We start from the raw sequence: 143703 nt of genomic DNA on the forward strand, positions 1-143703 counted from the left end.
AAAATGGCGTCGCAAACACTGATAAGTATGGTGGCCCAGCATTATCAGTTGATTTTTTTTTTGCAGCGAAAGCTGAACACCTATGTTGAATTTGATTATCATAATCGATTTCATTTCAAATTTAATTTAAAATGTATACTGAATCTTTATTTCACTTTTAATTTCACTTCTGTTTTCAGAGTGAAATTGATTGTCAAACCAAAAATCAATCAAAAAGTGCAAAGCTTTTTAAAAGTCAATTTAGAATGCTAATATATTCGAGAAAAGAAAAAATATTCCTAACAACTACTGAAGTAACGAAACAGAAAAAAAAAATTGATTGGGCCGAACGGACCAGCGTTATCATCTCACGCGGAAACGACTGGGACCTAGCCTCGTTTCCCAAGATGGCGGCAATGCATAAATGTTGAACTCTGTGGATTGCGATACTTCAATATGGCCTCAAAGAGTGAATGGAAAGAGGATAATCAGATAGAAAATGACTTAAAGACGTACGTTAGCTAAAATCTAAAGAGATCAGAAGTTCTCGATTTTGTGCAGCGAGATTTTTTCCAATATAAGTGGAGTCTTGCAACGCTCGACCGACGTCTTCGTCACTTTGGTATTCATTACATAGATTACGACACTCCACTTACAGTAATGGCGGATACGGTGCAAAAAGAATTGGAGGAACCGGGAGACTACTAGGGTACAGAGCAATGAATCAAAAGCTTAGAACAGAGCACAATGTTCAGGTGCCACGTCATCTTGTTTACAACATGATTGCAGAATTAGACCCGGAAGGACTCGAGGCAAGAAGCCTTCAAAGAAAGAAGAAAAAGCCCAAGGGTCAGTTTACATCCGAAGGGCCTTTATGGGTAGCTTCCTTAGATGGGCATGATAAACTATGTGGTTATCGCAGTCCTTCACCTGTTAATTATATAATAACCAGTGCATTGACATAGAGGATATTACATGACCGCGCGGAGATACGAAATTTCTCTTCGAGTGTTGAAAAATATATCACGAGTAAGCGCAGCTCTCTCGTGAAATATTTTTCATCACGAGAAGAGAAATTTCATACCTCCAAGCGGCCATGTAATGTTCTGTTTATCATATAAACACCAATGAAATATCAAATCGATTGCAAATGGCGCGATTTATCATGTAACCATATCAGCGGTGATCTTTTCACGTGTGAAGATAACATGTTATTTTCATGTGTGAAGATATCATGCTTTCGCGCGAAAGCTCACCTGGTATTTCATTGGTGTTTATATAATAAATTCAAATATTAAACACCATTTCCATCAAAAATTTCCAGAGACATCAAATCACAATTCTTATTACAGGTCTGCTTTGTTTTATACTCGTCAATTCCAATACAGGAAAGGTTGCTGGCATAAAAGTTGAGCTCCTTTAAACCTAATGATGCATCATTACCAAAAAGATCTGTTGTTGCAATTTTAGGATCATATAATTATAACTTATAAGAGGAACCCTGGATATCAAGCAGCATAAGCTTCCTTTCAGATATCTGATAGCTGTAATGTACAAGGCATTGTGCCTTAGCATAAATTTCATTAAATTCCTCTTGTGGGGAGGGGATGCACAAACCATTATTGTTTACATATTTATGAAATTCACCTTGTACAAATTAAACTCTTCAACGGTAACTGGTAGCTTGTTAAACACAGAATAAAACACTTTAACATACTCAAACGTACCACCAAATTCAGGTGGTACATTTTTTGCAAATCGTTTGGTTAAGTGCCTAGCTACCGCATTCATTTGTACTTGCTTGTGATCTTCTAATGACATACCCAGATCATCATTAATGGCCTTTGCTGCTTTCTCCTGGTACTGTTTTACCACCCATGCGGTTTGTGAAACATCTTTGCCGATGGTAGTAGCACGAAATGCATCTCTAAATGCTCCATGTGCAGATCTTGTCTCTTCAATTTCGAGTGTAAGTGAGCCACATTTAATCCATTTCATTTCTGCGACATCAAAACTCTCCAGATTTAACGCCGTGACATTTGTTGCTGGTGGCTTGACGAGTTTTCCAGCTTTCAGAAGGTCAATCACTGACACTGACTTGGGAAAAACCACCGAATGCAAGGCAGGCAGATTTCCAGACGTTTTCACTGGACTTGGTACGGACCTAGTCACCTTAGCTGGTTCAAAACAGTCCTCAAACGATGGCTGTCCCAATTTTGGGGCGACGTCAGTGGACTTTGGTAGAAGAAAACGAATAAAATAGACTTTTTTACCTTTGATCTGCTCGAGCTTGGTGCAGGAAGTTCCCCTGTCAGATGCCAGAATATCGCAAGATCCCTCCGGGGCCTGATAATACTTCTCGCAAGCTTCTTTAATATTTTAAATTGATAGCTCATCATAGTCACCAAAGGGAACGAAATCCCAGTATCCAAGGGTTCAAACTTTTTAAGTCTGCCTGAAGCGGTGCCGGACATACGCTGCACTAAAATGTCGTTCGGTACTGTCTTAGCATTCGCTCCCTTCTTCCGCTCACCTCCACCCGATCGCTTCATGCCTACTCGTGCCTCGAAATCTTCCCACTTTTCGTTTTCGTCGTTTCTCCGTTTCATTTCCAGTTGAAATCAAATTACACAAGGTTATCATTGTCACGAAGAGCCGATACCAATATGCAAACAGAGGAAACGAACGCCGGATCCCTACTGACCGTAAAGACTGTAAAGTCTCGTGAGAAAATCTAGCATTGACGCCAACTTGGAAAACGATAATCAAATTCAACATAGGTGTTCAGCTTTCGCTGCAAACAAATCAACTGATAATGCTGGGCCACCATAGATAAGGCCTATTAAACCGACTGCAAGCACTTTCGTTGTCCTTTTCTGTAGAAAATCCTCTTCTTTAAAGAATATCAATGCGTTATGAGTAGTACGAGGAGTAAAAGCCAATTGAGCATTCTTGGTTTAGTTTTCAAGGTTGTAGATATGTCTACCGCGGTTTCTTCTTTACAGAAGCAAATGTGCTGGGCCTCTGAGAAGACTTCGAGAAAAATTCAAGCAGCCATTTATTTCCTTTGAAACGTGTATTTATTGATAGCTATCAAGTTGTATTGTAAGCAAAACAGGACAATAATTGTTGCGCAAAGGTAAATCCATGGAATTATATAGGTTTTGAAACGTTTCAGCTGATGCTGTTAAATTGTTTAAGAAGATTAACAGCCTTTTTACAAAGTGGGGTCATTTACTGCATCGAACGGAAGTTTTCCTCCCGTGGACATATTTTTCGGCAAACGATTCTATTCTAAATTTATAAGTATTTTGAACTCACCAAAAAGATTAGATGAGATATATCTTTAAACATTATTTTAAAAAGACTTCCCGATGTACATTCAAAAGCATTATTAAAACTGAAAACTGAAAACACCCTCTCCATCTCCCAGAAATACAGTTACGAAAGGTCAGAAACACATTGGATTAACTCAACCCTTTAGAAAAGTGTAAAAATTAAAACAGTGATATGACATTATCTCGACACACAATTGCTAATTTTATTTCATCGCTCACCCATAAATCAAATGAATATAATCATCAGTTTGGACAAGCAGGGTGTAATGTTTTATTGTTGTTGCCGGACAAGGCAAGTTATTCATTTCTGAAAAGGAGTATTTTAATCGATGGTCGGTAGAGAAAAATTCTTTAATTTTCTGTCGGGTAAATGTCTTCTACTATATTCAATTTCCCGTAAACCACTTTGGGAGAAGCTTGAAATTCTAGTTGAAGTCAAGCACTTTGAATTCTTGTCAAGCCCTTTACCGGTTATGCAAATTTTCCGCTCGGTTTCAATTTCTTAAGACTTAATGAGTTCCCTTCGGAGTTTTCTAGCGTTCAATAACACCAAAACACTTTATTTTGCTAATCTAATTTGATAAAACACAGGCATTAAACAAATTCGAGGCTAAAGAAGACTAAGACGTCTTTTTTAACTATGATCTTTGAAATCGTCGCTGTAATTATCATTGTAAAAACATGTCATTTTGAGGGATTACTTATCGGACACAAAACCCATAATTAACATTTTTAACAGGAACTACCCCCAAAATAGCAACCTCGTTGATGCTTTATTGCGTGAACATTGATTTTAAGTAAAAACGTTCTTGATACTGAGAGGAACAGGCATTCAGCAAGTTTGGTTTATGACTCAGTTGTGCTGGGTGGTTTCCAACATTTGGTCTTCTTCGAGACAGAGTGAGTTTAATCGCCGTCGGTGATGCATGCGTATCATCAGACTCAATCTTATCTTTCTCACTTTATCTTTAAGTTCCCGTAAAGCCGTAAGGATGGACGGGTTTAACTTGATTGAAAGACATTTTGACAACCTCGTTATCAATTTTTGAAATCCAGTTCAAATTATCACTTGTGAACAAATTTTATAGTTTGTTTTCATAAAATTATACCATTTATGACGAATACCTTGAAGAGATACGACGGACAAGAAGGTAAGTTAATATGAAAAAAATATTCTCTAACAATTGAGCAGTTGTGCAATTTACTTTCTCTAATCAGGAAAGAAAACGGATTTCAGAAAGAAGTCTTTTTCACCTGAGTTTACTTTTGAGTACCAGTTAGGTAAGCACTTCGACGTATTTTAACTTAATTGAAACACGGGTTTTGAGAGTCGCGGTGTATTTGAATCTCCTTGCTAGCATGCATTCTAAGTCGTTCGTTGGACATTACTAACTGTTGAAAAGTTTGAACAAGGGCTGAAATAAAAGCACGTTAAGTTATAATCCATCTTGCAACCTACTTTGCAACCGAGTGCTTCCTTTACTCAGCCAAAGACGTTCCGGCTTAAGAACCATCGCTATCTGTGAGAGTCTCACACATTTTGTGACCTAAATGTTGTTTTAACACGACAAAATATGACTTATAAATTATGAAACCTCCAAGACAACATTAAACTAAAGAAGTCAGAACGTTTAGCAAGCATTCTTGCGATATTGCGTGCATTTGATGAAAAAAAAGAGAATTGCGCGGGCAATTTCCATTCGTCTTATCAAGTATCAAAAGATCTTATACGTGTACAAAGGAAGAAGGCTTAACTCAACCCTTTAGAAAAGTGTAGAAATTAAAACAGTGATTGGACATTATCTCGGCACACAAATGCTAATTTTATTCCATCGCTCACCAGTAAATCGAATGCATATAATCATCAGTTTCGACAAGCAGGCGGGTGTAATGTTTTAGTGTTGTTGACAAGGCAAGTTATTCATTTCTGAAAAGGAGTATTTTAATTAATCGATAGACGGTAAAGAAAATTCTTTAATTTTCTGTCGGGTAAATGTCTTCGACTAGACTCAATTTCCCGTGGATCACTTTGGGAGAAGCTTGAAATCCTAGTTAAGGTCAATAAATTTGAATTCGTGTCAAGCCCTTTTCAGATTATGCAAATTTTCCACGTAGTTTCAATTTCTTAAAATTTGCTGACTTCCCTTCAGCGTTTTGTAGCGTTCAATAATACCAAAACACTTTATTTTGCTAACTTGATTTGATGAATCACAAGCATTAAACAAATTCGAGGCTAAAGAAGACTAAGACGCCTTTTTTTAACTACGCTGGGAGAAAAATGATCTTTGAAGTCGTCGCTGTAATTATCATTGTAAAAACCTGTCATTTTGAGTGATTACCTATCGGACACAAAACCTATATTAACAACGGGAACTTCCTCAAAATAGCCGCCTCGTTGATGCGTTATTGCTTGAAGATTAACCTATTAATGGCTTTTCTTGATACTGAGCGGACTAGGCATTCAGCAAGTTTGCCGGGTTTATGGCTCAGTCCCGTAAAGCCGTGAGGACGGACGGGTTTAACTTGATTGAAAGACATTTTGACAACCTCGTTATCAGTTTTTGAAATCCAGTTCAAATTATCACATGTGAAAGATTTTATAGTTTGTTTTCATAAAATTATAACATTTATGACGAATACCTTGAAGAGATACGACGGACAATAAGGTAAGTTACCATGAAAAATATTCTCTAACAATCGAGCAGTTGTGCAATTTATTTTCTCTTAACGGGAAGGAGAACGGATTTAAGAAAGTAGTCTTTTTCATGTAAGTTTACTTTTAATGCCAGTTAGGTAAGCACTTCGACGTATTTTAACTTAATTAAAACATGGGTTTCGAGAGTTTTGAATCTCGTTGCTTGCGTGCATTCTGTGTCGTTCTCTGGACATTACTGTCTGTGGGAAAGTTCGAACAAGGGCTGAAATAAAAACTCGTTAAATTATCATCCATCTTGCAACCTTTTTTGCAACCGAGAGCTTCCTTTACTCAGCCAAAGGTGCTCCGGCTTAAGAACCATCGCTAACTGTGAAAGTCTATCACATTTGTGTGACTTAAATGCTGTTTTACCGCGACCAGATATGACTAATAAATGATGAAACCTCCAAGACAACACTAAACTAGAGAAGTCAGAACCCTTAGCAAAGCATTCTTGCGATCTTGCGTGCATTTGATGAAAAAAAGAGAATTGCGTGATCATGAGCAATTTCCACTCGTCTTATCAAGTATCAGGAGATCTTATATCTGTACAAAGGACGCACCTCAAGTGATAAAACAAGTTTTGCTTCCATGAAACTCACCTTAGTGGTAGCATCAAAAAGCTTTGGTTGGTAACCAGAGACAAACCCGTGTGGCGTTTGGAAATTTGATGGTACAGCTAGACACTAAACTGATGGACGCGATTAGCCATAATTAAACCGACTGCAAGCACTTTCGTTGTCCTTTGCTGCAGAAAATCCTCTTCATGCTTTAAAGAATATCAGTGCGTCATGACTGGTACGAGGAGGAAAACCAATTGAGCATTCTAGGTTTAGTTTTGAAGGTTGTAGATATATCTACCGCGGATTCTTCTTTAAATAAGCAAATATGCTGCACCTTTGAGTAGACTTCGAAAAAAATCTTAGCAACCATTTATATTTTTGGAAACGTGTATTCATTAATAGCTATCAAGTTGTATTGTGAGGAAAACAGGACATTAATTGTCGGCACAGTTAAATCCATGGAATTATAGTTTTTGCAACGTTTTTAACTGATGCTGTTAACTTGTTTAAGAGGATTTAACAGCCTTTTCACAAAGCGGGGTCATTTGGTTCATTTATTTCACACTATTTACATAAAATTAACATAGAAAGAAAAGTATAGTTGCAACAGATGATTACAAGATAAAACAATTGCAGTAAAGATTATAAAATGTGTGTGGTGGTCAAAGTAGCAAAGGGTTCATCGAAGGGAAGTTTTCCTCTGGTGCACATATTTTTTGGCAAACGATTCTATTTTAAATTTATTCATATTTTGAACTCACCAAAAATAACTTGATTGAAAGACATTTTGACAACCTCGTTATCAGTTTTTGAAATCCAGTTCAAATTATCATTTGTTAACAAATTTAATAGTTTGTTTTCATGAAATTATACCATTGATGACGAACACCTTGAAGAGAAACAACGGGCAACAAGGTAAGTTACTATGAAAAAATGTTCTCTAACAATCGAGCAGTTGTGGAATTTATTTTGTCTAATCCGGAAAGAGAACGGATTTAAGAAGGTAGTCTTTTTCTCGTAAGCCGTTTACTTTTGATACCAGTAAGGTAAGCACTTCAACGTATTTTAACTTATTTAGTGAAACATGGGTTTCGAGAGTGGCGTTTTATTTAAGGCTTCTTGCTAGCGTGCGTTCTCAGTCGTTCCTTGGATATTACTATGTGTAAAAAAAGTTTGAACAAGGGCTGAAATAAAAACTCGTTGAATTATCATCCATGCATCTTGCAACCTCCTTTGTAACCGAGTGCTTACTTTACTCAGAAAAAGACGTTCCGGCTTAAGAACCATCGCTATCTGTGAGAGTCTCACACATTTTGTTACCTACATGCCGTTTTACTGCGACAAAATATGACTAATAAATTATGAAACCTCCAAGACAACACTAAACTAGAGAATTCAGAATGCTTAGCAAAGCATTCTTACGATCCTGCGTTTATTCGAAAAAAATAAAGAGAATTGCGCGAGCAGTTTCCATTTGTCTGATCAAGTATCAGGAGATCTGATACCTGTTCGAAGGACGTAGCTCAAGTGATAAAACAAGTTTCGCTTCAACGAAACTCACCTCAGTGGTAGCATCAAAAAGCTTCGGCTGGTAACAAGAGACAAAAAGTGTGGCGTTTAAAAAATTGGTACAGCTAGACACTAAGGGAAGCGTTTTGTCACCCTGAATGAAACCGACTGCAAGGATTTCGTTGTCCTTTGCTGCAGAAAATCCTCTTCGTTATAGAATATCAATGCGTCATGAGTTGTACGAGGAGAAAAAGCCAATTGAGCATTCTCGGTTTAGTTTTTAAGGTTGTAGATATATCTACCGCGGTTTCTTCTTTACATAAGCAAATATGTTGCGCTTTTGAGAAGACTTTGAGAAAAATCTAAGCAGCCATTTATTTCCTTTGAAACGTATATTTATTGATAGCTATTGAATTGTATTGTAAGCAAAACAGGACAAAAATTGCTGCGCACAGTTAAATCCAGGGAATTACATAGTTTTTGCGACTATTTTCAGTAAAGCCTTTAACTTGTTTAAAAGGACTTAACAGCCTTTTCACAAAGCGAGGTCATTTGCTGCATCGAAGGGAGGTTATCCTCTAGTGGACATATTTTTCGGCAAAAGATTCCATTTAAATGTATTCCTTTTTTGAACTCACCAAAAAGATTAGATGAGATATATTCTTAAACATTATTTTAAAAAGACTTTCCGATATATATTCAAAAACCTGATTATTAAAACTGAAAACTGAAAAGACCCTCTCGGTCTCCCAGAAATACAGTCACGAAACGTCAAATACACATTGGCTTAACTCAACCCTTAGGAAAAGTGTAGAAATTAAAACAGTGATATGACATTATCTCGACACACAAATGCTAATTTTATTCCAGGCGCTCACCAATAAATCGAATGAATATAATCATCGATTTTGACAAGCAAGATCTAATGTTTTAGTGTTGTCGATAAGGCAAGTTATTCATTTCTGAAAAGGTGTATTTTAATCGATGGTCGGTAGAAAAAATTTCTTTAATTTTCTGTCGGGTAAATGACTTCGACTAAACGCAATTTTCCGTAGATCACTTTGGGAGAAGCTTGAAATCCTAGTTGAAGTCAAGCAATTTGAATTCGTGTTAGGCCCGTTACAGATTGTGCGAATTTTCCACGTGGTTTGAATTTCGTAAAACTTACTTAGTTCCTTTCGGCGTTCTGTGGCTTTGAATAGCCTCAAAACCCTTCACTCTAACCTTATATGATCAATCACAAGCATTAAATAAATTCGAAGTTAAAGAAGATTGAGACGACTTTATAACTATTTTCAACCGAAATTACCCAGAAATGGCCCACGCTTTAATACTTGATTGCGCGACCATATAATTTATATGTAAAATTTCCACAGCTACTCAGCAGACCAGGCATTCAGCAAGTTTGATTTTTAACTTCGTTGTGCTGTGTGGTTTCCAACATTTCCTCTTCTTCGAGACAGAGCGAGTTTACTCGCCGTCCGTGATCCATGCAAATCATCAGACTCAGTCTTCGATCTTTCTTACTTTATTTTTAAGTTCCCAGAAAGCCGTGAGGAGGGGTTCAACTTGATTGAAAGACATTTTAATTTTGACAACCTTGTTATCAGTTTTTGTAATCCAGTTCTTAAACTCATTAATAATTCATCAAGAGAAAACAAAGAAAATCATTACCGTGACCGTGGTTTGGATATGTGATCCTAATTACCATAAAATTTTGCCAACTTTAGCCTTAAATTTTCCAAGAATTATTGATCATTTGAGAAGCCATATTAAACACTCGAAAGTGTGTCTCATCAGACATCCAAACACCTCGAAGTCGTTACAAAAAAACTCGCCTGCGCCTCGTTTTTTCAACCTACTTCTCAGTGTTAGGATATCTGATGGGACACGCTTTCTCGTGTTTGATACATTACTTCTCAAACTCATCAATTATCTAAAAGCCAAAGACAAAGGAAATCATGCGCCGTGAGGTGTTTGGATATCTAATGAAAAACTCTTCGTTTTTGCATCCTTACTTTCTCCTCCAAAATCAGTTTGTTTAAGAAGTTATATCAAACACTCGCACTCACAGTGTTTCATCATCACAATATCCAAAAGCTCGAAGTTCGTCAAAAATACTCCGCTACGCGTCGTATTTTTAACTCTCTTCCCGGTGTTTGATATGTGATGAAACACTGCGCTCATCATTTTCAAATTCTAAAAAGTCAGATTGTTTCAAGTTTTTTATATATAAGAATGCATGTGAAGTCTCGTTGCACGTGACGTTTCGATGACTCGCTCATCATTTTTAAATTCTAAAAAGTCAGATTGTTAAAAGTTTTTTAAATATAAGAATGCGTGTGAAGTGTCGTTGTACGTGACGTTTCGATGGCTTGTACATCATTTTCAAATTCTAAAAAGTCAAATTGTTAAAAGTTCTTTATATATAAGAATGCGTGTGAAGTCTCGGTGCACGTGACATTCTTATATATAAAGAACTTTTAACAATCTGACTTTTTAGAATTTGAAAATGATGAGCGAGTCATCGAAACGTCACGTGCAACGAGACTTAACAATCTTACTAACTATCTTTAAGGTATCAGCCACCCTTCAGGACCGTCCGCGCGCGGATCGCTGTAGCGTTAGTTGTTTTTATAAAAACCCCTATAAACCATATATTTTTTAAAAGCTTAATAATTCCAGATTATGGATTTGAACTGACAAAAACTATTTACATAAAGGTGTTTCGAAATTGGAACACTTTGTGCAAAAATACACGTTTCTATAAATCATGTTCCACTCCCGCCGGAAATAAACGGAAGAAAACAATTAACACCGCATTCGCTTCTCAACACGTTCCACTAAAAAACCGTGTCTCAGATTTTTGACAAGTGCGTTTGTTTCTCTTTTATTAGCAAATGAAGTTGGGGAAGGCAATAAGTCAACACTCCCTGTGGAAAAAAAGTTCTAGCTTTAAAATCAAAAGGAGTATTAAAATTCGCAGACACGGTTTCAGTAGAAGAGATATATGGCATCACTCTGGCCAAATTTTAGCGAAATTGATTGAAAGGCTGCCGACTTGGAGTTCAAAATATACGAGCCGAACGGCAAAATTTGCGTTCGGAGATAAAATGGAAAATACATTTTTCGCGGCATCCTACCTGGAATGAGATTGTAACACCTCTGATTGATATCAGAGAGGGATCAATTTTCTCTAACTATAGGACTTTGACAGGTAACATGTAACAAGAACAAACTTTCGCGGAAGGCAGCGGGAAATATAAATTATTTTGCTTCCAGTCAGTTCAATTACACCGCGTGTGGACAAAAGCCAAAATTTGCAACAATACGGTTTTCATGTAGCAATAAAAATGTATTGTGTTTATTTCTTGAAACGTTGGCTAGGTTGGTAAAGATGCCGAAAACCAGTGCGAAATCAACACGAACGAAAGCGAAGCCGCCGATTGCTCGAAGGCCAAGAACTGAGGCCCGGTCTATTTCAAACGCTCTACTCTTCTCGGAAGAATTAAAAACAGAATTTGTCTTGTGCGACGGACAGCTTTTATTCTCGCACTGGATTCTCTAGGTAGAACCAAGTCCATGCTTAGTCGCTGCATCTTCCATGACTTGGACTCTTCCCTGGCAAAATCAACAAGATACAGACTCGTCCAGTTTCTCAAGCAGCTTTTCGCTTGATATCGATGCGATAGCTCGACCGCTTATTGTTTTCCACGTTCCATCAGCAGATGGGGTCGTTGGGCTCAATTGGCTTTCTTCTTCTGGCTCTTCTAGCTGGATTTTGGAGTGGCTTGCACTCGCAGCAACTGTAGCATTTTCGCTTTTCTGAATATCCAACTCCTCGAGCCCCTTCTCTTGCCAATAAACTGAGCCTTTGTCGCTCTCTGCCAATTTTGCGGCCCATTGTTTGTCAAACTCGCTCTTCCATTTCTTTTTCGCTCTCGGTTTCGATGACGAAAACGGACACGACCTTTTTTTTTTTTTTTTTGGCAGCATTTTCACCGAAGCAAACGCTAAATATCCACGGAGAATACTAAAGGCTATAAACAACATGAAGACAATTCGCACGTGTTGTGTCGAAGCACGCACTCGGTATCACGTTACTAGTTCACAGACAAGTTAATTGACATGTGACACGGGTATGACAAATTTTTTCAACGATCAATTAATATAATTGACGAGAAAAAATCTTTTACCCTCGATATCTTTCAAAAGAAACAATATTTTCTCCTGATTTTTTTTTTTAAAGAAAGCTCTCAAGCATATCTATTTGAAAACGTTGAAACCTCAAATATGGCAGCGATCCGCGCATGGACTGTCCTGAAGGGTGGCTGATACCTTAAGTTCCCAGAAAGCCATGAAGAGGGGTTTAATTGAAAGACATTTGACAGCCTCGTTATCAGTTCAAAATCCAGTCCAAATATTCAAAATAATACTAATTAAATAGCTCATTTTTGTAAATTTTAAAGGTATTCTCTGTTCACAACTGATCAATAGATTATTTACAGGATCCCTTTGTTATTTCTTTTAGGACTGATGGAATCCAAACTGAAGATGATGATCTTAATTCTGGTGATTTTTGTGGTATTCAACAGTTGCTGGGCATTGAACAAGGAAAAAGGTAAGCAAAGAAACGTTTATGGAAAGGAAGACAGTACATATCAAAGAAATTTAAAACATAGTTTTCAATTTCAGACCTGCTTCTGTAAATGTGGTGGGCTGATGAGCGGTTTTATGGTGTCCCTTTCTAGTTTACGAGATTACAAAATAAGGTGAAAGAAAAGTGTGATTCTGCGGAAACAAATCTTATAAAGCTTTAACCACAGGGCACCCACACAAACTATGTGACCGTTTGTATTTTGAATTTATAGAGGCAATGTATGGGAATATCGAAAATCCTCGTATTATCGTACTAGATTGCGATAGATATTCTCATTTAACATCAAAATAAACGTAGTTTTACCTTAAATGTTGTGTGTTGTCGTCCCTGAGGTTGAAGACGGCGATTTTAACCATTTGAAGGGTTCGGCGTTGAACGTTCACTCGAGCGTCATAGAAGAGTGAGAAGGGAGGAAAACCGGTCAGTATAAAATGCAGACTGCAGACTGCAGATTGCAGACTGCAGACTGGGTATAAAATGCAGACTAGGTATAAAATGCAGACTGCAGACTGCAGACTGGGTATAAAATGCAGACTGAGACCAAAACTGCCTCTTCGTCAAAATAATATAGGATGCATTTTGAATTTTTCAACTTAACTTACACTAGTGTCATACAATCGCCTTTTGAGATCATTTCCCATGAAATTGACGTTGTTATATTCTTTTCGAAAAGCGTCAACCTTGAATTGAAATGAACAACCCAACGCATAATGTAAGCAAATTATAACGCGGACACATGACCTTTACTTCGCACGTGGTCGACCTCTTCGCCGCTTTGCGTCAACATGGTATCGGTGACATTGGTAAGTGGCAGTAAAATAATGTTTTTTGAATAAAATAAGTGTTCATGTATTGCTAGAATACTGAGGGTATACAATGTCTTTGACAGTATTTATTCAACGAAACTAGTTAAAATCTGTCGATTTTAAATTGCTTGCCCCCTCGGAAATCAAGTCTGTTTACCTCATAACATGAAAACCGTCATGGGCGTAATTGTTTACGAACTAATGCAAAGCGATTAAGCTCGAGTCTTCTTTGTGAAGAAAGGGCCTCAGGAAATAAAAAGCTACCAAATCGAGATAAAGAAAACAAACTATTGAGAAATGGGTCAAAAATAAGGTTAATTTCGTGCGAGATGATCTCGGAAATGTGATTGCGTGACACTAGGGTTAGTTGAAAATTGAAAATGTATCCTGTATTTGACGAAAAGACGGTTTTGGTCTCAGTCTGCATTTTATACCCAGTCTGCAGTCTGCAGTCTGCATTTTATACCTAGTCTGCATTTTATACCCAGTCTGCAGTCTGCAATCTGCAGTCTGCAGTCTGCATTTTATACTGACCGGGAGGAAAACTTGTTTTGAAAGGGTTCCAGCGCCGGAGCGATTTTTCCCCCAAAAAACGCATCGCTCCGATTTCAAACTTCACAGCATAAAGGTCAAAAGATTTTCGATTCTTCTCGTACCTTCCAATCGAAAATCCATCCAAACGGCTCGGAGCTAGTTCTCGAAGAAAATCAAAATCCCACGGTATTCGAGCGACTGGAATGCGTAGCAAAATTCATACGTGCCATTGTCTACCGTCGTCTAATCAGAAAGGGGCGATCAGCGGGACGCTTGTGGCTGGCACGTATAAATTTTGCTACGCATTCCAGTCGCTCGAATACTGTGGGATTTTGATTTTCTTCGAGGCCGTTTGGATGGATTTTCGATTGGAAGGTACGAGAAGAATCGAAAATCTTTTGACCTTTATGCTGTGAAGTTTGAAATCGGAGCGATGCGTTTTTGGGGGGAAAAATCGCTCCGGCGCTGGAACCCTTTCAAAACAAGTTTTCCTCCCTTCTCACTCTTCTATTACGCTCGAGTGAACGTTCAACGCCGAACCCTTCAAATGGCTAAAATCGCCGTCTTCAACCTCAGGAACGACAACACACAACATTTAAGGTAAAACTACGTTTATTTTGATGTTAAATGAGAATATCTATCGCAATCTAATACGGTAATACGAGGATTTTCGATATTCCCATACATTGCCTCTATAAATTCAAAATACAAACGGTCACATAGTTTGTGTGGGCGCCCTGTGCTTTAACTTTGCTGAAATTAAGCCTGATCAAGTGGGATATGTCTACATTTGAGGAACCATGGTGCGGTTACTATTTACATGAATACGTACATTTCGCTCCAAAACCAAATGGTTGTGGGGAATATTTTCGGCGAGAAAATGAGTAATATGAGCTTTCTGCCTAGAAAAGAAAAGAAAAGAAAAGCACGGAGAAAAGCTTTCTGTTAAGTTCATTAATTAACATGCATGTCTAAACAGGCGCGGAGGACCACCTTTTGGACAACAAGCATGCCAACGGCTTCCTGGTCAACAAAAGGCAATATACTGCTTTTTGCAGGTATATTTTTCAGCATCCTAGTCCTCATGACACCAATGAGGAATGCTGTAATGAAGGATGCGATGCTGAAGAAATTGGTGAAAACACGGGTACTGGTGGTGAAATTGTACGTATCAACATACATATCTGTAGCCTTGGACATTACATTGTACCTTAGCCAATCTATTGACAATCAGTGAAAGCCTATAGGCGAATCTTTCTTTAAAAATTTGCCTCATTAACATATGCTTACATTATCTGATGACGCTAATAAAATAAAAACTCTGAATATTGGAAGAGCATAACAGTTTCAGTTTTCTCTCAAAATTTGAGCCCAATACATCGAATGGTTTCGGAGAAATTCTCTTCTACAAACTCGACATTTTACAGAGAATGTATGGCTCATTAACTTTTTTGCCACCCAGCAATTTTGCAGTTTTTGATGGCTGATATTTCCTTATATTTTATTTGCAATGAGCTCAAAATCAAACAAATTGCTTAACTTAATCGGCTCTTTTAACTTTTGCATTTATTTCATATATAAGGCCACGGCTTCTATGAGTTAAGCTGTATGCTAAAGAGGAAAAATGCAAAACAATGACGTCAGCAAGGATTCGCCAATACAAACTAGGATAGAAAGTCAAATGCTGGTTAGATTTTTTTGAGTATTCACCATGCCTTATTGTGCCTTTCAATGACAAACGGGCTGGGAACTTCATCCTTAAGTAACGAATTGCGTGTTTTAATGCCGTCAATCAATCGACTGATCACAAAAATACACAAATCGACAAGCTAGATCGAAATCCCCCAATCACAGCACACGAACTTACATGATTTATTGGATTTAGTCTTTTTCTACATTATAATTAATAACTTATCAATAATTAGTTTTCATTGACAGTGAAGTTCTGCCTGTAACCAGACAATTAACGAGATCTACTAGGTCATCGAGCAGCAATACTATTACTTATATTCCTAAGCGAAGTAGAACTGTTACTAATCAACGATTATTTTTGATACGCGCGTGCCGCACATGGAATGTTCTGCCTGCTGAGCTTCACACAAGCGACATTCTCTAGCCTGATTTAAAAGTTTACTACTTCACTAGTACAATAAGGCTCTGAACCTGTACGACGTTGACGACATCAGAACCTGATTGGGCCAGACATGTCTTACGAAGAACGTCTGAAGTTCCTTTAATGGCCAACACTTGAACAAAGCCAAAAAGAAGATTATTTACGTCGCTTATCGAATGTTATAAGACAATAAACAGACTTAATGGACTAGATCCCTCAGCATTTTTTACGTTTGCACATGATTATCGACCCTTAAGAGCAAATCACCGTTTTAAACTTAAGTTTGCATCGACAACTTTGAATAGCTTTAAGCATTCCTTTTTTCATACGCATAATCGATAAGTGGAATAATCTGCCAAAGGAAATTGCTGAGGCGGAAGATTTGACAATCTTTAAGAACAGACCGAGATGTCATCTTGCAAATTTTTCTAGTGAACACTAAGTTCTTCTATTGTGTGATGTGCTATATATTTTATGTTAAGTAATTTAAAACGGTGTAAATAATTAATGTTTTAATTTATTTTCTTATCAGGAGATAAACTAGAAAGGGAAAAACTCATTTATCTCCTTTTCACTTGGATTTGTGAATAAACGGCTATTATTATTATCTGACCTGGAGAAAAATCTGTCCCAGGTTAAACAAAGCGAGGACTCTGCTGTGCCCGCCGACGTGCTTATTATTGAAAGGCGCAGTAATACCTGACTAATCTGCACCAAGGTTCAGTTCTAAAAGTGTCACTTTCAATAATCGACAATTTTTAAACACGCTGACTCTTTTTTTTTAACGCCAAGCCAAAAATATGACAGGCAACTCGATCGCTACAGATCCTCCCAGGTTCTTGTATATAGGTTGCCATGTCAGGTTGATCTCCCTCAATTTTGGACCTTGGCTATCGCTAGGCCAATACTCACTTAAAAGGTAGAGTTAAACCTTTTTTATCTTTATACAAAAGCCTAACCCTTTTCCCAGCACATATACCACACTTGCAGCGGGCCCTTTGTGCCTCAAATGCACTGCATTATCAGTTCTTGGCATAGAAACGCCTGAAAAAAAAAAAAGATTTTCCAATGTTTGGAACAATTTCGAGAGGTTCAATACCTAATTTCTAAAGATAATTTAAGCTGGCAAACAGCTTATCTCTAAAGTGAAAGATTTCTATCCCTTAATTTAGTGTTGTTGAAATTGTTCGCCATTAGGCAGGTTTGCACGGTCATGTCCGACCAGAGAGATAGAATTACAATAAAATGTAACAACGATCTATTTGGTCCAAGGGTCGACTGCTGGTTGGGTGAAAAAGTTGAATCGGAAGGTTAAATGTATAATCAACTGCCTCTGTTGAAACTGATTTGGCATTTCTAATAGTTTGAGAGCTAATCATTTTTAAAACGTTACCAAACACCTATCCCTTATTTGGAAGCAAACTTGTGAATTTCCAAAAAAAAAAAAGGGAGAGACACACACACACAGTTCCAAATTAATTACTAACCTCCAGTAAGCAAAGGGGTTAAACGGGATATGTTACGTTGATTCCAATTTGCAGTCTGCTTAGCTGATGGTATTTTCCGCCCGAAAAGTTTAAGTTTTGGTTGCAGATCTGCCATGAGGGGTAATGAGCAGCCTGAGCCTTTCCCCCAGCCCCACGCGGTTGCCCAACATTTTGTTACCTACGCAAGATACCATTTTACGAAACGACCGATTGGTTCCAAATCTTAGCTACTACTCCTAAAATCAGCCTCCTAAGGGCTATCTCACCCCTGCATGAATTATTTGCATATGGTATCGACCTTGACCTGATGTTAAATTTAATGATACCATCTGTTTACCTGTGGATTTTGGAGCAGACTTTTAAATGTAATCTGGTCAAACAAAAAGAAGCAGTGTTTCATAGAAAGACAAGACCTTTTCCTTTAACACGGCGAGATTTCATTACTAAAGACTGCTAGAAAAGGAGGAAGAGAAGGCGGGGGGGGGGGGGGGGGGAGAGGAGTGGGTATCCTTTTCAACCTAAGGTATCGTCTCAAGACGAAACCTGTAATTTGTGTGAGCTCACTTAATTCATCAGGTATCAATTCTAATTATTCCAGGCTAAAGAGAGAGTAGTGCAGTTCATGCGTGAATGTTGCTGATTCTGGAATCAGGTTAGTTCGTTAGTTCGTAATGATCGTAGGTCCAGTTACTTTTCCAGTCGCGGTTTAATTATAACATGTCTAATTATTAACAGGCTAACTGCAATTTGACGAACTTTCGTGTAGAGTTTTTATGAGAGTCTCGAAAATTGATATCCTCTCCATCATCGAAACGAAATTTATGTTTCGTGGTCCAAAGCTGTTCTAATGCTGTAATAAGTGAAGTAAATCAAGTTAGCAATTACAGTCAATCTACGCCACCGCGTGATCGTTTTGAACATCGCCAGCGAGATTTCAGAGTTCCTGTAGAAATTTGTCTAGTTTATTGATGGTATAAAGTTATAAAATTTTCTTTTGATTGCAGTATTAAGTATTTCAAAAATGACTATTGTTTCCGAGTAGTTAGATTTTCTTTTCTTTCTTTTTTTTTTCTTTTCTTTTTTTCCTTCTTTCTTTCTTTCTTTCTTTCTTTCTTTCTTTCTTTCTTTCTTTCTTTCTTTCTTTCTTTCTTTCTTTCTTTCTTTCTTTCTTTCTTTCTTTCTTTCTTTCTTTCTTTCTTTCTTTCTTTCTTTCTTTCTTTCTTTTCTTTCTTTCTTTCTTTTCTTTCTTTCTTTTTTTTTTTCTTTCTGTCTCTCTTTTCTTGTTTTCTTTCTTTCTTTCCTTCTCTTTTTCATTTGTTGTTGTTGTTGCACTTAACGCGTCTTTTTCGGAAAAATTTCCGGAGAAATGTTCCAATTCCATTCTAATGACGGACATTACAAAGAGAAATTCGAATGTTCATTTCAGTCGCGGAAATACTGGTCACGTGTGAAGTAGATTGACTGCAATCGCAATATATCACTAAATATCTTACGGCTCATATCAAAAAATCTATTCGATTTTGAAATGCTTCTAAGTCCAGCTTAAGAAGATTTTGAACAAAACACTCTATGAACAGCAATCCAGGCACAACGTCATTGTAAAATATCTTATGAATGGATAAAATAAGGTGTATAAATTGGAAAAAAATATTACAATGCTTTAGTTGTTTTCCGAGAAGCTTCCATGTAAAGGGAAAAAGAAAGGGATACCCTTGCATAAAAGCGACTGTTGATAGCTAGATCAGAGGCAAGAATGAACGGTTAAAAAAGTTTAAGCCAGACACGAACCTTAAAACCTTAACTTTTCTAAACTGAAGCGACATACGAATGAAAGATGACAAATCTCGTTTCTAATCTCGTCATCATATGACAACGTTTCCTCTTAAATCGACGCGCGGTAAGCTACTTCCAGCAATTAGCAGCTCCAATAGATCCCATAGATATTCCACTGGTTTGATCATTTAAGTAATCTCTGAGAGTCCACATAAAATGGCTTGCCGAAATAGATGCTGACGGCATTTATGTATTTAGTTAATTTTTATTTCAGGAAATCCTCGCAAAAGAAGAGAAAACAACGATTTTCATTTCTGACAGCAACAGCACGTTTAAAATAAAGAAGCAGAGATTAATGTAATGCATAAGCCATAGACGAACCTTAAAATCAAAACCTTTCTAAACTGAAGCGACACACAAATAAAAAAGGTAGAATCTCGTTTCCAATCTCGCCATCAAATGAATTTTTTTCGCCTTAAATCGACGCTCGGTATAGATCCCATAATTCTGCGCGTTCAGAGGTAGAAGTTCAGTGGTTTGATGATCTAAGTAATCTCGGTGAGTCCAGATAAAATGCTTTGCATAAATAAATGCTAACGGCATTTATTTTTTATTTGTTTGTCTTTTTTTTGTTGTTGTTTGTTTTTTTAGGAAATCCTCGCAAAAGAAGAGAAAACCACGATTCTCATTTGTGACGGATACAACACGTTTAAAATAATCAAGAAAAGATAAATGTAATGCATAACTGGAGTAATGACAAATGCTAATAAATGAAATGTGCTGATAAAAAATAAAGAGCATTATAAACAAACACGTATTCAGTGTGAATGAAAATCGTACTTACTTTGTGAAAGTTTAATAATGAAACTAAATTCTCATACAAAGAATATTCTCCAAAAAACATGTAAACATTCTAAAAAAATTGAAACAAATATTAAATGCGGCTAAAAACTAGCTTAATTAAATTACCTACTAAAATTGATACTAAGAATCGTGAAGTAAAATTTACAAATGGCCCAAAGCTAACCTAACGAGTTACACCTAGTTTAAATGACACAAATGATCTAAAAGATAAGATTTAAAACTGCTCAATGAAGATGAACAAGTTTCTAAAAACCAAATAGAAAAAAAGCCATCGGACAGAGTCACAGAAGCAGAAAAAGGACAAACGGGGGGAGGGGGGGAGGGAGAGGGTAGCACAGAGGGAAGGTAGCGCAGATTATGTTGGCCCAAAAGTTGCCTTTTCGTAATTCATTTAATTTGCATAAGGAGCCACGAATTTTAGTAAAATTCTTCTCTCTGCACCTTCTGCCATTCTTAATTCGAAGGAAGATTTCTCACATGTTGTTTTGCCCACTAAGAGACCCCCTTGAAACTGAGAGAGAAAGCATTTAGAGCCCAAAAGAGAAGGGCTTTTAAAGTAACTGGGCAAGTGTAATTCAGATGCAAGATTCGAAGCATATCTATTTTGGGAGTAATTAGGGTTGTGAGGAACTTAGGAAGACTGCCACTTAACATTAACACTCGTTTTGAACACAAAAGTGAAGAAAAAATTGAGGAACGTAACCCAACAAAAAATAAAAAAAAAGAAAGAGAAGAAATAGCAACGCTGTAGAATAAACTGTTAACAGTCCCCTATTTACTCGTGGGATATACAGAATCGTTTATTTCGATCGAACTGCAGCCATCTTGGCGATATAATTACCCCGAGGAGGACCCCCTTAGCAGTCTTGGCGCTCTCTCCAGATTTCTTTCTCTATTACAAATCAAGAGGGCGATAATTCGGCTGTCGACATTCCCCTCAAGCAGCCTGTTCCGCCTCCTCCTTCCAGCACCAAAAGGTGAATGCGAAAAAGGTCCCTGACATGATAGAGTTAAAAAGCCAAAGATTTTGTTATGAGCGAAACAAAATGCCTTTCCAAAATGAAAATTCTTCTAACATATGTTCCGAATATAGCAGTACCGACATTTGAAGCTTCACATAATTCAGAAAACTCAGCTAGAACACCGTCGATGAAACGCATCATCTTGGTCTAGACAGAAGAAATGTCTTCGACTAGACTCAATAGGGACCTTTAGCACCGACGCCGAGAACGTGGACGAGGTCTTGTTTAACCGAGAGGGTCCTGGAACGAGACGGTCGTTCACGGCGGGAAACATAAACATTTAGCAGACCGCGCCGGCTACGGCTACGAGGACGAGTCTCTTCCAGTTGAAGTCGACAGAGAAAATGTCCTTTAAGGAATTTCGCGAGCTGCTCATACTTCTCTACGCCGACAACCTTGTTTCAGATGAAGAATTTTTATTGCTTTACAGTACTTTCAGTTCAAAAAATCCAGACTTCCCTCATGGAAACTACGAACGATTCGATCTGGATTCTATGAACTCCGCCGAATGCAAAGCAGAGTTTCGTGTCGAGAAGCAAGACCTCCCTCGCCTTGTTGCAGCACTCCAACTACCACCGGTGTTTAAATACGAGCAGAGGAGTATTTGCGATGACATAGAAGGCTTATGTATGCTTCTCAAAGGAGTTACCTATCCATGCCGACTCAGTGATATGATTCCGCGATTTGGCCGACCAGTTTCTGTCATACGTTTGATCACAAATGATGTCATGGACTATATCTTTGACGTTCACGGCCACCTTCTAACTCACTGGAATCAAGATCTCCCGAATCCTGGGGCTTTACAAAGTTATGCAGATGCCATATCAGGAAAAGGCGCCCCCCTCGACAATTGTTTTGGTTTCGTCGATGGGACAGTGCGACCCATCAGTTCAAGACCTGGTGAACATCAGAGAAGTGTTTATAATGGACATAAAAGGGTCCATGCCCTGAAATTCCAATCCCTGTCCCTACCAAATGGACTCATCGGAAACTTATATGGACAGGTTGGTGAGTTTTTAATTTGATTTTCTTTTTAATAGTAATAAAAATGAACTTCATTAAACAAAAATCGATAACAAGATGTTCTAAATTACTATACAAGTTATACAAACTTCCCAAACAATTTCTATTCTCACCTCCTTTTTTTTCTTCGTTTTAGAGGGGCGTAAACACGACGCTGGGATGTTGGCAGATTCTGGACTATTGCGTGACCTTCAACAGTATGCCTTTTCTCCAGCAGGTCAACCCATGTGCATATATGGAGATTTGCCGTACCCTCTCCGTGTGCATCTTCAAACCCCGTTTCGTCAAGTCCCACTTGCACCCATGATGCAGGATTACAACGAAGCCATGAGCGCGTTAAGAATTTCAGTGGAATGGCTTTTCGGTGATGTCATTAATTCTTTCAAATTTCTTGACTTTTAAAAGAATTTGAAGATCGGCCTAAGCAGTGTCGGCAAAATGTATGCTGTGTGCGCACTACTTCGTAATGCCATAACATGTTTTTATGGTAATAACACCAGCGATTACTTTGGTATTGAGCCCCCCACTCTGGAGCAATACTTTCAATAAAGTAAAATAGCTGAATTTATTTTGATGACACAGCTTTATTTTTCTGGACAAACAATAAAATTGATGTAATGGGGCATAAAATGTAGAATTTAGTGAAGAGGACATAACACATTGCAGGAACAAATGAAAAATCCCATAGCCTACCCTCTTCTACAAAGACTGGTCCTTTAACCCTTATTAGCCTATGCTTTTTTTATACTGAGGGTGGGCAGGAAGTACCCCACCCCCTCTAAAAACAAAACAAAAAAATCTTGGGAGAAGGGAAGGGACATTCAGGGGCAGATCATGATCCCCAGGGGGGAATGAATTGGGTGGCTAACCCCCCCCCCCCCCCCCCCTTTTTGATTAACCAGAAAAATGAAAATTAACACATTAAAATAGAAAATAAGGCCAATGACACTGAGTAAGGAGTAAAAATTGTTGATATTTTAAGCTAAAATAACAAAGCTAACATATTTGCTAACATCCAACATGCTCCCCTTAAAAAACTTGGAGCTAAAATAAAAATAATAATAAACAATATATTTGTAAACAGACACCCCCTTTGAAAATACTGAATCTTTCCTGGCATGATCCTCAAAACTTGTTAAATTTTTGAGGGAAAGGCAGATAAAACACAAATATAGATTTTGGTCAAACCTATAGGAAAAATTGGGTTGCCATAAAAATCACATGTTACACTTACAATTGTAACAAGATATGAATATTAAATTTAACTTATCTTTCAGTTCTTAACTCGGCACCCCTATGGGTGAAAGGGTTCACTTAAGTTTTCTTAAGCTTCAACTATATATTTTTGATCAATGTTAATTTTAAAAATCGAACAGTAAATAAAATGCTAACCACAACATGGTCCCAAAGGGCTAAAGTGTGCAAATGTTTTTCTAAACAGCTTTTTCACCTTCCTCTTATGAAGACTTGGGCAAGACTCTTTCCAGTAAACCCATGAGTATCTGGCTCTGCTGTTGTTGCTGCTGCAAAAAAAGCATTTGGAAGTTTTGCATCTGCTATTCCTGTCTCTGCTGCTGTTCAGTCATGACCTTTAACCAGCCTGGTATTGTTGCTGGCTGTGTCTCTGCTGATCCATCAGCATCTGTTGCTCGACAGCTTTATTTTCTTGCTCTTTCTTCTTCATTTCCATTTCTTCCTTCCTGATCTCCTTTTCCTGCTCAATTTTTTCTTTCAAAATTTTACACAGCTTCAGTGGTGCTTTTTCTGCTTTTTGGTGGAGTAACTTGATCAGGGCCTGCATCAGCATTCCTCTTTTTGCTTTGCCCCAGGCGCTCCATGGCCTTCAGTCTACTCTCTTCTGCTGAAGCTTTCTCACTTTCATTCTTCTTGGTAAGAGTATTTGAATTTTCTTTCCTTTCCATATCAGCCCCTTGCTCTTTTTCGATGATCTCAGACAATGCCTTCTCTAATTCAGTTTCATCCTCACATTCAATCCCAGAACCTTGCTCCTCCTTTCTCATCTTTTCTTTGTTTTTGCTGACCAAAAGAGTGAGTCTGTCCCTGACAGGGCGCTTGCTGACTTTAAATTTGGGATAGCTTGTGCCATTTAAATCTAGTCCTACTTCACCCCAGACATTTCCTCTTTCTTTGCTTTGCTTAGGAAACTTCCATGGCTCCAAGACAAGGACTTCTCTGCAAAGCATAAGATCGTGCTCTTCTGACCATTTCATGGCATAATTTCTGAAAATAAATACAAATTTTCATTAAGTAACGAATCATTTTTACAATCAGTGTTCATATGATTTAAGCTCTATTGCAAGTGTTTAATCTTAAGGCCTGAAGTATATAAACTAAGTTTTCAGCGCTGTAATTCATAAATAAAGTTTTGTTAATTTTTTTCCTCCGGCTAAAATCAAAACAGGGTAAAACTTGTAACACGTTTTGGCAATCTTTGAATATAAAAATTGCCCTCTACGACAATTTAGGGGCTTTTTTCAGTATCAATAACAACTTAGTGAGCCATTAAACGATTCAGAATGACCTTAAGTCGATCCGTAACCGCAAATTTAAACGGGCAAATTGAAATTTTCAAAGGCATAATGAAATGTAGTTGAAAGCATGCGACGTATATGTCAAAAAACACCTATAAGGTTTATCTACGAACCCTGTACTCTTAGTATCATCATCCGCCATCACAGCTGTGAAGCTCAAAGCTCTTCCTGCAGGTGAAAAGAAAGTAAGAAATCAAGATTTTTTCTTCACGGTCCGATCAAATAACTCACGGTATCTATCTTGTCCACTAACCGACACTTTAGATTGAAAAAGTCCCCAAAATAAGTCAGCAAAAGTTAGTAAAAATATAAAACATACCTTAGTTCAACTCTGTACGCCAAATGGCGGCAAACGGCGTCCTGAACGAGGTGTGGACGACGAGTTCTGCACGATTGAGCATGCGTAGTAGCATCAAAGTTCATTTTCTCAACTTCCGGTCGGTGACGTTCGTGTCCTCGTTGTCGGTGCTAAAGGTCCGTAATATTCTGTACACTTCGTCGGGTGGAGGATCATATCCGAGATCACGTCAAGCATAATTGAATTCGTGTCAGGCCCTTTGCAGATGATGCAAATTTTCCACGTGGATTCAATTTCTTAAAACTTACAGTTGTCTTCGGCGTTCTGTAGCACTGAATAGCGCAAAGACCCTTCTCATTTTAGCTCTTCCCTGGCAATGAACACGATGAGAATTCGAACCATCCACCATCCACGGAAACACATGGCCCAGCGCTTGGTGAATTCTTCGATAATCTTTTCACCGACGGATTCCTTGGCGATTGCCCGGACTGAGCTGCCTGCTTTACTTCTTGCAAAGTTTTACATGATGTTAAAATGCGCCTAGCACATTTCGAACACGATCTACTGGACAGGCTTGAATCGCCTTGCACAAAAATACCGTACTCCGAGAGCAGATTTGACAGCTGAACGTCCTTGCATTCTTGCCTTTGGGTTAATTACGGAAAAAAATGGAATTGAACTCGAATTTTGCAGAAAAGGCTTTTTGCAAAATCTACATAAAAATGGAAATGTTTTTGGTCCGTAAACTTTGGTAGGAGTTCGCGAAGCCATGGAAGAAACAGTCGTAACTCCTCATTTGTACTGCAATGCAGACGCGTCGCGCCAGAAAGATGACAAGTTTCGCGCGATAATAGATCGTGTTTTTTGATTGGTTCTTTTGGCATCACCGCAATTAGTTTTATTGGTGGGCGAAAGTGGGCGGAACAGCAAGAACAATGGACTGCGGACAGGCGCTTTATTTTTCTCTTCCCCTCGTCTCGCGCTTCGCGCTCGTGTCGCGCTCCGCGCGAAATATCGCGTTCGCTCCGCTTGGCTCATAAAGAGCCTGTCATGCAGGCTAATGACTCAGTAATTGAACTGTGTGGTTTCCAACATTTTCTCATCTTCGAGACAGGGCGAGTACAATCGCCGTCCGTAAAGCATGCATATCATCAGACTCAGTCTTCAATCTTTCTTGTTTAATCTTTAAGTTCCCAGAAAGCCGTGAGGAGGGGTTTAACTTGATTGAAAGACATTTTGACTCTATCAGTTTTTTAAATCCAGTTCAAGTTATCACACGTGAACAAATTTAATAGTTTGTTTATGAAATTATACCATTATTTCTTCCAGCTTTAAGCTGGAAACACCACATTTCTTTTGTCTGTTCTCGCATATCTCGAAACACTGAAATAATATCGAAATTAAGGTATTACCTCTCAATTAAACAACTAAGACAAATATACTATAATCTAATCTACCCATATATTTCTTATGGCATATTAGCTTGGGGAAGTGTATACAAAACACATATAAGAAAGATTCAAGTGAAACAAAATCATATTGTAAGATTAATATTTTTTGCCAAATCATTTGGCAGCGAAACAGAGAAAGCCAAACCTTTGCTAAATCTACTAGGCCTTCTGACAGTTAATAATATTTATCGCCTACAAGTGTTGAAATTCTTGCATTCATGGCATAAAGGCCTCCTGCCTGAAGTGTTCGACAACATGTTTCAATATGCTAGTAATATACATGGCTACAACACAAGATATGCAGCTAAGCATAATCTTTATAAGCCGAACGTAAGAACTAATGTAGGTAAACAATTAATCTCCTTCATGGCAACCGATATTTGGAAAGACCTTCCAACTCCTTTAAAAAAACACATACAAAGTGTGTCTGCTTTTCCGAAACAAATTATACATTATTTACTGTCAGAACAACAAATGAACTAATTTTCTTTTATGCTGACCTCGTAACATACGTTAACTTTTTTTACAATTAATAAGTTCTTCCTTCCTTTTGCTTTTTCATTTTTTTTTTCTTTTTCTTTCTTTTCTTTTCTTTTCTTTCTTTTTTGCCTGCTATCTAGAACCTAAATTAGCCAGGGGAGCTAACAAGACAACCTAATGGTTTATTTAGCTTCCTTGCTTTACACATTAATTTAACTAATAATTAATTTAATTTATATAACACCACTAAAAGATTGTAATAAGCAACATGTAAATAGAAAAAAGCACAAATAAACATAATCATTATCATTACTAATACCTTGAAGAGATACGACAGACAAGAAGGTAAGTTACTATGAAAAACTATTCTCTGACAATCGAGCAGTTGTGCAATTTATTTTCTCTAATCAGGAAAGAGAACGGGTTTAAGAAAGTAGTCTTTTTCACTTGAGTTTACTTTTGAGTACCACTTGGGTAAGCACTTCAACGTATTTTAACTTAATTGAAACATGGGTTTCGAGAGTCACGATTTACTTGAATCTCCTTGCTAGCGGCATTCTAAGTCGTTCCCTGGATATTACTATCTGTGGAAAAGCTTGAGCAAGGGCAGAAATAAAAGCTCGTTAAATTATCATCCTTCTTGCAATCTACTTTGCAACCGAGTGCTTCCTTGACGTTCCGGCTTAAGAACCATTGCTATCTGTGGGAGTCTCACACATTTTGTGACCTAAATGCTGTTTAACTGCGATTGTTGCGCAAAGTTAAATCCATGGAATTATATAGGTTTTGCAACGTTTTAGCTGATGCTGTTAAATTGTTTAAGAAGATTAACAGCCTTTTTACAATGCGGGGTCATTTACTGCATCGAACGGAAGTTTTCCTCCCGTGGACATATTTTTTCGGCAAACGATTCTATTTTAAATTTTAATACATGTATTTTGAACTCACCAAAAAGATTAGATGAGATATATCTTTAAACTTTATTTTAAAAAGACTTCCCGATATACATTCAAAAGCATTATTAAAACTGAAAACTGAAAAGACCCTCTCCATCTCTCAGAAATACAGTCACGAAAGGTCAAATACACATTGGATTAACTCAACCCTTTAGAAAAGTGTAGAAATTAAAACAGTGATATGACATTATCTCGATAGACAATTGCTAATTTTATTCCATCGCTCACCAATAAATCGAATGAATATAATCATCAGTTTAGACAAGCAGGGTGTAATGTTTTAGTGTTGTTGCCGGACAAGGCAAGTTATTCATTTCTGAAAAGGAGTATTTTAATCGATGGTCGGTGGAGAAAAATTCTTTAATTTTCTGTCGGGTAAATGTCTTCTACTATATTCAATGTTCCGTAAACCACTTTGGGAGAAGCTTGAAATCCTAGTTGAAGTCAAGCACTTTGAATTCTTGTCAAGCCCTTTACCGATTGTGTAAATTTCCCCCCCGGTTTCAATTTCTTAAGACTTACTGAGTTCCCTTCGGAGTTTTCTAGCGTTCAATAGTACCAAAACACTTCATTTTGCTAACCTAATTTGACAAATCACGGGCATTAAACAAATTCGAGGCTAAAGAAGACTAAGACGTCTTTTTAACTAAACTGAGAGGAAAATGATCTTTGAAGTCGTCGCTGTAATTATCATTGTAAAAACCTGTCATTTTGGGGGATTACTTATCGGACACAAAACCTATATTAACAACGGGAACTACCCCAAAATAGCCGCCTCGTTGATGCTTTATTGCGTCAACATTGGTTTTAAGTAAAAGCTTTCTTAATACTGAGCGGAACAGGCATTCAGCAAGTTTGGTTTATGACTCAGTTGTCATAACCAGAAATCCCTGACAGCAAGCAGTTTGTATCGCAGGCGCGGATTTAAAATGGCGGCCAGATCAAATAAAAGAGTAAGCGGGGCATTCTGCAAGGCTTTAAGAGATGTGAGTGCTGCTGAATTCTTAAAGAATCGACCAGCAACAACGAAAGGTCCTTTTTATGAAGTAGAGAGGGTACTGAGCGCAGAATAAAAGGAAATTTGAATAAATTTGTGATAAAGCCGTTATCGGCTTGTTGATACACGGAACCTTTCTGTTTCTTCCCGCTTTTTTTCGAAATTCGGCCAGTTCTTATGTTCAACGGCATCACTATTTTAACAGAGAATACAACTGACCAAGAAAACAAGAAAAATCAAAATGGCTGCCAAAGTTGAACAAAAACAAACCGGTTTTCGGAGCATTTTTGCCTCACTACTGAATGGCTCCAACCTGCCGTATGTCTCATTCACAAAAATCCTGCTTTTCGGTTAAAAAAGGCACTGCCTTAGAGGAGGTTTTCGGTGGAGTATCATCAGACTCAATCTTATCTTTCTCACTTTATCTTTAAGTTCCCGTAAAGCCGTAAGAATGACGGGTTTAACTTGATTGAAAGACATTTTGACAACCTCGTTATCAGTTTTTGAAATCCGGTTCAAATTATCACATGTAAACAAATTTAATAGCTTGTTTTCATGAAACTATACCTTTTATGACGAATACCTTGAAGAAATACGACGGACAACAAGGTAAGTTACTATAAAAAATATTCTCTAACAATCGAGCAGTTGTGAAATTTATTTTCCCTAATCGGGAAAGAGAAGGGATTTAAGAAAGTAGTCTTTTTCACGTGAGTTTACTTTTGAGTACCAGCTAGGTAAGCACTTCAACGTATTTTAACTTAATTGAAAAACGGGTTTTGAGAGTCGCGGTGTATTTGAATCTCTTTGCTAGCGTGCATTCTAAGTCGTTTGCAGGACATTACTATCTGTGGAAAAGTTTGAACAAGGGCTGAAATAAAAGCTCGTTAAGTTATCATCCATCTTGCAATCTACTTTGCAAGCGAGTGCTTCCTTTACTCAGCCAAAGACGCTCTGGCTTAAGAACCATCGCTATCAGTGAGAGTCACACATTTTGTGTCTTAAATGTTTTTTTTAACATGACAAAATATGACTTGTAAATTATGAAACCTCCAAGACAACACAATAAACTAGAGAGGCCAGAAAGCTTAGCAAGCATTCTTGCGATATTGCGTGCATTTGATGAAAAAAAAAAAAAATAAAATAAAAGAGAGAGAGACTTGCGCGAGCAATTTCCATTCGTCTTATCAAGTATCAAGAGATCTTATACGTGTACAATGGACGTGGGTCAAGTGATTGAATAAGTTCCGTCTCCCACAAAGTCATCTCAGTGGTAGCATCAAAAAGCTTTGGTTGGTAACAAGAGACAAGAGTGTGGCGTGTGCAATATTGGTACAGCCAGACACTAAACTGAGGGAAGCGATTTGTCACAATTAAACCGACTGCAAGCACTTTCGTTGTTTTGGGCTGAAGAATATCCTATTCTTTAAAGAATATCAATGCGCCATGAGTGGTATGAGGGGAAAAAGCCAATTGAGCGTTCTCGTTTAGTTTTCAAGGTGGTAGAGATATCCACCGCGGTTTCTTCTTTACAGAACAAACATGCCGCACCTCTGAGAAGACTTCCGCAGCCATTTATTTCCTTTGAAACGTTTATTCATTGATAGCTATCAAGTTTTATTGTAAGCAAAACAGGACAATAATTGTTGCGCACAGGTAAATCCATGGAATTATAAAGTTTTTCCAACGTTTTAAACTGACGGTGTTAAATTGTTTAAGGGGATTTGACAGCCTTGTAACAAAGCGGAATCATTCACTGCATCCAAGGGAGGTTTTCCCTACGTGGACATATTTTTCGGCAAACGGTTCTATTTTAAATTGGCTGTTTTGAACTCACCAAAAGATTAGATGAGATATATCTTTGAACATTATTTAAAAAAGACTTTCAGATGTATATTCAAAAGCATTATTAAAACTGAAAACTGAAAAGACACTTTCGGTCACTCAGAAATACAGTCATGAAAGGTCAGATACGCATTGGCTTAACTCAACTCTTTAGAAAAGTGTACGAATTAAAACAGTGATATGACATTATCGCGACACACAAATCCTCATTTTATTCCAGGCACTTACCAATAAATTGAATGAATATAATCATCAGTTTCGACAAGCAGGCTGTAAATTTTTAGTGTTGTTGACAAGGCAAGTTATTCATTTCTGAAAAGGAGTATTTTAATCGATAGACGGTAGAGAAAATTCCTTAATTTTCTGTCGGGTAAATGTCTTCGACTAGACTCAGTTCTCGTAGATGACTTTGGGAGAAGCTTGAAATCCTAGTTGAGATCAAGCAATTTGAATTCGTGTCAAGCCCTTTTCATACTATGCAAATTTTCCACGTGGTTTCAATTTCTTAAAACTTGCTGAGTTCCCTCGGCGTTTTGTAGCGTTCAATCACACCAAAACACTTTATTTTGCTAACTTGATTTGATGAATCACAAGCATTCAACAAATTCGAGGCTAAAGAAGACTAAAACGTGTTTTTTAACAACACCGGGAGGAAAATGATCTTTGAAGCCTTTGATCTTTGCAATGATCTTTGTAATTATTATTTTAAAAACCCGTCATTTTGGGGATTACTTATCGGACACAAAACTTATATTAACAACGGGAACTACCCCAAAATAGCCGCCTCGTTGATGCTTTATTGCGTGAACATTGATTTTAAGCATAACCTTTCTTAAAAGTGAGTGGAACAGGCATTCAGCAAGTTTGTTTTATGACTCAGTTGTGCTGGGTGGTTTCCAACTTTTTTCTCTTCTTTGAGACAGAGCGAGTTCAATCGCCGTCCGTGATGCATGCATATCATCGGCCTCAGTCTTATCTTTCTCACTTTATCTTTAAGTTCCCAGAAAGCCTTGAGGCGGGGTTTAACTCGATTGAAAGACGTTTTGACAACCTCGTTATCAGTTTTTGAAATCCAGTTCAAATTATCACATGTAAACAAAATTTATAGTTTGTTTTCATGAATTTATACCATTTATGACGAATATCTTGAAGAGATACGACGGACAAGAAGGTAAGTTAACTATGAAAAAATAGTCTAACAATTGAGCAGTTGTGCAATTTATTTTCTCTAATCAGGAAAGAGAACGGATTTAAGAAAGTAGTCTTTATCACGTCAGTTTGCCTTTGAGTACCAGTTAGGTAAGCACTTCAACGTATATTAACTTAATTGAAACTTGGATTTCGAGAGTCACGGTTTATTTGAATCTCCTTGCTAGCGTCCATTCTTAGTCGTTCGCTGGACATTAGTAAATGTGGAAAACTTTCAAGTGAACAAGGGTTGAAATAAAAGCTCGTAAAGTTATCATCCATCTTGCAACTTACTTTGCAACCGAGTGCTTCCTTTACTCAGCCAAGGACGTTCCGGCTGAAGAGCCATCGCTATCTGTGACAGTCTCAAACATTTTGTGAATTTAAAGTTGTTTTAACATGACAAAATATAACTTATAAATTATGAAACCTGCAAGACAACATAATAAACTGGAGAAGTTAGAACGCTTGGCAAGCATTCTTTCGATATTGCGTGTATTTGATGAAAAAAAAAAAAAAGAGAGAGAATTGCGCGAGCAATTTCCATTCGTCTTATCAAGTATCAAGAGATGTTATACGTGTACAAAGGACGGAGCGCAAAGGATTGAATAAGTTTCGCTTCCCTTAAAGTCACCTCAGTGGTAGCATCAAAAAGCTTTAGTTGGTAAAAAGAGACAAAAGTGTGGCGTTTGCAAGACACTAACTGAGGGAAGCGGTTTGTCACAATTCTGACCGACTGCAAGCATTTCGTTGTCCTTTGCTGCAGAAAATCCTCTTCTTTTAAAAATATTAATGCGTCATGGGTGATATGAGATCTATTGTGATCTGTTCTAGCGCATTTTGGAAACAAAAATGCGAGAACTTGAAAAAACATTAGCCTAATATTTTTCAAGTTTCAATCCAAACCAGCCTACTCTGTCTCTGCCAGAGGCACTTATTGACAGTTTTATTGCACTGGGGTGATAATTTTTAACAAACTTGACAATTATTTCGTTGTTTCTGCTGACAGTCAAACATTTTTGGGTTTTGAAATGACAGCAAATTTTCGTGATACTTCCCCTTTTAGTTCCCAGCTTGGCTAAGTATTTTCTATCGCAAATATCGTTTCTTTATTTGTGCACATCTAGTCTTAGTTCTTTGTCATGTATTTCCTTTTCTCTTGTTTTACATGCTACAGTATTGTAAGTTACTTTATTTTAATTCTGTAAGGTTGAACTGCTGTTATTTGTTATGCGTCAAAACCACTGCTCTCCTCGAATAGCTGTAGCTAACTGCGAGCAGTGCTTATCTTCCCTTTGTCTATGTTTAAATCTTTTAATAAACTTAAACTTGAACTTGGGGCGTGAAAGCCATGAGGAGGGGTTTAACTTGATTGAAAGACATTTTGACAGCCTCGTTATCAGTTTTTGAAATCCAGTTCTCAAACTCATTAATTATCTGAAAGTCAAAGACAAAGGAAATCATGCACCGTGACGTGTTTGGATATCTGATGAAAAACTCTTCGTTTTTGCATCCTTAATTTCTCCTTCAAAATCAGTTTGTTTGAGAAGTTATATCAAACACTCACCACAGTGTCTCATCACAATATCAAAAACCTCCAAGTTCGTCAAAAATACTCCGCTACGCGTCGTATTTTTAACTCTCTTCTCGGTGTTTGAAATGTGATGAAACATTGCTTCTCGTGTTTGATTTAAGCAATAGAGGACTTTTTCCGTGTTTACATAGCCTCATCTAAACACGAGGAGGGTTGGGAGAATTCGAGACAGTTATGCAAACCCGAGACGCAGTCGAGGGTTTGTATAACTTTCGAGAATTCTCCCAACTCCCCGAGTGTTTAGATGAGGCTATGTAAACACGGGAAAAAAGTCCTCTATTGCTTTTATAAAATATTTCTAAAAAAATAACTCGACAAATGAAGGGAAATTTTGTTCATTTATTTCTTGATTGAAATAGATGTTCTCTGTACACGCTCTGGACAATCATTTTTTTACTAGCCAATGAAAACGCGCACCTGACAACACAGGAACCAATCAAAATTTGCGTTATAAAAGTCAAAATCAAGTTGAAATTTGTGGCAAGCGTCAGCGAGCCCCGTGTGGATGACAGCGATCAGTTCAGCTTTGAATTCTCGTAAATCTTGCAGAAAAATACCGAACATTCGGTGAAAACTAGAAGAAATGTTCAAAATATACGATTCTGTAAGGAAAGAACTTCAAGATAAAGAGTTTATTTACGCTGACAATGAATGTCACTGTCCATGGTCGCTCTTGAAAGTTACGGGAACTTGCCCGATGTGGCAGCCTGAGATGGCCGAGAATTCGAGTTGTGCTCATCGTGCCTTGTGAAGTTTTGCTGTTTAGGAATCATTGCACAAGCAGCGGATCCAGACTGTGAAGTTGTTGCTGGTAATAGTAATCGTAACAGTAGATTATTACGCTGAGAAAGTCTCAGAGAAAATACATTTTATACAAATTTGACAGCCAAAACACGGCAACCGGCCGTACAAAGTTAGTTTTGTGTTCGTTTTCGTGTACATTTCTTGAATAAAGAATGTCTTTTAGGGAATTTTATTGTTGAACTCAGATGCAAAAATTACCTTGAAAAATGTTTACTGCGTATTTGTTGCATATTTTGTCGTCTTCACTTGAGCTCCCTCGCCGAGGTCGTCTAGCGAGGCAGGCAAAGCGCTGTGGTTCTTCTTTCTTTTGCTTTTTTTCCCTCGGGTTCAGGGCAAACCCCGATCCAAATTTTGGGAAAATTTTTCACCATTTCCTAAAGAGTTGTACTTGAAATTACTTTGCGAGTCTTGCGAAAGCTTTGAAATGTTTTCAAATTGTGCCGGGAGACACAGAAAGCGTGACGTCACAACTGTGTTTACATACTCTCATCTAAACACACCTATCGACCAATAAGAGCGCGCGTACTATCTCAAATATTTTATAAATATTACTTCAAATTATCACGTGAACAAATTAAATGGTTTGTTTACATGAAATTATACCATTCATGACGAGTGCCTTGAAGAGATACAACGGAAAAGAAAGTAAGTTACTATGAAGAAAATATTCCCTAACAATGGAGCAATTTCCTTGAAATACTTTTCGGCAAACGATTCTATTTAGAATATTTCCATTTTCAACTCGTCAAAAAGAACTTGATTGAAAGGTATTTTGACAACCTTGTAATCAGTTTTTGAAATCAAGTTTAAATTAACATTTTTTTAACAAATTTAATAGTTTGTTTTCATGAAATTATACCATTCATGACAAATGCTTTGAAGAGATACGACGGAAAAGAAGGTAAGTTACTATGAAAGAAATATTCCCTATCAATGAAGCAGTTGAGCAAAGTTTTTTACTCTAATCGGGAAAGAGAACGGATTTCAGAAAGAAGTCTTTTTCACGTGAGTTTACTTTTGATACCACTTAGGTAAGCACTTCGACGTATTTTAACTTATTTATTGAAACACGGGTTTTGAGGGTCGCGGTGTATTTGAATCTCCTTGCTAGCGTGCATTCTAAGTCGTTCTTTGGACATTACTAACAGTGGAAAAGTTTGAACAAGGGCTGAAATAAAAGCACGTTAAGTTATAATCCATCTTGCAACCTACTTTGCAACCGAGTGCTTCCTTTACTCAGCCAAAGACGTTCCGGCTTTAAAGAACCATCGCTATCTGTGAGAGTCTCACACATTTTGTGACCTAAATGTTGTTTTAACACGACAAAAAAAGACTTATAAAATGTGAAACCTCCAAGACAACATTAAACTAGAGATGTCAGAACGTTTAGCAAGCATTCTTGCGATATTGTGTGCATTTGATGAAAAAAGGAGAATTGCGCTAGCAATTTCCATTCGTCTTATCAAGTATCAAAAGATTTTATACGTGAACAAAGGAAGAAGGTTTAACTCAACCCTTTAGAAACGTGTAGAAATTAAAACAGAGATTGGACATTATATCGACACACAAATGCTAATTTTATTCCAGGCGCTCACCAATAAATCGAATGAATATAATCATCAGTTTCGACAAGCAGGCGGGTATAATGTTTTAGTGTTGTTGACAAGGCAAGTTATTCATTTCTGAAAAGGAGTATTTCAATTAATCGATAGACGGTAGAGAAAATTCTTTAATTTTCTGTAGGGCAAATGTCTTCGACTAGACTCAATTTCCCGTAGATCACTTTGGGAGAAGCTTGAAATCCTAGTGAAGGTCAATCAATTTGAATTCGTGTCAAGCCTTTTTCAGATTATGCAATTTCTTAAAACTTGCTGAGTTCCCTTCGGCGTTTTGTAGCGTTCAATCACACCAAAACACTTTATTTTGCTAACTTGATTTGATGAATCACAAGCATTAAACAAATTCGAGGCTAAAGAAGACTGAGGCGTCTTTTTTTAACTACACTAGGAGGAAAATGATCTTTGAAGTCGTCACTGTAATTATCACTGTAAAAACCTGTCATTTTGGGGGATTACTTATCGGACACAAAACCTATATTAACAACGGGAACTACCCCAAAATAGCCGCTTCGTTGATGCTTTATTGCTTGAGCATTAATTTATTAATGACTTTTCTTGATACTGAGCGGACCAGGCATTCAGCAAGATTGGTTTATGGCTCAGTTGTGCCGGGTGGTTTCCAACCTTTTTCTCTTCTTCGAGACGGAGCGAGTTCAATCGCCTTCCGTGATGCATGCAAATTAATCATCGGCCTCAGTCTTATCTTTCTAACTTTATCTTTAAGTTCCCAGAAAGCCTTGAGGCGGGGTTTAACTTAATTGAAAGACGTTTTGACAACCTCGTTATCAGTTTTAGAAATCCAGTTCAAATTATCACATGTAAACAAAATTTATAGTTTGTTTTCATGAAATTATACCATTTATGACGAATACCTTGAAGAGATACGACGGACAAGAAGGTAAGTCACTATGAAAAAATATTCTCTAACAATCGAGCAGTTGTGCAATTTATTTTCTCTAATCGGGAAAGAGATCGGATTTAAGAAAGTAGTCTTTTTCACGTGAGTTTACTTTTGATACCATTTAGGTAAGCACTTCGACGTATTTTAACTTAATTGAAACATCGGTTTTGAGGGTCGCGGTGTATTTGAATCTCCTTGCTAGCGTGCATTCTAAGTCGTTCGCTGGACATCACTAACAGTGGAAAAGTTTGAAAAAGGGCCGAAATAAAAACTCGTTAAGTTATGATCCATCTTACAACCTACTTTGCAAACGAGTGCTTCCTTTACTTAGCCAAAGACGTTCCGGCTTAAGAACCATCGCTATCTGTGAGAGTCTCACACATTTTGGGACCTAAATGCTGTTTTAACGCGACAAAATATGACTTATAAATTATGAAACCTCCAAAACAACATTAAACTAGAGAAGCCAGAACGCGTAGCAAGCATTTGTGCAATATTGCGTGCATTTGATGAAAAAAAAAAGAAAGAAAGAAAGAGAGAGAGAGAGAGAGAGAGAGAGAGAGAGAGAGAGAGAGAGAGAGAGAGAGAGAGAGAGAGAGAGAGAGAGAGAGAGAGAGAGAGAAAGAGAGAGAGAGAGAGAGAGAGAGAGAGAGAGAGACAGAGAGACAGAGAGAGAGAGAGAGAGAGAGAGAGAGAGAGAGAGAGAGAGAGAGAGAGAGAGAGAGAGACAGAGAGAGAGAGAGAGAGAGAGACAGAGAGAGAGAGACAGAGAGAGACAGAGAGAGAGAGAGAGAGAGAGAGAGAGAGAGAGAGAGAGAGAGAGAGAGAGAGAGAGAGAGAGAGAGAGAGAGAGAGAGAATTGCGCGAGCAATTTCCATTCGTCTTTAATCAAGTATCAAGAGATTTTATACGTGTACAAAGGACGTAGGTCAAGTGATTGAAAAAGTTTCCCTTCTCATTAAGTAAGGTTCCTCAGTGGTAGCATCAAAAAGCTTTAGTCGGTAAAAAGAGACAAAAGTGTGGCGTTTGCAAGACACTAAACTGAGGGAAGCAATTTGTCACAACTAAACCGACTGCAAGCGCTTTCGTTGTCTTGGGCTGAAGAATATCCTCTGCTTTAAAGAATATCAATGCGCCATGAGTGGTATGACCGGAAAAGGCCAATTGAGCGTTCTCGTTTAGTTTTCAAGGTTGTAGAGATATCTACCGCGGTTTCTTCTTTGCACCTCTGAGAAGGCCATTTATTTCCTTTGAAACATGTATTAATTGATAGCTATCAAGTTTTATTAAAAGCAAAACAGGACAATAAATATTGCGCACAGGTAAATCCATGGAATTATATAGTTTTTGTGTCGCTTTAAACTGATGGTGTGAAATTGTTAAAGGGAATTTAACAGCCTATTCACAAAGCAGAAACATTTTCTGCATCGAAGGGAAGTTTTCCTCTCCTGGACATATTTTTCGGCAAACGATTCTATTTTAAATTTATTGCTGTTTTGAACTTACCGAAAAGATTAGATGAGATATATTTTTAAAAGTTTTTTTAAAAAGACTTTCTGATATATATTCAAAAGCATTATTACAGATGGAAACTGAAAAGACCCTCTCGTTCTCTTAGAAATACAGTCACAAAACGTCTTATAAACATTGGCTTAACTCAACCCTTTAGAAAAGTGTAGAAATTAAAACAGTGATATGACATTATCTCGACACACAAATGCTAATTTCATTCCAGGCGCTAAGCAATAAATCGAATGAATCGATAATCATCAGTTTCGACAAGCAGGATGAAAGGTTTTAGTGTTGTCGATAAGGCAAGTTATATAATTATTCATTTCTGAATAGGTGTATTTTAGTCGGTGGTCGGTAAAGATATTTCTTTTATTTTCTCTCGGGCCATTTGTTTCCCATCGCCTGACCGGCCCCCCTTTTTTCCGAAAACTAAAAAAAATCCTGATTCACAAGTCAAAGAAGCAAATACTTTAATTTCCAAGCACGCGATCTTGTTTTATGTCGTTTTTCTTAATTAACATCGATACTGCGAATAACGAACGAAAAAAAAACGTTTTCGAGTTGACTTTGAAACCAGGCTTTCTTACTTAGCAGCTCGGCCTTCTCTGGAACCCAGACCCCTTTAAGCGTTCATTTTTTTTTTTCCTGACCAACCGACACACCATTACAAGAGACGGGGCGATGGGAAACGAAACATTTTATTAGAATGGCCTCTGATAAATGACTTCGACTAAACTCAATTTCCCGTAAACCACTTTGGGAGAAGCTTGAAATCCTAGTTGAAGTCATGCAATTTGAATTCGTGCCAGGCCCTTTACAGATTATGCAAATCTTCCACTTGGTTTCAATTTCTTAAAATTTACTGAGTTCCCTTCGGCCTAAAAAAAAAATTGTAGTGTTGAATAACCTCAATCCTGCATAAATTAAGCTCGCTCAAGGTAACAAAAACAAGGGGTGTTTCCGAGCAGAACCTTAATGAATGAAAATGTAATCTCAAGGAGGATGTAAGAAGACCATACTAGACTCAGGGGTGCCTGCTTTTGACTATATTTGCAGTTGTAAGTTAAGGCTCTATATTAAAACAATGGACTCTTTTGCGTGATTTTAATTCCAAGGGCTCCTTTTTGTCTTTATACCACAGAGTAAACTTGAGGACTATCAAGATGAAGATCGTCGCAGTCTTTGCTGCCATCCTTTGTGCCAACTTGTATTTCTGCCCAGGAATACATGGATACGCAGTACGTTGCTTATTTATTCCCCTAGATTACCGGCAGTAATTTTCTCAGTACTGAAGGCAAGAAAGGAATGGTAATTTTAAGTTACTCTACCGATTCTTTTGCCAAGGGCTTTATAAAATGATTTTAAAACCCCACAGCTTACGACACAATGCTTTTGAGAAACCAACAAAGTGGAGTAGAATTTTTATTTCATCGTCATGAATTTTTTTCGGTCGCAAAACCTTGCAGGCAAGCTTGAGGTAATTTCTCAAAATTTATGGCGCATCAGTGTTAATTGACAGATATGTGTCATGAACAATTGAGCCATATGACGAATTTATGTTCATCATTCGTCTAATAAATAAAACAGAGAAGTTAATTAATTCTATTTCCACACCAAAACGACACGCAGCTAACATTCCACGATTTCAGCTCAGACTCTCAATGATATGTTGGGAACACAGATATGCTCCAATTAACTTATAAATTAATTAATTGGCTTTGTTTTGTTTTTATTTTCTATAGGATGATCCATGCCAGCCTTCTGCTCACATTGAGTGTTCCGGAGTGGGAACTAAGATTTATCCGGGCAACACGGGTAACTTTCTTTCTTAACCATTTTCTTTGGACGCTGACTAATGTTTAGAAATTATCCTTTTTAGGATTAAATAGCATGCATGGCTAGAAAGCACTGAAATAAATTGTTCGTTAGGCTTCATGCTTTTAATTTGTTTCTAGTAATCAAGGACTTCTCTGCTAGTGGCCAAAATAGCCATCTTGAAGGTGGAATGACCTACCAAGACGGAAAACTGACTGTGCCAACCTCTGGACGGTACTACATTTATGCCAACCTCAATTACGGCAACAATGGAAGACTCTTCATTCAAGTGGGCAACAAAGTGCTTTCGATGATAGCGCCTGCACATGACACTCCATCCGGAGGATCTGGAGGTGGTACCAATTCAGCAAGTGGGGTGTTCAAACTAAACGCTGGTGACTCCATCTTCTTGCGGACGTACAGCACCTCCCAACTTTACATGGGGTCAGGCGGCAACGATAATTTTCACAGTTACTTTGGAGCATATATGATTTGATCATTAACTGTTGTATTACGACAAATAAACGTCGTTGTTACAACAGCGGGCATAAACTGATAAATTAAGGGGCCGTCGACCTAGGTTTGACTTAAATAATTGTGGTTACCGCAGTTTTCTGGGAGGCATTTGTCTTGCAAAACTCGTCTCAGAATACTTGTTAAGTGTATGGCTGTAATACTCACTTTAAAATGGAAATAAAGAACAATGGTGGCATTACTGGGGCTAGATATTTGTGGAATAATAATTAATGATTATCTGAAAGCATTGAAGTGCAAGTGGGTAAGTCATAAGTTAAGCACACATATCGCCAAAAATAAGGGGCCAGGTAGTATTTATCGCCTCGATGAGATCGGAAGATTCTAGCATGAAAGCAGCTTAAAATGTTTGATGTCCCTCAAGCAGCTGTAATATTTCACTCCATCCCTCAAATAGACACTGTACTTGCTTGTGCCCCCCCCCCCCCCCCCCCAACCTGACTCCAAAAACAGTAATCGTATTCGGCTCTTTTGCTGTATCCAAGTTCTTAAAGTTCACCAGTGGAATGTGTCATAAATGTGTGAAAGGAAATTAAAACACAAGTTTAACAAACACTAAAAATTCACGAGTAAATCGTTACCGCAAAGACTGCACAATTTGTATACCTCATTGGGCATGTATAATATGTCTGGTAAGTCCCCAATGGAACCCTGCTTTCCATGCTCAAAGAAACATTAAATCGTTCGCAGGGCAATTAGCAGCTATAGATGCCTACCGGTACTGCTGGATGCACAAAGCGGTCATTCACAAATTAGTATGCTTTTCCCAACTGGCCTCCTTGCTTCTTAGATGCTATTGTTTTCCAGCATTCATTAATTTCCTTCTAATTTCGTTCTTGGCACTGCTCAATACTGTGTTTTTGATTTTCCCATTTACTAAAAGAGAAGTGTTTACTGCTAAAATCTGTCATCTGTCAGGTTATTACTTCACCACCATGTTTTTAAACGTATGTTTACTATCACGACTATTGTTATTATTATTATTATTATTATTATTTTTTTTTTGGTGTTTCTAGTAATATGTCAAAAACGAGGGCGAGTGCTTTATCACGGGTTCCAAATACTGAGAAACAGATGAAAGCACGAGGCCGCAGGCCGAGTGCTTTCATCTGTTTCGAGGTATTTGGAACCCGTGATAAAGCACGAAGCCCGAGTTTTTGACATGTCTTCTCAAATGAAACAATAAGAAATTAATCTCATTAAAATGCAAATGTTTGATCTCAGATGAAAAACATGTTTCATCTGAGATGAAAACCTGGTGGTGTTTCATCTGGTGTTTCATTGGGGTATCAAGATTCATCCACCTGACCGAAATGGAGGTCATTTATTGGCTTTTGACTGCATGAATTATTAATGAGTTTGAGAAGCTGTAATCATTGTATTGTAGAAGATTATGTAATTTTGTACGGTTTGTAGATTTGTTAACTAAAGTTTATTAAAAAAAAAAGCGGTCATTCACTGTGTAAAAAGGAATGAAGATAGGCCTGCGCGACTCCCACTCGCGTGTTTTTAGCCATGTTCAGTTATAGTTTTGCTCTAACGAGTATGTCTTTTACGGAACGCCCTCTCTTGTATGATATTAGTGGCGGTTGTTGCTCTATTAAATGCCATTTGCTCATAAGGATTTCCTTTAAGTTTGGCACTGATGGATGATATTGTGTTACAAACGGCAAGATTCTTTTAATTTTTTTATTCTTTTGTTGGAGGGCTTGTGATCTGTCTTGAAAATTTACCTGTGCGAGGTTTTTTTGATAAACGCTTTAGAGTAACCTCTCTCTGCAAGGTGCGTTTTGAAGGTTTTAATTTTCTCTTCAAATAATGTTTTAGAAGAGTTTGTCCTCAGAAGTCGTAAAGCCTCTCCTTTCCCAAATCCCCTTTTGACACCGGTTGGGTGACAGGACGAGAAATGTGTATATTGAAATGTCTCAGTCGGCTTGAAGTGGGTTCGCACTTCAAGTACAGATTTTGTTTCGAATCTTACGTCTTTGTAGATGATGGTGTCCAAGAAAGTTATTTCAGTATCTGAAACTTCAGCCGTGAATTTGATTGTAGGGTGGTGTTTGTTTGCTTGTTCAATGAATTGTGTAATTTCTAATCGAAACATCGAGGTACTTGGAATTGATAAATTTTCTCGATTCTGGCATTGATCTTCAACAGGCAAATCGAACTTTATTTCGATCGGCACTTTCTTCCTCTGATATCTCGAGTTATGTATGAACTACATCGACTTATTGCTGGCCAACAAAGTACGCCCTTTCATTTTTTTTGATGGATTTTCGTTAGACGCAAAAAGAGAAGTAGAATCCACAAATTACGAAAAAGGCCAAACTACAAGGCCGATTTTCACAGTCAAAACGGCGGGGCCCGCCTGGGCCCGCCGAACTTTTCTTAAAGTTCAACTGTCGAACTAAAGTTCTGTGCGAAAATAATCCACGATACTGACCCCTGTTTGTCAAAAACCGGACAAACGATTGTCCATGTCAAAAGCGTGTACTTGACAACCATTTTCAATACAGCAAAAAGTGCTTACCTGAACTTAAAACCCGAACAATCACTGACCCATATATTAAACTTGAAAGCTCCCCGAAAATATTCCTTTACTTCTTTGCGTCAACGCAGAAATTGATCGAAGACGATTAGCCCTTCTTCACATGCCGAGACAAAAGCGTCCGCCATTGCTTCTGCCGAGGCGACATTACGCTTGGTCGAATAATATCACGTGAACCGTGTCCAACACCGCTTGATCTCAAAGATTGCCAAATTAGGCCTACTCTGGGAACCAACGTCGACGTAACTTTGGGTAGGGTGACTTATGGTGATTTAAGGAGAATGTAGGAAAACACGCTGTAAAATTGAAGCGATTTTAAGTCAGTTAAGGAAAGTTTGGGCGACTTAGGGCGATTATAAGCCACTTAATTAAGGAGATTTCATACAAGTTGCAGTGAGTAAGCTAGGCTGTTTTCCATGTGTAGTTGAGCCTGTTAACTTACCTCAGTGGGCATCTACAATATATCTCCTAAGTCCCACATGGAACCCTAAACCTGGAAGGCAAGCAGGACGTTCTCGCCTGTGAATGATCTTTTGTAATCCACCTACGGGGGAACCAGACCTTAATAGGCTAACTCAGGCTTCATCAACACAAGGGTTTTAAGGCCTTATATATGGACACCGAAATTCAAGGTATTCAATATCTGGTAAATAGATAATAAACAAGTAGCTAATTATCAAGACGATATAATTAAACAAGTAGTTACTCATCAACACCATACAAATCTACAAAACTTTCATAAAATGAATGAGTGTCACTTAATCAACATAAGCTGAATAGGGACAATGGGCAAAGCAGAATCAGACACTATTATATCGTTAAATTCGGTAGAGGCCATTCGAAAATTGTTCTTACGAAAGGACGAGAGTGATGTTTGTGGGGAGACGTCGTTCCTTTTCTCCGCTCAAAGGGAATCGGAGACGTTGGTGCTCCTTCCATTACAAAGAAGGAGTTAAAGTTAATGTGACATCAGCACCCAAAGACAAGACCTGCGCAATAATAAGCTAAAAATACAACACTAAAATATCAGACTTGCACTTATCAAACTATGTTATACATTACAATAGAAAGTTCTAGTCCAGAACACTTGTTCGAGAATGAGTAGGACAAGTAACGCTAAATTATAATCCAGTCTAGATCTCCTTTCCTTCTATGTTGCTGTCAGACGTCCAGTCCAGTCCAGTCCAGTCCAGTCCAGTCCAAATCAGTATTTTAGCGTGTGACGTTGCCAGCTATGCCTGACTCGTGCAACTCAGTCTGAGAGCAGTTGCATTTCCTTTAAGTCAGATCCCAGAAGCCTTAAAGGGACTATGTCAGCTGGGGCACATGCGCAGTACAGTCCGGTCGAGACTAATTTGTATACAACTCGTCGTGGGATTTTTGCTTTTCCGCCATTACAAAACCTTTCAAAAATATCGCAACAAACAGCTTCTGTAATTACTAGAGAACGTTTGTACAGAAAAAAATTCAGCTAACTTTCTGAAGATGAATGCGATTCAATCAGATGAATACAGCTTTCCGAACTCTCCGACGGTATTCTTGGTCTTCACGTGACGTCACCAAATTCTAGAATTTAAAACCGGGAGGCCTACAAAATTTTTACCGCAATTCAAGGAAAGATTACCTAAAAATATGTCTTTTCACAATTTCTAAGCTCGATGTCGTACTTCCTTTTGAAAATAGAACAGTTTGACTCTCCGAGTTTTCATCGTGCGTGACATCAAGAGGACGGCCGTGACAGAGCTGTTCCGTATCTTAAAAATGCCTCTTCGAGTGATTTTCAGCATTCTAAACAATTTAAGTTTGAGGAGAAATATTCATCTTAACATTCGAAAATTCACAAGGGCAAACAAACCTCTTTTCTGGCAAAAGTGAACTCTGGATGTTTTTTCCTATTTCCGGCCGCCATGTTTGTGCCCCTAAGAGGGACACCAACATGGCGTCTCCATACTAAGCCCTATAAATTTGTGCGAAACATTTTGTCAAAAAACTCGAGTACGGAATAGCGCACAGACCTGACACTTGGACAGGTTTCTTATTTACGTATCATCTATAACATGTCAATGTCTTGACTTTATTCATGGAATGGTTTCAATTTTTTTTTCACGCACACGACAGTGGCGTGACAGTGAAAACCGGCAATTTGAAAACTTGGGTCAACGATTTCAAAGTGCTTTTCACCAACGCGCGCATGCACCTGGCGTGACATAGTCCCTTTAACCTTTACTTCTCATGCTTGGACCATCCGCCAGCCAAGAAGGACGCGGGGCACTGCGCACGAGATAGAACTGACTATTCTTGCTCGTCTGTAGCCTGTCCCTTGACACCCACCTCGAGCCCAGTCTCCTCAAAAGGTCCTTTGCCAGCGGCCATTGTCTCTTGAGTTGGAAGAGCCTCTTCCTTGGAAATTTCAGTCTCGACTTTCATGCTCTCACTTTTTGTCTGAGTTTCCCCCTGAGAGACCTCTCCTTGAAGAACCTCCTTGTCCTCCATAATTTGCTTTGTCTTATCTATGTTCACTGCTTGAGGTTCGCTTTGTATTCCTGTCTCCTGTCGTGCTTTCCCTTCCTCGTTCCCAGTCTCCTCAAAAGGCCCTTTACCCGCGGCCATGGTCTCCTGGGTGGGCAGAGCATCTTCTTTGGTAGATTTATTCCCAACTTCAGAGCTGTCAGCTTCAACACCGCGAAGTTCTGTTCTGTTTTCTACGTCAGCCGTACCGATGATTGTGTCACCGCCAGGCGTTTCTTGGGCAGGAAATCCAGCTTTCTTGGTGGATGTACTGGCCTCCTGAATGGGCTGTCTGGTCTCCTTGACGGGTGGTACCGCTTCTTGGATGGCTGACCCTGTGTCCTTGGTTGGTAATAGAACTTCCTGAGTGGGTTGCCCATCATAGTGGATGGCAACTCTATCCCCCTGGGTGGTTGACCCCGCCTCTGGAATGGACGTTCTACTCTCTTTAGCTTGCTTGCTGGGTTTACCCTCCTCTTGAATGGATTCTCTGGCCTCCTTAGTGGGAGACCTTGACTGCATGCTGGGTTTGTCAACCTCTTGAATCGGTTCGGTGGTCTCCTTAGTAGGCGAACCCGCCTCCTTGGTGGGTTTGGCGGCCTCCTGGATGGCGACTCTGGCTTCCTTAGTCCGCGCGTCTGCTTGCTTAGTGGGTTTACCAACTTCTTGGACTGATTTTCTGATGTCCTCTATGGGTGTCTCTACCTCACTGTTGGGTTTGCCAACCTCCTGAATGGATTCGCTGGCTTCCTTAGTCAGTGCTTCCATCTCGTTGCTGGGTTTGCCAACTTCAAGCACAGGTTCTCTGGCCTCTTTTATGGGTGATTCCGTCTCACTACTGGGTTTGCCGAGTTCTTGAATGGGTTCACTGCCTTCCCTGGTTGGAAATCCCGCCTCCTGAGCAGGTGAATCCCCCTCCTTCTCGTGTTCGCCAGACTCTTGCATGGGTTCTCTGGCGTCCTTCTCCGCCTCTTGGGTGGGCGATCTGCTCACTGTGAACGGTACATGTTCTGGTGATGGTGACTTTGGATCATGGACAGGGTTCTTCCAAGAACCTGCAGGCGGTTTACCCAAACGTAGAGGGGATGTCACATCAGGTGGATGAACTGTATATTAATAAAATAAAAATTTACTTTAAAAACAAAGGAGAGTGTCTCGACGGGGTTCATCAACCATCCATTGACATTTGAGCTTTCTTCTAACCCCAATTAATTGCACGTTTTGATACAACTCAGTGAAAGTTATTTTTACTTTTTTCATCAGTTAACTGTACGTTACGACACATCTCAGTGTCGGTTACTCCAATTTCCATACCTCTTACAAGGATTTACTGTTAAAACAGTTACAAAATAGGGAACATTTGAGCAGACAAGGGTTACAGTCATCTGACATTGCTACATTCGATTGACTCATTTCTTGGGCGGCTTATAATATAATTTATTTACCTTTGGTTAGTGTCTGCAACACAAGGTGCTGGTGGAGCGGCGAAGAGGATGTTACATGGCGGCGCTAAGATATGAATTTTATTTTCGAGTGGTAAAAACAATATTTTGCGCGTGTGTGTAAAATATTGTTTTTAACACGAGAAAATAAAATTCATATCTTCAAGCCACCGTGTAATTTTATATTTATTATATAGACAAATCTATCGCTCGCCCAGTTTTCACCGACTGTTTGCATAAACAACCTTGAAAAAGTGGGGAAATAATGTAATCAATAACTTCACTAGTGAGGATATGGAAAACACGCCACTCGGGTCTCGGATGTAGTTTCGTATGAATTTTACAAGTGGTGTATTTTCTAGTAAAACACTCGTGTGTATATAATAAAAATAAATATTTCAGATGGAACATAACATGACTAGAAGTCCCAACTGGTAGAAGGCAGACCTGCTGGCTATTTAGAAGCGAAGCTGAAGAGTTGAATATGGGGCTACCGAGAAACAACTCTACCCAGCACCCAGAGTGGGACTTGAACCCGCCACCTCCAGATGTCACATCCGGTGCCTTAGCCGCTCGGCCACGCTGCCTCTGCTTATTAAATAAAGGGCTTATATTTGGAATTTTCTGGAATGTCACAGCAACCAACCTGGATTTGTGTTAACAGTGTTCACTGAATTGTCTCCTCCTATGTTAACATTAGCTTGTTTGGCGTGAATAATAGTTACATTTTCTAGGAGAGAAAAGCAAACAGTTAGCAAACATCTTCGTACAATACAAATGTTTGTATGACGACCACTCTGTCTTAAAGGGCCCAAGTCAGCCACATCTTTGTTTTTTTGTTTATATGCAAGAGTTTGGCTATTATCTTTCACTGGGAGCATGTCGAAATGAACGAAATCACTGTGAAACTACTTAAGATAATCAAACATACTTCCAGGAACACAACTTACAGTTCAGCAATAAGATTTCGCTTCACCATGCAATATCAATAATTTCGATGGCACCGAAAATGGCGGAAATGACTAGGGTCCTTTAAGAGCAACCCTGGTTTTATTCAAGAGCAATCTACCGACATTTCAGTCCCATAAATCACCTTAAGTATGACCATTCAAAGAGAAAAGCTATAAGCATTACTTTTCTGCTATGCTGCATGTTTATTATGCTGTACAACGTAATTCTGACTTTGAAGTCTCTGGATGAAATGCTAACGAAAGACCATTCAAATGAAAGCTACTGAGCAGTACTTTTCAATGGTGCTGTTTATTATGCTATACAAGGTGATTTCAAATTTTGAGTCTGTGGATGAAATCCTAAAGTGTGACCATTCAAATGAAAGCTACTGAGCAGTACTTTCCTGTGAAACTGTTTTTTATGCTGTACAATGCAGTCGTATCTTTTCTGCCTGTGGAACGGAAAGGAAGATCACTCGAAAGAAAGTTATTGTGCGTTAATTTCCTTTTATGCTTTATATGTCACTATCCAATAGAGTGCGAATGGAATAATCGTTTTATCATCAAAACCAATCAAGAACGCTTGCTACGCAAGCTATATGCTCGCATGCTGACTGCACTTACGTGGAGATTCCGCTTCTCTTGTGGGAGAATTCCCGTCCCATTGCGGTTTCTAGTGCGATACAAAGGGGACAAAGCACTTAAAAAGTATACTCCTGATGGATAAGGGGTTAGGTTCTAAAGAAACTGTGGTGATGCGTCGTTGGGTGAGTTGAGACGAATGTTCCGTTTTATCAACAGAGTTGAGAAGATAATTCGGCCACCTTAAAGAGATTCTAGTGCTGACGTTTTGAGTGTTTCCCCTTCGTCACTTTCAAGCGTTAGCCCTCCCTCCTTCGCCCTGACAAGGGCACTTATGTCCAGAAATAAACCTAGCCCTGAATTTGGGTACTTCATATAAAACAGACCTTTTTGTCGTTTTCATATGACTCCATGTTTGACAGAGTTATTTGTGTTTTTAAGTAAGAATTAAGGTTAAAAAACACCTTGTGATGTCTATCATACAGTTCATGAATCTCATTAGCATACATTTCTGGACATATTACGAGGGGTTAACGCTCGAAGCGTCAGAATTCAGATCTCTTCATCGTCGCCAAATTACCTTACGCACTTTGTTAATAAAACCAAACATTCGTATATTCCTGAGTTTGGCAATTTTTCAGTCTATAGTCGGATCCTGAAGCCCCGTCTACACGACCAATTTTTATGTGGCAATTTTTATTTGCCCGTGTAGATGATGAGAAATGACCAATTTTTATGTGACAACTACATTTGCTGAAAAGCTGGCGTGTTAGTTTTTATGTGGCAAATAAAAATTGCCACATAAAAAAAATTGTCCGTGTAGACGAGATGTGACAATTTTTTCAACGTCATCTGTAGAACCCAGTCCCTACAGTCCCTAACATTTGCGCATCCATGGTCATCTCCGCTCTGCGAAATTATTACTGACGCGAATTAACAACAAATATTTGTCGAGCCATTTACACGGGCAAATAAAAATTGCCACATACAGTTGCCACATAAAAATTGCTCGTGTAGACGGGGCTTAAGTGTGACGATTAAAATAAGTATTAGACGGTATTTTTTTCGGGTTGCTGTAAGTTGATTATACTTCACCAGGTGGTTCTAGCTTTTGTCAGACTGTCTTACCAATCAACCCAAAGCTTTGAGCAGTGCGTTTCTCGTTTGAAATCCTACCGCGTGAGCACTTTAATGAAACTAGGTAGCTTTTGCCTCTGTTTTTTTTTTCCTTGTTTTCCCTCTCAGTATTTTGGAGAATAAGTTTGTATTTTGGTAAGGCATGCGGCACGGCTTTAAATAGCGACATTAAGCAGGCTGATCACGTGAAAACGGGCCTGATATAAGCATAAGGATTACACTTCCGCTCAGGGCTATGTTCGCATGTTTTACTAATTGTTTTGCCTATGCTTATGTTGCTAGCTAACACCAGGCATAAGATGTTTGGAGCTACTTACTGAATCCTCACTAGAGCGAAAAGGAAATCTTGAACCAAGACATCTTGAACCAAGACATATCTTCTTTCGCATGAAATCACTGACAACCTGCAAAACAGTTATTTTTGCTTATTCTGATTAAGATTACTCACAGTCAATATTTTTCTATAAAGACGCTGGTCGACCGCGTAAGGCGGTAGTTAATAATCAGTGAGCAGCAAGTGCAGGATAAACATGGTCACACGGTTATTTCTCTTGTTTGCCATTAGCGTGACTCTAAATCTCTCTTATAGTGCGACACAATCACCTGTAAAAATGCTTTCAAGGTTTACACTTTGACTGTCAAATGTGCGCACAGGCAGCCTACCTTCCAGCCTTTTTTCGAGGCTCCTGCCAAGTGCGTATGATTGCCAAATAAATACAGACCACAGCGTGCCCGAGATATTGCCACGCACAAACGGTTCATTGAGGACAAGTAGCCAATCTTTCCGTGAGTCAATTGGTTGCTTCGGACCAGAGAAATGAGGATTATATCATTTTCTTGCCCCTGCAAAATTAAAGGGAAAAACGTTACGTTTAGGGGTGGACAATAACAATTACACCTGACCAGGCAGCCGAGGGTATGCCAAATAAAATATTGCCTTCTCTTTAATGAAAGTGGGTAGGAGTTCAAAAGGAAAGGAAAGAAAGAAAGAAAGGGGAAAACAGAAAAGAAAAGAAAGAGACAAAAGAGGAGAAATGGAAGAAAAGAAATATCGACATATTGATGCATCAGTCATATCCAGCAATGGCCATCACCTTCCTCCTCCGGGCATTAGTGGATGGGGGGAAGAGGGGGGGGGGGATCTCACAATATCTGTCTCGGGGATAAGGCATTAGTCTATCCTGGGCATTTAACGGCTCCGCTATTTTCAACTCACAGCAATGTTCCTTTGTTTTAATCATGAGGACAAAAATGAGATCAGTACATGTACAGAACGAACGGTCACTGGAACAATAGTGAGAAACAAGAGTTGGTTTGGCCTAAATTTGCTTGAATGAAGGTAGAACATGAAATGAAGAAATGAACTTATTTTTAACTGTCGCGGCCGTGGAGCTATTTTTTTTTTTTTTTTTTTTTCAGAAAATCCTAATTCTCGGGGGTAAGCCCAGGAGGGGTGGGGGGATAGACATTGCCGGAAATACATCATGCATAAGAGCCGGTTACAAGTGCCTCTTGAGTTAATTTTCGCCGTGACTGCAATGGATCAGAAACGTTTTAAAGATATGAAACGGTTCATATAACATCACCATTCACCTACCTGAAAACTGTCAATTGTTGTAACAGTAATTTCTTCCAGGGCAGCAACCTTGGTTTCACGAAAATGGAACTTTATTTCGTCAACCTGCAGAGTTGACGTGCAGAGATTACTATGCCTATGAATTGTACGTGTGTCACGGGTAAAAATATAGCGGTTATCCTGGGATCAAGTTAAGGCTTGGATGGACCGACCCAGTAAGGCAGAAAAAATATTCTAGTCTTATGTAAGACAAGACAATAGCATACGCTTAGCCAGACTGCCAGCAGTCTCTTTGTAGATGGTCGAGCGGGCAAGGGAACGAACCGAATTGGAGCGAATGAGCTGAGGGGAAGCTGGGGAGATGCTCCTCTCAAGCCGTTCCCCCATTTCGGTTTTTTTGTTCATTTCAGCGTGGTCGAGCTAACGTCGATTTATTAAAAATTAACGTAACGCACGGTCACAAGTCTATTGACGTAAGAAAAACTCAACGTTTGCCTAATCATTGAAACGGCGAGGTGAACCCGGCAGGAAGAGTACAGCAACCATCAAAGACAGGGTAGCTAAACAACATATACACCGAACAAGAACTGACGTATGAGCTCACGCGACATTAGCACGTGACTGAGTACCAGTCTCCTTTCGTGACCGTACAACCCACAGTACAGTAAAAACCCGCGTGTAAGAACCTACATTTTTTAAGCCTGGCTAAATAGGTTCTTGTATTTTGGGGTAGCTATTGGCAATTTAGGGTAAGTAGGTTCTTAATCAGGTTCTTAATTTCTATGAAGGAGATATGGTTGTTGATTACCAGAAAAATAAATAAACTTGGGTTTGGCCCTTAAATATACAGTATGTATTCACAACTGTACTCGTATAAACCCGTTTTTGTTATAGAAATCAATACTTTTATTTGACATTACGGTTTGGTATTTTCTTGCGATATAATTTTGCAATCTCAAAGTCACCTCCTTGGTTAAAATGTGTATCATAATTTAACTGTAACCCCCATATATAAGAACCTGCTTGATCTTGCTTGGCTAAACAGGTTCTTATTTTTTTTTGGGTATTAAAATGCCAATTTCTGCCAGCAGGTTCTTTAACCACTAGGTTCTTACACGCGGGTTTTTGCTGTACTTTATCTATAAACTGTAAAATAATGTATCTTCTCTATCCAGGAGGAGACTGCTAGCAGTGTAACACTTACTTGTCCACGGTAAGAGCACAAAACTGTAATCTTTGAGGGAGGGACTCCACCGTCCTGACAGAAGGTCTTTGCAACCTCAGTAATCTCTCTGGCCTCGCGAAAATTTCGCTTACTGGGTGAGGCTTTCGATTCACTTTCCCATTGGGTGTGTGTCCAAAAATACATGCTGCTTGTGACACAAGATGGTGGTTCATTGCCTCTGACGAGCTGTCAGATAAAGCAATGCACAAATGTTAAGGGGTGAAGAACATGAAGGGAGCCAATCCTGAAGTAGTTGCTGGGGAATCCTATCTTCTCATGCCCTACCTTGCAGTTTTTTATGCCACTAGATTGGTCTGAAATGCTACTGTATAAACTAGCATAAAGTAGTCTAAAGTCTTTGGCGACTTTAGGCGACATAAGGTCCCAGTGTGGGCCTGAATGAAATCCAATTGAGCAGTACTTTCATATGCCGTGGTTTAACAAGCTGTACTAGTTCCAAATGGTAAAGTCTGTGGATGGATGAAATCCTAGCGTGTAAAATTACAATGAAAGTCTTTGGGCAACACTTTGTTGCGATAATGCTTTTAAAGTGCACCTAACCCCAATTTTTTTTCCTTACATGACGTCACAAACTGCTTTGCATGCATTTTTACAAAGACTTAATACAACACAAATCAGTTTGTGACTTCAAGTAAGGGATAGACCCATGCCCCTCACTAGCTTGGTGATGGGACAGATGATGGCTAGATTTCGTAACTTTTGCAGCCTTTAAAATGTCAAGATTTGGTTGAAACAAGGCGCCAAATAGCGCAATATGTTTCGAACAGGTGCAAAGATTTATTTAAGAGAAAAAAGATTGAGGTGAGGTGCACTTTAACAATCAACATGCAAGACAGTTCAATTTTTTTCCTTTTTTTTTTTTTTGAGTCTGTGCCGGACGAAGTTCTGGCTACATGTAAGTCCATTCAAATGCAAACTGAACTACTTACAGTCTTTCCTTTCAGGATGATCACTACGTATTGTGTTATATACCTTTTGTGTCCAAATGACAGTCATTGTGCTGCACTTTCCTGTGGTGCTGTTTGTTGTGCTGTACAGGGTGATCCTAAACTTTGAGTTCGAGGATGAAACCCTAAAGTTGGACCATTCAAATGAAAGCTACTGAGCAGTACTTTCCTCTGGTGCTGTTCATTATGCTGTACAGGGTGGTTCTAAATTTTGAGTCTGTGGATGAAATCCTAAAGTGCAACCATTTAATTGAAAGGCGTCACAACGTTGTCGCTTTCAGTACGTCGAAAAATGAAAATAAGATCACTCTGAGTAAACTCCAAGCAGCTACCTTTTCATTAGTTTTAAGCTCTTTGTAAATCTTCAGTTCGCGGAGCAGGTCAACAAACTCATCCCTCATTCGGCACTGATACTCAAGTTGCTTAAAAGGCAGATTACAATTCACAAGTCGTTCGAACATGGAGAGATCCAGATGGTGATGTTTTTTGAGTCTGTGAAAGTGCACCACGGGTTTCAATTGCATATGATCCCCTATCATGATGAGATGCTGAACAGAGGGAGGAATAACGGCAACAAGCTGCCCCTCAAGAATTTCTGCGGCTTCCTCCACAATCATGACCGAAGGTTTGATATCAGCTACAAAGAAATGAAGCGTTGTAAGGACTACTTTGGAAAGATTTCAAGCTTACATTTCGATTGCTAGCTCCTTGTTAGAGCTAACAGATCAGGAATTCTGGGTTGCCGGTGTGGGTCTTATAACGGATGGTGGGAATGCGTTTCTTATACAAAAATCTTTAACAAAAACAAAAGACCCTTATTACGACATTTACGTTAAAAAAAAGACATCACAAATCATATTTTTCATCGATAAGATGTTTACACAAAACGTTTACCCAAAACTTAATTTCACATTATATCTAACTTACAACCTACTAGCTATAATACAAAAAAGCTTGAATTAAAATAAATAGAGTAAATAAACAATATAAACGGCCTCATACTCCACACATATTTAATATGATTTAATGATTTGCCACAATTTTCAAAGCGGTAATGAAAGAGCTTGGATAAGAATTCATCTAAATTTTGTTTCTTCAGCACGTTTCTACAACTGATGAATAAGTATTTCTTTTGTAATAGAATCAATAAAGGGCCAAAGTGATGGTGGGGCGATGCTATTGGTGGAGACATGGTAACACGAAAAACAAGAATAAATAAAAGATTCCCGGGGGACTAAGAGCGTGACCTTGAGTTTACACATTTCCAGGATTTTCCAGCACCTCCTACTATTTTCAAGGACTTTCCAGTCCTGGAAAATGCCAGGCTAAAATTCAAGTACTTTTCACGATTTCCAGGACCTGTACGAACCCTGTTTAGAGTATCTACAATGCAATTGAGAGGCACTCTATCCGTTAGACTAGAGACACTCATATAGGTACAAAGGTAACCATACACAATTTCAGAGGAGAAGGCCAAACCAAACCTAATAACCCAAGACCCTACTCCTTAGGGAGGTTCATACCTTTACGTATCATCATAGCTTACATTAGGGACTCTCCCCTCCCCTTCCACTCCCCGGGCCGCACGGTCACATGGTAACAGGGGGCTATCAAACCCTGGTAAGCCCCCTTACTGAAAAATGTTCCGAAATTTAGGTAACTGTAATTAATTAATTAAAAGATTACACATACAGAACAAGAGCAAAATGTGAAATATCTAGACCCAATACCTCACCTAACAAGTTTGCCCTGATTGTGGCCCCGGTCACTGTCATGCCGATCACATGACAATTCTTCATCACTTCAATATCGTGTTGATTCGTCAACTCCTTCAACTGATGATGCAGCTGTTGATAACGATAAAAATAGTAATATCAGTTCCATCTGCAATATTGCATGGCCATTTTACAGAGCATTATTAACACCTGGCAAAAAACTTCGGCCATTTAGGTGAAGTTCATAATCTCCAGAAGGGTGGCAAGGACTAATATGGATTTCAACGGGTTTAAAGTTTGGTCCAATTATAAAAGAACATATCAAATTTAGAGCAAGTTGACGTTTCAACGTTCCTCGTAACATCCTCATCACGACTGATTGATTGCCGGATTGATTGATTGATTGATTGATTGATTGATTGATTGATTGGCTGATTCACTGACTGACTGACTGACTGACCGATTAATTGAATGATTGATTGATGGATTGATTGATTGATCGATCGATCGATCGAACGATCCGATTGATTGATTGATTGATTGATTCATTCATTCAGTCGGTCGGAAGTCAGTCAGTCAGCCAGTCAGTCAGTCAATAAATCAACATTCATTTTTCTTCTAAAAAATTCCCAGTCAAAGTGTCGTCACAAATTTTTCTCCCTCTGCAAACAAAAAAAAAAATGAAGGGATAGAGAAACTGCGTAACAAGCGTTCTTGAATTGACGTCATAGCCCTACTATCCCCAGTCTCCTGTCTTGCGCGGTATTGTACCACACCGGAAGGGAAATTTCACGTTTTTATACATCTGAAACCAGAGAAAGGAAAATTGATAGGGAAAAAATTTTTTATCGATTTTCATACGAAAATAACATGAAGATTTTATAAAAGCAAATAAAAAAAGCTATAAGGAATAAGTTTGATGCCTTTTTAAATTATTTACAAACATTGACTCATACATTTTCTATTATAGCGCTTACTGAAACTTGGCTAAACGATAATGACAGCAATATTTTGATCCCCGGGTACAATTTGACTAAGTTTAATAGGCAAAATAAAGTTGGGGGAGGGATTTGTATTTTCTCAAGAAATGATTTAAATATTAAAGTAAGAAATGACTTAACTATTGAAAACAGCGCCAGTAACATTGAGTCTCTCTTTATTGAAATTGTAAATGAGAAATCTAAAAACATAATTTGTTGGCGTCATATATAGGCCTCCTGATAACATATTTAATGATTTTGAAAGTGACCTCAAAATCGTATTGCCAAGATTGGATAAACGAAATAAGCCATGCTACATCATGGGTGATTTCAATATTGATCTTCTAAAATATGATCAATGTAATTTCTCAAATTTATTTTTTAATCAATTTTCATCATCTGGTTATATACCACTAATTACAAGACCAACACGGATAACTAAATCTACTGCAACACTAATAGATAACATTTTCACTAACAATTTAAGTCACACTGAACACCAAAGTGGTATCATGGTTAATGATACATCTGATCATCTACCTATTTTCACCATTACAGAGCATGAGATGCACATTAATACTGTGAGCTCTGAATCAGTTAGTTATGTAACTAGAATAATAGATAAGAAATCTCTAGATTCGTTCTTTAGTAGTCTTAAAACCTGTGATTGGCTAACCACGTTATCTAAGAATGACCCGGCAGAGTCTTTTAAAGCATTTCTCGCTGAATTCTCTGACCATTATAATAAACATTTTCCAGTTAAAATGACTAAACGTATAGGTACACGAAGGTATAACAATTTATGGATAACGAAAGGTTTAAGAAAATCTTCAAAAACCAAGGAATTACTCTATAATAAATTTTTAAAGAGTCCGACATTAAAAAATGAACATGATTATAAATTATATCGAAATAAATTGAGTCATCTAATCAGAATTGCTAAAAAGAATTATTATTGTAAAAAATTCAGTCAAGGACAAAATAATATAAAATCGACGTGGAATACTATTAATGAATTACTTGGTAATAGAAAATCATATAACTCTCTTCCCAGTTCTTTTCTGAACAATGAAAATGATGAAATCAGTGATCCTAATTTGATTGCAAATAAATTTAATATATTCTTTGTAAATGTTGGGCCTAATCTAGCTATGAAATTTAATGACGGGTCGGATGAATTTTACAAATTTCTAAAGGGAAATTGTTGTGACTCCATGTTTTTACATGACACTACATGTGCTGAAGTAGACAAAGAAATTGATAAAATGGCAAACAAATCAAGTTGTGGTATTGATGACATAAACAGCAAAGTAGTTAAACATGTCGCCCCTTACATATCTCTACCACTGTCTCACATTTTTAATCTTACTTTTTCAACTGGTAAAGTCCCAGATGAATTGAAAGTAGCTTTGGCAACACCGGTGTATAAATCATCTGATAAAAATGTATTTTCAAATTACAGACCAATCTCTGTTCTGCCCTGTTTTTCGAAAAATAATTAATACTAGAAAAACTGATGTACAAAAGATTAATGAACTATGTAGATAGAAATAAAATTTTATTTGACCATCAATATGGATTTCGAAGTAGAAGCACTACTAATTATGCAATAATTGAACTTGTTGATAAAATAACACAAGGGATAGAAAATAACCAGTTCACTGTTGGTATATTTCTTGATTTATCAAAGGCGTTTGACACAGTAAATCACGATATTCTTCTAAAGAAGCTCTCTTTCTATGGTATACGCGGAAATTGTCTTGCATGGATAAAAGATTACCTAACCAACAGAAAACAAATTGTTAAATATAATCAAATCAGATCAACAGAAATGGCAATTACGTGTGGGGTCCCACAAGGATCCATTCTTGAACCATTACTTTTTCTAATTTATATTAATGGTCAACCTAACCAATTCTACCAAAAATTTATCTACTATATTATTTGCAGATGATACTAATCTGTTTTGCTCAGGTAAAGACATAAATGAACTCGAGTGTAATATAAATGCGGAATTAGTTTATGTTCAAGAATGGTTAACACTAAATCAACTTACACTCAACATAAAAAAATCCAATTACATAATATTTAGAACAGCAAAGAAACAGTTAAAAAAATCACTGACTCTTAAGCTTGATAATAAGGAGATCCAGAGAGTAGATAAAACTAAATTCTTAGGAATTATAATTGACCAGCACTTAACATGGAAGAATCATATTGATTATATCACTAAGAAGATAACAAAAACCACCGGTATTCGCTTCTATGTCAGTCAAGTACTATTGAAAATATTATACAATAGTTTGATTTACCCTTACCTACATTACAGAAACACCGTTTGGGCAAATAATTACCCCACAAGGCTAATGAAATTGTTCAAATTACAAAAAAAAGCACTACGTATCATAACATTCTCTCCATATACCGCACCATCTCTTCCTCTTTTTATAAAGATGGGTCTCTTAAATATTTATTAAATTAATGACCTACTAATCGGATCTTTCAGTTTTAGTCTTATCAGTAAATCGTTACCCACCTATTTCAGTGACCTCTGCATTGAAAACACGCAAGTCCATGGTTATAATACCACGAATTCAAAACATCTACATAAGTGTTTTAACCGAACTAACTATGGAAAATACTCTTTAAGAAGTAAGATAGTTGATACATGGAACAAAACTCCTCTAGAAATAAAACGATCTCTTTCTATACATGTTTTCAAAAAGAAAATAAAGCAATTCCTTCTCTTTCAATGATTATGATATAGGCGTTAACTTACATAATTTTACTTGCACCTTTTATTATTACTGTTATTTGTACACCAAACCTGATATCCTGATTAATTTAGCTTAAAAATGTAATTTGAATCAAAGGGGGACTACTTTGTAAAAGCCCGTAAGGGTTTCTTTAGTCTTCCTCCCGACTTCAATGTAAATTGCACTATGTACTTATTATCTTACTTATAATTGTGGAAAATAAATATTCATTCATTCATTCATTTTACACATTGTTTTTTATCAAACCATGCCTTGCCCCTCCACCACAAATCTATGACGTGAATTTCGGGTTTAATTTTAAACTAACTGGTATGAATTTACCTGCGCATAATCTTTGCTGACATCCAAGAACTCAGAACTGGCCTTAGAATAGTAATTGTTTTGAAAGACATATACGAGCTTCACTCTTTCATTATCATCCAGCTTCCAAACATCGCCGCCATCTAAGAGACTTCTGAAAGGCTTTACTTCTAGAAAAGAAATTGATAAAAATATTACACATCTGATTTAGTCCGTGACTTGCGGTTAACATTTTAAATATTCAATACTAGTCTGTTCTTCTGGTTAATTTGTTGGTTCAAAAAAACAGCATTAAACACTTAAGCCGACCAAGAAACTGTTTTGATGGAATGAGAAGGGACAATCTTCGAGTTATGAGTCACGGAATCAACCCCAAAGCCTTCAGCAAAATAGTTAGTTGCTACCAAGCCCCAGTTCAAGAGAAAATCCTGGCAAGCTATATTGTAGCCTTTATTTTTTTTCCCCAAAATTGCATGGTATTGAAGAAAGCTATGGGAGCATCACCCAAAACTCCTATGACCCCAGTTACCCAGCTGGCAAACTCACAAGAAAGTCACCCTCCCAAAAATGGGGTTTCAAACTAGTGGCCGTCCAGCTACTCAAAATGTCACATTTTCAATAACCTTGAAGCTTCACTAATAAACTCTCTGAAACAGAGCCATTCAGATGGAATTAAACAAACACTTTACTTGACTCATCAACACAAACGAGGTTGCGCCGACATCGTAACGAGGGATGTTCTACTGATCCAATAGCCTCTTTTTTGGCGGTTTCTTTATCCTCTTCCTCTGCGATTTCTTTATCCTCTTCATCTGCAATTGCTTCATCGAGGTCTTGAAATCGTTCATTCTGTTCCACAGATGGATCTTTGAAATCATTGGGATTTTCCAACTGATCCTGATCCTCTCTCTTCTTTTGCTTTTCTTTTCCAGGAGAGCTACAGTTGATAGTTAATATGAAACCATTCAATTAATTATATTGATTTTTTTTAGACATGAACCCTGATAAACTGACAAAAGGCTGCCCGAATAACAGAATGATCAGATGAACCGATGGTGGGCTCTTGACTGAAAGACTGAGAGGCATGTTGGTGTAAACTGCTCAAATTGTGTAACGTTTAAAAAACGAGCAGGAGTGTTTTATCGGGTTGCGCCTCGTGGTTTAAAGGACCCTAGTCAGCCTCTGCCATTTTCGATGCCATCGAAATTATTGATACTGCATGGTGAAGCGAAATCTTATTGCTTTACTGTAAGTTGTGTGCCTGAAAGTATGTTTCATTATCTTTAGTAGTTTCACAGTTATTTCGTTTATTTCGACATGCTCCGAATAAAATATAATAGCCAAACTCTCGCATATAAACAAAAACAAAGGTGTGGCTGACTAGGGCCCTTTAAGACCCAATAAAATAAGTGCTATGAGTTTTTTGAACGGCTTCAAAAATATTTTTGGAAAAGCGTGTGTCAATAGAGTTCATAACAATTACGCTTTTGTTAATGTTGGAAATTAGCATACGAGAAAAACACCGCATACTAACGAGGAGTGTTTTATCACCTGAAAAAACACCGCAAACCAATAAGGAGGCTCATCGATATAAAGTCACTGCACGTGAAGTATTATCGACCATTTGGTTGGTCAATGGGCTTGTGATTATTAATGAGTTTTTGAATGACTTAGAACCTCTTTTCCACCATGAAATTACGCATAAAGCACCCGGAGAAAAATATGAAATGATTTCTCCGAAAATGAATTAACTATAATCAGTTTAAAGCAATTTTTTTTTTTCAGAAAAAAAAAATACTTAAAAGGAACTTGCAAAACATTGCTCATATTTTTTAAAGTTCCAATCCATTTCCATCCTAGCCATCCGCAGCCAAAGATGAATGATACTAGTTTCTGTGCATTGGTAAGGTGATTGTTGAGAAAAACTGAACCATTTTTTTTAACATTTACATCCATACAAATATGCTTTTGGCTTTTCAAAGTAACACTTAAAATTGGTGACACTGTCCCTTTAAGGCAACAGTGCATTTGGCAATAACTTCCAATTAGATTTCATCTTGCCTGTTTTCTGTCGAGGATCCTTTTTCTTTGACAGCAAAAAGATCATCAAAGACTTTCTGGGAGGGAAGCCATTCGGTCAGTGCATCTTCCACAAGATCTACGGATTCAAAGCAAAAACATAATAAATACCTGATGCAGTGCTGCATGACGGATAAAGCGGTTTTCAATTGAGCGTCGAAAGTAATTTCTCGTTTGCTTTCTAATTTGCTTCATAATTCTCTGTGATTGGTTATTACTAAGCACGTGCTACTTTGTCAACCAATGAGAACCAAAACCAAACCCAAACCAACTATGACTTCCTCGTACGCATTTTGCCACGCTTTATGCCGGTTACGTAGTTTTGCTTTTAATTCTGATTGGTTCATTGGCTCGTTTGCGTTAACCGTGATTGGCCAGAGTGATAACTTTGCTCTTGGCTCTAAGACACTCACTGAGGTGTAAAGAACAGTAAAAATAAACAGAAGCAGAGACAACCCTTTATGTGTAACTAGAAGAGTTTACAACTGTAGGTCTGCACACTTAAAGGCTTCTTGTTTTATTCGACATTACAAACAAAAAGAGTACAGTCTCATAAATAGCACAAGTGACATCTGCACCTTTAAGCGTTTTTTTATTCCTTGGCTGCTCCTTAATTAATATATCCACTTCTTCTGCCGTAACTTTGCCTGCTTTACTGCCAAGCACAAGGAACTTAAGTTGCTCTTTAGACGCTTCCTTTGCAAACAAAAATGAATATAAAGTTCTTATTAAAATAATACGAAGGGTGTGGGAACCAAGAGTGTAAGGGAGGACTTTCATTAATGACTCCACACAGCAGAACTTCTCGGGGCCCTCCATTACCCGCGTCAGAAATTCAGATTAAATTACGAAGCAAAAGTTGCACTATCTTCAGTGAAAAATCACCTCAGACTTTCGCAACGCTGAAGACCTAATCCCTTCGTTTTCGGAGAGCAAATGCATCGTTAAAATGGCAAAGAAAGGCCACAGTCCTAATCATGTTACCTTGGAATACCACAAACATTCTAATACTGTCCTTCCCGTTGTCCTCTCCCCCATCTCAATGTTGTTTCTCGCGATTCTGCGAGTCAATCTTGCGAACCAGCATTAACAGGGCAGGGTGACGAGATCCGCACTTTCAGGAAGCAAACAGCAGCTCCCAAATTCGGGGAATAAGATTCCACTAACTTAAAGTTAAATTTCCATTCAAAAACTCATCAATAATTCATAAGCCCATCGGCCTATCAAATGATCGATAAAACATCACGTGCAGTGGTTTTAAAACCCGATAAAACCTCCGCCTTACTGGTATGCGGTGTTTAATGTTTTTCTCGTATGCTAATTTCCAACGTTCACAGAAGCATAATTGTTATGAATTCTGTTCAGACACGCCTAGAAAAATAATCACTCAGAAACTGGTAAGCGCTTTTTTGAAGAAATTTGGAGGATGAGCATAGAACGTATCCATCCAATTGGAACATTTCGTTTTCGAAGTGACAGGTCTGGCCGGTCAGTTGTTATAAATGGAAAGCACCCTTAGTAAAAGGCGACTAACCTTCAGGAACATTTCTGCGCTGAAACTGCTGGAAGATCTGAGATTCTCAAAAGCATCCGTCACTTTACGCTGCAATGCCCAAATCTGTCCCAGAAGCTTCCTCTTTTGATTGTATAACCTTGGAGGCCAGCTACGTCCGACCTTAAGAATTAAAGGGAAAAAAAGGGGTTGGAACAATCGCTTCCATGATAAGTCAAACTATTCCAAAGGCCAGTATCTACATGGCTGCGTAAGATATCATTTAACAAAGCTCTAGTCAGCAATCATGTTGGATCATTTGGAATTCATCTGACAAAGCCAAATGAAACATGCAAGTGACAGGTGTTGAATAAGCTTCATTTATATCATAAGATAAATCCTTTCAGACAGACCTCTCTCAACAAACATTTCCTTAGCCCATCATCAGCGTCATCATCTAATCTTCCAACGCGAACAATCTTCACATCGGGGGATGAAACTTTCGTGAGACAATCCTTCAAGAAATTGTTTAGTGCATGGTTCTTGTAAGTCACAACCTGAAAAGCATTGGAGAAGTAATATATCAAACACGAGAAAGCGTGTTTAATCAGATATCCAAACACTCAGAAGTAGGTTGAAAAAGCGAGGCGCAGCCAAGTCTTTTAAAAACGACTTCGAGGTGTTTGGATATCTGATGAGACACACTTTCGAGTGTTTGATACGGCTTATCAAATGATCAATAATTCTTGGAGAAATTCAAGGCTAAAGTTAACAAAATTTTATGGTTTTTAGGAACAGATATCCAAACCACAGTCAGAGACCTTTCGCACCGTTAGGAAATCACAAGAAATGCTGCTTTGTCTACCATTGCTACTGTAGCTTGCTTGCCTTTGCGACGTTTGGCTTGCTATTCCTTGAATTTTAGATTCAGCTTGCTGTATACCCAATCTCTTACCATGCAGAACCTTATCTAAAGCTCACCTCTGGTGGTGAGTTTAATTCATTCAAAAATTAGTTAGTATTGGAAGGAGCTATGCATTTGGAAGTTAGTTATTCATTTTCAGAGGAATATTTGCATAGGAGGAGGTTCGAGTGGCTTTATGAGGGGGAGGAATAAGTTCGGAGTTTTTTAGTTTTTCAAGAAGGGGTTTGTCTTACCAGAATTGGTCCATGGTCTTCGGGCACATGCATAGACAGAAGAAGATTAACTAGGGCCACACCCACATACGATTTTCCAGTCCCTGGTGGTCCCTGTGAACATGAAATGACATACACTGGTCAACAACTGCATGATTAAAAAACAACAACTTCTGGTTTCAGAAGGGGCTTTGCCTGGCCATTCAACACCAACATGTCGATCAGTCACACCCACAAAGGATTTTCAAGGCCCTGGCAGTCCCCGTGAAGATGGAATGGCACACACCGATCAAAAATTGCATGTTCCAAAAACAACAACTTCTGGTGTAAGAGAGGGCATATTCTAACCAATCTTAACCAAACTGTCAATCAGACACTGTGGAACGTATTTACTTCTGATCACTGACAAGGTTGCTTGAATTAATAACGGGCCATCACTGGAAGACATCTAAAATTGTGTGTCAAATTCAACACTAATACCAGAAGTAAATTTAAACAAATTTAGACATTTCTTGTAATAACCTGAATCAATGCCAATTTGCTCTTCAAAGCCAGTTCAACTGCAGTCAGTTGCGAGTCATCCAGAATGGATTTGCAGTTACCACTGAGCCGTAATGCATCAAACTCTTTGATGAGTGAATATTCTGTTGTCGGCTCATCCTTGCCACTACACCCAGGGAGAGAATCTTTATGAAAGATGATTCCCCAGTCTGGAGGAGTTTTGATTTCACTGATGTAGGCCGCAGGTTCCATGTGACTCGGGTCTGCATCAACCAGAAATTCTTTGAATGGAACATGGTCTACGAAATACAGACAAAGGTGTTTGGGCGGATGTTGCAACGGACATTATATTTTATCATAAAATTCATGCACTTGACTGTTAAAAGGAATTCATGAAGTAATGACTTTAGTGGCCTTGAAATCCACATTGCTCTGATTAAAATAAAGGTATATCTTGGCAGACATGCAGTCTGTCCAATACCATGTACTGAAATTTAGTTCTGCATTTTCTGTTCGATTGCCTTTTGATCGACCCAAAAAGGTTGAAACTCGACAAATTAGCTTATTACTTTTCCTAATAAGTACGCTGTAGGGCAACTCCCAAGAGTACTTCCGAGAGCCGACTAAACCACTCAAGATGCTGGGATACCTTACTAAGAATGGGCAATTGGAGAGGGAAAGAAGAGCTGGATGGAGATCATGAAATGATGCATGTACAACAGCATTGTTGATTAAAGCTTCATGTGCCATTTAGCACCAAAACGGTACATATACAGCTGTATGTGAGGTGAGGTAATTGGTGTGTTTCCTTAAGCTGCTTGAACCATTTTTTAAGGACAAAGCAGTGAGGTAATTCGTTTAACATAAGCCCTCAGGTACAGACCCGTAGAAATTATCCTGTAAGTTATGAAAACATAGAGTGTATCCGAACCAGTGTGAGCCAAATCACCTATAATGCCTTCCAGCTGAAGGGTCCTATAAAAGGGGTGTATAACACTTTTTTGGCATTATTGTTATTTTTTTCACATCATCACACAATTCTTTGCATACAGACTTGTTTTGAACTGAAGAACGTCATGCAGGATTTTTTTCAGCACGTTTATGCTTTGTTTTCGAGAAACACAAAACCATAAATATGAGTTGGTGCCATTTGAAAATCAGATTTTCATACAAGAGACCAATCGACCAAAAAAATGCTTCGCATACAGCATAATGGATACAACAAGGCGGTACATGAGCCACTGCACATTAGTGATATGTCAATTACATTTAGTTATTTAATTATTTACTTACATTTAGATTATTACATCAATTGGTATCAGAGTTGAGGGTTTGTGGCATGCAGCAAGACCAAGTTGGCAAGCTCCATATATGAAGTAATAATTATACAACAAGCACAACTACGATACTACCAGTGTATTAAACACTAACCATTACCTCTGTGCTGTAAAACTTCCATAGCTGGAGCAAAGGAGAGGTAGAAGGTCTGGCTCTCAGCCATGAATGCGCGTTCATCTTGAAACCAAACCAAGAAAACAGCATTATTTTAGTACTTATACTATATTCACACTGTGGCAATAACCAAACCACAAGAAAACATTTATTTTGGTGCTTATACCTCATTCATACTGTGACAACATTTCCTTCTCTTGTAAGTAGAGAAAGGTACTGACAATTGTGTATCAATGGTGTGAATACAAAATCCCACGCAAGAGAGGAAACTTCCACTTCATTCCCTGAAAATCAGACATTTAGCACTATGCTCGAATTGCACCCTGGAGCTTAACAAATTCAGCTTTCACCTAACGCACCCTGTATGTGTGTAAATTTAGGACTTTAAAGAGGACAACATCACTACTGATCAATCAGCTCTACACCGATGCAGATTAATACATGGAAGGGAGAAAATAACAGCGATTTTGCAGAAAGCTTGGCATGGGTTTAGACACATTCGGGGTTTTATTTGAAATTAACAACTGCTTGACTGCATTGATGTGTGTCTTGGAAATCCAAGGGCATCCAGTGACTGCCAGTCAGCAGAAGGTCCCTAGATATTGAACTGCTTCCATAGCTTGCAATCCCCACTACTCCGCATCTATGAGCCCCCATGCAAGTCTTCCAGGAAACTATCACACTAAACAACAACTACAAATGAGCGCTCTTAAACCTTAGCGCAGAGCATACAGAAAAACACACCACACAACTCAAGCACTCAAGAACACTGGGAGAATGACGCCTTGAGCATAGAGGCAAATCCAGACACTGTTCACCATTAAGACTAGTGTGTCAATACTCCTCTTTGTTGTTAACTTTGAATAAACGTACTACTGTACAATCATTTAACTGTTTTTGCTGTTGTTGATAAAAAGCTCATATGTTGCTCTGCATGGTATAAAAAAGCAAATACACATCAAGCCAAATGTAGATGAAAAATTAACAAGTTAATAAATAATTGATGATGATGATGATGATGATGATGATGATGATGATGATGATGAAATTATTTCTTGGCATTGCATACATGTACATAATTTACTGTGTGAATGACGACCGTTCTTACTTCTGTCAGTAATCTCCTGCATCTTTGCAATGAAAAGTGGTTCAGAAATAGCATTTGCTTTATCACAAAGGGTAATCTTGACGATCCTAAGAATTTAAACAACACATAGAATCACGTTTCACTAAATGACTTACCACTCACTCCATTGTAAAAGAAAACTAATTGTATATCAGATAATGGGTTTAGAGCACTTCATGACACTTGCCCCTGACATTCACAAACCATAAATATTTTCTGTTTGGCCATGCAATCAAACTTCCTTTCAATGAAGTTGTAAAACCTGTGTTTACAATCACTCGAAAGCCCCAGCTAGGTCACCATCTCAGCTCTATTTAAAGCCCTGTATCTACCTTCTTGTAGAATCAGCCATTTTTCTTAATTCAACTGCATTAATCTACTAATCCAGTGGTACATAAAATATCTTCCAATAAATTTTTAATTGCTAGTACTGTTGCTTGGAACTAGAAGTGCATGCATTACAGTAGTTCTATATATTATCCTATGGGAGTTGGGTGTCAAGTGGAACAGGAGTTATGTTCCTTTCTCCCCCACATTCTTCAAATTGATTGTAATCTTTAATGGTTTTATTTTAATGTATTTTTTTATGTGGACAATTCCTTAAACTAAACTAAACTTAACTAACCTAAGGTGTAACCTCACGACAAAAAAAACATGAATTAATTAACCAATAACCTACAATCACCTTTGCTTAGCAATGTGTTCCTCCACCACAGCCCAAACAGGTTCTTGAAAAGTGCCATCCATTGACAAACAAAGGAGATTACCATACAAAAACCAGTTCGTGTTCCTGAAAATGATGGTGCAATAAATGTACAGTGAGATAGGGTGAGAACAGTTGAATTGATACAGGATAGCAGAGGATAGAATGGGATAGGAAGTGGAATGGGATGAGATGATGGATGAAAAGATGGGATTGGATCACACAAGTTGAGAAGGCATATTATGAGATGGCGTAAGGTTGAAATGAACTATCAAGAGATGAGATGACATTGAATGGGATGGCATTGAATGCAAGGGATGGGATGGGACAAACTGGCATAGCATGACATGGGATGGGATGGCATGGCATAGCATGACATGGTGTGGCATAGCATGACATGGCATGGGATGGCAGAGCCTGGGATGAGATGACATAGCATGGCAAAGCATGACATGAAATGAGATGGGATGGCATGGCATAGCATGTCATGGCAGAGCATGACATGGGATGGGATGGCATGGCATAGCAGGACATAGCATGACATGGCATAGCATGACATGGGATGGCATGGCATGGCATAGCATAGCATGACATGGCATGGCATGGCATAGCATGACATAGCATGGGATGGCATAGCATAGCATGACATGGCATGGGATGGGATGGTATGGCATAGCATGACATGGCATGGGATGATATAGCATAGCATCACATGGGATGGGATGGTATGGCATAGCGTGACATAGCATGAGATGGTGTGGCATAGCATGACATGGCATGGGATGGCAGAGCCTGGGATGAGATGACATAGTATGGCAAAGCATGACATGGAATGAGATGGGATGGCATGGCATAGCATGTCATAGCATGGGATGGCATGGCATAGCATGACATGGGATGGGATGGCATGGCATAGCATGACATAGCATGGCATGGCATAGCATGACATGGGATGGCATGGCATGGCATGGCATAGCATAGCATGACATGGCATGGCATGGCATAGCATAGCATGACATGGCATGGGATGGGATGGTATGGCAAAGCATGACATGGCATGGGATGATATGGCATAGCATCACATAAAACACGTAAATTGCATCTCATTAAGGACAATTAGAATATTTTCGCTTCTTATCTGAGAGAGGGGCTTGTAAAGTTTGACGATCCGTACGGTCTGTACAGATCGTAAAGGCACTTTTCGGTCCGTATACGGTCCGTAAATTGCATCTCATCAAGGACACTTAGAATATTTTCGCTTCTTATCTGAGAGAGGGGCTTGTAAAGTTTGACGATCCGTACGGTCTGTACAGATCGTAAAGGCACTTTTCGGTCCGTATACGGTCCAACAATAGCTAGTGCGATTACATTGAATAATTGTTGATCCAAACAATCAACTGAGCCGATTGTTTGCGGCAAATTTACCAACAATAGTTAGTGCGATTACATTGAATAATTGTTGATCCAAACAATCAACCTCTCTGTCGAGGGAAGGTGACAAAATTGTAATTGAGGGTATTTAAACCATGATGCAGAATTGCAGCTTTCATAACGCACTTTTCAAAAGGACGCATGATGGCAACGTTACGTCTGTATCGAGAAGAAACTCGTTTACTGTCACGAGCAGAAGTAGTGGAGGAAAGAAGGCAGTTGACCCGAGTGATTGACGGGGACGCATTCTTTCCATTAAAATCGTGGCCAAAGGAAATGCGGCTCATATTCTGGAAAAAAACAATGGGTGACACCGATACCTTCAAGTTGGTTCTCTTTCTTATCGGTAACGGTTGTGAACCAAGGCTTATTACGAGATGGATAATGCTGGCGCAGCACTGGGCGGAAACTCCTGTCAAAGCAGAAAAGAGGGCAAGACAAGTCGATTTTGTCCTCAACAATGCCGAGCAGAAAAGCCATCTGTGGTTCTACTTTGACGTAGACTACAACAAACTTCTATACCTCAATGGGTTACCGAAGTAAAAGAGGGTCATTGCAAAATGATCTCTCACAACGGCTCCTTTAGGAGCCACCAAATCTCACTAAAGTTATTGATCAATACTACCGTACAGTCTACTTGTTCCATAAAATACTAATAGTAATATATAGTATTCTGCATTAGTCGTCAGGAAACACGTTTCCTAATTCCAGCCGATTGTAAGGTTTTGTTTTGTAAGAAACGCATCTTTGGTTTCTCACACTAAAGAACGAAGAAAACACATATTTGATGTATTTTACAGCATCAGCCCCAAGTTTATATTTTGTTTACTTCTAGTGTATTTTCTGTTTCAACGAGAAACGCATCATTTGGTCGCTCACGCTGATAGAACGAGGTAAACATGCAGGTTTCCATGGACCCAAAGTTCATTTTGTCCCACTTACTGACGCTTAACGGCGTTCATAAAGACCGCGGGATCCAGCCGATTGTAATGTTTTGTAAGAAACGCATCATTTAGTTTTTCACACTAAAGAACGAAGAAAACATATATTTGCTGTATTTTACAGCGTCAGCCCCTAGTTGATATTTTGTTTACTTCTAGTTTCTTTTCTGTTTCAACGAGAAACGCATCATGCATTTGGTCGCTCACGTTGATAGAACGAGGTAAACATGCAGGTTTCCATGGACTCAATTTTCATTTTGTCCCACTTACTGACGCTTAACAGCGTTCTTAAAGAACGCGGGATCCAGCCGATTGTAATGTTTTGTAAGAAACGCATCATTTAGTTTCTCACACTAAAGAACGAAGAAACATATGTTTGTTGTATTTCACAGCATCAGCCCCTAGGTTATATTTTGTTTACTTTTCAACTTACATTCAGTTTACAGACCGTATACGGACCGAAAAGTGCCTTTACGATCTGTACAGATCGTACGGATCGTCAAACCGTACAAGCCCCTCTCTGAGATAAGACGCGAAAATATTCTAAGTGTCCTTAATGAGATGCAATTTACGGACCGTATACGGACCGAAAAGTGCCTTTACGATCTGTACAGATCGTACGGATCGTCAAACTGTACAAGCCCCTCTCTCAGATAAGACCCGAAAATATTCTAAGTGTCCTTAATGAGATGCAATTTACGGACCGTATACGGACCGAAAAGTGCCTTTACGATCTGTACAGACCGTACGGATCGTCAAACTGTACAAGCCCCTCTCTCAGATAAGAAGCGAAAATATTCTAAGTGTCCTTAATGAGATGCAATTTACGGACCGTATACGGACCGAAAAGTGCCTTTACGATCTGTACAGACCGTACGGATTGTTTTCAGACCGTATCATTTTGTCTATATTGGACATGTCTGATGGGATGGGATGGCATAGCGTGACATAGGATGGGATGGCATAGCAAATCGTTGGATGGCATAGCATAGCATGACATGGGATGGGATGGTATGGCATAGCATTGCATGGCATGGGATGACATGGCATAGCATGGGATGGCATGGCATAGCATGACATAGGATGGCATGGCATAGCATGACATGGGATGGGATGGGATGGCATGGCATAGCATGACATAGGATGGCATGGCATAGCATGACATGGCATAGCATGACATGGGATGGGATGGCAAAGCATGGCATGGCATGGCATGGCATGGCATGGCATGGCATGGCATGGCATGGCATGGGATGGAATGGAATGGTATGGCATGACATGGCATGGGATGGCAGAGCCTGGGATGAGATGACATAGTATGGCAAAGCATGACATGGAATGAGATGGGATGGCATGGCATAGCATGTCATAGCATGGGATGGCATGGCATGGCATAGCGTGGGATGGCAGAGCATGACATGGGATGGCATGGCATAGCATGACATGGCATGGGATGGTCTGGCATAGCATCACATGGGATGGGATGGCATGGCAAAGCATGGCATAGCATGGTATAGCATGGGATGGCATGGCATAGCGTGGGATGGCAGAGCATGACATGGAATGGAATGGTCTGGCATAGCATCACATGATATGGGATGGCATGACATAGCATGACATGGCATGCCAGCATGGCATAGCATGGTGTGGCATGGTATAGCATAGGATGGCATGGTGTAGCATGACACGGCATGGCATAGCATGACATGACATGGGATGGCATGGCATGGCATAGCATGACATGGGATGGCATGGCTTAACAATTTTAGGATGGCATGGCATAGTACGACATGGCATGGCATAACATGTTATAGCATGGGATGGCACGGCATAGCATAACATGACATGGGATGGCATGACATAGCATAACATGGCATGGGACAGCATGTCATAGCATGGTATAGCATGGGATGGCATGGCATAGCATGACATGGCATGGGATGGCGAGGCAAAGAGTGGGATGACATGGCATAGCATGGCATGGCATGAGATGGCATGGCATAGAGTGGGATGGCATGACATAGCATAACATGGCATGGCATAGCATAGCATGACATGGCATGGGATGGCATGGCATGGCATGGCATGGCATGACATGGCATGGCATGGCATGGCATGGCATGGCATGGCATGGCATGGCATGGCATGGCATGGCATAGCATAGCATAGCCTAGCATAGCATGGGATGGAATGGGATAAGATGGGATGGGATGGCATGGCATGGCATGGCATAGCATGTGATGGGATGAGATGAAATAAGAAGCTCAAGAGAAGAGGAGATAGCAACGAGGTTACTGAAGATACAGTTTTAAGACAGAAATGGATGGAAATCTCAATTTGCACAAAGACGTTTCTCAAAATTAATACTTACTCACACTCAGTACCACATTGTTTTTCTAGCACTTCATATTCCAGTGAAATTAACATGACAGTTGGAGAATATTCATGACGAGTATAAGCTCCCCTCATGGAAATCCTATAAACAATTTGAAGAACAATCTTATTTGCTTCATTAATTTTACACCCTATAAAGGACAGATTACACTGTATAAGATGGAGGAACTGGTTGAACCTACAGTAGTAGTTATTTAATGGCCTTTTTCATCTGGAATTGTCTGGAACTTCAAGGTTTTTATGCAAGATTGTCATAAGTTATAGTTTTGCTATGAAATTGAAATTGTTCCAAATAAGCTCTATTTTGGCACAGAGACTATTAGAAACTTGTTAGCTGCCTATTTAGTTATTTGAGCAAAGTACTAAATAAACAACAAATTAGCTAAGTGTAATATATACACATAGGTGTAAGTGTAATATATACACAAAGGAAGCCCGTCAAGTGCCATTTCCTCTTTTGTCCAGTTCACATCTTCTTTTAATTAAAGAAAAGAAATATGCAGTTCATGTTTATTTAGCATTTTGCTCAAATCGCAACTAAGTTCTGTACATGATAATTGGTCTGTGTGCCAAAACATCTACCAGTAGCTTAACTGGAGCAATTTCTATTTCAACGCAAAATAGACAAAATACAATAGTTTTGCATAAAACCCTTCAATTTTACAACTTTTAAAGAGGAAATTTAATTTTAATAACCTTTACATGTACCTGTACATCATCATATCCTTTGAGTCACATTTCTGTCCATTCACAACAAAATCACTGATTCCTTTTCTCAATTTGTAGAAGCATTCTTCTCGAAGGAGTCTGAAGTAAGTGTTCAAGTACTTCTCTTCTGATTCATACTTCTTCTTCACTTTGCCATCATTAATCACTGGCAGGTCATCTGTTTTCAATCCTACAATCAAAATCCCCTGGACATCAAATGAGAGATCCTCATACCATCAACCAGCATCCTATCCAGGGTGGAGTAGTAATAGCCCTAGTTGCTTCATGCTACAGAAACTTGGTTAATGGGGTCAGGGGGGACTGTATAAACTTGAAAAAAGTTAGACTAACTACATGTACACTGTGCAGAGCATGTCAACTTCTCGCACTTTGGTTTCCAAATATGATCAGTCAGTTCCTCTTTATAAAGAATTTACTTGAGTTCTTTATATCCTGGTGTTCTACAAAACAGTTGTTATTCTTTGTTAGGTAAATTTGGAAGTGTTGCACTATTTTCACCAAAAGGATCAAAATGGCCATTGACAATTGACACAAGTCATGTGCTTAAAATGACTCTGCACTACATCTGCTTTCTCCTTAGAATGTCTACTTGTAAAATGATGAGCAAATATTATAGCAAATAGGCCATCACAAGAATAATTCTGAAACATTGAAACTACCTCAACTCTGTCTCTTGATGAGTGAATCAATTGTTTTTCTCTGTCTTCTCCTATCTCTCCAAAACATACTCACTTGGTTTCTTTATCTCCTCTTTATCTGGTATCAAAGGAAGGTCCTTCCATGACAATCTTTTAAGATCTTTACAAGCCCCAGGCACTTCTGCTGCAATGATTTTTGACAGCTTTGCAATGAAGAGTACAGCTGACTGTCCATTTTCTTTTGCTGCTTCAAAATCACTAGACGCCTTCACTAGATTACAAGCTAGAACTGTTGCCATTGGTAATACTTGAATACCAGCTTCAGGAACAACTGTGACAACATGTTCAAGAATTTTTTGAACCAGGCTGAAAAGGAAAAGAAAAGAACTCATTTTGGATAAGTTATCAATAATAATTTACCTGGGCCTGGGATTTTCCCCTTTGAAAGTAAAACAAAATGCTGCAGACCACACCAGAAAAATATCTTCCGTCACAGTATTTTGATACGTACGACATACATGTACCTTGTTAACTTTGACCTAAGTGCATGGATGTGTACAATAAACATTCACAGATCTCCCTCTATAATTACATGGCTCCAACCATTACACAGAAACATTAACTCATGGCATCTAAAATTCATCAAACACACTTTTGTGATTTTCTACAATCATTATGATCAACAAATTGAAGGGGTGCGTGGAATAAAGCCCTAAGTGACTTTTGATGCAGGGTCAAATTCTCCTTTTGTTTCACAAGCGAATACAATGAAATTTGGAAGGAGAATCTAGCTATTTATCAGAAGTCACTTAGGGCTTTTTTCCAGGCACCCCTTCAATTGGTAATATTTATTGAATGAATGTTTAGCATGTTAGACATTTTATTTCCCCAAAATTATTGCTTTAAAATCAATTTCATTAACTGGAAAACATTCAAACCACCCACCCCCTGCTCCATTAACCCAACACTTCATCTACATTTAGACGTTATTTTCAACATATACTGGGAACTGGATGCAGCAACAATCAGTTAAGGGTGAGATTTGTTTAGGTTTACAGGTCTTACCAGGGTGTCAACACTTGTTTGTGTAAATTAATTAATTACCATTGCCTAGTGGAGGCACAGTGGTAATTGGGTGGTTAGCTGGTCAGACTTTCAACTGGATGGTCGGAACATTAGACGGTCAGTCATTCAAAGCTTGGTTGGTCTCTGCATTAGTGTGGTGTTGTTTCCTTAGACAAGAAACATCATTGCTCCACATTGTCTGTCTTCACCCAGATGTATAAATGGGCACCAGCAACATACTGCTGGGGGGTAACCCTCCAATGGACTAGCATCCCATCCAGCGGAAGGGGAAATGGCAATACCCCTAGTTGCTTAATACTATATATATGGATATTGGTTAAGCTCTGGCCAATTATGGACCATTTAGGTTCAAGTACAACTTTACCTTTACCTTAATTAACTAATTAATTTAATTAAGTTACCTGAAACAACTTTTTTCATGCAGTTCAGTCATTTTGTCAATGAAGTCAGGAAGAACAGTCCTGAAGAATTTACTCTGCTGAAAACCCTTTAATATGTCGTTGACACTGTGTGACATCCGGGCGCTTGAGGAGATCTTCTCAATGATTTCTAAAATTTGACAGGTCATCTTGAAGTTGTAGTTTTCCACTGAAAGCTCAAGAATGTAATTCCAAGCAGCACGACATCTGCAAGAAAATTACAGTGCAAATAAATGCCACTGCATACTAAAAGAAAATATCTGTAGCATTTGTTAAAAATCCCAATGGGCACTGGAGGCAGATCAGTTGCTTATTAGCATAGCATGACCTTAGATTTGAAAACAAATTAATGTTGTCAGAAGGGGACAATGCTCATACAGTACATGTATGTGAACTTGAGTTGCTTGAAACATCTGCCAACTTACAGTTAAATGCAACAAAATTCTGGGCTGAGCCTTTGCTGCACATGAAAGAGTGAAGTTCAGTCTTGCAACAATGCAGCACTTCAAATTCAAAGCACCTGTCATGAATGAGGGGTCTTGACAATCTGCGAGCCAGCAAGCCATGCGAGGCAGACGTGCGAGGCATTCAGGCTAGCTAGCCCATGGGCTATAGGAAACATGGGTTTCAACTAAATAAAGATCACATTTATTTTAAATTAAGTTGAATTACTCACAATGAAGTAGTCTTTTGTCTTTTCTGGTCATTTCTCCCGATTTATTTCTTGTAGAATAGCCATAACATTCTTATATCGCCAGCATGCATTCGTTCAGTCTTGGTAACCGTGCCATGTTATTGAAACCCCAGGCATGGCCGCTAAGCACGCGAGAGTTAACAACATGAGTTAACACTTGTGCACTTAGTGACCGCAGCTGGGATTTCAATAGGACACACGGTTACTGACGAATTTGTTATGCAGGCTAAATTTGTTCTGAGTCAAACGACGCATTGTTACTTGTACATGTTAATCAGGGCTATTCTACAAGAAATAAATGGGGAGAAACGACCAGAAAAGACTAAAGACTATTTCATTGTGAGTAATTCAACTGTATTTGAGATAAATGTAATATTATAATTTGCTTAGTCGAAACCCATGTTTCCTATTGCCCATGGTTAGCCTAAAAAACACTCCGGTTAGCCTTAAAATAGCACTGAGGTTAGCTTATAAGTAGCTTCCCGTTTAGCTTAATGGTTAGCATTTACGTTTGGGATTGTTTATGCCTCGCATGGCTCACATGGCTCACACGTTTGGCTCGCTGGCTCGCACATTGATGAATGAATGAGCTCTAAAGAGGCACTCATTCTGACAGTTAGATCACCTCTGACACAAAGCAAAATTTGTAAAATGATGCAGAACGTTTAATTGTCCTCAAGTAATTGAAACCAAAGTTCTGAAAATATAAGGAAAGAGTGATATTGACATTAATTTTTTAGACTGACTTTGCTATAATTGTTACCTCCTTCTCTGCTCTTATTTTCATCTACTGTATTGAAGTTACATGTCTGAATTTCGAGCCAGCTTCATTAACCCTTTGAGTCCTAACAGCAATCAGCATCAAATTTCTCCTTTTAATATCAATACCTATTAAACCCCCTGTGGTCACGAGAATTAAGGATATGACCATCCAAGATGAATTTTCTTGAGATTTAAATAACTTCTCCACAGTACTTTTATAAGAAAAGTATGGGGGCATTACATAGGAGAATTTCCTCTTTGATATTAAGGGGTTGGAGGGTCAATGATATTGACAAGCTCAAAACATGAATTTTAAGTAAGCATCCTGAATGTTATAAGCTTCTAATGTTTACATTTTGATTTATGAACTAGCTAATAAATTACCTTGTTATTTCAGTCACAGCTGCAGTTGATTCATCCCTTTGCAGATAGTTTGAAACAAGGTTTAGAATTGACTCAATTTTAGCCTCACGTAGGTAAAAACACCTTCAGTTGAAATAAAGAACACAAAAATTAAACTCGCAAATGTACAACTGCAGTGAGCTAAGAATTTAACATTAATGTAACAACATTTTTGAGATGGTACAGTGAGTCTGTCAGAGCTGGGAATGACATACATGTACAGCATTTTCTCCCATTCACTGGAAACCCAATGAAAATACTCATTAGATTACCAATAGATACATGGGTCAACTGTCATCCTGTGTCAGTTGGGGGAGGGGGTGGGAAGGATTGTTTGGTTATACTCATTCGATTACCAATAGATACATGGGTCAACTGTCATCCTGTGTCGGTTGGGGAAGGGGGGGGGGGAGGGTGGGAAGGATTGTTTGGTTTTATCAATAATTGCACTGACAAGGGGCTTACACTCAAAATATCTGCACTTGAATCTCTTTATGGTAGCTAAAATATTTTAGTTATAAACTCTGTTGATAAAGCCCAACATTCTTTAAACTACCAGTTAACCAGAAGTCCTGACAACAGAATAAAGAATGTATTAAAATTTGCCAGGACTTCTTCTGATAAAATTACATGTATTACATGTAATAAAAGAATGTAAGTTGGAATATTTTTTATCAATAAATGAGGGAAATTAAGGTAAAAGATTACAATCTCCTTCTTTCACTGTTAATTCTTCATTCAGAGATACCACATGACTATTAGATTGTTGTGGGAATTTCAAGCAAACTGACGCTACTTCTGATTATCCAGGCTTAAGGTTGACTGTCAGTGCAATCCAATCCAATCCAGATTTTGCTAGTTTGATCCAGGCCCAGCATGAAGGCTCATGCCCAGGTGGGGTACTCGGGTGTAAACGTGACAGGGGGGTCCGACGGAGCCTAACATTTTGCACCCATAAAAAAAACAAGGACGTTATATTGTGCACCCAAAAAAATACAAGACTTGAAATTTTAGAAATTTTACATGCAGATTATTCGAATCATGCTTTTGGATCCTGCGGGAACTTTGGATTGAATTGCATAAGAACAATTAGCCTGGCGGAAATTCGAACCCCCAAAAAATACGCTTAGATGTTTTAGACCCAAAAAAATACATGATTAAATCTTCAACCCAAAAAAAATACAGAAGTTGAAAATTTTAGACCCAAAAAAATACATCGGACCCCCCCCCCCCCCCGTCACGTTTATACCCGAGTATCCCCCCTGGGGGCTCATGCTCCAGCCCTTGGAAGATTTGTAAAAAAAAATTGGAAAAACTAAGGGTGCATTGTGAAACATTGTTTTGTTATTAGCTTTATACCTAAAAGTATGTTAATTTGTTGGTATGAAAAAAAAAACAATAGCCAAAACCCTTGCTGCATGAAGAATAACTAGCCGTTCGAATTTTACATCTGCAGGCATAAAAATGTCAAGGCCATGAAAACGTCATAGCCACTGGTTAATGACTTAATTTTCACAATAACCATTGACGGCAGTTTCCTATGGTCTATGCTCTTAATCACAGACCATAAAATGATGCCATTAAATGTTCAAACTCAAGTGGTTCCACTTGAGTTTGAGGCTATCACCTTTAACAAACAGACATGTTGCTAAAGCCAAAATAATTTGTCCCCCCCCCACCCCCCCCCCCCCCCGACGCGGCACCATGGCTTTCTTTAGAAAGTAACCCTCCCAGTTCGATAAAAGCTGCATGACAACTTAATCCTTCTATGTTACCCATAGCTAGAGATAAGAAAATTATAATTAGAGCAAAATTCACAGTACCAGACACAGCTAGCACAATTAAAAAATGATGACCTACGTACTTGATGACTTCAGGTTCCCAGGCTTCTCCTTCTTTTCTCCTACACTTTGTAACTTCAACAACATCTCCCTCGACCAGGTCACCTACATCTTGGAGTTTAACCACAAGCTCAGACAGTGAGGATTTGACACTGCCATGTCCTCGCCGTTTACCGTAATCTTCAGTTTTAATCAAAACAGATGCCTTAAGATCCTTTGAAAATTTGTGTACCACAACACCTTGAAGCCTAATGTTTTGCTCAAACAAATCAACTTGAGGTTTTTGTCTAGAATCATATATAAACTCTGGAAAACTGTCAGTACTCCCTGAGTCTGCAGAAAACTTTCTCAGCTCATCAAAGAACTGTTTGGATGTTTCACTTGTTACACTCTCGAAGCCCTCAGTTTTTTTCCTCTCAACAAATTTCTTTAGAACTTCAAGACGATATTTATAAGAAGGACAGTTTTCATCAAGTTTGTAGCCTGTGTCTTCCCACCCAGAAGGGACTGTCACTTCAGTCAGGAAAATCCGACATTTGTCCTTGATAAGATGACGCTGCAACCTGTCCTCACAAATTCTCAATACTAAACCATTTAAGCTTTTAGCAACTTCAGAAGCCATAGTTAGAGACAGTCTGAATTGAAATTCGAAGTATATTAAATATATCAACAGCTCCAATTACTTTTAGGGAGGGGTGGGTGGAGTGTTGAAATTGTCACCATTCCTTCTTCTTTCATTATGAAGGTAAAATCCCCTTTTGAATTCTCAAACCTTTTTCATACATGCTTGCCCTTTCTTCTTTTGCCGAAACCAAAGAAATCATACTTCTCCAGAGGCGAAAAATGCTTGCTCTAATCCATTCCTGTCTCTCCTCCGGTGAGTAAATTTTGAGGTCAATTTATGCATCTTTCCGAGAAAACTGAATGTCATTTTCTCGGAATCGCTAATCCCATATAATAACAATACATCGTTGATTCCAGCGAAGAAAGCAGCTGTTTTCTTCACCAAACGGCCAAAAGAAGTAATACCAAAGCCCCGAATCGCAATTTACTCCGCAGTACGTCGAAAATACATTCCTGCATTCCTCATTGCGACAAAACGACAATTTTCATTGCGCAGGGGTGGTGAAAGGAACAGTTGCCTCGTTCTAAGAGTGAGGTGCGATTGTCAGGTACGATCCGATAGCACTGGTGGCGCGACTCTTTTGGACACGGAAATAAACGAGAAAATCGAGCCCATGGTCGAGTAGATTCGCTGTGAGGAATTGAGGTATACTGTGGAGTTTCGTAGAGAATTGAGAGTTTCAAACTCAAGGAAATAGAGAAGTCTATACGGTGTATATTATAAAACTTATTTACGACGGAAAATAATTTATGCATGAATTTTTTTTCACACCATGACTGATTTCAAATAATTCATTTCAGAATAACAATTTGTGACAAGTATTATTGGAAAACCACTCCATTGCCTTCTAGTTGTGATAATTTATTTTAACTTAGTGTCCACCATAATTTATTCTCTGCAGTCATGGCGTACCAGTGGAAAGGCAACCAAAGACAGCGAAATAGAGGTGATCCAAACTGGTATGATAAATCTCTCGCTGCAAGTGCAGATCAAACGGAAGTAACAATAGAAATTCCAAGTGATAAGGTGGGCCTTGTTATAGGAAGAAAGGGACGGACACTGCAGGAGATAAGAGAAAAAACTGGAGCTCGTGTGTTTATTAAAGATAATAAAGCTCATTTGAGAGGGACAGAGGAACAGTGCCAGAAAGCTAAGAAGATCATTGAAGACATCCTGAATCCAGTAAGTGCAATAGAAATATCGACATAAAAGGACTGAGTTAAAAAAATTTAACCCTGAAGCCGCCGTTACACGTTGAAACTTTTAGCTGAAACTTGTGTGCAACGGCGAACGAGGCCAGTTTCACGAAGTGGTGCCTAGTACACGGTGAAAGTCTTGTTTTTTCACCACTGCGACCGTTGCGAGCCGTTGCAGAAGTAGAAAGCGGTTCTACTTTTCGTGAAACTTGTCTCGCAACGGAAGTTCAAGAAAGTTTCACGAAACCGACCATGTTACACGGTGCAACGCCTGCTGAAACTCGTTTCGCAGCGCCGTTGCACACAAGTTTCAGCTAAAAGTTTCAACGTGTAACGGCGTCTTGAGAGCTGTGCTCCTATTGGGCCTTACTGAGGTCTTGATTGAAGTGTCACATTCACAAACTCTTGAATCTTATCTTTAAACGGCTAACAGTAAAAAATAGAAATAAATACTAACAGTAAGACTTATATATATTTGAACACATTATTAATTCACGCGAAAACTCGACTAAATAAACGGTCTGTGTTCTCCCAATGAACATGAGCAACGTGCTTTTTCAATTCTTAACCCTGCAGTTTAGTCGCTTTCCCAAAGAAAGAACGAGAAATTCCGTAAGAAAAATTGTCGTTTGGGACATCGTTTTCTCTCAAACTCATTATTAATAATTTATATGAGAAAACAAAGGAAATCTCTACGACCACTCTCCGACTTACTAAACTATCCCAAGTGCTATCACATCTGCGCATCTCATCGCTTCATGATCAAAGTGCTCTCTCCTTGGGCCCTTATTTCCAGCGTATTTTCTCAGTTATTTCTTGAACCCGGGGGGGGGGGGGGGGTACTCCAAAACAAATTGGGTAGGGGTGTGCGGCCCGCTTCCCCAAACCCTTACCCTATTTATGACCAAAATCTGCGATTTTCCCTACCCTATTTGTGACCTGAAGTAGCGTCTTCTAAAAAAAAACGAGCCCAGGACTGGAGTGCAAAAATCTATACCCTATTTATTCCCAAAATGGCGGCAAAATGGCTAAAATCGATACCCTATTTATGACCAAAACAGCCGAAAAACCATACCCTTTGGCGCCGCACATACCTATATAGCCCATATAAGGGAGTACCCCCCCCCCCCCTTCCCCCGGTTTTTGAATAACTCTCTGTCCATTACTTTGACTGAACGTAAATTTCTTTTACCTTGTAGAATTTTCCTCAAGCAGGCCGTTCAAAGCGAGGTGGTTTTAAAATGCTGCAGAACTTAATAATACCTGAACGATTGATGGGTCACGTGATTGGACAAGGACGCAAGAACTTGAACACTATTCAAACTAAGACTGGTGTAGCTCTGAAAGTCATCGACAACAAACTCCACATCAATGCAGAGGCAACTGAGAGGGAAGAGAAATTGGCCGTACGAGAAATAAGAGAGTTGGTGGTATGCATGCAGCTCTTGCCATTTCAAAACTATAAATGTCAGGAACATCCTTGCAATTAACGTTAAAATAATTTAAGTAGGTGGAAGCGCGGTCCAGTGTAGTGGTTAGCGCGTCCGCCTTTCGATCTGACGGTCGAAAGATCATAGGGCCGTTGGTTCGACGTTAAGTTGTTCTCTTCATTATAACTGTGTTGTTTCCTTTGACAAGAAAATTTGCTTCACGTTGTCTCTTTTCACCCAGGTCCCAGTTGTTCAAAGAGCGGATAACTTTGGCTTAAGTAGCCGATAAATCGCTATCCAGCAGATAAAACGCATTCACAGAAATACATTTTGTCCGTTGTTCAAAGACTGAGAGCGGATGACTTTATCTAGCAGATAAAATGTATTGGTTGAATTAGAGTACACTTTATCATTCCGTTGGATATAGCGATTTACCCACTGGATAGAGTTATCCGCTTTTTGAACAACCGGAGCCAGGTGTATAAATGGACGACCTGTGACGTACTGCTGGAGTGGAGAATAGCAATTACTTACTTTAAGTGTGCTTTCTAGCTGCCGCAATGGTTTTCCGTTATCTGGTTCACAACAAATATTATATTACCGTGATAAAGGAGAATGGAATAAACACAGTTAGTACCCATCTCTAAAGCGAAGAAATTAAGGCATTTTCTATTGGCAGTTATAAACTCTAATTTCTGTTGTTGTTGTTGTTGTTGTTGTTGTTGTTGTTGTTGCTGTTGTTGTTGTTGTTGTTGTTGTTGTTGTTGTTGCGGGAGCAAGGATGGCGCAGTGGTGAGAGCTCTTGCCTCCCACCAATGTGGCCCCATTCGATTCCCAGACTCAACGTCAAGACTCATAAGTGGGTTGAGTTTGTTGTTGGTTCTCATCCTTGCTCCGAGAGGTTTTTCTCCAGGTACTCCCGTTTTCCTCTTTCTTCAAAAACTAAAATTTCTAAATTCCAATTCGATCTAGAAAGTGTCCCCAGTTAGTGCTCTGCGCTCAATGCACTGACACTTAAATAAAGTGATTTATTTATTTTATTTTATTTTTTCCTTCTTTTCTCGTTATAGTGCATTGGGTTAAAACGCTCGCAGTTGTCAGTGCCTTTTACAAGGTTTGTTTATGTAGACACCGCCCAACTGGAGGAAAATCACGAGTTTCAGCTGACCGTTGTACACCCATCAGCAAATGATGTCAGCCTGGGAGAGACTTGCTACAAACTTCAGCTGCTGGAACATCCTTTGACAGAGGTACATACATTAGGTCGTGTATTTGAAGCTCTCAACGAAGAAACGGCTTCTACCCTAATGCCCGATCGGGCAACATCCACGGCGCGAAGAAACCCTTGGTCTTTGACAAAAGAAGCAGCTACCAGTTCAGTGGTTCACTTAGCTGAATATAGACAGGCCCCCCAAGACTAGGACTAGCTTCTTGCTGGCCAGTACAATCGTAAATAGCTAAAAAGTAGGAAAATAAAGATTGTTGTTGTTATTGTTGTTGTAGGTTAAAATTGTTGCAGCGGAAAGCTAGATCTAAGAATACTTTTGAACTGTAATTTCCGAATTTATAACATGTAAGTAAAGTTTCACACTAGAAGTTTAATTTCTTTTTTTCGTTTTCGCTAGGAAACATTTCCTGGCTTCACAGACACAGATAGACTAAAGGAAAAGATTCTTGAGGTGTTGAAGCAAATCCATAGAGAAAAGGGAGACGATGAAGTCAGAGTTGACATGTGGTGTCATTTTGGCCACGCCTCTATAACAAAAGTTGATGAAGGTGAGTAATGTTGTGAAGCTAATGTAACGGTTTATTTTAGACTGTAATATTAGGATTGAGTTGTTATTTCCTTTCGATGGTTTTGACATATTTCCAGATCGTTTGGTATTTTCCTGTTGCTCCACGATTAGAGATAGCACATGTGCTGTGGACAGGTTTGCCTACTTCATTTACCCGTTGTCTGTTGCTCCTCAAAGGGTTAAGACATGACAAACCCATGAACACTTTTTCAACCTGATTGGCTGCCCTTTTATCTATTTCCGCAGTAAGAACAGTAGGGCATGGCAATGGGACGAGAGTCATTGATTGTAACACTGAGCTTCACACAAAACATGCTGGAAGAAAATTGAGGGCAAGTGGCAAACATGGTCAATGTCAGATCAAAATTATGTTTACTTTCTTTTCAATTTAATTTCAGGGTCAGCTGAGCTGTTTCGTTGTTTTATTTTAGTTTGTGAACCGAGTAGGCTACTTGAAGTTTGAAGGGTATCCAATGAATGCCGCTAAATGATAAATCAGAGAATTAACTCTGCAGTGTATACTAAAGTACTCATGAATTTTCCACTGAGCACTTAAACATACACTGCGGTGTTTTGGCCCGCGCCATTTGCGACTTATGGCTTTGACAACTTCCATGCCTCGATGAAAATGTCGACGAAAATGTCTTCATGTGTTCTTGAGAGCACATCTGCTTTGGCTCATTTCATAGTTTGGCCTTTACATTATACATAATACCGGCTTGACGGAAAACAATTAAAACAAAATTAACACTTAAATAAAAAATTGGCCTGGAAATTCATAGAGTTGTTTCCAACCGACCCACTTCAGATCAGTCGAAAGTACCCCGTTTCTTTTTTAAATTAACCTTTCTTTCTTTCTTTTTTTGTTTCTGTTGCAGACGAACTGGATGAAATCTTTACGCTGAAGGACATCAAACAAAAGTTGAAAATGCGGATAACAAAAGTTGGAAGACATTTTTCAAAGAGGGTATGAAGGAGATGGAAGTTGAGGCAATTACCAGTCTGCCATCTCAAGCGACCGAAGAAGATATTCGATATGACTTTACCTTCTACACTCCATCATGCAGAAATGTTCGTGTTAAGGTACATTTGGCATTTTTTTAAACTCTATTTTAAAAGAATTGTAGACTGCAAGAGACACAATGCACTATCCCAGCGGTTGACACCACAATCTCGTTCCCAGAGCCCGCGCGCGTTTTAGGAAGGCAGTCTCTGGAAACGAGATTGTGAACCTCGACCCCTTATGTCCAATACCTTACGCATGCGCACAGCTGCAGTACCCGGATTTGCCCATTCCTCTTTTTCTTCTTCCACATGGCATAATTATTCCACTACAGTAGAACCCCGCTAACTCGAACTAATTGTAGAATAATAATAATAATAATAATAATAATAATAATAATAATAATTATTATTATTATTATTATTATTATTATTATTATTATTATTATTATTATTATTATTATAATAATAAGAAGAAGAATAATAATAAAACATATACTGCAGAGTTAATTCTCTGACCCAGTATCAGAAATATATTTATAACATGAAATGTTACATGGTTGCATGTAAACAGGCCTGGCTCATCGAAGAAACTTCTGGAGAGGGCAGTGAGCCAGAATCCAGCATGGCATTCTCTCGCACCGCGCCCAAACATGTTCGAGTTAAAAACATTCTGACAAGAGTGCAGTCTCATGACCAGGGAGAAACTTCCAACGCGCCGTGTTTCCACATCTGCTCTGATTTTCACCACAGGATGAAAGTGGACATTTTGATGCCTTCCAAGGGCCTCGATTGCCGTTTGTCAATACGAACATGTAAGGAATCGATCGGCTTAAGCAAAGTGTAAAATAGGCCATTTACAGTTTACTTAGTGACCTGGCCTTGGATTAAAAGTGTCAAAACAAGCTCACCCCAGCCTCGCTTCCAATCCAAGGCTAAGTCACTAAGCACATAACTGTAAAATGGCCTATTGGTTAAGCCCCGGTTAAGGCCAATTATCATATTCTGTAACCTACCGTAGCTGTCCTAAACGGGGATGGATTTTGAGGGCAAAATTAAGGCCCATCTCTCGAAAGTCCCGATAGTTACCAGGCCTGAAAACTGTTGCGTGCACAACGTCACAAATTAAATCAGGGATTAAATGTTTATTGAATTTGGAAGCTAAGTTTTAATTTATATACAACACATCCACTGAGTCCATTCTAAAACTTCGATGAAGTTGATCGTTGACGCTAGCCAAAAGGATCGTTGTTGTCACCATGCTATTTACCTTCGTTTTCCTGATATGCTTTTTCTTTAGGCAAAAACTTTGATCCCAAGACCCCAGAAGACGACGAAGAAGATAAAATTTTAGAAAGTTATTTAATGGGAATGGAGTTAGAAAAACATCACCTGACATTACCACCAGCCTCAGAATTACAGGACGGGTTTGACCTGTTTTACCAGCGGCGCAGCTTACGAAAGACCTACCAGTACGAAATGGAGGGAGAAAAGTTCAGCTTAACAGTTTGCAAAGACCAAGCAAGAAATGTTGATCCGTGTGATCCCAATACGGACAACATGGATGAAATACCCCCAAAGGTATTGCACGCGTTTTGTCTTGGACTTTTATTTTTATAATGAAATGTCTGAATGAAAGGACCACACTATTGTGTGGCCAGTACCTTACGCATGCGCACAACCACATCCCCTAGACAGTGGCAGCCATGGAGAGCTGTATCGACGTAGGATTGATTGGTCCGGGTCAGACGCCGAACTTCACATGAGATGTGCTAAATTGTAGTTTGGGTCGACCCAAATTGTTAAAAGCAATATTTTACCTACTCGCGGCGCTTTTTCGTAAAATATTGTTTTTACCACTCGAAAATAAAACTCATATCTTCGCGCCGTCGGGCAATAACCTTTGTATCTTACTTGAATCGTTTTCTCGGTAGACGGATATACATCTTCATTGCGACGAATGGGACCGAGCACTCGATGAAGGGGACTGGGAACCAGAGCAAATTGTGGCGAAGCTTCCTACTTTCCTACAGTTTCTGAGAAAAGTTCAGAGAAATGTTTCCCCATAAACGATGACTAGCACTGGGAGAAGAGTGTACCTTAACAGAGAGGAAAAAACATACCAGTGCTAAGAAGTAACAAGTGTCGTGGAATCTTCATGATTTTGTCATGTGTTCTTTGATATGGTAGATATGTGTAAATAAGGTAAATAACCGCTCCGCATATCAAATCAAACATTCGGTATAAATCAAACTCATTCAATCGAACTGTCAAATGTATGTAGTCAAGTAGACTAGTTTCTAAAGGTGTACATATATGCTATGGACTATTTGATATAGCTACGATCAACAAATGATAAAAATAGAAGGCGATACTTAATATAACAAGAGTGTACCATACACTGGTGTGATACTGGAAATAATGATACAGATTCAACACAGATAAGAAAAAGGTGTATGGTGAAAAAATATATGATAGCGATTAGATAGATCTAAATATATGACTATTTGATGATACGATACGATTTTCATGTTTTGTTAATTAAAGACTGGTTCATTCGATAAATGAAGTTCCAGAGCACTGATTGGTTATATACCGTGCCACGCCTAGTCATGTAGGCGTGTACGCATCAACGAGGAAAAAAAATAACACGAAATCACCAGTTGTTGTTGTTGTTGTTGTTGTTTTAACAAAACTGTCATTCCACTTGCACTTATCCCATATCCAACCCTAGCTCCTGGAACGAAATGAAGGTTAGACTAAGCGGCTGGAAAAGCAGGTCACCCCAACACTTCCTTCCCGCTCCTCTTCAATTCAAGTTGAACAGTCTGTTCTTTGGGACTAGCGAAAAATCAGGAAATTCACAGACGTGGACACTGAACTGAACTGAACGGAACGGAACGGACTGCTATATCTTCGCTATTTTCAATAGATAGGATTCTCAAATTTGAACCATTTAATTAATTTCAGGCCCGTAGCAGGGGGAGGGGCAGGGGGGGCTTGAGCCTCCCCAGAATTTTTCGAAGTTAAAAAACAATGTGCTAAAAATAAATGTGCACTGATCAAGAAGTCTTAAACTCTGTTGTTGAAAGTGCCTTTTCACAACCTTCAATAATTTGTTTACTGCAGTACGTGTCAGTTTCCTTCGCTAACAGTTTGTTTTTATATACAACAGCAACAAAGGCATTTCTACGGTACCTTGTGAATCGGAAATAAGAACCAAAATGGATCGAAATCAACCAATTTCAAGCCGTGGAAGCTTTTGAAATAAACTTCTTGTTTTCTGACATCCGCTCATCATCATAGATAGCAATATAAATGCCCTTAGTTTATAACAATTTAGTGTTCACGCGTTGTCAAAAGCCACACAAGTATGTCCTCTCAAGAGCCAGAGAAAAAAAAATTATCCTGCCGTCGAATTTACTGCCCGATTCCAAATTTAAAATGTGAAAGAAAAATCTGTCGTCGTTTTTTATGCCCTCCTTCAAACGTGAAATTAGGAAATTTCACTTAGTAGTCTGCGTAAAAGAAACGGCAAAGAACTGTACCAAAAAGTGTGATGCATGTGCAAAGTTATTGTTTTACTTACTACATCTACTGCTTTTTTGAAGTTCTCGTTGCATCTTAAACTGTCTAATCGGTCTGTTTTTTTAATTGACGGGCCGGGGGGGGGGGGGGGAGGGGGGTAGTTTTGTTTAACCATTTTTGCTCGGCCCTTCCAGTTGTTTTAGCCTTGCGGCGGGCCTAATTTTAAGGTGCTCTTTTCAGCAGTCTCAATGGAGTCTCGTTACATCTGAAAGTAAATGCCCTTCCTCCCCCTCAGAATATAATAAAGCTTTTACGGTCCCAAGGGGAATAGGAGGGGGATTCTTTGGCGCCCTGGAGCTCTGCCGATTTTTCCGCGAAGCCCAGATCCCAAAGCCTTCCTCTTGTTCGAGGTCAGACAAAAATGAGCCTTGGTGAAAAGCCATGTAGCACTAGATATCCTGATTCGTTGGAGTCCTGGAACCCTGCATTGTTTCGAAGAGAGCCCTGGAGCTGTAAACCTCTCTTCGGACCTTACTAGCAGAGCCTTTAGAGTTCTCCCTCACCACGACCATCACATGCTCGAAGCTCGCCTCGCTATTAAAGCAGTAGATTTACTAAGATTCGAAGTCCCTTGAGACAACTGAATACTATCTATTTATTTTACGAGGGAACGAAAAATACTAGATACTGACTAGATATTAGATTAAATTTGATAAACCAACCAGAGGTGCAGTGATGGTTGTCAGATGCACTCCAGTTAATTTATTATGCATGATGGGAAACTGGTAACTACTGTATGTGTAAACCGGAAGTAGTTCCGGTTTTGCCGATCTAAGCGTCTCGATGGTGTTGTAATGTTGTCAGTTTAGTTCTTTTTACACGGAGAAATGTATGGAAATGTAAAATACAGATTGCAACCATGGAAGGAAGGGATCAAAATCGAAGGAAACCGACGAAAGGACGCAAAAGGAGGTAAACATCAACAAATGTAATTTACATCCAGCGTTCGCAGAGAAACCGCAACAATATTAACCATATATATTCTCAGATTGTAAAAACAAAAGAATTGTTTCGACTGTTAGTTAGATCAGGTCAGCTTTACTTCAACTCATTAGATATGTAGTGGTATCTAACAGCTAAACTGTTTTCAGACGAAAGGTTGAGAATTGCTTTTATTGATATGCTGGAATGACTGAATATGCAAAAGTGATTGAATCTTTAATTTTAAAAATTGCTGATTCATTCACAGGAATCAAACCTTAGAGTCGGTCATTTTTGATGAAAATAAAGCTACGTAAGTTCCATTTTGACCATTTGTTTTGCTCGATATATCTTGGCCGAACATAAAATCAATCATTTTCTATTAGAATAGGATACACTTAGCATAACCGAAGGAAAACGAAGCCAGCTTAATATGTCACGCAAGCTTCCTTCGCAGTTGATATCATGTCACGATATATTTTAATATGGGTAATATTAAATGGCAAGGGGGTGTAAAAAAAGGTAGTTCCTTTGATTGCTAGAGCGAAAACTAGGAAATATCACCAAATTCGAGTTAACCAGCTTACAATCAAAGAACTGAAGCTTGCTTTGTAGTGAGCTGACTCGGAACTCACTCTCGATAGCTTTCAAGATGTCCGATTTTCTCTTTCTATCACGTAAATGAGCAAAGTTGACCGAAGATCGATTTGTTAATTAAGCGCGACACGTGTATTCAAGTTGCTCTCTGTTTCGCAATGCTAATTGCGGGCCAGAAGGAACGTGGAAAAAGTTGTTTTAATTTCAGGTAATGTAGTTTAGACCTTAAGGACGGTGCCTACTAATACCGAAGTATTTTTCTGCGGTTTATGACTATGCGAGAAAAGCAAATCTTAGGAAGGACTATTGGAATCCAAAACGAAAATTGGGGGGTAGCCACGCATATTTTAGAGTTAATTAAACAACAATTATTCTAAAAAGCCGTAAAATACAAAGCAATGTATGGCGTTTTTTTTTCCCAAACTGAAGCCTTATTATCTCTGAAAAATGCATGGTTACCCCAAATTTTCATTTTGGATACCAAGAGCACTTGCTGAGTTCTACTTTCTCTGCTTAGTTTTAAACCGCGCAAAAATATCCCTGTATTAGTAGGCACCACCCATAGGAAACCCGAGTATCTCCAGATGCGCAGAAAGTATGCGCAGTAGCAAAAGTAGGCACCTTCCTTAACAGCAATCAACAGCGAACTGTTTATTTTCCACAATTTGCAGGACAACTTACGACGACCTCAGAAGAGAAAGTACAGAACAGGGCTGCAAATTTGTACCTGTTCCTGAACACGTGATGGGTTTTGTAATCGGCAAGCAAGGAAATACAATAAAACAAATTCAAGAACAGTCTGGAGCAAAAGTTACAAGTCCTCGGTCTGAAGACAAGCGCTCAGGATTTATGGTCCGCGGTAATGAGGAGCAAATAGCACGCGCAAAAGAACTTATAATTAAAAAGGCGGTAAGTGACTTTAAAGTTCTCTTTCGCATAAGCCGATGTTTAGCTCGTCGTCCATATATTAAGCCATTCTCACGACTCAGTCTGTGACGTCATCACCCAAGTCCAGTACCTTACGCATGCACACATCCATATCGCCCGGGCAGAAAGTAGCAGGCAGCTATTTCGTCATTGTTTGGCCTCATCAGATGGCACAGTTGTCATAGGATGATTTTTTTTAAATACAAAAGCCAGCTGCGACCTCCTTCTAATTCTGAAGGTGGCTATATACCATTTCTTCAGTTTTCGCTGGTAGTGATATATATTTTTCGTGATGTTCTGGTTCTTTCAGCCCTGTAAAAATATCTAGGTTCAAACATAGTTTCGCGGTACCTCAATCCTTATGCTTTGCTAAAAACACCCTTACAATTGGTAAATCCCGTTTCCATGGCAACCAGAGGACGATACATCTGCTGATGCCTTCACTCCTAGCTAGTTTTCAATATGGGTTTGTCCGAATTTCGCGCGGTAAAAGTTCCCTATTTTTGGGTAAAGAAGAGAGAAACTCCAAAGAATCTCCTCGTAAAGTCAAAACAAATTCTCTACATACGTTTGGCCAATTTCTGTAAGTTTCGTTTTTGCCATTTATTGCCGTTGTCCATGTAAGAGTTTTTGGAGTTCAAATACCAGCTAAATCCTAACATAGAGCCAATTTTCAGAAAAATTCTCCATGGAAAACTCATTAAAATAGCCTTACTTTTCAGGCTAAAACTGGCCTTGTTACGCGCGCCAGCATAATGAAAATTCACGTATCAGTAAGAAAACTGAGCGCGCTCGCGCCATTTTAGTACCTAGTCGCCGCGCGCCAAATAACTGTATGGAGTCACCTTGAACTCCCCCTTAACCTTATTTAAATAATTTACTTTCTCATTGTATTATTAAAAACTTTGGTAGCAAAGAATAATAAATTAATTAATTAATTAATTAATAATATTTATAGAGTGCATGGATTTGTACCTTGTTTTGTTGTTTATGCTAATGTAGGCTAATGTATTCAATTCAAAGGCTGAGATTCCCAAAGGAGGAAATCGATTCCACACCCCTCCCGGTCAACAAGTAAAGATTCCAAGACAGTTTACAAAGGTAGTTAACGGTCCGGGTGGAGACAACCTTCGAAACGTTAGCACGCTAACTGGGGCAGAGGTGACAGGAAATCCAGCTCACGGCCTGTACGTAACAGGTGCTGAAAAGAAAGTACAACACGCTGAGTTTCTATTAAAAAACAGAGTGGTGAGTTTCGCAACTACTGGATAATTTCGATGAAATGGTTGTTACTAGAATGGATACTTCTAAACAAGGTTGGACACCTCATGATTTTTACAGCACAGGAATCTTGATGTTTACAAAACAAAAATCTTACTTCAAACGGTAAAAGAAGTTTATAAAATCGAATAAGTGTACGCCTCAAACCCGGGTCATTTGCTTCATATCTCCTATTCATATCCATTAGGCCAAAGAAGGGTAGCTAACGAGATTTATAATTTTTAACTTATTTCCCAGAGTTAGACATGACAACAAATTTAATAGGCGAGGATCAGTGCTAAACCACAAAAGCGGATGTTTCCTGCCTAAATGGCGCTCTATTCTCTCAGTTCCCCGCCTAACAAATGGGCTTCTATTCTCGTCTACGTCAAGGCTATCACGATTAAGAATGCTACCATTGTGTAAACACCATAAGGTGTCCAGCCTTGTTTTGGAGTATCCATTCTACTAACAGAGCCCCAAATCATTCTTGTGAAGTTGTTTTCTTCTCATATCGTCAGGCTGGAACAAGAGTCAGGCCCAATACGATTCGTGTTTACATAGATGAGCGCAATCTTCCTGAGGAATGTGAACTAAGGCTGGTACCCCTGGAGGGAAGGCAACGTATGATCCTGGCCGGCGCACGATCGCAGTATCGCTTGAGACCAGCTGATGAATACGACATAGAGCCTCAGGTTTGTACCTGACAATTCAAACCTGTCACTTCTTTCTCGTTTTTCACACTTCAGTCCACATTTTTCTTCTCAATTGCAGTACACCTGCACTCTCTCAGAAGCTCTATTTTCACTGTGGACCCCGATAATCTGCAGCTGCATTGTTTTGTAGGGTTGGGAACATTGTTTTGTTGTTCGTTCTTTTGTCGTCCCAACCAACCATATTAGACGTTACAAATGGTGCAGGTCCCCCCTCAGTGGAGCTTGCATGTAAACGACGCGCTATTTAGCAATTGGTTCAGTTTTTTTCGTTACCTCTTACACATAGTAGGGCACAATAACATCATAAAGAGCAAAAACGTTCATTTTTATGTTACCTATTTTATGCCTGTCGCGACCAAATAATTACACTTTGTGGTCAGTTTACTTATTCCAAGATAGCAGCTAGAACCCACATGATTACTACCATCATAATCATCCTCATGACACCTCCTGGTGGCGTACGCAATGTTTAAAAAACGAGCAGGAGTGTTTTATCGGGTCTAAAACCACAAGGCGCAGCCGAGCGGTTTTAGACCCGATAAAACACGTGCTGCGAGTTTTTTGAACGGCTTCAAAAACGTTCCTGGAAAAGCGTGTGTCAGTAGAGTTCATATCAATGATGCTTTTCTAAACGTTAGAAATAAGCATACAAGAAAAACACCGCATACTAATCAGCAATGCTTTATCAGCTAATAAAACACCGCATACTAATAAGGAGGAGGTTTATCGATATAAAGTCGCTGCACGTGATGTATTCTCGATCATTTGATAGAGCAATGGGCTTATGAATTATTAATTAGTTTTTGAAAATCAGTATAATTACACAAACTGCTGCTCAGCTCCGACATAGATTCAAGAAGCCCGATAGCAACAACTGTTGAAGATGGATCAACTTACTCACCTTGCAGGGAGCGTGCAGACTGAATTACTCGACAAATTACGATGACAGCCTTAGACAAAGTGCTCTGGCATCTTTGAAAGAGATTAAAATGGAAATCGATTCAAAGAACTACCACAAGGCAGACATGTGGTGCCACTTCGGAACACTGATAATCCGCGACCCTGACGAAGGTGGGTGTTGTATTTAGCACTGTAGCGCTAATTGGAGACACTAAATCAGTGAAATAAGTTCACAAACTGGACAGAACATTTGTTTAAAATCCCAACTTTTGGGAGGCAAACCAGTTGGCTATTTACAAAGAGTGGCCTTGGATCTGAAAACGGAGCAGTGCCGTGAAACAAATTCAAGTGGTCAGAGCGGGATCTCCGGATTACAAGTCCGGCGCTCTAAACACTAGGCCACGCCGCCGCCCTAAATATGATATTTTTTTTTTATGTATTTCTACAGCTGACGTAGACGAAACCTGGAGCATTGATGAAGCAACTAAAAAGCTTCAGGCAACTTCGAAGAAACGAAATGAGTGGCCCGTTGCATTCAAAGAAGGCGTGGATCTAAATCACCAAGTGATACAAGAAACGTTTGGTGAACCAGCGGAAGAGGATTTTGTGGCGAGATACGACTTGAGCTTTTTAACGCCAAGAAGTCAAGCAATACGTTGCAAGGTACTCGTCCTCGCTAATTTATAACAAACAAGGTGGGGGTGGGGGGATGGGGAAACTGCATAGAATTTTGGTTCAGAGAGTATTGTGTCGCAAAGTGTGTTTTCCTACAGAAGTTGAAAAAGTCTTCTTTCTTTTCCCGTACAAAATCTATAAATCAATATGACGTTCATGTTATCAATTCGTGAAGTTACGCTGCCAGTGTTTAAACCGAAGTCAATTTTACGCCGGTGAGATCAAGAATCTAAATCCCTTAGTCCCTATGGAAACCAGTTAAAAAACAAACATGTCTCCAAGGTAACGACATTTTGCACGGGTTGTTTCTCTGATCCCGCAGTGATGGGGGGCTGATAAGTCGCGAAAAAAACATCGCAACAACTTTTTATGGCACTTAGCAGGCTGGCTACCGTAGTGAACGAGAATTCCATCTTATTTTTTCTCACTTTTGGCCAGGGTAATTTTATTTCCCCTTTGGATGACAGATTTTGTAATAAAGACCCCTCTCCCCTCCCTCTCCTCCTCTCCTCCCCCAAATCCATTCACTTTCCCCACAGATTGGTCAACCCTTTAAAGTCTAAGAGTTCCAATTAGCACACAATGCCATACGTTTGTTAGTATTTGATAAATTTGTATGAATTTGTGTTATTTGTTGTGACTAGGTATGGGTAGCAAGAAAAGGACTTAAAAAGAAACTGGAGGATATACCAATTCCTTTCAGCGACGTAAAGAATATCGTGGAAGAGTTGCGCTTTGAGGATGAAGCTACCAGAGCGAGATGTCGAGGGTGGCTGGTTCTACGATCCAAAAAATTTCTTCAAGCTAATATCCTCTTTCCTGGCTGTGAAAGCGATTGTAGGATCAACATACGGGCACTCACAGGTGAATTTCACATAGGGGTTCTCTGTTTTACATCCTTGTGTCCGCGCCTAGTGGTATTTTTCCATTTCAGCTTATAAAATATGTTGGTCCATCATCGTGATCGATGAAGTCACTTTTCGTGCAATTTATTAGGAGCCCTGATGTTACTGTTTAAGCTATATCGTTTGATTGTTTCAGAAAAAGAGAGAGATGATAAATTTTAGCTCGGAAATGTAGTGTGTAAAATTTATGTTATTCCACTGTCACATCACAGTTACACCATTGTCGCTTCTGTGACAAAATTGCAATTGTGTCGCACTCTTGTCGTACGAAACTCAAGGTCGCATCAATGTCTCATGTGTGTCACATAACTGTCACAGCATTGGTCCACCCCGTTGCACCACAATTTCCTCACTTAGACTCCGCTTTCATGATAAGCTATGTTGTCTAAATTCTATCTACTCAAGATCTGTTTTGTCTCATAGACGATATTATTGCCAAGGCAAGCGGTGTCCACGAAAAAGAAGCAACACACCTCTTGTCACGGTATCTTTGCCAACTTAAAATTACCGAGGCTGAGGAACTAATCCTTCCAGATGAAGATCTACCCCAGGGATATCTCTTTAGTCATATGAGATGTTCCCATCGTACTCTTTACATCCCCCGCCCGGGGTGTACCATGATTGTTTCTAAAGAGAAAACTTGGTGCAGAGATTTTAAGGACGAGGAAACCAGAGAAACGGTAAGAAAATTTGCTTAATTCACCTAACACTGAGTGTACACTCTAAGAGCCTTTTAATTACCTGAAGGTGGTATATGTCTATTTTCTATCCTATTTCCTATCCTATCCGAATATTCGAATGTTTTAATGTGGCTGTGAAAACGATAGTGTAGACGCAAAGCCTTTGATGCGTTTTCGGTAAAACGATAAAAGGGGTGTTTGGAAAACCCATTATTGTCACCGGGCGTAACAGAGTCATTTTCTTTTATTTCTTCTTCAGACTGATATCCACCTCGGACGAGAAGAATGGGAGCGGTTGCTCAATAGCGAGGACTGGGATCCAGAGATGATCGCAGCCGAACTGCCCGAATTTCTCCAGTTTGTTCGAGAAGTTCAAGTCTTTATTTCTAACAACTGTAAGAAATGAACGTACACGTTCGAATTTGAAGGTTCCTTTTCCGCCTCTGAAAGATAGTTCAATTGAAATCTGGAAATGGTGTACAAAACAGAAGCGAGAAGTTTAACTGCCAAACTGCTTCAATTCGTCGGAGACCTTAATTTTGGAAAATTTAAAGCAATTCAAGCGCATGTGCAAGTACCTTGTTTTATTTCCTCTCAAGCCTGTCAATAGCTTAATTTCCCAAGTTCGAAAGAGAGAAAGAGTTGGCCAGGTCGTTATTGAGATAAGGGGACGATAAACGGTAAACTGAATCTCAAGATCTGGTATACAATCTGGAATAGTCTCCACTTTTCCTAAAAGTACTTCAGAAAAACCAATTTATACTCACATCAAAGAAATTCCCTCTTAAATTTTTGGGCTCTCCCAGACTGAATCACAAGCAATGTTTTTTTCTCCTCCTTTAATTCTTTCTGTTTGGTTTTGTGTCGCGCCGTTACACTGTACACCACACAACAACATCTCATCAATGAAACTGATTAACCCAATCAATCAATCGTTCGATCCATCCACCAATCTTTCTTTTAGTCAGTCACTCAAACAGCTCTTCATTCATTTGATCATTCATTTATTTATTCAATCAATCAAACAATTAGTCAGTCAATCTATTAGTTACCCAATCAAGTAACTTACCAATCAAGCGAGCAATCAATCAATCATTCAGTCAATCAAGCGTTAATCAATCAAACGGCCAACTAAGAATCATGCAATCAATGAAACACACAATCATTGAATCAACCAAGCACCGAATTGATCATTCAATCAATCAATGAATGAATCAATCAATCAATCAAGGGTTCATGAATCATTTAATTTTTTGTTCATTCATGAATAATCAATCTGTCAAGTTGTAAATCACCAAATCAATGAATCAATCAATGAATCAATCAATTGTTGGAAATTAAACACTTATTACAAGTAGTCAAACAATCAGCAACATCCTTCTTTATCATCCGGGCTTGCAGTAAACTGATGGACATGAGCTGGCATTTTATTCCTCTTGTTTGACGGCGCCCTGCAAAGGCGGTCATCAGGTCCCGTGGGATAATGGTCTGACCAGTAGATAAAGTGTGCCCAGACGTTCATTTTTGTAAACTTGGAGCGCTGCCAGAGAACCAAACCAAAATACAGAGGTTATTCGCAGTTTAGAACCATTTTAACTTTGTTTCGTTTAAGTTTTACGCCAATTCTTGTGGTTTTCGAAGGTCTAAAAAAATCCATAAAATCCAAGATGGCGGCTTTGAATAGTCTGTCGTCATCAGCTTGAATTGCTGACGTCAGGGACGTACTTTTGGGTAGACTCTCCAAGTTGCATTTTGTAAACTCAATATTTCCCAAGTTACAAATGGGCTACTGGGACTAGGAGGGGGAAGGGGACGATCATCCCTGTTACCAAGAGACCAATTAAAAAGCTCTAAAGGGGCTAACACCATGTAAACGGAAAATGAACCGCCGCAAATCCTTCTTCTAGCTGAAGGGCGTGGAAAATAAATGTAGGCACTAGGACAACGGAAGCAAAACGCACTTAATTAGCAAAAGAAAAAGGTTTTCATCGTCACTTTCTAACAAATCAGTAAAACTCACGTCAAGATCTCGGCAATTTGTGTTTGTTATCCTGTTGTCATCACACGCCAGGTTGTTATCTTTAGGTATCTTTAGCTCATAAATACCAAACGGGCTTTTGCATTCCTCCATCCCCAGCAATTTATCCAAGTTCCCGCCCTTGGTCAGCTGATTAGTACACATTGGCTGCCAGCGAGAATCTTCCTCATTGAGACAGAACAGGGAGCAGCATTCTGGAAAAAATGTAAACAAACCATCAAAATAAGAATTTAAATTACTCATTGGTTCCCTATTGAAATACCTTGAGAGTAAGAAAATTTCCGAGGACAACAGGAAGCCGAAGGTTTCAGGAAGGCTTTTAAAGAAGTATTGAACATCTCTTAAGGGTCTTCCAGGTCTCCCACCGGATATCAGGGGAGAACCCGCAGGTCACTGCGGTGACCATTAAATACAATTGTAACAACTCCTGCTATTACCAAGACAATAATTTAAGATATAGTCGAAAGTGACCTCCATGCATGATATTTCCCGTCCATGTAAAAAGAAATGTAGTGAATTTTTTCGAAACCAAAGTACACACACACACACACACCTCAATTCAATCGCTAAGTGTGTAAAATCGATGTGTATTTTTACGAGCTATGTAGATCCCCTTTCTTGTTATCGTCTCAGTGGATCAAACAACAAAACGGTAAAAAGTACTTGGTCGTTGTGGATGGCGAAAAGATAGCCTGTTAAAGACAGTTTATTGAATAGTTGATAGTTAGGATACTAGACGGATTAATAAACTTATTCATCCATCACCGTTCAATGGGGCATGCATGAAAGAAACATAAACTATCTCAGTTGTCTTCACTTGTCATTCCTGTCTCAAAATGACAACGGAGCTCAAGTTTTGCGGTGTTTTCAAGAAACCATCCACAGCTACTTACTTCCCTCAGTCTTGCTTTCTTGGCACTGTCTTAATTTAGTAATAGTAAACCGGTCGAACTTGATATTTCTGTATGAGCCAATCGGTTGACGATATTGCTTGATTTGATCGTCGCCAGCTCGAAAGTAGGACGCGCTAAGATGGCGGACTTGAAGTTGGACTTTGGCTGGTACACTGTCGGGCTGCTCAACATTAGGTTCACCGAAGAGCTCAATATAAATCTATAATATAAAGATAAGCTTTACTGCGGTGTGATACAGGGCAATATTTCTTACAAACTGTAACTCAACGGTGGCGAGAGCATTGCTATAAGTATGCCTGCGTCACTGACTGGTAAATATTTAATTTTCATTTAATCACCGGGATTACAACAAACCATCACAAAAAAATATTCCATCACATTTATTCCATTGTACATATGCCACACTTTGACATTCCAATCCTAGAAGTATGCAGGATGTTTGTCCCATGAACCTAGTTTAGTAACCTAGCTCCCACGAGTCTCCTGTAGCTCAGTGATAGAGCATCCAAACTAGTAATCGGAAGGCCTTTTGTTCGACTCCTGATAGGAGCACTCGGATTTTCCTTTTTCCAAGTATGCCTGTGTCATTCACTGGATAATACATCATTCTTACCATCACTTTTATTCGATAGCGCATGTGCTACTCAACGACATTCAAATCCTAGCAGTATGCAAGATGTTTGTCACATGAACCTAGTTGTACGGCCTAGTACTCACGAGTCTCCTATCGCTCAGTGGTGAAGCATAGAAACTAGGGTTGTATTTTGAAATACCTTGAGCAGTCGAAGGTTGTAACATTTCTCGCAGCTGCGGTCAACCTGGAGTATGAATCTCGTGTATCCTTCAGCAATTTCTTCAAACATCTGAAAGATGCAAAAAGCGAATTATGATCAATATTTGCGCGTTTCAATAACACGCAGACTTTAACCAATGGTTTCCTTTCTCATTGCTTTCAATCATTCAAGTGAAAGCCAAAGAAAACAACGAAGCTACCTCCTTTTTTAAACCAACAGGTCTGTGTACGCCGGACTGACAGATTGTGTCGTGGTTACCAGTAGGCTCGAACTCAATGTGCAGAACCGCCTTGTTAACCCTAGTATGCCTGACACAGCTAGTCATTTAGATAATCGTGCATATCAAGGCCCGTCGCGCTCTAGATTAACTCTTGCTAACCGTGATATTGCTGACAAATCTGGTCTTTTACGCAACAAAACCATATCCCACCTCCAATCCCTTAGTTAAACCTGGCATCTGGGCCCAGTTGTTTAAAGTACCTGGTTTAATGTAAACTTTGTTTCCAGCTTAATTGGCAGCAGAGAAAAATGTTACAAATTACTGTTGCCCTTCAGTTTATACTTAAACTTTTCTTTACCATAAGCTTAAAAATATACTCTACAACCTTGTTTTGACCGCGAGATGGAAGGGTCCGTTAACGTTTAATCGTGGATTTAAGCGTTAATCGGCTTTTCAACAACCGGCCCTGGTTACTCAGGATTATATACGCAAGTTCTGCCACCACCAAGGCCACGCTCTGAATAAATTTTCAACATTAATACTAAATTCACGTTACAATGACTCACTTTTCTGTCTCTGACAATGTTAAAATGCCATCTCTTGATACCAGTGGCGTAAATGTTATTTGTGAAACATTTCACGGCCTTATCTTGCAGTCGTTTCATATTCGTTAGCACATCTGTCAGCTGAACCGCTCCATTGAGTCGTCCAGTCCCCAATGCACTTTCACTGGCAACTCGCTGAAACGAAGCTAGCGGATTGTTTCCTTCCCAAAGTGTACGAAACTCGAAGGCTTTGTGGAGTTCATAAAGGTTTCTCATGAATGATCGCTCCAGTGTCCTGTATGTGCTGAGAAGATAATCCAGGAAGTTCTGTCGAACCGCGACGCTTAGAGAATCATCTTTAATACAAAACAGTACATCAGAAAAATATATCTTCATAAGCCATTGTACAGACCATTGTACAGACCATATTCTATTACAGATGCAAACAATCTAGATCTAAAGCCGGTGACACACTGTTCAACATTTGTTGATCAACAATTGTTGTAGCTCCTGTTTAACAAATGTTGAACAGTGTGTCATGCAGTGTTGAATGTAAAATAGGTCGTTCAACATGTTGAATGTTGTTGAACGGAGTTGAACGAAATAGAGATGAGTACTATTCCATTTAATAAGTTGTCACTTGTTAAACGTCGCTAACCAATTGTTTTTCAGTCCTCCCCAGCTGGTGACAAACGGTTCAACATCGTGCAACATTTTGTTGCTCAACGAATGTTGCACGCTGTTGAATCGTGTGTCACCAGCTTTATACATTTAACTAAGTTGTTCATCAAGATCGTTTGCACGTATCATATTTATGTACAAGTTAATTTGCAAGAAAGGCACTGGAAATCTACCGAGGGAGCTCAACGCTCGAGTGAGCCGGCCGATACGTGCGCTACCAAGCGCCCAAATACTATGCAAATTATTACTTTTCATATTAATGTCTATAACCGCCCACGTACGTAGTAAGCTGCTTAAAAGTGCAGTTCTACTTTTACAACAAATTGACGTTAAATTTTTGGAAATAGTGTCTAAATTTCAAAGCTTAGTTTTAAAAGTGTGAAAATCGCCCGCTTGCGTGTTTAATTTTCCGATATGCCGCCATTTAGGATTGTGCATAAATGCTTCAACTGTTGTTTAAAACATGTGTCATCCCCACACGAATAGAAATTATAATATTCACTTCAAACCTCCCGTAACTTTTGTGCAGAGCGTGCCTTGTGCCGGATCCGATTGATTTAAAAAAATGCGCAAACACCATCAAAGTTGGTAAGTTTTTCGAGATATGTCCAGAAATGCACGCTAATGAGAATCATGAACTGTATGATAGACATCACAAGGTGTCCCCTAACCTTAATTCTCACTAAAACACACATAATTCTGTCAAAAATGAAGTCATATGAAAACGACAAAAAGGCTTGTGTTATATGAATTACCCAAATTCAGGGTTAGGTGTATTTCCGGACATAAGTTAGTTTTTCAGAATTTGTCTGGAAACAGTTTATGTGATAGGTCAGTCTTCATTGAATTTGATGCTATCACGTTAAGGGTCCAGGTATAATAATGCAAATAATTATACTGTCGTACCTGGTTGTTTGTCAGCTTCGGCTATTGCATTCTCTGTCTCCTCAAGAAGTGGAATATCAAATATGTATCCGCCGATATCATTATCAAGGTCCATTACTTTCCCTATCAGGTCAATACGAGCAGCTCCCGCGATGAAGAATATTTCTATCTCCGCCTTGAATTCCGCTATGTCTTGAGGTCTTGACGCAACGTCAAGCAGACACACCAGTTCGTGAGCAAACGTTTCCTTGTTCATCTCTAGATTTGCCTTTAACATAAAAAAGTATATGTAAAGTCTATGTTTGATAATATTCGATATACATAGTTTTGTATTGTGATCTCTTTCATAGAATTGTATTTCTCGTCTTACATTGTATTGCATTGCAGTGACTCATACACTCTTTTCGCATCACATCTCATCACAACCTTAAGTGGATAAACAGTTCTTCCTGTTGTCTAGTCTGTAAGCTCCGGAATAGTTTGTTAACGTTGCTCAAATTAAGAGACGTTTTAAGAAAGCATTGTTTGATCATGATTTTTAGTTTCTTATTATATAACAGGTAAGTGTTATTACGTATTTTATTTACCTGGAATAACTTTTATATTTTAAATTATGCTTTATCTTTAAATGTACGTTATTTTGACGCTAAGAGGAAAAATTAAAAGTAACGTTGTTCGACGTTTCGACGTATCAAACATCATTATCAAGAATGAAGAAAACAACTGACCATTCGATCTGTTTTGACACTATTGTGTAACTAACATTATTATATTTATTTGAAACGTATGCATTATGAACGAGCTATTACCTCTTTGGCGTTACGTGTGTAAATAAACGCTGATGATGATGATGATGATGATGATGATGATGATGATGATGATGATGATGATGATGATGATGATGATGATAGTCGTATTGTATCGTATTGTATTACACTAATTGTTTTGAACTGTATTGCACTGCATTGTGTATTGGTGGTTTTCACCTCACACATCGTCACGCAAGTAAAAAAATAAAATCCTCAACCATTCAATGGATAAAGTCAAGAAATTGATATGTTGTAAAAGAGCGATCCATAAATAACGTGTGAAAACCACAGGGATATACGATGTCTCATAATCGAGTTATTCGAGAAAATGTACCACGGAAAATTACAGAGTTTAGTATGGGACGCCATGTTGGTCACAACATGGCGGCCGCAAACCAGCAAAACATCTGGAGTTTACCTTGGCTATTTCTAAGCCTTTCTTCTCTCTGTTGAACGCTTCTGTTCTCTGCTGAACGCTTCTGTTACATGTTAGCTGACCAGACCTCATAAAAACCCGAGGCAAATCGATGTTTTCATGTACGTGACATGTTAAGAGCAGCAACCTTCTGTCACGCACTGCGCAAAAATCTAAAATTCAAACTGCTCTATTTTCAAAACAAAGAATGCTGTCCTGTTAAAAGCATGCAAGCCGATGGAAATTTATATTTTCTTTCATGTGATGGAGATAAAAACCCAAAATTGTGTTTAGTTATGAATTTCAGTTTTTTTATGACGCCATGTGAAAACCAGCGATTGCATTGCGTTACGCATCACGTTGCGTAGCACACTGTGTGTTCTCTCTCCAGTAAAACATTTCCAGAGCAAGCAGCATAACTGCTGAAAACGAGATTGCAATATGAGAACGTTCATCGTTGTAACCATTGTGCCACAAGGAGTCTTCCTACCTGCATAATCTCCGGGATGGCCGTCACGTCAAGTTGATCAAAATCCAACTGGCTGGAATCTTCAAGAGGCTGGTAATTCTCTCCAAACGTGAGCCACTTTTTGATACTTTCGAGATGTGAATCTAGTGATTGGAGGCAATCTTTATTGGACAGTGATCCTGCGAGACTGAGGGCCGTGTCAATAAAATCTCCCGGGCTAAGATCTGCTATAGCTTTCGAAAATCCCACTATACCCTGAAGAACTGCCAAGAGGTCTGCTTTATTAAACTTTGCTTCGTCATAAACGTCATCAATCTTAGCAGTAATGCTTTGAAGTATGCTAGTCATCTCTTCCTCCTCGTATTGAATACCCTGGGCAAAGAGGTGAGACGCACCACGGAAAGTTAATTGTGAATGAAAGGGTCGACCTGCACCGTTTGCAACACCTTACATGGTTGGTCGAGGGGACTAAAGAACAAACAACAGAACAATGATCCCCACCCCCCAAAAAACAATACAGCTGCAGGTTATAAGGGTCCGGTGAAAATAGAGATTTTGAAAGGTGCAGGTGTACTGAATGAAAGTACATTACATATCCAGAACAACTTTATAAACCACACTTTGAGGTATTTCCATTTTAGAATTTATAAATGCTATTGAGAAGGACATTTCAAGTTTAATATGGAGTTCCATACGTTAATTTACAAGAAATCTTATAAAATTAAGATACGTTCTTGAGTACAGGTTCAGTACACTTTGTAAGTACATAGTCGCTGTGCTCGATTATCGAAATCTTTTCAAGAAAAAAAAAACCCGCGGTGACTTTTCCCGGGAACGAACGAAACCCGGAGCTAAGGGAAAGAGAAAATTGCGCCCAGTGAGTACATTGCTTCAAAATATGCATACCTTGACATACAGGTTCTTCTCAGTTTCTGCGATGTATTTAGCCTGCACGAGACGTTCTTTTTCTGCATTCACTTGTCGCGAAGATACTTCAGATATCAGGGATCCCATCTTATAAAAAACAATTAGAACTGTTTTAGAGTTGAGACAAATTAAACAACCTCGAAAGTCAAAATTCAACACGTTATTCCACACCTAAGTAACTTAAAATTTGGAAACCGATTTCTAAATTTCTTTGTTCAACAGGTAAAGTCTTGTCACAGAGTTACAACCTCTAATCTACGATTCGAACTTTAACCAAGCCGGCATAATACACAACTTTCTGCTGAATAAATCATTTCTTTAATGTCCCAGGCCTTCAAAGTACGTTCATTGCCTTGACGCGTCCTCGACAAACGACGGGGGGAGGAGGAGGGAGGGGGCGGCTCCCTTTTATTGCCAGGACGCAACCTCGTTCCCCTAAAAATTTGAAAGGAAAAGAGGTGGGAACGAGGTTCGCTTGCAAAACGTGCCCCTTAACGGATTAACTGTTCAGGATAACTGACCTGTTTGAAGTTTTCGGCGTCTATTTTTTTGGAAATGATAGCGTTGAAAGCGTCTTCATATTCGCCGGCCGCGTCTTTAACAGCCTCGGCTGTCCCTTCCAATGCTTCCCACTTGATACGAGGAGCAAACAATTTGTTGTTTCCAAAAATATCATAGCCCTCTTTTCCCAGGAAAGCAAGCTTTCGTTTTACATCTGAGAAAGATTAAAACAGAAGTTTTGACATCACAAACTCTCATTACCCAGATTGGTCCAGCTGAATAAGTTAACACAATTTGATCCGGTTGACTATTCAAGTCGGCAGAAAGAGTCATCGAATGAAATTTTATCTTCCGGATTCCCAAGCTGCTGTAAGATTTCCGAAAGTCTTAGATGTTTCCTTGTTTCCCTTTCGAAACGTCATTTTCTTCCCTCCAAAACAAAAGGGATTATAATTTCCAATACTACGAAGCTCCGAGGTGAAATTTCATTTACAAAACGCTAGTTTTAATTTTTATCTCCCAAAAATCTGAGAAGATTTAGGCCCTCTGAAGGTGCCTTTGAACAATAAACACAATTTTCAGTCAATGAATTATCCAAGAGAATAACTTACATTTCTTAATCCTCTCCACCTTTTGATTACCACTAATTTCATTTGCCACGCTGAGTATAAACTCCAGTGCTTCTCTGCCCTTCTGACTGTCGCTGTCGCTTAGCAACAGATCTTCTGCCTGCCTTCTCATGATGACGAGTAGTTCAGGTGGGAAACTTTGTTTACTTGCAGCGTCTAAGGCCCCGGATTGAACTAAAGAAGCACTGACTGAGCCAAACGCTCCCGGAGTATTAGGAGCTGAAAACACCATTACGATAAATTACTGCCTGGACACCTAGGGCGCCTAGCCAAAATAATCATTTTAAGGACGGTGCCTACGTTTGTTACTGTGCATATGTTCTGCGCATCTCGAGATACTCAGGTTTCCTATGGGTGGTGCCAACTACTACAGGGATATTTTTGCGCGGTTTGAAACTATGCGGAGAAAGAAGAAATTAACAAGTGCTCTTGGTATCCAAAAAGAAAATTTGGGGTAACCATGCATTTTTCAGATAAAATAAAGCTTTAATTTAGGAAAAACACGCCTCTACTTTTTTTAGAATAATTGTTGCTTAATTTTCTCTAAAAAATGCGTGGTTACCCCATATTTTCTTTTTGGATTTCAATAGCCCTTAATAAGATCTGCTTTCCTCACATAGTAATAAACCAAATAAGAATACTTCATTTTTAGTAGGCACTCTCCTTAACCAGTTGAAATGCAAATGGACTCGCGGAACAAAAGGAAATTTTCCGGAACCACCGGACCACTTTTGGAGGTACTCCACTCTTTCCTTTCCAGATTATCGCGCCATTTCCATTTTGGTGACTTCTCACGCCATCATTGGACCATCACGTAAGTTTTTTTTTGTCTTCAAATGTACCAATGAGATTGCAAGTATGGAACGAATTAAACAAAGCCTTTCCATTTGACATAGGAAGTCTCCGAAATTTCAAAACTGAAAATTTTAACTAAATGGAAAGCGTCTCTGGAATCGGTGGCATGTCGAATTTTACTTCCGGTTTGGTACAATAGGCTGCATAGTTGCTTTTGAAGGTTTGTTTCACAGTGGCAGCTATACCAGATATACCAGGTTCTTAATGGGTCTATAAACTATCCCTGCCACCAGACTTCATGTCCAATCTGTCTAAGTAAAGCAGACAGCCTTGATTTAGAACTATGGATTGCGGAATCTTACTTGATCCACGTGGTCCTACATTTCCCTGTGGACCAGTATCTCCACGTATGTTCTCGCCACCAACGTCATCGTCCTGGCAGAAAAAAACCCGGTCAGGGTATTCTGGACATTCTGAACTACGTCCTTCCCGCACCCGTCTTTTTTCTCTGGAAATCGCAGTACGACCTGGAATATAAATAATTCCTAATAACTGATTGGAAATTCTCCTGATATTTATAACAAAAATCAGAGTCGTATTCAGTCAAGCAGCTCAACAGTTCCAGCATGAAAATTTCATGTTTTTACGAGCAAGAGAAACAAAGAAACAAAACAGCCAATTCTACATGAAATTAATGCTCAGTAGCTTTAATTTCATTTGAACAGTCACAAGTAAGGATGTTACACTCGAATACAAAAGTTAAAACCACACCATAAACGGAATAACTTAAAACAGCATCTCAACATGACAGACTACTGCTTTGTAGGTCGTATTTAAATAATCCGCACTCAGCTTTTTGCTTCTCATCCACAGACTGTGACATAGCGATGCCTGACAAATATTTTTTTAGGGTTTAACTCTAAGATTAATGCCACTCATCCAATTATTTTTGCGTTCATGTAAGAGATACCAGTTTTGATCCGGCGTCGAGCTTTAACCGTACCCCCCAACTAGTACTCGTACAAGCACAAGTACAAGCGAGAGGATGGTTTCATTTTTTATTTCAGACGAACGAGAAGTTACGAAAAGCTAGACTAGTTGTGGCCAGGGTGCTCTCCATTTACCAAACTTTACGGTTTAACCAGTTGAAATGTAATGGTACGCGCAGGTCAAACGGACATTTTCTGGAGTTACAAACAAAAGATCTTTGGAGGTACCCACGTTTTCCGCTCCAATCGAGAGGAACGGAGATTACCGTTTCCAGTTTGGTTGTCTTCTTGCGCCATTATCGCATAACGTGCCTGTTTTTGATTAAACAATGAGATTGCAAGTTTGGAACGACTGAAAAAAAAAGTCTCTCCATTTGATCCGGTAATTTTCCAAAATTTCCAACTAAATATTGTCCCAGGTAACCATAGTTCATTTAGTACATCTTTATGCAACATTTATATAAAGTAAATAAATTGAACAGGGTAGCAAAATTGAACACATAGGCAAGAAGGAACCTTACTTGTTCTGGAGACGTTTCTATGGCCACGTGATCTGCGTTGGCTTACAGATAATTTGTCACGATCTGGAGAATCAATCAAGTCTATCTTGCATTCTCTGCCTAGCCCTCCCCTTCCACCCGGACCACCTGATAAAAAGTAAAAAAAATCGAAAATAAGACGTTTTGAAAAGCAACGTTGACTTATCTGACCTCCATAACTCCGTGAACTTCCCCATAAGTTCCGTTAAGTACAGCGATGACGACACGTGACATGGAAATTACGTCACGATTTCCAAACGGCGGCCATCTTGGATCCGCCCCCCAAGGTCCTTAAAAGGAAGCGATTACGTCACATGACATGGAAATTACGTCATTATTTTACCAAACAGCATTCATCTTTGCTTCACCCCATAAGGTCTAAAAAGGAAAGCGATGGCGTCCCATGACATGGATATTACGTCATCAATTCCAAACAGCGGCCATATTGAATCCTCCATCTTGGATTTTGAATTTCTACTTAAATCGACGAAAGATAATCTAAACAAATCGAGGTACACTAAATTGATCTAAAACATGAACGTTACTATTAATATCAAACGTAACTTTATCCCGTATATTTTACTCTCGTGCAATGCTGTATGTGGAAAGTAAAAATATTTGATGAATATAAAGAAGAAATCCTAAAGAAAAGACTAAAACCTAAACCCGGAGGCTTCTTCATCCTTAAAAAACTCATTAATAATTCATGAGCCCATTGAGGTCGATAAAACATCACGTGCAGTGGTTTTAAAACCCGATAAAACCTCTTCCTTATTAGCATGCGGTGTTTAATGTTTTTTCGTATGCTAAATTCCAACGTCCACAAGAGCATCATTGTTATGAACTCTCTTGACATACGCTTTTCCAGAAATGTTTTTGAAGCCGTTCAAAAAACTCGCAGCACGTGTTTTATCGGGCTTAAAACCACTCGGCTGCGCCAAGTGGTTTTAAATCCCGATAAAACACTGCTGTTCGTGTTTTAAACATTACTAAACCTGTTGCTGAGCGGCAGTGATCCGTGAAAAAAATATTGAACCTTCTCACCTTCGCCCCCTAGTCCATTCTCGGCTGGTTGTGCACCAGTCCCCCTGCAAGACTTTAATTTCACTTGTCCAGTTAACATTCTATAACGGATATTAACATTCCCAGCGTTTCCGCCATTTCCTAGAGAACAAAAATGTAAAGAGAAATAAACAACCAAAAAGACCTTACGTCTGCCACAAAAAAAATTGGTCGAATGAAACGTTAAAGGGGCTACTTCGAGAACATTTTTCCGCTTTTGGGTCAGACTGTGCTCTTATTGAATCTACGCACCTTTTTGGCGTATATATGGAGGTAATATATCTAACACTAGGAAGCGTGTTTCATCAACTATCCAAACACTGAGAAGTAGGTTGAAAAAACGAGGCGCAGCCGTTTTTTTTTTAAAACGACTTCGAGGTGTTTGGATATCTGATGAAACACACTTTCGAGTGTTTCGGATATGGCTTCTCAAATGATCGGTAATTTTTGGAGAAATTCAAGTCTTAAGTTGGCAAAATTTTATGCTTATTAGGAACGCATATCCAACCCACAGTCACAGTAGTGATTTTCTTTGTTTTCTCTTGATGAATTATTAATGAGTTTGAGAATATCATTCAAAGCGCAGTCAAGTGACAAAAACTGTTACCGTACCAGGCGTTCCTGCATTCCCGCCTCGTCCTCCCCTACGTCCGCTGAATCCTTGATGTCCTTTAACATCATCGCAAGTGCATCGTTCCGTCTGATCTGTACATGCTTTCCTTGTTAGGGGGCTTGGCTGAAAAAGGTAATTTTTGTCAATACTTCTCAAATCAATCCCCCCCACCTCCCGCCTCAACGAGCCAAAGAAGACGGAAAAAGCCTAGTCTTGATCGATAGGGTTAGCTTAATGTGTGCACGTTGTTGCTGTGAATGGGGCATTAGTTCAGTGCACTGTAAATAAACAGTAAACGTCCTTCTAACCGTATCACCCCTGCTTGGTCCTACTTCTCCTCTACCACCATCTTGCCCTCGGTGTCCATCTCCGGCAATTGAAGTGACGTCAAGAACACCGGTGATTACGTCACAGAATATGTCAACTGAAAGTCAAAAGAAATTTTCTCTTTGGCAACAATGTATTGGATGTCGTGTGTATAAATAAAGTTCAGTTGGTTGTTTGGTTGGTTGACTGATTGATTGATTGATTGGTTGGTTGATTGATTGATTGATTGATTGATTGATTGACTGATTGATTGGTTGTTTGAATGATTGATTGATTGACTGATCGATTGATTGATTGATGGATGGATGGATGGATGGATGGATGGATGGATGGATGGATTTGATTGATTGATTGATTGACTGATTGATTGATTGACTGATTGACGGCTGCTGCTTGAAGAAAAGACATGAACAAACAACAAACGCGTTCGTTAAACGTTTATTCATGTTTTGTTACAAATGATGTGACTGCTCCGTGTAGAGATGTATTGAAATTTTGGTATATTGACAAGGAAAACTACACACTTACTCTGAGGGCCATTTTCACCGTGATTACCATCTTCTCCATTCCTTCCAGTCTGCACTGCTGTCTCAAACTGTTGATCCCAATTCGGTGCCGAGATATCGATCTCGTTTCCAGAAGCACTGACAATCTCTCGGGCGTATATCTTAACGTTTCTGATGCCAATAAGGGAGACTGAATCCTGTGGAAAATTGAAAGTGACTAGTGATTCGTCAGGACAAGGGTGGCCTTTAAAGTGCCTATGAAGCGAAAATTGTCTTCAAGTAGTTATAAAATTTAGCCTTTCAAACACGGGATTTCAAAGTTTGAGATTGCTGGGGTAAAAATTGCCGATTTTGTGAGCGCTCAAAGTTGGGCTATTTTGCCTTCAAAAATGGTATTCGAATCGCGCGGCCAAAATGCCAGGTGACAATAACCGCTGACGTCACGTTGGTGCCAAGAATTGCAATTCATCGTGGCGGAAGAGAAGAAAGATAAGCGACAGCGAGGGCGATATTGCGTTGCTGGCGTCCGTAACAAAGAGAGTTGCCAGAATCGATCGTTCACAGAATCGCCAGACATGCTTTTCTTTTTCTACAATCCTTTTCGGCGGCAAGAACGGAATGAAACTAAACAAACTTTTGGCACCAACGTGACGTCACAACTTAGAATTCAGCATAAAACTCGACCCAGTCCTCTGACCATTTTTGAAAGCAAAAAAGCCCAACTTTGAGCGTTTGTAAAATCTACAAGTTTTACACCAGTACTCTAAAACTTCGGAATCGTATATGTTAAAGTCCAAATTTTATAACTACACAAAAACAATTTTCGCTTCATTGGTACTTTAAGCGATAGATAGCACTTTTCGTAGAAGAACAATTTTCTGCATTGGTATTAACTGGTATTAACGCAGTTGTCTCTACCACGCCTTTATTGATTAAACCCAATTTCCTGATCATGGCTATGAATGGGTTAGGTGGCGTCTTTATGTTCCACGTTTTACTTATCTTAATTTCAAGGTCTTTGTACTTGTAAGATTGTTTTTTCTATTTTAACTCAGCTTACTGGCTAGTCAAAATAAAACAAAGAAAATAAAAACGCAGAATGATACTACAAACCAAAACAGCTAATAAGATCTAACAAGAAATTCACCTCGATGTAAAGAGTATCTGCTAGAATGTCCAGTTGTTCAACCAGATCCATAGTTTCTCTTGTGGGATTAAAGTTGAAATGTGTCGATAACCTCTCCTGCAAGTACTTCATATGGATGACTCGACCTAAAGCTTGATAGTGACCTATAAGAAAACAAAAATTAAGAACATTTTTTTGACGATGGTGCCTATTAATACAAAAGTATTTTTGTGCAGTTTATGATTATGCAGGAAAAGAAGATCTTAGAAAAGTTTTTTGGAATCTAAAAATTAAATAATTGGAGGTGACCACGCACTTTTTAGAGAGAATATATATAATTTTTTAATAACATTTAAATTAACATAACAATTTTATGGCATTTTTTTTTTTACCAAATTGAAGTTTAATTTTCTTAGAAAAATGCTCGGTAACCTATAACTTTGTTTTTTGGATTTCAACTGGAAATGAACAGCAGTGTAACACTGAGTTTTATCATAAGGGTTGTTGAATTGCTTTTACAAAAGTACTCTTGAAGATTCTTTCGTTGTCGAAAACTCAAACTCATTTGAAATACATGAAGAGAGAGAAAACCAAGTCACTACCATGAAGGAGGTTGGAAATGGATCTTAATTTAATCATCATAAAATTCCTCAGTGTTATCATAACTGGCAAACATAAGAACAAAATAAATAAAATAACATTTTGGTGAACTTTTACTTTAAAATTTTCAAGAATTATTAATGTTATATCAAACACTCCAAAGGGCATTTCATCTGATTTCCAAACACCTTGAAGTTGGTATAAAAAAAATTCGGCTGCCGCTTCATTTTTAGCCCACTTCTCTTTGTTTGTAATTCGTATAAAACACTCTTCCTCGCGTTTGATATATACTTATTCATTTTATGTGCGATTGGTTATCTTTTCGTAAGATTCTCTTTTTTGTTTTGCGTGGAAAGAGGAGCCATGCAGTTTGCAAGGCTACCTAACGTGCAGAAAACTAGCCTCAAAATGGCCTCATTTCAAGAGAACTTTTCTCTCCTACCTTCTGCGATTTCCACAATAGATGGAGTCTGGAGCCATGTTGGTCGTGGCATTGTGACCTCCGGTGGGTTTGTTTGATCCACTGGGTTAGTTATATCAAGAGACGAACAATCACCTTGAACTTCGCCTGTGACTAAATTAAGAGTCATTGTCTGAGAAAACCAGGCAGAGGTGAAAGATGGGGGTCGGCCGATTTCCTTCAAACTTACACCATTTAATGTCTGTCCGAAATGATAATGAATGATGCTATTTAGCAATTCTCTTGCTGTTGCGTTTCGTAGTTTGACCACCCCCCTGGTTTTGACCCTTACTGACCCTGATGTCACGCAAAATATATGCAGAATTTGAAGCTCAATAAAATATATTTCGCCTCATTTCTGTGGACTCATATCGATTGCTTGTAACGTTTATTGTCTAAAAAACGTTGTTAAAGGAAAATATCCCGAGTTAATATAAAACTTAATTTTTTATGTAATTTTGCAATTTCCTTGCGATCGCGAAAATGTCTTGGGCCAAATGTGAGGCAATTTCGAAACTGTTTTTCTCAGAGGTGCGGCGTTCCTTTCCAAAAATTTCTTGATATGTTTTAAGCCAAACATCTGTTCTCCCAAAATCAGCAAACTCTAACTTGAGCCATTAAAATGCGTTTGCATGAGCCACGCTCGAAGTCAAAGATGACTCGGTATTTTTGCTAATAAAGTTCCACAGCGGGTTTTTCTCGGTTTTTCTTTATTTCATCTTCTTCTTTTTTGATTTTTTCTTTTTTATTTTTGGATAAGCTCGATGAAACTATCCTAACTCTTCGAGGTAGAACTTCCTTGGAAGATTTAGTTGAGTGACGCTTTGGGCAGGAATAACATCAAATTGGTGTTAGCTCACACTTGATTTGATTATGCGTGACATGTCACGGTATTTGACAATTGTCAAACGTGATCACAAACAGAACACATTTCCCACTTTTTTTTACACTTCCATTTTAAACTTGGTAACAACAAGCATTTCCCTGAAACTATATTAAGTTTTGGAGTCAGTCTGTTGTTGATAATTGTTAATTAAAATAAAAACAGCATCAAATACCTGTGAAACTTGCCACGGCAAAAGAACCTCCGGTATGTTCGTTACATAACAGACAATTATTGAAAGAACAACAAATCTTTCTTCTGTAATGCGTTGGGTTCCGCCATAAATCTGAAGTGCACTTTCTGGTCTGTGGGTTCGCCTTGTGGCGCTGAAGATGTTGATTTGAAGATTTGTCCCTTGCTATCCTGTACACGAGATATTGAATCGCACTGGCTCGTCAGTCTTGGTTTGGGAAGAAAGCGTGGCGCGACGGGTTCAAAGATCTCCGAAGCCGATTTGATTCTCAACAGAGCAGGTAAATTTGATGTCCCTGAAGATGAGAAGAGACAGACATCACAAAAACCTTACAACAGACTGGACTGGCCGAAAACAGACTATGTGTTTCCACCCAAGTTATGAGGGACAACGAAAGGGTAAAACACAAACCCGACGAGTAAATGGCAAGATGTCATGTCAAGGCATTTTTGAGCTGCATAACGCTGTTGTTCCCATCGGTTCAGGTTCGTTTTATGTTAACTGGGTGACTGCATACTTGACTCATTTAAAAAATATAACTGAACATACCATTTACGGCCGTGGGAACCGAACGCGAAGTTTCGGACATTTGGTTTGTTTACATTTGTTCCGCGGAGTCGCATTATGCCGCCTCAAATTAGTCGTATCACAGGACAACCAATCTTGACCTCCATGCTACACTATTGTATTTTAACAGCTTTTAGTTGGAATTTTGGAATAAAGGCGGGAAACATTCTGCCCCATTAAAGTGTTTCTCAATTATATATTAAATATTTCATATTCATCAGAAGAAACTAGTTTTGTTTTATACCAAAAATCATGATTCCTTGTAAAAAAAAAAATACAATGTATTTTTGGTATAAAATAAAATTAGTTTCTTCTGATGAATATGAAATATTTAATATATATTTGAGAGACACTTTAATGAGGTAGAATGTTGCCCGCTTTTATTCCAAATTCCAAGCAAAACTACTTTTAAACTATATCAAAATACAATACCTAGCATGGAGGTTAAGATTGGTGCGCCTGTTTAAGGCGGCATTGCGACTCCGCGGAACAAATGTAAACAAAACAAATGTCCTAAACTTCGCGTTCGGTTCCCACGGCCGTAAATGGTATGTTGTTTATATTTTTTAAATGAGTCTAGTATTCATACATTCAGTTAACATAACACGAACCTGAACCGATGGGAACAACAGCGTTATGCAGCTCAAAAATGCCTTGTGACATCTTGCCATTTACTCGTCGGGTTTGTGTATTTAATGCCTGACCCCGTTGTCCCTTATAACTTGGGTGGAAACACATAGTCCGTTATCGGCCGGTCTAGTCTGTTGTAAGGTTCTTGTGATGTCTGGGGCAAACAGTCATTCCTCCTTCTCATCTTCAGGGACATCAAATTTACCTGCTCTGTTGAGAATCAAATCGACTTCGGCGGAGATCTTTGAGCCCGTCGCGCCACGCTTTCTTCCCAAACCAAGACTGACGAGCCAGTGCGATTCAATATCTCGTGTACAGGATAGCAAGGGACAAATCTTCAAACCAACATCTTCAGCGCCACAAGGCGGATCCACAGACCAGAAAGAGCACAGAAGAAAGATTTGTTGTTCTTTCAATTGTCTGTTATGTAACGAACATACCGGAGGTTCTTTTGCCGTGGCAAGTTTCACAGGTATTTGATGCTGTTTTTATTTTAATTAACAATTATCAACAACAGACTGACTCCAAGACTTAATATAGTTTCAGGGAAATGCTTGTTGTTACCAAGTTTAAAATGCAAGATTAAAAAAAAGTGGGAAATGTGTTCTGTTTGTGATCACGTTGAGTCAACAACTTGCTACGAATGAACCGCATCTAAATTTTTGTTTCAAACCCACAAGGCTGTGACACGAAGTAGTAGCAAGCGGAACTTCTTGTTTAACTGGTCAGAAGCAATTATATAATTTTGAATAAGCACAATGGGTTGGGTTGTTTTATTGAGGCCCTATGCGCCATCTTGGCACCAGGGGACAAGTAAAGTAAAGTAAACAATGGGTTGAAAATCTCGATTGGTTGGAGGAGGTGGTAGAAGGTTGAAGGTTTGCAGAGGACAAGCGCAGTCGAGACATGAACGCGAGGCTACAGTGAAATAGGTGAAATTTCAGCTGACGTGGTTACAACGGATTTGAACTCAGGATGTCCACACTCCAAGGCCGGTGTCCTAAATGCTTGCCAACACCTCCGATGGAGTCATAATTGGTCTGTCTAGCTGCCTTATTGAACGTTATAATCATTTGAAAACAATCATTTACCTGTTGCAACTGACCGTGTTGAAGGTGTTGATGAATCTGTGGAAAAGATTTACCACATATACATGGATTAAAACGTTGTACCAGTGTTAACAATGTGAGGGGAAGATCGGGGAGCCTAGGTACAGTGAGAAAACGTCCATCAATCGCAATTTACGACAATGCATGTGCATGTCTGTGTCCCCGACTGAAAAAATACATCTATCGTTTGTTCAACAAGCTACCAACCTTTAAAGAGCTTGGAAATATGGCCGTGTTAGTCTAATGTCACAACTTTCACCTCTCACTTGTGGAACAGAAACTCGAATGCGGCCAAATGTTTTAACAGATTTACACAGATGATGGATGGAACTTTCCACTGATATGTAGAAGAACCTGTGAGTACGGCCCACTTTTGCAATATATCCCTCTCAACTTAGGCTAAATCGCATGTTGCGATAAGTGATCATAAACTTTGTGCCCTCAGATCTGTAACAGTAATCAAAGTTCATGATTGCAATTCATCGTATTATAAACCGCCGACCGGTTGGCTCAGTTGGTAGAGTACCGGACTACCGTGCGGGAGGTCGTGGGTTCAAACCCCGGCCGGACCAACACTCAGGGTCTTTAAATAACTGAGGAAAAAGTGCTGCCTTTGCTCTGACATTTGCAAATGGTTAGACTTTCTAGTCTTCTCGGAAAAGGACGATAAACCGTAGGCCCCGTCTCACAATCCTTGTTTGTAAATAACTCTGTGGGACGTTAAAGAACCCACTCACTGTTCGCAAAGAGTAGGGGACGTAGTTCCCGGTGTTGTGGTCTGGTCTTTGTGTATGCTCTCATGGCGGGGTGGGTAAATGCTCGGAGATATTAGCTGCATTAAGCTACTCTGTAAATCCGAGGGTAAATAAAGATATGATGATGATGATGATGATGATGATGATGATAAACGTGAAGGGTCATCGTTTATAACTAGCGAATTGGTCGGGTCTGAATGATCTGTATTCTACAGAGCTAACAGCTGCAAGTTTTGCAAAGTTCACTATCTCGCCTGAGTGGGTTTCGAGCACAGCCCAGGGTGCAAAAAATTCGAATCATCCGAACACCCTTACTGCTGTAATCAGAAGGTCATAAGTTTGACTCCTCCTGGCTCCTCCTGGCTCCTCCTCCTCCTTCTTTTCCCGAGTATGCCTGTGTCATTGACTGAATTCACCTGTCTAAGTATATCTATCTCTCCATGTCAGCTTTCGTAATCAATTTTGTTCGACATTTATCCACATTTTCCGTATAAAATCTATCCACAGTTGTGTTTTTCTCAAGGTAGGTTGTAGAGAGGGGTATTTGAAGAGTTGGTTGTAGAGGTGATTTCTTGATACTGACAATCAGTGATAAGGGAGGAAATTTGGGATTTTATAATAGTTTTATTTGTTAAATCACGTCTAACGGAAATACAATGGCAATTTAACTCAGCCCCTTTCTTTTGATACTTTAAGCTATCATAAATGAAAGAAAAACCTTCTGTCTTGTAAGTGGTAAGAGTTCATTTTAGTTACAGTTATTAGTATAAGACAGTGTGAAAACTAAACTGACCTTCATGCTTGGTTTTTCCTTTCCTGGATTTTCGTCGTCCTTGGGCGGATAAAATCAACAGGGAAAGTAACAAAACAGTGAAGGCGTACTTGAACGCCATCTGCGAAAAGGAGTGAAAACAAAAGAAAAAATAACGAGGTTAACAATAAAATCACCAAGCAGTGCCTAGAAGATATAAAATCCAGGCACTGTGATAGCAGTATTCATCTTAATAGGCGAGAAATTTGTCTCTCGCAGAAATCTCGTCTAAAAGAAAACTGTCTTTATGGTTAAAGGGGTTCTGTGCATGATCCATTTTTACTATAATTACTTTGCAAAGCAACGGAAACCCAGGCAAAGATAATGGTTCAGTTTTGTTTCAAATGTCTCTACTAGTTTTCTGAAACTGTCAACAATTGTCTTTGATTACTGGGCTAGCATGGAAATGGTCACAGCCCTGAAAAAACACTAAAATTTGATTATGGAATTAGACGCGTTCAGACAACTTCCAACTACCAAATAAATAATCGTGATTTTTTACTTAATATTGTGGAAGAGTCTCCCAGAACTATAGAGACCATCCAATAAAAGCTGACCGTATTATATATTATAATTAACGCTTCATTAAATTAAAAATTCGCGTTAATTTTTCTTAACGTTAATTTCCGCGTCATTAATTAAGTAGCGCGTTAATTTCTGCGACCTTAATTGCCATGAGTTTCGCCTCAAATGCTAGATACTCTCCACAAAGGGAAAAGCATTGTTTTATCTGGGTAGAGATCCGCCGGTATCATGGAAACTGTAAAGAACGCTCGAAGTAGTCAGATTCCTTCGCTTAACTCCTACGTGACAAAGTGTTAAAATAAATTCGTTCTTGTTGTCTGAACAATTCTGTTTCCTTGTGTAAATCGCGTTAATTTCCCTCATTTTGAAATTTTAGCGTTAATTTCCTTTATTGGGAAGTAATTTTTCCTGGAATTCGCGTTAATTTCAAATACCTTAATTAGCACGAGCGCTAATTTCCTATAATAAGGTATATCGATGCTCCTAAAGTTTTGTTTTGCGGATTCTTTTCTATAAATGTCGTTCGTTATTTCGTGTTACTTTCCATGCAGTTAGCGTACCTGTTGTTATTTGTTCAGTTACAAGTTTCTGTTGTTCAACAAGAGCACATTTATTTTAAAGGTAGCAAAATTGACGAAAACGTACGGCTGTTTTTGTAAATGCCAAATAGCTCGAAAACTAAACGCTCACTTCCAAGAAACAAGTCCAAATTAATCCAAATGTACTTCAACATAACAGTGGTTTGCAAGCTTCCTAACGCCGTTGAATTTAAAATTCGTTTACCGTTAATTAGCTGTTGTAATTAACTCAATTGTTTCGTAAACTATGTTAGTATATTTACATGAAATATACCTCTAAGCTTATAACAATATTGAAATCGATAACCGGAACACAATTTTGTGAGGAACTCGTAGGAAAAGACCATTTCCGGGATGGCTTTTGTTAAAGTCATGTACTAAATAAATTTCACTTTCAAGAAAAAGGAAACAAAAAAAGAAAACACTTTCTTGACATTTTGTGTTATTATTTAAATACTGAAGCAAAAGAGTTTTTGGATAGCTTAATTAACAAAAAAAATATAAACCATTACCTTTATAGCTCTATAGCTTTGATGATCTTGACTGCCGCGACTTCAGCAGGAACTGAACAGAACAACGATAGCCGCTCAGACCTAAAAGATGAAAAAGTTGATCGACATCATGGGGAGACTTTCTGGTCACATCATTTAAACACCAGCTTTTTGTCTACTGTGCCAACTGGTTAGCAACCCACGCAGTCGTCTATGGGGGACGAATTCGACTCCTCTAGAAACTACAGCGTGGGATGCTACTTACTGGTGCGTTAATTTGTGCACTGCTTGAAATACTAAATAAATGTATGTAATGTTGAAAACACGAGCAGCAATGTTTTATCGGTATTTAAAACCACGAGGCGCAGCCGAGTTGTTTTAGACCCGATAAAACACGTGTTGCGAGTTTTTTGAACGGCTTCAAAAACATTCCTGGAAAAGCGTGTGTCAAGAGAGTTCATAACAATGGTGCTTTTGTGAACGTTGGAAATAAGCATACTAATAAGGAGGAGGTTTTATCGGGTTTTAAAACCACTGCACGTGATGTTTTATCAACCATTTGATAGGTCAATGGGCTTATGAATTACTAACGAGTTTTTGAAGGTTAAATAGATAGTGGTGCATGTTTGCTAAGACGTAAAAAGAAAAGATTTTACTGGCCTGTGCGATGTCTGTAAAATATTTACTTGCTAATCAAAGAAATATTTACCGTTTAACTCGCTGAGGACCACCTGTACTATATTGTTCATGGGTTAACATTCGCCGGCCTTCATCACGGTGCCTCAGCTAGTTTGAAATTTTGTTGTGAATCAGCTAACGAAACAACCTTGACACTGCTTTAAAGCACAACAAAAAAAAAATAGTAAAATGGGCACGTTTGAGAGTCTTATCTTATAAAACAGGAAAGATATACTTCTGTGTTAAGTCTGAGAATTTCACAGACGTTTGCATTGAGCTAACTGTTCGCCCGTATCCAGACAAATGTCTTTGATAATGGTCTATAACCGGAGCAGCCAATTTGTGTGAAGAACAACATACACTACTGCCACCCTTGAATGGTAGCACGAAATAGGCGAAAGTTCCATTGGTGCCAAAATACAGCTACAAAGAACAGACTCAAGAAAGTTTAATTTTATATCACTTCTATATATAGGTATTTTAACTAGAGCGAATAAGCGGTTGCTTTACCTTAAGTATTTTAGCAGATGGATCAGACTATTGCAGGTTTTTTAGCTTTGCTTCTCTGTCGAGATGAGTATAGTAATATGACGACCGGGGGCTGATGAAGTTATGTTATTAGTTTTAAAACAATAAAACAATCTATCTCTCTTTTTCCTCAGAATTCATTTGGTACAGACGCCTATCTCTTACTCTATAATTCTTCTAATAGAAGACACATCAAACACGGGTAGCACAGCCTTTGCTTAAACCCCCGCATTCCCGATACCTCGGTCGAAGAGTTAAAGAGCCTCTGAAGATAAATCTATTTATTTATTTACACTTGCCCCACCTAGACATACAAACACGAAGAAGAAGAAGTACTAATAATATATGTAAGATAATGACCCGCGTGATTGGCTTACCTTTTTTAAACTGTCCGCGACCAGTAAACTTAAGAGACTCCAAGATACACGTTTACACGTGCGATTTTTTATGCAACTTTGGTCGGTCTCAACGGTACAGTTGTAGTTTTAAATTGCCTGTTCTGATAAACTAAAGGCGATATTTCAGCGTGATTTGAAGCTGATAAAGCATTTCATGAGGCTTCACGGATGGTAATACTACTCTCCTACGACACTTTTAACTAGCGAGCCACAGGTAGATTATACTCTCTTTTCTTATAAGAACGTCAAGGCTGAGATTAACCAAAATTTTAAGAACGTATTAAGAACATTCCTCAGGTTGAGAGTCGATTAAGAACGTTTTTATTTGGATAATCTGTATATAAAATCAAGATAACAAATGTAAATAAACCAAAATATCTAAGGGTATGTTTTATACAACACTAACAATGGTGACACACATCTCGGTTTCTCATAATCATAAGTTCTTGATACCCTATCTCAGTAGGCAATGCACTTTGCTAGGTTTCCTTGTCAGGTCCGCATTGATTTACTGAAATACATGTAGTGTATTCCATTAATTTACGAACATCTTAAGAACGTTTTCAGCCTTAAGTCGCAAAAAAATATAAGAACGTTTAGCCTCAGCTCCAAAATTAGACGTTCTAAAAAAACTAAGTGTAATGCAACTCGTACTATAGGGAGTTAAAATTACTCGATTTGCCTTATTTGAAAACAACTTTTTCAGAAATGTCTGACGTAGCACGCCCTTTTACTCCCATAAAAGCTAACCCAACAGATGATACCCTGTCTTAAAAAGAAAAAAAACAGGATCTGACCCGACCCTGAGTACATCACTGCGTTACCCCAATATTTTTAATGTTTCAGTTGTTGTTTACCGCAAAATCCAGTTCAAGTATAAATCTGCTAGCGTTCTATCACGAATGCTGTTCTCTCATTGGCTACGCTACCCACTATCTATTCTGTTGTTCTAGTGACTAGAGTGAGTAGCGCGTGGCGTGACCTTTTTATATCAGTATTCAATAGAAACGTGAACCTTTCTTGTTGGGTCAAGTCTTGAACGACTAGTAGATTTATACTAAAACAACTAGATTATTCGCCGTCTCCATTTCTATGAGTGATAGTAAAAACTATCACGCAATAGAAATTTCGAACTCAAAATCTAATTGTTAAATATCCATAATAATTAAATTTTTTGTAAGACAGGCAACGACATCAGATATCATTTATTCAGACTAACCAACGAAGCGCTAATTAGATTTTAAAATCAATTTGTAGCTTGCTTGGGGTCCGTTTCTTGAAATTTCCCAAAAAACTATTTGCACAATTTTACTAATTTTTATTGATTTCAACAACCGCGCCCAAGATCACGAGGCCTTGAACTCCCTCAAGGCAGATAAATTCCCACCTGATCCCTGGGGCTATATAAGCTATACAGCTTTATTTTGCCGAATAATTCCAGACGGTGAAATTTGTAGTGGGGAAGGCTTATAAGGGGCAAAAACTGACAAAACTCAAGTCACGCCCCCTTCAAAATATCCGAATCACCGTTTTTATATAAGTATAAAACCAACTATAAACATTAATTTGAATATGACAGGCAAGAGAGCTTTTGTGAAAATTGTTTTAGAAGTGGTATAATTTTCCGCAAATTGAATTATGATGGCGGAGCTGTCGTCAGTTTCGAAATGAAGACGGAAGTGTCTAATCATACAGGACTAAAAAGGTATTCGGTATCTTCGTTTAATTTCTCGAAATCACCGAATTTAATTAAGGTGAAGAGGATTATACAAACAACTCAGTTCAACTAGGTCAAAAGTTGCCCCCAAAAACGGAAACTTAAGGTTCGTGCCTTTACCAACGGGGTGTTTTCGGCAGTGCAATGGTGATAAAAAAATCGTCAGACATTAAAAAAATGAGTAATATCTAACAAGACAATATTGAAAACAGAATCTATATATAAAACTACCCACTAATATGTTTCTCTTTCATGTGATATACATTGTCGACAGGAAAAAAACTAGTAAGCCAAAGAGAGTCAGGTCTCTTCAACATTGCATTTCAACTGTAAGTAGTATTATATTGAATGATTTCACGATTAATTCATGAACACTGTATATATAATTATAACTTACTGAAGTATGCTCTTATAATGATAATAATATGCTCTTATAATTGTAACATATACATGGCGATTAGTATTAGGGAGTACGATCATGGCACAGTGGTGAGAGCACTCGCCTCCCACCAATGTGGACCGGGTTCGATTCCCGGGATCGACGTCATATGTGGGCTCAGTTTGTTGTTGGTTCTCGTCCTTGCCCCGAGAGGTTTTTCTCCGGGTATTCCGGTTTTCCCCTCTCCTTAAAAAACAACATTTCGAAATTCAAATTCGATCTGGGGAGTGTCCCCATACTGAAAGCGCATTTGATCATCTCGTCATGGAATTTAATGCGCTATACAAATTTACAAAATTAATATCAAAGTATTATAATACATGGTGATTAATATCACAGTATTTAATCATCATCATCGTCGAATTCATGGATTTTTTTACCATATCGTAATGCATTTCTGTTCAGCCTACAAGTCAGTGCTAGAACATGCAGAGAGAAATTGGCAGATTAAAGTAATTAATATCCCCAAAGTTGTAAGTGATAACAGAATCCAAGAAAATACTCAGCTTCACCGCAGCCAAATAACTCTTGCTATTTGACCTAAAACAACTGAAACAACGGAGCGCATTGAAACTATCACGATTAAATTCTCATCTTCTTTGAGCAGTGCTGTTAAATATTTGAAGAGTATTTTAAGATACACTGAAATGTCTCTCATATCTCTGAATGGATGCCTAACGGATAGAAAATTACCATAAAAACTAATTTCGTGCTTGGCAGTATCCGTCCTGGCTTTCACTGATGAAATCGGAGAAAGACGAACGACAAGAATGTGCATTACACTAATTAACGATCGGCGGCAATTCTCTAATCAGTATTAAATGACCGCCGTTTCGTTCTCCGCCAACCATCACACTGCATGTGCACATTTCCTACGTACACAGTTTTCACTTAAGCAATCACTTGATCTTTTCTATTACAGTCAACCTACATCACAGTATTTTTGAAATTTGAACGGAGTTTTGAAATTTGAAAGTCAGTTTTGAACATCGCCAGCGAGATTTCAGAGTTCCCGTAATGAAATTTTCCTAGTTCAATTGACACCATAAAGCATTCCAACGGGTCGGTATAGGTGTAGCCCTATAGCAACCTTGGGTATCCCTGTATAAACGAGACAGGAAGATCAACAGGGCCGGCACTACTGAGGTTGGTTATCTGTAGTACAATGAAGCGACTAGAATTGGAGCATAATACCGCTGCCTCACGGAGAGGCGCTGGACATGGTGGAGGTGATTATTCAAATTTTCGATACGGATGTGCCTCCATACTGTCCAAGGCAATGTACCTCAACCTGTTTATGACTGAAATTTCGCCGGTCCCCACCCCTGTTTATGAATGAAATTTCGCATGTCCCCACTGACCCCTGTCCCGTTTATGAGTTGACACAAAGGAACACTGTATGTAACGTGTAAAAGCAAGATATAACGGTAGCATGTGAAAATATCGTTCACCGGCGAAGACTCAATAACATTACGGTGATCCTATGTGAAAATATGGCTGACTCACTTAGTATGAATATCCCTTGCTGTCTGTTTCTTGTTACAAAGGAACACTGCCGTTTTCTTTCTAGTATTTCAAAATTGCAGTGATCTGTGGTCGAAAACCACACCCTAGTCGTGATTTATGGTCTTGCGTGCGCTATATATAAAGCGGGAAATTCCCGCGAGGAAGCATCACCATTCCTCCTGTATAGTATTAGAGTACATTTTAAGGTTACCGACTCCCCAGTAGTTTGTTAGAATTTCCAGACGCATTGTCAGAGAAGTATTTCCTGACGTTCAGCCCGGTATCCATTAATTTTTCTACCTGGTGAGAGAGTGAGACAATGTGGAGTAAGGGTTTGTCAGTTTGTTCGTGGAATAACTGTGAGTTCAACTTGAACCCTGAGAACGGAAAGGAAATTGATCCGATAAAGTAAGGCAAAACATGTGCTTTTTATAAGTATGAGTGTATTCTCTCTCCTAACAAAGCTCACGTACACCTATTTTAGGTTGGGCTCGATTGACGGTATTCCGAAATAAGAATAAGCTGAATAGATGTTAGAGTTCTCTTTTTAAGTAAATTTGGGACTACATTTCTGCAAACTTTCGCTGATACACGATAATTTAAGAGCCATTTTTAACGCCAGTAACTCCAGAAACCTCCTATGAGGGGTTTCTTGTCTTCATTGTATGTATTTCTATTCCGGAATAGTATCAATTGAACGCACCCTTATTTGACGTTTCGATTGATCATAATCTCACATAAAGGTGTTCGAATTTTGTGCGTCTTTAAATATACGAACCATGACTGTACTGAAACTTTGCAAAGTCTCTGTAATGAAAATCATGTGCGCAAAAAAGACAGAGAGTAAACTGGCAAAAAGCCCAATTTGCTTTATTTTAATAAACATTGACACAGTGTAAAACCGGGTGGATAAATCTATCAATGTTGTCTTTAAAAACCGTGTGCATATCGGATTAATTAGGCTTGAGACATAATACTACAGTTTCTTGAGGTCACTAAAGTGGCCAAATGGTGACTGAGGAGTAGGGGGTAGGGCGATGAGCTCTGCCTGTTACCACGTACTCCTTGTTGAAGAGTCACATATTTAAAAACCTACTTTAGATCTCGAAGCACCTGTATCAAGACCATACGTTTAATTGTCACTTCTGCGCTCAAAAATCTCCTGCCCCGGTGTCGCGTTCCATGTTCCCCCGCGCAGGCGATATTCACGTGTACTTGGGAGCTTTCCGCGCTGTACTATTCCTGAGAGAAATGAGAAATTACTTACTTCCCTGGATTGTCTCAATGTTGCGCATGCTTTTTTACTCATAAGCGCCACCCTCACGAGCCTCCTTCACGTCCCCCTCCACCCCCGACCTTTCCTTATTAGCCCCCACACTACCCAAGGATGGTACCAGTCAACTCCAACATCATTTTTCCTTCAAGTTCACAGTTCCGCTGCATTAGGCCACCCAGTCAATGAGATGATAACGTCATTATAATGGCAGTAATTACCTGATTTCCAAACGAGGGTTTAACGTTTGCATTTGGACTTATTGAGGTTTAGATTAAACGTTTTTCCTGTTATTCAATCTTTTGAGATAAAATACTGATAATCACTCACATACAGTATGCTGGTTTGTGAAGTCACGTTAACTTAACTTGAAAACTTTTAGGACCCAGTTTAAGTATCACGTCGAAAAACGAGGAAGACATAGTCAAATCAATGGAAGCCCAAGAAGTCCTTCGCCTTTTTAATGGTCAGGATCTAAAGCAGCCACTATTACAAATACAAGCTTAGTTCTGACAGCTGAAAGTGACTGATTGCACAGGCAAATTACAGCGAAAATAGGATTAAGTAATTAAATTATAATAATGGATCTTTCAAATCAGCAGTCAGTGAAACTTTAGCTTGGAGCAGTGCTTTTTGAGTAATCACGTCGTTCGTCAAATTCAGAGTACATGTGAAGATTTTGTTTTGTTTTGTTTTTTTTGTTTTTAAACTTGTACCTTTCTTGGTTAAATTTTATTCACAGGATCGGTGTTAAACGGTGTTAAAGACGTTGGTTCATTTTTCACCGGCAATGTACGATTGATCTAATCCGACACACTCTTTTCAGCTTTGATTGCACTATGGAACTAAAGCCTGGTTCTCATATACCACTGTATCTCCAGTCAGCTACTTATACCGGTAGTATTTAAAACGAAATTCAGAGCGTCTATTGCAGTTTTCCTAAGTTGTGGATCTTTCCGCCGATGACACCGCCACCTATTGTCCCATAATTTCTTTAAGATTTAGTTATAAACGTTTCACGAAGAAGTATTACCAAAATTGTCTAGTAAATTCTAGAGATCGTGACCCCGTTGCCCAGTTATCAACTCCTGCAACTTTTCAAAGTGCTTTTTTTTCTTTCATTCATTTTATCATTACATATACCGGCCCTTGACATTTCCACATAAATCTATACTCTAGGAGCTGCAAAATAAGCTACGTGCGTGTTTATTCAACGACGAGTGTACACTGCATGTGACTGAATGATGTATTCGAAGTTGATAACGTAATGTTTCAGTGCCAAAAGTTTCTCCTGTTATTCTGACAATACATACGATTGATGTCACATGCATTTATGAAAACAAATCAAATGTTATTTCATACAGGGACGCGAACAGGTCAGGTCACTTAAATTTCATTCATCTCAGCAAGCGATCCTCTGTAGTTATCCCACTCACGTGTGCTGCCCAAGGCATTTGTCTCCGCACGCTATCTAAAAGTTTCATCTTTCGTTGGTTCTAAAAAATACCTTGAACTAATGAATCTCAAACTAATTGCCACGTTGACGGCCAGCCACACACGACACTTTCACCTTCCACAGCTTATCTGTTCGTGGAGCAATCAGAAGCCTATATTGGTCTTTCACGGTAAATCCTCTTGTTATAAGAGGCCCTGGTAAGTGGAAAACAACAGCATCATACAAGTTGCATATTGTGTTTGCAAGCATACTGCGCTGCACGATGCTAATTAATTATAACCCACGTCAGAAAGCGTTCGCTCAAATGTACATGTTTTTCTGGTTACGTTTTACTGGGAGAATTGTTTAACATAAATTCTATGCGTTCTGCAATGGGGAACTATGTTTTGTTTGGTTGTGTTTTGATAAACATCGACTCTAACTGAAAAGTCCGACCAAAGCTTTAACTCCTAGAGCTCATGCTGCTACGGCTGACAGAAAAAAAATCACAAAAGCAGCCGTGGAAAGCAGAGGAAGAATTCTTCGGCGATGAAGATCCTAAATAGCTACTTCAAGTAGGTCTTGTGTACTAAACTGAAAATAGCTGGCATGAGAAGATTGAATGAGCAAGGCATAAGTAATCTCGAAAGCAGAGGCACTCTGACAGAGTATGTAAGGACGGAATCAAGGTAGTCAGCGATAAAAAACTGACAATTGTCAGCGCATATCTTACGTGTAAATGGCCTTTGCCAGGTCGTCTATTTTTAGTAGCACTGAAGATTTTTCAGCAATGGAAGCCGAAAAGTAAGGGCCAAATCTTCGTTAAAACGGCTGTCGTAATGGACGGAAACTCTTGATAGATGTTTTCGACTATATGGAAGCCCAAGACGGTAATGGATGTTAACTTGAAAAGCCAGGTCGACGTTTTCAAGTTCTCAGAAGTGAAGTGAAGTGTACTTGGCTTTATCCCATCAGGATAATCTCGTTCAAGCTATTCATGTGCGAGCAGGGTATTTCAGTATAGACTAGAATAGAAAAATTAGGATGTCAGAATAAATCCAAACTCTAATACGATCCCTTGATTACCAGGGTTGGAACATAAGGACAAACTTTTAAATTGGCTACTAAAGGTCAATAAAAAGACACCACCAATCAACCTACCGCCCATGCAGTTCCTTTCATTATAACCGTCACATCGTTAAGCATATTATTCACAGACAAAAAAGCCAGGACCACTTCGCATGAAGCAAAGTTCTGGAAGGAGTATAAAGGAAATTCAAAACTGAAGATTTTTCTCAATGTCTCCCATTGCACGTGGGAAGGTAACACGAACATTTTACTTTACCATGCATGCAGAGCGCGCAGATGTACCTTGTCATTTCGCCAGTGACAGCGCTATACTGAAACTTTTAGCTATGCTATATCTTAAGACATAACAAAAGCAAGTTTCTAGGATACTTTATTTTACATGGAAGACGCCGACGAGAGACAAAGTAAACTAGTTGAAGCGTTGATTGTGTCTGCTACTGTTATTTATTTTTTAAACATTCGTGTGTTAACTGTTAATTGGTGCGGTTAAATACTGGGGCGTGAATTTGCCAAGTCGGATGACAGAATCCAATCTTTCCCCATGAAGAAATTGTTTGTAAGTTCAGAAGTTAAGCTTATCAGTTCTTAGAAATAATTTTGACTGATAAATAAGTCATTGTTTTGAGTAGAAAAGTCTGAATTTTTTGGGTGTGTACCGATTTCACGGAAAAGAGCAGCTTAATGGACCTGATGTGTGCGCATTCAACGACCTGTAACTGAAATAGAGTTGTTCTCGATATTGCATGCAGCTTGTGTCCACAACATGACGCACAGTTGCAAGGAATAATTCATTTTGGTAAGTGAATGATTCGTTTATCGAAGTTTAGCAGCCTCATTGGCCATCATTTGGTTGAGTGGTCGGGTGTGTTGTAATCTGACTTATTTTCGGCAAAATCTCCGCTTTATCACTACTTTATTAGCACGAAAGCAATCATACGATGTTACAATTTTTGCACTGCAGTTTAGTTCCAGTTGGAAGTGAAAACTAGGATAATTGCAATAAATATGTCCCATCATTCATTTTAAAGAATGGTTTCTGTTTAGACTGCTCGAGGTGAGAACAATCTCCTAGGTCTTTCGGCAAGCATAAGCAGCTTAAAAAGCTTTCATGTCAGGAATCTTGAGCGCAGACACTTGGTCAGCATTATAAACTGAACCAAACAAGAAAAAATGCTCTAGAGCTCAATTTGAAAACCTACGAACGATCACACGTTGAGATGATATGCTTGTTGGAGCCATATTGCATGCACGTGAATCGACTGAATCATGATTTGATTTGTTGTGGAGGGAAGGAAGGAGTTCAACTTTTCACTAGAAGTAGAAATAGCTCCAGTGTGGATATATGCTCCTCAGCATTTTTGGTGAGGGTGTGCAGCTCGGTTCTCCAAACCCTGATCCTATTTCAGACCAACATATATAATTTTCTGGTACCCATTTCAGACCTAGTTTTTAGAATCCATAGACCCGCTTCTGTAAAATCCCTACCCGTTTTTCAGACTTTCATATCAAAATGGTTAAAATCGATAGTCTATTACAAACCAAAAATGCTCAGACACGATATCCTTTACATATTTGGTACCGCACATACCTATATGGCTTATATGGGGGAGTACATATCATCACCCCCTCCCTACCCCAGGGGGGGGGGGGGGAATAGCATTGCATTTTCACACGAAAAACAAGAGCCTTGTGAATTGCCAGACGTCATAAGTTCGCTATGGCTCCAGTTTTAAACCAGAGTGAACAGTCAAACGCAAAGTCAGATCCAAAACATACATCCATGCACATTCCATCCTCAATCTGTTTGCTTCGGACGGCAAGCTACGAAGTTAAAATGAAAGTGGAAGCAATAACAAAGATCTCGGAAAGATAACCAAAAATCAATTAATAGATTAAATATACGCGTTTTTGCCGCACACAAGAACTATGCCACAGATTAAATCTTTCTTTGTTCTTGTTGACATCCCAACAAGACATGCGTCTAATTTGCAACCAAGTGAACCTTTTTTTTTTTATTTTTGTGTGATTCTTCATGTGCGATTGTCAGGTAGAAAAACGCCGCTGAGTAGTTCTGTTTCAGTATGGTGCTGATCTATGTACACACCTATGCCTGAACCGATTTACTCGGGTCAATCTATGTACGAAATTCTACAGTGTACACCAACAAATGCTTGGTATGGGGAAGCGCTTGAAGAGTGTGTAAGAGCTCTGAGAGGGGAGTTTACAAGTTTGAAACGCCCATTGAGTAGAACGATCAAGGGTAACTTTTGACTCCCAATTGAACTGGATGTCGCTGATAGCAAAATCGTGCAGTTCAAGATGAAAGAAGCCAGATCTTACAGCTGGTCTCGCTCAACCAAGAGAGACCAAGCTTTCTTTCTAATCTTTTTTCTTTTGCTCAGAACCTGAAGTTTATTTTAACAAACAGCGCCACTTGAAAGAACTGTGCTAAGTGCGCCCGTTCCCGCCGCGATTTTCTACGTTCATCACTGCGAATCGCCAGTAAAGCCAACCCATCAGGTTGGGCAATTTTATCACAATGACTTTTTGAAAGTACCACATCGTCGCTAATGTGTCCGCAATAATCGGGGGCGAAAATCGCCAGCGATTTTCGCTGGCGATCAAATTCGCCGCGATATAAAATCGCCTGGTGTGTCGCCGGCTTAAGTAGACGTAGCTTTCATTTGAATAAGGTCACACTTTTACAGCGTCTTTCACTGGAGTTTCATGATCGTACACAAACTCATTCTTATAGCCATTAGCCATCTCGTACGCCATCATAACCCGAGAATACCACAAACACTAGCAACTCAAAGGCCTGATCGCCAATGGCCTTGGTTAATTTGTCCTCCGACAAAGAACTTCGTTCTTTAACCACGCCTCGATTTCAAACAAGACACAGCTATAGAGTAACTAATTAAGCCAATTACTTGAACAAATTGATTTTGTATGTTGAATGTCAAAGACATTAACTGATTTTGTCCCTTCTGCACGTGCGATCCTTTTTGTGCCTTTGCCCTCGGTTGCCCTCGAGATTAAGAATGACGATGCTTGAGCTCTTGAAGGATCGATGACTGAAAGGAATCCGATGTGAAAAAAATTTCGTGGAGATTTCCTAAGTAAAGATGGTAGGCTGAGGAGGGACTTAAATGCAGTGTTTGATTTTAATGGAAGCTCCGTTAATTATGCGGGTGGTCTCACAAAGAAGGTGGTCGCTTAGGACGGATTTCAAACTGACCAAACTCAAACAATGTTTGAATGTGAAACCGATTCAAATACGATGATTTGTTTGATTCAAAAATAATTAATACTAAAATGGAATTCATGGAAGTCTTCATTTGGACGACCTAGTAGCTTGTAAGAGAATTCCATAACCACAGCGTTCCACTAAGAGATGATCAGGCAGTCGTGGATTCGGTCGATTTCGCGTCTTTTGCCGGCATAGCTATATAACACTTGCTGTTAGAGCAACTATGTGGTGCCAAGATGAAAAACAAAAAAATGGTTTAGATTGTAAAGGTACGAAAGGTAATGATAGAATTTCATCCACTGTCGACTAAATTGTTACGCAAGAGAATCAATACCTTTGGATTTACAGTCAGTTACCGTGTCTGAAATTATCACCATTCTAAAATGAGGTGTCACCAATAAACGCCGAATACAAGTATTACTGATGAAAAATGCGTTCCACTAGTAGTTCATGTAGAAAGACATTGATTGGTAATAGGGGGGCTAATTTTACTTAGCCACACCTCTTAAATTCCCGGCCCCAAAATCTCCGACAGACAATCTTTTGGCCATTTACAGAGATTCAAGTACACGCATAAAACAGCCAAGCTGTCGAAAAAGGTATGTGTTTCACCAATGATAAGGAAGAGAATCTGGAGCCAGTGTTTCGAGGTTCTTATGTGCGGTCATCCATTGTTATTCCGTTTTCATCGACGTGATTAAATTTTGCTCTCACAGGAAATTGTTAAATTGAGGTCGTTATCCAGATTAACACCATTAAGTCGCTTTTTATAGGGTACACAAACACTTATCTTGCCATTCAAGCTGCGTAATTTAGCAAATATTCACTACTAATGCATTATCCATGTGAAACGAATTTCCTATCGAATGTTCTCCCTTTAACAGACAAAGGGGGACTTGTAACCAAGTATTTTTACAACAACCAGTAATTTAGAACTTGACCGAAAGATTTTTGCCGCGAGATAAGGGAAGCGTGGATAGCAGACCTAAAAGAAATATTCTGCGACAGTTATGAACAATTCATAAACCAGTGATATCGGTCTATCAGTCTGATCTTGGAAATGTGGACCGTATGCTGGCTAACCTTTGAAGATATGCATTTAACCTCCGTTGTTTTGAAACATGTCGCCGGTTTAAGGCAAAGCTAGCAAAACGGCCTAAAGTGTTAAAGTTGTGTTCGACAAGTGTTCAGCAGTTTTGCTTCACACCTCGTTTGTGGATAAACCGATTAACAGAACAATTAATACCTGTTTATTTTGCGATCTAAGCATTGTTTGTGAATACGACATATGCTTACCAACTTACCCTCGACATATGTTTTAGTATTCAATATACCTAGGATCTTTGGCAATGATAATGGGTTTCCGTTTAACGCTTTCAATCGGAAAGTAATGAAAAAAAGACATGGCTTTTGGGTCAAAAGGTAGACAAAATATCAAGTAAGCTTAGCAAAAACATAAGCCATATCAGGTGGAATGCGGGTTGACGCTGACCGCTGCGTGGTTAACGAGCGCGCGAAGACAAAAACGGTCCATCATCAAAATACGGTTCTTATCTCATGTTCATAAAACGAGGGGAAAAATATCTAAATTATCCAAAAACATCTGGCAATAAACAAGCAACGACAAGGAATTTAATTAAACAGGGAACGTTATTTAGCCACGTTTATGAAATTTTCATGCAACCTTGTGGATGAAATACTTAAAATTATAATTAAGGCAGGTAGGCCACCTTCACGTTCAAACAACGGTGATTCGAAGGCTTATAGTTACGGTAAGTAACTTCACTGAATTTCTGAATGCTGTTGTTAGGAAACGAAAACATCTCTGTGGGCTTCTTGTACGACTTTCTATCTTTTCACGCTATATATTTTAATAAATTAATCTCTAGGGTTTCATCCACAGACTCAAAAGTACCACCTTCTGTAATGAGGTGGAACTTTGGCAAGAAAGCAAACAGCATTCACTGACCATAAGCAATACTAAATGTTTCCACAGATTCCCAAGGTATTCACAACCTCTTTGCACGAAATCATGCTCTTAGAAATGAAAGCCCGGGGGAGATATCAGAAGCGAATCAATTTGTTTTAGAAAATGCGCAGACCTATCGGCGGCGCTTCTAGAAACAAGCACAATTTTACCAACAGCAGTTGCACTGGTTTTGTTCCTGCAGTTTTTAATACCCATATCAAAGCTTTTTCATCTTTGAACATTGTATGAGTAGGAAAATTATTTACTCTTCAGTAATTGGTTTGCGAAACATCACAATACTACCAAAAATGGGCAGCATTAGAAAAATTGAATGCTTTTAAAAATACGACAATTGAAAAATAATTAGCAAATTTTTGTTATTGTTACTTTTGGTTTTGTTTTGCTTGTTTTTGATTGTTTGTTTGCTTTGTTGTGTTCTTTTTTGTTTTGAAATGTGCAGGAATACGAACTCAAAGCGATGTTTTATCTGGCTACGATCCAATGATTAACTCTTTTAGCGAGCGAAAACGACGTAAACATGTAAAATTTTTTTGACGTCAGGACTAAAATGAGTTAAATGTCTAAGGTTATCAGTCGTTTTAATTTATATAGACGCTTATTCTGGTTCTATTAACCACCTATACGATATATATTAAGTGAAGTTGATTTGTTTGCCTTGCACTTGTTTCTGTTAGTTCAGCCTTTATAAGGAGTTTACGTTGTCAATGTTTTTTCACCTGAGTGCTTTTTCTTCACGCAACCTCACGGAACCAAACTGATTTGTCAAGATGTTTATTTCATCAACTTTTAGTGGAACGTCGAAAAGTGATCTAGATATGCTTCCAGATGGCAAGAAGCCTTTTCTGATAAGACCATATAACTGACCAAGCCGCTCGGTTTTGCTTAAAACAACTGATCACATTTGGATCGGCTTCAATAGATTGGCGGCAGATAATCAGTGCATGACAGTAAGGGTGTTTTACGAACTCGTGAATTGCCCACAAATTGTATTAAGTTTGTCCTTATCTTCAACTTTTTCCACAATTTTCTCAAGAAAATTGAATGCTTCGGTAGAAATCAAAACCTTTCGTATCACGTGACTTTAGCACTGTTCGTGAATCATGAAAACACTTTCAAACACAAGTAGAAGCGAAAAATTTACTTCGCACAATTTGTTTACTAACACATGGTTAGAATTCCTGTGGTATAAGCTGCAATCTGACCTAAGAGACCTTTTCCTTTGGAAATTAAAGAAAATAGCGTAAAATACACTGTTTGCATCGAGAAAACCTGACCCCATTATCAAATAGTTTGCATAAAAATTTGAAATCCTGGCAAATTATGAATTAGAAACTTAAGATACTAGGAAGAAGTTAATTCTCATAAAATCTGATGGATGGGGGTGAACTAGAAAACATGTATTATCGTTCATATTTTTGGCTGTAACCCTGTCAAGATCTGTTTAGGCCCGCGAGAAAAATTTGCATAACAAATCGGCAGCTGGGAAAAATTGAAAACATTGTAATTCAGTTTTTGGCACTACTATATTATTAATATACTCTTAATTTTTCCCAGAAAAACGTTTTACTCAGTTGCGATCTTGAGATGAAAGTTTATGATACTTTCAGTTGCCAATGTTAGGGGAGAAAGGGCTCCATAAAGTGGGTCACCTTTAAGCCCAAACAGTGATCAGCATTAAATGTCTCCTTGTAATATCAATGCTTATTCAGCCCCTGAGGTCATGAGAATTAAGGGTATAATCACCAAGGTGAATTACCAACTTCGCCTCAGCAGTACTTGTATGGTATTGAGATACTGACGATGGAAAAATTTGTTCTTTGGACGTTCCGTCCAAAGGGGCGCCTTTTGCACCCTCTCAGTTTTCGAAAGAATAACGAAGTTTAACATTTTAGTATTTTAAAAGGGTCGCAAAACCCGAAAAGTAACTATTAAGTATTCGGAAAGGGCAGCCGAAAAATATGGAGAACGTTCTTCTGTACCGGTAATGCTGTCTTTAGCTTTCCTTGTAGGTAGAAAGAGGTACATTCTGATTCTTTTGTTTTATGTGTGTCGAGAAGAGTACCAACGCTCAAAGTTTGTTTGCGAAATCGAAAGGGAAGGGGTTGAATATCCCAACAGAGCTCCCCGTATTTCCAACAAGTTAGCTCGTACGCTGTCTTAAGTCAAAATGGTGGATTTTAACCTGAAAGGTTTATTTCGCAATACACTCTTTTTTTTTTATATAAGAATATTGTTTTTTCGGCCCAGGCTGAATATTCTTATTTTTCTGCCGGCTTTAGGCTGAAAATTTTCTTGTATTATTCTTAAATTATAGCTTACGACAATTTCCTTTTAGAATGTATTTGGGTATCAATATAAAAGAAAGATTTATCATGATACTGTGGTACTATTGTGGTTTAGTTCATTTCTTTTGTGCTGGATATTGTACATATGTACTACATGTAGCGTTCATCGAACAATCATTAGCATTGAACATTGGCTATAGCTAGTGCAGGTTTTTTCGTTTTGTTGGCTAGTTTGCCGTTTAGAGAAAGGAATAATTTTATACGGTTAAGTTAAAAACATATAATTGTATTGTATTTACAGAGTTTCAACACAAAAGGAATGCAGCGTACTAAACGAAACGTAAAGGCAGCGTACACAGATTGTTGCTGTGGTTACAATAATTTGCTCGGCTCTTCAATTCTCTTGCGCTGCCAAACTGGGACGTTTCAAACGGGAGACTGTCGTTGCTATGTAACGTCGGCTAACAATGCAAGCAATGCCATCTAGTCATTCCAACTTTAATGGTATTTTTAAGTTATTATTTAAAATGTTATTACAGTAAACAACTGAATGACATTCACTTGGGAAGATAAACAGCTTAAAATAAACATCATCTTTGATTTTCCGCCGGTTTTTCAGTAAAGATAACAATGCAACATTTACATCAGTATTTGAGTTAATTCCGCGGAAAGGTGATACCCACTAAGCCCCGACGCGAATATACAAACCAATATTTTTGAGGTATTATATCTTATTGTTTACATGTCGGCAAATTGTAAAGTTTGTGATGAAGTAAAACCTTTTTTCAATCGACTGATAGCAAGCGAAAAAAATTCATTAATTATTGAGACAGAACAGCGCCGTCTTGCCTGGTGAATAAAGTATATTTTATTCATAGCTGAGAACTTGAGAGGAAAATTCCCTTTTTTCATTAAACGTTAAATATCGTCTGAGCCAACATGGTGTGTTCGCAATTCAGTGCACTTAATTGAATCGAAAGCACCGATTACATTAGAAAGTATTGCGGAGTCAATAGAAGCATTGATTACGGAAAAGAGAAATTCATTCAAAAACATCCTCTTCCATTAACTTGATCTAATTGACAATACAAAGACAATACAAAGCTAAACGAAACCTGAAGCAGATGTTTTCTTGGTTCATATGACTGCTGCAATAGAAATGATGAACGAGCGTTTTTATTCAGTGCTTCGATTTCCCATGGTAGGCGTTTACAAATCTTTGGAACAGTTACTGCGATCATCTTTAACAAAAGCTTTGCTCGTGGACTAAAGCCTGTGATTACGTGTATTTATATACAACAACAAGGATTGTTTCTAAGCTTCAAAATATTAATTGATGACCATAGCTTTCGTCATTGTTACTGCCTACACTCTCAGTGAGAAACCTTCAGCGCTTATTGCACGGTAGGTGAGTTGATATTTCATTATTTTATACTACTTCTTTTTACGAATTCGGAAAGAAACATTAAAGAACATTACATACTTCCCACAGCACTCTATCATTTTAAAAGGATGACGCGAAACTCGTAGGATTTAAGGTGAAAGACAAAAGTTAGGTGCAAAACCGAATTATTAAACAAGACGAGATTCCCAAAAAGCACTTAATATTCTGCATTTTTGCTAGTGGTCATATCTCGAAATTTTATTAAAAACAGCAGGAGATGCGAAGCATAATGTTGAATTAGAAAGTCATCCTTGTTAGTTCAAAAAGTAAAAAAGGCTTGGAGCTATTTGAGTTTGTACTCGCTATAGAAAGCTACGCTTTATTTCTGGTATAATTTTCTATTTTCTCCTTGCGAAAAGAAAACATTGTCATACAGAAGGTAGTGGGAAAATAGAAATTGATCAACTAAATCCAAGGGGGTCAGTTTGTTCAAAGAGATACTGCGTTGATGAAAGGCCAAACTCTCTAAATTGGGTCAAAAGAAACTGCGTGTAAGTTTAAATGAGAATTCATATTTAATTTTTTTGGTTAGAAAGTTTAACACACCATGACTTGTATGCCAGAAAATAAATGTATACGCCCAACTCGGTTGACTCCAACAGCGAGAAACAAAAGACTTGTCTGCGAAAAGCAAGCAAGTACGTTTTATGCATCTGTATGGCAACCGAACGCCTAACAATAATATTTTTCTTGGAGCCTGTATTTGTGTTCTTTTCAATTCAATTGATCTCGATACAACACCTTGTCGCAGGCGAATTGCTGCTAAATTGAACAGCATTTTCCGCTACAAGAACCAAGTCGGAACACCCTGAGTCAGTTCAGTGAATATTTGTACGGAAGATATTATACGCCTCAACTGCTCGGATTTATTGTGAAGACCAACTAAAGTTTTCTTTCACAAAATGTTAACTGGAGCTTTTGTAACACGGAAAAATTAAATTCTTTTGTTTTCGAGGGATAGAAATGTCGCTTGCAGATAAAGTACGAAATAAGGTCAGCAAGGAGTTTTGGAAAAACAAAAGCACCTTGGAAACTCGAGGGATGAAATTCTAAGATTTTCTTTTAAGATTTTCTAAGATTTTCTTTTAAAATGTTTAGGTAATGAATCGAATAGAACAAACCGTGTTAGCTAACACAACGTACCCCTTCAAAGGGACCTGAACCGATCCGATTTGGAGCACAGGAAATGTTATTCTAAACATTTGCAAAGATTTTCTAGTTGAATGCACTTGAAGAACGTGGAGGTCTTCTGAAGTTTGACCTATAATTTTGTGGTTATACAATGTTTGAATGTTTGTTATAAACCGGGCTATTTTCTTTCTGGGGGGCTTCCATTCCAACACCCTGCTGCGACTTTGAGTAATTTAAACGAGCTAGAGGAAATAACTTTTGTGGCACGTTTTAGGAACTTCATGGATGCTCGAGTTTTTTCACCCTTTCAAAAGAAAAAAGAAGTTGGTCAAGCTTTCAATATACATATCCAACTCAAACGCAGTAAATTGACCGTCGCCATGCTTTAGAAAGATTTCGTGCACTCATGCATACATAGAGGCAAAATTACTAATTAGAAGCACCTTGTGGAGTTCAACAAACAGTATCAACATTAAAGAACTTCTATGTAGCACACTTAGAGGACAGAATTTCATCTGACTTACAAATTAGAAACACTTTATGCAGTATAATAAACAGCTCCACAGCAATGTACTGTTCCTGAATAGCTTTGAATTCATTTCAATGGTTACATTTGAAGAAATTACGCACAGGCTCAAACGTTAGAGCCACCTTGTACAGCATAATACACAGTACCACAGCAAAGTACTGCCCAGTAGCTTTCATTTGAATGGTCATACTTTAGGATTTCATCCATAGACTTATAAGTTTAAACCACCCTGTTCAATATACTAAACAGTACCACAGGAAAGTACTGCTTAGTGGCTTTCATTTGAATGATCACACTTTAGGATTTTATCCACAGACTTACAAGTCAGAAGCCCTTTCCGCAGCATAAAAACAGTACTGCACTAAAGTACTGTTAAGTACGTTGTTTCTTATTGTTCCATATATTTCAGTGATCCTTCGGTCCAAAGTTAGCAACACGTTGTGCAGCGCAACATGCAGTGCTAAATGAAAGTACTGCTCCACACATTTCAAAAGTTTCCTTTTATTAAGACTTTGTTAAAGGCACTCTTGTACAGTTTAATAAACACGGCATAATGGAAAGAACTGCTCGGCATAGCTGTGTTTTTCTTTGAATGGATCTCAATCACACTGACTCAAAAATTACGGCAGAAATTGTAGTAGAATCAGTGTTCTCAGAGTCGTGCATAAAGCCGATTTTACTGAGAGGAAAATTCATTTAACTCTCTTGACCTTCTTTTAGTTCAATCACCAGCTGCAGTGAAAGAAAGAAATTTAAATTAATGTGTCTAAAGCAATAATATTTTGTGTATCGCTGACATGCGCCTTCAAAGTATTCATTTCATTATCCTCAGGGAGCATAATTTATTATGACAACTTAACTTAATTAAATTACACAATTTGACCTCTCAATTTTGAAGCATTTTACCCCAAAATTTTCGGCCATTTTCCTATTGACCTTTATTCTTTTGGGGTCCGAAGCCTTGCGGGTCTAAATTTTAAAATCTTTTGTGCGATCTTAAAAACAGTTACCATTTAAAATGTCTAAAACATCGACAGCATAATTATAGGCAATAATTTCCTGTGGTGTTGTTTATCACAAGTGTACAAGGTTAGTACCCCATCTTCTGAATGTGCAGATGGTCATTCAAAGTAAAGCAATTGAAAAGTTCTTTTCTGTAGTTCTGTTCATTATGTTGCACAAGGTAAAACTAAAAAAAATCCAGTGTGTGAACATTCAAATGAAAGTTACTGAGCAGTATTTTGCTGTGGTGTAGCTTATTATATTCACTATTGTTCACCAGTTCTGTTGTAACTTTTCAGTGAATTTTTAAACTTTAAAGTATGCATCGCCGCCTTGGAAAGAATTCAAAGCCATTAAGGCACCAAAGCACAAGCTGAGCTCCAATTTCTTCCTACGTGAAAAAATGTTGCAACATCAGAAAGTCGAGCATCCATGATTTGTCTGTTTTCAAGGTCATGTAGCGAGGCTATGTTAGAAACTTTCACAACTGAAATATTGTTTTTAAAGTCGGTATCTAAGCTACCGTCAGGTGATGTTGGCAAACCTCTAGTGAACCTTCTTGAAATATTATATACGTCTGATTAAATCCTTTAGGAATGAGTCACCAAAAGACTGAGCCATGTTTTGCAGATCTGAGCTTTCAAATCTGTGAATAAGTCCTAAAGTTTGACCAATATTTGAATGTTGAAACGAAGCCTGACTTCCCTGCGGTGCAAATCAATCTTGAGAGATAAAATCTTGTCACATTTGTAAACACTTTGGCACGCTTCAATGTTGCTTAAATCCATAGCGATTATTCTTTTAAGATTAAGGAATGCAAGGACAATATATCGATGAATTCCGTAATGTGTGTTAGCCAATTTGAGGAAGTATAGCTGATGCAGTTCTTAGACAGTTAGGTTGCCGCCTTTGACTTTTGTAGCTTATAAGTGGCTTCAAAGTGACCACGAGGCATGAAAGCTTGCATTCAGCATTCAGCATTCATTCCTTTATCTCTCGTTTGTTTTTTTTCAGAAGGCTATGAATTCAAATTATGGCCCATTTTACAGTTTTATTATTCTCTTGGAAGAGGAAAATGTCTGGCGCCCACCTTTGACACAAGTTTATCTTAAGCGGAATCAGCGCTGAAAAAAGAGGCGCGATTTTTGTTACTTTTAGATCATTAACGTACATAGCATGTTTTAAGGAAACCTCAAAATAAGCTACGGAAATCAGGAACACGCGACGAATTTCATTTGTTGTAGATTTTCATTAACGGAGGGACGAGGTGCGTTTTCTAGCGAATACTGATCTATTTCCGTCTGTCGAATTCAATTAAAATTTAATCAATTGTTTAATTATGTTTAAGACCCGATAAGTTTTGATAGACACCCAGAGATAAGCTCTTAAGTGGAGCAATCGACGGAGATGGCAAAAAGATAGCCTCGCTTTTGTTGAGTTTTAAGCCAGATTGCTACAGAGAAGACAAATAAATAGAGTAAAAAACAGCGGGAGTGCATGGATGTACCTTAGACAGTCCGATACTTGTAAAATATCTCTTTGAACCACATTGACTTGAAGTCTGACCGAACACAGGTAACCGCATATACTTTGCCTTCAGTTCCACTTAACAGCGATGTAATACTTGTGAAAAACTTCGCAGAAAACCACAGTCATGCCGTCACCTTGAAACGTTTTTGAAACTCATTATCTGCAGGCACAAAGCTCTGACCTAAAGGTTTCGACAAGACAATTCTAAATTTCCGATAAACCTTCAGTTTAAAAGGAACCTTGGTGCCGACTTCACTGTAACAAAAACCTTCATTTTTAAGAAGGAACTTGAAAATTTAGCAAGAAAATTTGTTTCCAAGTTATTTAGAATCAATGATCCGTGTTGTGTTTTAAAGATTGGGGGCCCTATCAGCAATTTCAAATCAATCTTTATTTATGAGATAGTTTAATTAAAATCGCCTCCAATTCAATCACCCTTAAATAATACAAAATTCTTGCGTTGCATGACAATGAAAAAGAAAGCATCATGGTGATTTTTCACTTGAGCCGAGAAATTAACAAAGGCCATACATTAAAACTTACTTTAATCTGCTGTGAAGTTTGAAAAGAGCTTTTCGGAATTGGGCAAATCCTTGGTGATGAGTACAATAAGTCCACGATGTAACAGTAGGAAAAAAATTTGAAAGTCACAACGACAGCAACTGTTTGTGCATTTGTTGTTTAATCTCCGATAGACAATCAGCTTCCATAACATGGTAGCTATAGTTGGTTTTTTTCGCGGCACAACTTGAAATCTCCAATACAGGTGTTTAATGACCGAGGTGATTGTTATCCAGGAGTTGCTAATTACAGTTTTCAAGTTTTCGTTATCTCTGAAATTCGCAAGTGGTTGTCGCATTTACATATCAGAGCTTTCCGAATTGGGTATAAAGACAAACATTGCTATCACTGACTTATTGTGCGGTTGAATCGCTTTTAAAAAAAATTCTTTCATTTCAGATACATCGATGAAACGGCGATCACCAATAGAGACTGCGACGCGTCTGAAACTTACAAGGACCTAACATCGCTCTCAATAAACTGAACGATTTCCGCAGGGACGGCAAATTTTGATCACGGCCACAATTTTACGGGTCATATCATCTGCCTTGGATCTCCGGCTTCTAAACCACAACAGCATAAACTACGGCAAATGGAGTGATTTGACATTTGTGAGCTTCGATTTTTCAACTTCAAAATGAACGACAAAAATGACACGATTGTTGTTCCAACGGAGGAAAACGGCAACTTTATAGAACCTCCGCCCATGCGATGGACGCTTCGCCTGATATTTATCGTTGTCTTCGTTGTAGGAGTCATTGGCAATTCTGTCGTGTGCGTAGCTGTTATTCGACGCAAACGGATGCGAACAAGCAATAACATTTTTACCTTCAACCTCGCCCTCTGTGATCTTTTAAACGTGGTGAT

General features: G+C 38.7%; 7 protein-coding genes and 2 pseudogenes across 15 annotated transcripts in view; 6 read left to right on the forward strand and 3 right to left on the reverse strand.

The window, feature by feature from the left end:
• The first annotated feature begins 4402 nt into the window (after window positions 1-4402).
• Window positions 4403-20268, forward strand: LOC146465070 (uncharacterized). 4 transcript variants are annotated; one of them, XM_085128985.1, is made up of 5 exons: window positions 4403-4468; window positions 12616-12705; window positions 15064-15248; window positions 18283-18336; window positions 20109-20268. In XM_085128985.1, exons 1-4 carry the CDS (start codon window positions 4432-4434, stop codon window positions 18322-18324), a joined length of 354 nt encoding a protein of 117 aa, XP_084985111.1. In that variant the 5' UTR covers window positions 4403-4431; the 3' UTR covers window positions 18325-18336; window positions 20109-20268. The 4 variants fall into 4 exon arrangements, with proteins under 4 accessions (XP_084985111.1, XP_084985110.1, XP_084985108.1 ...); XM_085128984.1 differs by lacking the exon at window positions 20109-20268 and adding an exon at window positions 19732-20069; XM_085128982.1 differs by lacking the exon at window positions 18283-18336.
• Window positions 20269-21531: 1263 nt separating this feature from the next.
• LOC146465071 (uncharacterized) lies at window positions 21532-22951 on the forward strand. The gene is made up of 2 exons (XM_085128930.1): window positions 21532-22351; window positions 22503-22951. Exons 1-2 carry the CDS (start codon window positions 21688-21690, stop codon window positions 22766-22768), a joined length of 930 nt encoding a protein of 309 aa, XP_084985056.1. The 5' UTR covers window positions 21532-21687; the 3' UTR covers window positions 22769-22951.
• A 355-nt stretch (window positions 22952-23306) lies between these two features.
• LOC146465072 (uncharacterized) lies at window positions 23307-25196 on the reverse strand (annotated as a pseudogene). Its single transcript, XR_014868358.1, has 2 exons — window positions 25032-25196; window positions 23307-24607 (listed from the first exon to the last, which is right to left on the reverse strand). The product of XR_014868358.1 is annotated as an uncharacterized LOC146465072 (transcript).
• A 10189-nt stretch (window positions 25197-35385) lies between these two features.
• LOC146465073 (uncharacterized) lies at window positions 35386-41093 on the forward strand. The gene is made up of 4 exons (XM_085128981.1): window positions 35386-35432; window positions 39705-39801; window positions 40306-40378; window positions 40519-41093. Exons 2-4 carry the CDS (start codon window positions 39727-39729, stop codon window positions 40872-40874), a joined length of 504 nt encoding a protein of 167 aa, XP_084985107.1. The 5' UTR covers window positions 35386-35432; window positions 39705-39726; the 3' UTR covers window positions 40875-41093.
• A 1184-nt stretch (window positions 41094-42277) lies between these two features.
• On the reverse strand, window positions 42278-80614 carry LOC146465074 (NFX1-type zinc finger-containing protein 1-like). Of its 2 annotated transcripts, none has more exons than XM_085128980.1 (26): window positions 79471-80614; window positions 77589-77690; window positions 75731-75955; window positions 74338-74609; window positions 73585-73774; window positions 72854-72958; window positions 68093-68197; window positions 67390-67475; window positions 66267-66344; window positions 64851-65128; window positions 64350-64442; window positions 63605-63748; window positions 63234-63374; window positions 62278-62395; window positions 61682-61778; window positions 60310-60557; window positions 59642-59790; window positions 55584-55695; window positions 54181-54485; window positions 52860-53066; window positions 51677-51760; window positions 50743-50922; window positions 50397-50483; window positions 48985-49033; window positions 48057-48140; window positions 42278-47074 (listed from the first exon to the last, which is right to left on the reverse strand). In XM_085128980.1, exons 1-26 carry the CDS (start codon window positions 80067-80069, stop codon window positions 45753-45755), a joined length of 5460 nt encoding a protein of 1819 aa, XP_084985106.1. In that variant the 5' UTR covers window positions 80070-80614; the 3' UTR covers window positions 42278-45752. The 2 variants fall into 2 exon arrangements, with proteins under 2 accessions (XP_084985106.1, XP_084985105.1); XM_085128979.1 differs by having other exon boundaries at window positions 48976-49033.
• Window positions 80615-80625: 11 nt separating this feature from the next.
• LOC146465075 (uncharacterized) lies at window positions 80626-88061 on the forward strand (annotated as a pseudogene). Its single transcript, XR_014868366.1, has 9 exons — window positions 80626-80782; window positions 80974-81254; window positions 82468-82698; window positions 83769-83948; window positions 84324-84474; window positions 85373-85577; window positions 86071-86311; window positions 86797-87077; window positions 87431-88061. The product of XR_014868366.1 is annotated as an uncharacterized LOC146465075 (transcript).
• Window positions 88062-89815: 1754 nt separating this feature from the next.
• Window positions 89816-97477, forward strand: LOC146465076 (uncharacterized). Its single transcript, XM_085128933.1, has 9 exons — window positions 89816-89996; window positions 91274-91511; window positions 92553-92777; window positions 93311-93484; window positions 94414-94576; window positions 94854-95068; window positions 95725-95944; window positions 96409-96665; window positions 96925-97477. The coding sequence occupies exons 1-9, from the start codon at window positions 89944-89946 to the stop codon at window positions 97069-97071; spliced, it is 1692 nt and encodes a 563-aa protein (XP_084985059.1). The 5' UTR covers window positions 89816-89943; the 3' UTR covers window positions 97072-97477.
• Window positions 97478-97627: 150 nt separating this feature from the next.
• On the reverse strand, window positions 97628-120339 carry LOC146465077 (uncharacterized). Of its 2 annotated transcripts, XM_085128931.1 has the most exons (21): window positions 120073-120339; window positions 118440-118539; window positions 116874-116909; window positions 113492-113623; window positions 112471-112613; window positions 111346-111520; window positions 110799-110914; window positions 110490-110613; window positions 109860-109979; window positions 108798-108923; window positions 107650-107814; window positions 106475-106711; window positions 105884-106077; window positions 105342-105449; window positions 104457-104807; window positions 102764-103010; window positions 101198-101532; window positions 100391-100480; window positions 99597-99816; window positions 98686-98897; window positions 97628-98205 (listed from the first exon to the last, which is right to left on the reverse strand). In XM_085128931.1, exons 2-21 carry the CDS (start codon window positions 118537-118539, stop codon window positions 98032-98034), a joined length of 3405 nt encoding a protein of 1134 aa, XP_084985057.1. In that variant the 5' UTR covers window positions 120073-120339; the 3' UTR covers window positions 97628-98031. The 2 variants fall into 2 exon arrangements, with proteins under 2 accessions (XP_084985057.1, XP_084985058.1); XM_085128932.1 differs by lacking the exons at window positions 116874-116909; window positions 118440-118539; window positions 120073-120339 and adding exons at window positions 114568-114880; window positions 115135-115519.
• Window positions 120340-123659: 3320 nt separating this feature from the next.
• LOC146465078 (QRFP-like peptide receptor) overlaps window positions 123660-143703 on the forward strand; it is a 21882-nt gene continuing 1838 nt past the window's right edge. The window contains exons 1-3 of one of the 2 annotated variants that reach the window (XM_085128924.1): window positions 123660-123701; window positions 126743-126857; window positions 143236-143703. The exon at window positions 143236-143703 is cut by the window's right edge and continues 1838 nt beyond it. In XM_085128924.1, coding sequence (XP_084985050.1) covers window positions 143474-143703 — 230 coding nt within the window. In that variant the 5' untranslated portion in view covers window positions 123660-123701; window positions 126743-126857; window positions 143236-143473. Of the gene's footprint in view, window positions 123702-126742; window positions 126858-127978; window positions 128244-143235 lie in introns of those variants that run through there. The other variant, XM_085128925.1, reaches the window with a different exon arrangement.

Source organism: Pavona decussata, unplaced genomic scaffold, assembly GCF_977016875.1.
Source record: "Pavona decussata unplaced genomic scaffold, jaPavDecu1.1 SCAFFOLD_157, whole genome shotgun sequence".
NCBI classification, from domain to species: Eukaryota; Metazoa; Cnidaria; class Anthozoa; order Scleractinia; family Agariciidae; genus Pavona; species Pavona decussata.

What these genes read in the sequence shown, in the direction of transcription:
- LOC146465070 (XM_085128982.1), top strand. Translation starts at nt 4,432, where the DNA reads ATGACGAATACCTTGAAGAGATACGACGGACAAGAAG. An exon ending in GAGATACGACGGACAAGAAG is followed by an intron (nt 4,469 to 12,615) that starts GTAAGTTAATAT and finishes TATTTCTTTTAG; the next exon opens with GACTGATGGAATCCAAACTG. An exon ending in CGGGTACTGGTGGTGAAATT is followed by an intron (nt 15,249 to 20,108) that starts GTACGTATCAAC and finishes TTGTTTTTTTAG; the next exon opens with GAAATCCTCGCAAAAGAAGA.
- LOC146465071 (XM_085128930.1), top strand. Translation starts at nt 21,688, where the DNA reads ATGTCCTTTAAGGAATTTCGCGAGCTGCTCATACTTCTCTACGCCGAC. An exon ending in AAACTTATATGGACAGGTTG is followed by an intron (nt 22,352 to 22,502) that starts GTGAGTTTTTAA and finishes TCTTCGTTTTAG; the next exon opens with AGGGGCGTAAACACGACGCT.
- LOC146465073 (XM_085128981.1), top strand. Translation starts at nt 39,727, where the DNA reads ATGAAGATCGTCGCAGTCTTTGCTGCCATCCTTTGTGCCAACTTGTAT. An exon ending in CAGGAATACATGGATACGCA is followed by an intron (nt 39,802 to 40,305) that starts GTACGTTGCTTA and finishes TATTTTCTATAG; the next exon opens with GATGATCCATGCCAGCCTTC. An exon ending in GATTTATCCGGGCAACACGG is followed by an intron (nt 40,379 to 40,518) that starts GTAACTTTCTTT and finishes ATTTGTTTCTAG; the next exon opens with TAATCAAGGACTTCTCTGCT.
- LOC146465074 (XM_085128979.1), bottom strand. Translation starts at nt 80,069, where the DNA reads ATGGCTTCTGAAGTTGCTAAAAGCTTAAATGGTTTAGTATTGAGAATT. An exon ending in AAGGATATGATGATGTACAG is followed by an intron (nt 72,959 to 73,584) that starts GTACATGTAAAG and finishes AATTGTTTATAG; the next exon opens with GATTTCCATGAGGGGAGCTT. An exon ending in GCAAATTGGCATTGATTCAG is followed by an intron (nt 64,443 to 64,850) that starts GTTATTACAAGA and finishes TCATGTTCACAG; the next exon opens with GGACCACCAGGGACTGGAAA.
- LOC146465076 (XM_085128933.1), top strand. Translation starts at nt 89,944, where the DNA reads ATGGAAGGAAGGGATCAAAATCGAAGGAAACCGACGAAAGGACGCAAA. An exon ending in ACGAAAGGACGCAAAAGGAG is followed by an intron (nt 89,997 to 91,273) that starts GTAAACATCAAC and finishes CACAATTTGCAG; the next exon opens with GACAACTTACGACGACCTCA. An exon ending in TTCTATTAAAAAACAGAGTG is followed by an intron (nt 92,778 to 93,310) that starts GTGAGTTTCGCA and finishes TCATATCGTCAG; the next exon opens with GCTGGAACAAGAGTCAGGCC.
- LOC146465077 (XM_085128931.1), bottom strand. Translation starts at nt 118,539, where the DNA reads ATGGCGTTCAAGTACGCCTTCACTGTTTTGTTACTTTCCCTGTTGATT. An exon ending in ACGCCGAAAACTTCAAACAG is followed by an intron (nt 105,450 to 105,883) that starts GTCAGTTATCCT and finishes GTTTTTTATAAG; the next exon opens with ATGGGATCCCTGATATCTGA. An exon ending in AGAAAGCAAGACTGAGGGAA is followed by an intron (nt 98,898 to 99,596) that starts GTAAGTAGCTGT and finishes CATTTTTTCCAG; the next exon opens with AATGCTGCTCCCTGTTCTGT.